Below are 108881 nucleotides of genomic sequence, written 5' to 3'. Positions count from 1 at the left end.
TGGCCGCACTTGGGAGCGAAGGCGCCGGAGCTGGGCCAAAGGCAGTGAGGGACAAGTGTGCCATGAGGAAGGAGAGGTCACTGCAGAGGCCGCTCTGTTTGCAACTGATGGAACAAATAACCTGAGCAGCAAAAAGCTGCGGGTCTGCACGAAGGACTTCTCTTCCTGAAGCAAGGCAGAAACAAAATAGGAGGCTCATGCTAGATGAAAATGGAGGCCAGGTTGGGAGCTGCTTGCTGCACTTGGGCACGCTGAATTTACTCAGATGGTCTCTGTTCGCTTGCTGGGGCCTCTTGGTTGCCCTGTGGGATGGGTGAGGCTTCTAGAAACACGATGTAGTGACAGTGGCGAGTCCTTCTTTGCTTCCCTGGATGGGGACAAATGGCAAAAGGATGCACGGAGCACCACAGGCGCTGGGGAGTTTCCTCTTTTATCCTGGGGAAGTCATGTTCGCATCCCCTGTGAATCTCAGCAGGGACAAGGTTAGCTGGTGTTCAGTCGCCGTTCCCAGAGGTAAACGAGAGGTGAGGGCAAAACTACAAAGTTTTGAAATAACTTGCCTCAGGTACGCAGCGGGACATGAAAGGAGGGATGATGTTTCAGAGAAAACAGCAGCTTCAGGAGCATTAAGGCACGAGAGGTCACGGCAGGCGGGTTAGGGAATAAAAACTGGTCTTGTAGTCAGCTGGGGGCAAAAACTACAGCAGAGGATGTCTTGCGCCTTCATACGTCCATGCTGACAGAGAGTGCCCAGGTGACTGCACCGGAAAGCAGCAGATTTCTGGCAGGGCTGATGCGGCCTCACCCACCCGAGCTCAGTGCTTTTGGGGGTCGAGCAACCCCTTAAGGTGGCAATACACAAATAGGTGCTGGCAGCAGGGCTGCTGAACAGGGGGGCCTCCCAACAGCCCCAGGAGGCTGGGACCTGCCGGAAAAATGCAGAAGTAGAAGATGCAGAGTTGGGTGCCGGGTACAGGAGAGGAGGGACCAAGCATTTCGTTTGCTCTGGCCGTCCTGCTGTAACTGCAACCATGCTTTCTCTGCCCAGCAGAGCTGCTAAGGCAGGGTCCGAGGGTCCAAATCGCAGCCCTCCCCCTGGTCTGGCCCCGGCCCCACACGTGAGGCAGTTCTGAGAGCGGTTCCATCACTTCACCAGATGAAGTCTTCCTGCTTTGTCAGCTCCTCTCATTCCCTTGCCCCAGAGCCACCGGCTTTCACAGCCCTGGCCACTGCAACCCCGCTCAGAGGGCTGAGAAAGGTGCCATGCTTTCCCCATTGCAGCCCTCAACATGGGCAGCAGGCATACGAGGTGGCCACTGGTGGCCTGGCTGATGGGCCACTTCCACTGCTGCAGTGAGCGGCTGTGCCTGAGAGTGAACCCACCGCGGTGCAGAAGCATCCCCTCTGCTCCCACGGGGAAGAGAGCCGGAGCTCCAGCTACAGCAAACCCTTTGCAAACAACTAAATTAGGCCCAACCGCCTGTGTCTGGGGATTCATCCTATACACTGAAAGCAGCGACTTAATTACCTGCTAAAGCCTTGCGAGCCGGGAGACTTAGAGCTCACAGACTGGAGCTAATGAAGCTGTCAAGTTTTCATGCTCCTGTTACCTGCCAGACTCTTTAATCCTGAGTTTAGCAGATATTAATCCTGGCTTGTGAAGAGGAAAGCTGCTCCCTTTAGAAGTCACCCAAGTCTGCTGAGGCAGGGAGTGAAAAGAGCCCACCGCTGCATTGGGGGGTGGCCCCATGGTGGTCATTCTCCTCGGTGACAAAGCCAGTCCAGGCTCAGACAGACACTTTGGGTTTTCCTTTTCCTTCTGTTTGAAACCAGCTTGAAGAAGCAACCAGGAGGGGAAAGGGGGGGGGGGGGGGGTGTGGGGGGGGGCTTTGTTAAAATTTAAACGCATGTGTTCAAACAAAGAAATCTGTAACCAGGGTAAAAATGAAAAGCAGGGCGGGAGCTCGACACAAAACATAACTCAAAAGATAACGGGCAAAATCCAGAGATGCACCAAGCACCTGCAGTTTCCACCAAGCTCAGCTGAAGACCCGTCCCCATGCTGTTCTTATTTGCCTCCTGTATGCTTTTGCCTTTATGAGGAGTGAGTCATCTTGCATCAACTGAGGATGGGCTTTACACAATTATTTATTTATGTCAAACCCTCCTCCCTGCCCCCACACATCCCTGATCTCATTCCCCTCAGAAAAGAGATGCTTTATTAAATGAGGCCTGGAAAACTCCGTCTCATTTGGCTTTTGCTGAGGCTCCTTGTTGTCCAGTGGCCGGCTGGCGAGGAGATAGCAGGCACGGAGCTGCGCAGCACCTCGCAAGCAGTGTCCTCTATGGCCTTGTTTGGCTTTTTAGATATGGGCAGCCCTCTCCCTGCAGGGTGGGATGGAGCTGGGCACCTCCTCAGCTGAACAAGCACGTTGGGGGATGTTTGCAGAGACCAGCAGGCTCCAGCCTGAGCCCCCCAGGCACAGACGTTGCTCAGGTCTTGTAGGGGGAAGGAGCAGGAGAGCCTCCAGCACAGAGCACTCAAAAACCAGGGGAGAAACCCCCCCAGTTTACCTCCAGCTGCTGCAGGGGACTCTGCCCTCCCTCCCTGCTCTCTTTGCCACAGGCTGCGTGTTTTGCTCCCTTTCCTGCTAAAAGTGACACCGCATCCAGAAACGGACATGGACCACTGGCTGTACCAAACAGCGTGTGGTAGCGGGGCCAGACGCACACACACGTGCAGCAGCAGCATCTCCTGCTGACAGCCCCCGGGATCAGCCCTGGGCCAGTGCTGCCACCCGGTTCGCCCCCCAGGGCAAGCAACTTGGGGCAGAGGCAGCACGTCCCATGTCCCAGCCGTAGACAGGAGGGCAGGACATGATACCAACACATGCCACTAATTTAAATTCCACACATGAAATCCTGTACCTACTGAACTGGAATAATTTCCAGCAGATTTTCCTGATGTGAAGCCAAATGTGGCTTTAACTAGTTATCAATTGCTTCCATAATATGGCTCGAGACCGAGGAGAAAAACACAGGAATTACTTGGCAGTGAAGGAATTCAGGCTTCCCAGAAGGTGATCGAGGGGAAAAAAGTTACACTAGCAAGAGATACGAACACGTTCCTTAGTATTTACATCCAACTGTCTCTTGGTGCAGACTTGAATAATTAATGTATTAAAACTGTCATTTCACGTGGAGAGAATCGCAAGGGTCGCAACTGTCGCCGTGCTTTAACAACCGGTTCAGCTACCCCTAACCACACCAGAAGGCTTCTCTCAAAAGCAGAGCAAGCAAGGATGGAGGAACGTATACCGTAAATCCTTGCATCACATTCCACCAGCAGCTGTTACCAGCCTGCCAACTGCCCCCCAGGTCCACCCCCAAGTAGTGTAGGGGAAGGGGTGTAAAACCACCCTCCCTCCCTTACACCATACACCATCCGAAACCCGCGTGTCCTTGGCAGCACGTGGCTCACCTGTGCCCCCGTCCTCATCTTGCTCACTTTTAGCACAAGGGGCTGCAGCTCCCCAGCTGCTGCCAGGGCAGGCAAGAAGATTTGGAGTAATACGGCAGCCCGCCGGGTCTCTCGCGCCCACAGCTACCTGCTGCAGGCAGCACTGGAGGCGACCCAATGAGTTTCTTAGCTGCAGCCGCTGCCCCGGGAGGAGGTTTCCAGGCAGTCGGCGGCACAGTGCTCTGCCCCTGCCAGGGAGCTCAGCTGGAGAATGATTTAATGCCCTCCGTGGCTGGGGGCAGAAATTCCCTCCTCCAGCACCGCATCTCCATGGCAGCCTGTTGTAGTAGCCTCCTCCCAGCTGTTTAGGGACAAACAGGAGAGTGCTGGTGACCATCGGGGACAAGGAAATCCACACGCTGCCCAGCCCTGGGTACGTGGCAGCAGGGACTCTAAAGAGGAAACTCTGAAGCGTTCTGGGAGGAAGCTAGAGTGGTGTTTGGGTAGAGCAAACTGGAGGAATGAGCAGTGTATTAAGCTGGCTTGATGCTTTGATGGAGGTTCCCAGTCCCAGGTGATGAGAAAGGGCTGTTTGCCACACCCTTCCTCCCCTCTCTTCTTTTTAAAACCACCCACAAGTTTCCCACCTCCGGACCTGGCAGCTCTAATTTACACTAACCTTGAAGGGCATCATGGCTGCTGAGGATCACCAGAGGACACCTCTCCTCCAGCCACCAGCCACCCTGGCAAAACAGTGGCTACATCACCCTGCTCTGCCAAGGCCATCCTCGGCCTGCTGGTTAAAGGCCCATCACAGAGCCGCTTTGCAAAGAGCGAAAGGGGCTCTGCGAGGGGCCAGAGGCCCAGAGGGTCTGCACTCCTACCTGCAGAACTGCAGACAGGCAAGAGAACGAGTTGCTTTTCTAGCTGTGACTATGCACCACGTGTTGCTTTTCCTTCCTCTGCTTCAGCCTGGTCTGCAGCACGGACATACAGAAGCTCTGCCCTGCAGTGAGGCCTCTCTCGCCAATACTTTAAAAAAAAAAAAACACCTAGAAGTGTGAAGAAAACTGTGCTTCAAAAGATTTATTACATATATTTGTACATATTTTACATGAATGGAATGTTAAACATACAACCTAAAAATCAATAAAAAAATATTTTCATTCATGATTATGTACTGGCAAACCACTGAAAAGAGTACCTTAAACAACTTAAGTCAACTTGCAATCATACTGCTCAATTAAAAAAAAAGAAACCACAAACATGTTTTATATTAGACATTGCAAATTACATTCCGATTTCTGCTCTGGGTAATGAAGGAAGACATCTTGTCCATTACCACTGCACGTAGGGGTGATGTTTCAGAAGCTAGCAGGGAATTCCCTCTCACTCGTTGTGGGCAGGGCTAGCTCTGTGGGAAGAGGCATATAAAAAAGGGGAATATACACTCCGCTCCCTACCAGCAGGTACCTGCCAAAGGGTAGGAAGGGCCAGAATGAGATTCGCAATCAAGTGATAAGGTCACCACTTGTTCAATGTGACGCTGCAGCTTTTAAAATGAAGTAGTTCATGAAAACATGCCCTCTACAGCTAAGCCACCTCCCTTCTTCCTTCAAAGTTATAGTGCTTTGGCAATAGCTTCCCGACTGGACGAAAACGAATACTTCGGCTTCATCTTACTATAGACAGGAAGAGTATAGAATCACGCTCCGATGTCTCTTCCTGTTAGGATCTCACACCTCGAGAGCTTGTGACCAGTCATGTTGAGAAGTGTTTACTATTAAATATAATAAATTAGCAATAGAAGGGACAGATTTGAGGGAAAACAAGAGGTACAGGATTCAGCAACAGATTATGTTCTTGCAACGTCGGGTTACTTACGCTTGAAACTCTGCCAGAATCAAGCAAATCCTACTTATCGTTGCAAAATCTTTGCCAAAGCACACCCAAGGGCAAAAGTCTCTCAAACAAACACACATAGATTAAAAGCTGCCAGAAAGATCAGCTAGCGGGCTTGCTGCCTTCAACAGCTTGCACGCTGGCAGCTTACTAGATCAAAACCAGAACCAAGTCCAACCTTTTTCAGGTGCAGGATGTTCCTATGGTGGTTTTACCTGAGGAAGTCTTCAGCAACTAATAATGCCCCACAGTGAGGTCATTTTACAGTTTATCCCATCATCAGCTCTGATGTACTTAATTGAGAAATGACTTTACAGAACATGATGCAGTGGCTTGGGAAGCCAGCTGAACGGTGTAGTAAGTGAACCAAATGCAACTTGAGACAACTTGAGAGTAAGGACTGGGTTGGGTGTTTTTCCCGCCAACAGGCTAAAACATCTTCAACCTGATTTTAGAAGCAGGTTAATTTATATGGAGAAACATCACAGGAGTTTTACATTTAGGAAATAAAAACCGGACACAGTTCTGTTGTGAATTTCTCACATGGAGTATTTTGAGCGCTGCAGGATAAAACACTTTTGGCTGGGTTGCACCAAAACCCTGATCAAGCCCTCTTCTTCCAGCTACAACCTCTTACGTTACTTTTGCCGATACCAATGGAAAGCCTGTCCAAAGATTGAGGGTATATGGCCTAAAATGTATCATGTTTTCAGCTAGGAAGAGGAAAAGAAGTTGATACTAAAATGACGTTTAAGCTTGAAAGTGTGGGAAACGAATCATAAAATACAGCACTCATCAAAAAATGAGATAATCTTCCAGTGGCAAAGGTGAGCTGGAAGATCTGTAGTAGCACTTCTGCGTTCCCAGGTATACGGTAGTCCCTCGGCAGGAAACTCTCAACTGTACAGCAAACTCAGTAGGTACAAACCAGTGATACCAAATTTGCACACAAATTGCAAATCTCTTTCCACATGGCCAAGCAGCCAAAATTCACAGAAACTCAGAGAGATTGTGGCCTACACCAAAACCAACGTATGCTTTGTTGCTGTTCACGTACAGGTAGCAGTAGCATTCGAGCGCCTCGTTCCCTGCTTTTGGTGGAACACAGAAGAAACGGAGCAAGTTTCTGAAGCCCTCACACGGAAAAGGCGACATACTAAAAGCGTCCATAAGCAGGTCTTATGTATTAGACATTATCGAACCAGAAACACTGAAGATCCACATTTCTGAATAAAAATTATCTTTCCCACATTTGCTGAGATTTTAGTCTTCTGGGAGTCAGTTTTACCAGCTCTCCAGCCTTTCAGGAAAGACTTAATTAAAAAGCCAGTGCTCCTAGCATTAAGAACTAGGATAAATGTATAAATCTTGAGAGTAAGTCATAAAACCCCCTTCACATCATAGAGGGGGGGGATGGGGGGGAGAAAAAAAAGGTCACAAGTATCCGCCCACATCTTCCTACACTACCTACACATTTTCCATTTCAAAATACTGCAGTACACTTACCCTTGAATATGAAAGTTAAATTGATTACAAATAAGACCATCTGTTCTACGCTTCATTCTTCCCAAAAATAAAATACCACAAATTTTCTGGTTTTGCTTTTACATCCCACTGAACTCATCGTCGAATGTATGCACTGAAAGAAAATTAGCTACCTCCTTCAAAAGGAAAGTGTTATTATAGATATACTGCTTTATAATAGCCAGGGCAATGGATGCCCTGTGCTGACAGTAGCATGGCTCTCTTGGTATTGTATGGAGTAGGGTTATCTACAATCCAACTCATAGCCACCTCTGCTATGAACTTCAAAACACAAGTTGCTACTCAAGATACATGCGTATGTTACAAGTTCAGAAAAATCTCACATTTCAAGACAGTGTTGAGTCTACTCTTCCCCTTCTGGCAAGCAGCGTGTTTATGGCAGACCTGAGTATGGGAATTATTTCACACCCTTACATACTTAGGGAAGATATAGGCCAGATGACAGAAAATACTCTGAAACAGCACAGAATTGGCAATCTCAAGATATTTACAGGCAAAGAAGCATATCGCACCGTAATTTAAGTTATTGCTTCTTGTGGGCAAGTGTGGTATTCCTTGATCGAGACACAGAACTTGTTTGGTGTTTATTTTCCCCTTCTGAAGCACAATGACTCAAGACCACTGTGAGGATATTTTTAAAATGAAGGTGTTGCCTATGACTAGAGCTACATCTACAGCATGGTCATCGCCAACTGACCAACACAGCTGGTGATAGAAAGCTTACGCAGGTGATTTTCTACAGGTGTCTTCAAACCCCAGCATCACTCTCTTGCTTCCAGGGTCATTCTAGGCTTGGTCTATATCACAGGTTTTGATACAAGAAAACCTCCCATAGCCATTCGGAAGAGATTTACAGATACCAAGAACGCCAAACTAGGATCTAAGGCTGCCCTTGTATCAGTTCCTCAAATAAGCCAAGGTATTGCTGCTTTACCATGCTGATGGAAGCAGCAACGGACTCTTGCCTGCAAAACCATGCATCAGTGCGATTGCTAGTGGCATGCTTTTTAAACACTGGTCCTAAATGTAGGACAGCAGTGATCACTGCTGGGTCTTTAAACCAGCTACTTGCATCTGAACACAGAAAATTAAGGTTTTTTTAAAAAACAGTAAATTAACTGGAAATATGAACTACGAAAACTGAGCTTAATTTGTAAACAGATTTATGTTTATAATATTTACCTACTTAATCCCCAAGCCAAAGGCTATCTATGACCTCAGAGCACAGGACACCAAAACACTTACCTACCCCCTTTACATTATTACAGGTGAGTTTCTGTAGCATGAAGCCAACAGTAAACATTAAATCAATGCAAATGCAAAAGCTTTACTTTCAGAGATAGCAGGAATTTAAAACATTTGAAAAGTGAGCCTGCAGGCAACACCACTATTCGAGCATTACAGGTGCTGTAATTCCTCATCCCCTCCCTCCCCCCTCCCCCCCGATAATACAAGGCAACACAAATATTCTCGGCTAAAAAGGACTCTGTACAGGGAACGACTGTACATTTGATGTAACTACAAAATTGAAAATGTGACAAAATGATTCTGCTCCCACTGAAAAAGAGAATGCAACAGGGCCCCATAGTTACAGGTTCAGCTGAAAACAGTGATGCAAGCCCAAAAATGTAGAAACTGCACCGCCAATAATGACAATTATCTAGTTTGGACTCCTTTAGATTTGCAGCATAACAAAGGCATTTTACAGAGCAACATTCAGGAGAAAATGTTATCCAGGCAAGAATTGCTCTGCAAGCAAGATAGGAGAGTTTAGTAACATGCACTGCACTTGTTCTCCAGATAGCAGCAGTTGCTCCTGTTCTTTGCCCTTTTTGATATGAATCACAGTAGCAACAGAGAGAAATATGTACTTAAAAAAAAAAAGCAGAATTATGTATGTACAAGAAAAATGTTCAAGGTGTTGTGCAATTTATTTTAACTATCGAAACCCACTAAATATGCTGTCCCTAATAAATATTCATAAACTCTTCCCTGTGCTGTGAAATTCAGAAACTACTACTGATATAAAAATTATGCTTCTAAGCCCTGACAACTGTTTCAGTTTATTGTCTTTTTTTTTCCCTGTCTTTTGTTTTTGAACTGTGATACTTTATGGGAACTAACACTTACCCACAGTTTTACTGGGTGTACCCTGCCAGAGACATCCTGTGTTTCGTGGAGCCCTGGTTATACCAATATAATACAGTAAAATAACAATAAATTAAACAAATGTAGGTGCGTTTAAAAAAAAAAGAGAAACAACCAAAAACCACACTGTCAAATGTTGGTCTCCACATGAAGAGACCAAGGATTTAAATGCAAAGTACTACAGATCCTGCCATCAAAACCCCATTCAAACAAGGAAACAAAAACTTGCGCGTAAGTGTTTTAAAAATTAAACGCAAATCCCACCTCGATGTTATCTCACCCATACCTATAAAAACCTCTTACTGTGCCCACATTTGCAGTTATTCCTTTACACCTCAGGAGGCAGCCTGGAGATGAGAGTAGTACAATAAAATAATTACCTGAAACGTTTTTAAAAAAATACCCGTTAAACAAATTACCTTAACTGGCAGCACTTAAAATTGGTAATTCTTTTTTTTTTCCTATTTAAAAAAAAGTTGCATAGCTGTAAGATTTTGCTTTGCTGCATTTTTTTTGTTGTTTTTACTCACAAGCAGTAAAAGAGAAGTTTTAGTTACTTAAATAGCAATACATTGTGCAGATTTCAACAATCCCTATAGCTTGATCAATATAAATTAGTTACCTGTCTTGGTTTTACTCTTTGGACTGCATTGTGACAAATGTTTAGTTACAAAATTTTGAAATATAGTATTCCTATACAGAGAAGTTTATGTTTTCTGTTCTTGAAAAAAGTGAAGAACGTAAAACAGGGTGTGAATTCAGTAAATTAAGGTCATACTGTTAGATTATATTTAGTTTGCCATTTACTCTTCTTCAGCCAACGAGAAGGTGAAAACGTTCCCACTCAAAACCGGGGCCATCCTCCTGCAAGGGTCTCAGATAGCACGTATCGAATGTCTCCGCTTCCACTTGAGGCAGTAGGAAACATGTCCAATAACCCGCTTCTTCACAGAACCAGAAGTTAGGCTGAAATTAGGAACTTTGGCCTTCAATACAAAATAGTGTCAGTAATGTCTGTGGGGAGTCGATTGTTACAGAATGTGCAGCATTTTCAAAATCCCTGTGTGTCCTTTGCATGAGTGTTTGGTATACCGAGCACTACTGGCAAGTAACCGGTGTCTGCAATACTTTTTCCATGTCACTGTCCATCTTTGCCTTTTTCAGCCACAAAGAACTGTAAGTCTCAAGCCAGGCACGCTGTGTTCAGCAAGGGAACCTCACATCTCCTATGTTTTCTGATCAGTGGAAGCAGCTGTTGAAAAAGCAGAAGGCAAAGTACCATCATTTCATCTCTTTCAGTATACAACACGCTCAAACAGCATGAGCACAACCACTGTGTCTTCCCCTTTCCCCTGAGCCCCCAGTTATCACCATCTCTGCTGTGAAAAAAAGCAATAGAACTTAACTTGAGGTTAGACACCCACGAGCATGGACAGAGACGAATGTGTTCATAAACACAGTTCTTCTTCCACAATTCAGTTGATGGGGGCAACATAGGAAATGCGTGTGTTTATTGATTTCGGCTAACACTGCCCTGAGGTTAAAACAATTATCCCTGTAGCAGGATACCTTCCTTCAGGTTTCCTCTGCTACTCCTGCAACAACCACAGCACTGCAATGTGACCTGCAATGCAGACTCGTGAAGCAAGATGAAACAAATGAACAAATAAATGCCAATGATGAAGTCTTCAGATTTTATCTTTTCTTAGTTCCATCAGAACAACAAAACCTCAGCTACCAGCCAGAATTTCAGATATCTCCATTTCTCTAAGAATTATGATGACTGTTGGTGTGTTTTGCAATGCTTAGAGGCAGTAGTTTAATGCAAGATAAAGATTTCGAACTAGTCAACTAAAAAAAATAAACCTATCCTTTAAACCTTTGACACTGATTGCCGATCTGCAATCATTAACACAAAACATAAGCTGGGAAAATGTGAACCTCTGTGAGATGGCATGGAGAGAAACATGTTAACATTTTTTATTTATTTATATATTTTAAACATTCTGGAATGCATTAACATGAAAGTGGTTTTGAAAATACCTAGTTTTGACTTTTTCACATGATTCAAAAAACTTTCCATCCAAACAAATGCCAGTACTCGTGGAACAATCCAAAATTACACAATTGTATTATTTTAATTTTGTTTCATTTCCATGGAAAAAATACTCTTTATAAGTTAACGCTAAAGCTTTATTGGCACTGACTTGCCATTTTCCAGTACTAAAACTGGAATACATCATTTCAGATCATGCCATATAGGGATGCAGAAACCTTTTACATATTGCAATATACGTCAATACTTACTGATTAATATTGCAGTTCTGAGACACAGTAGCAAATTCACAAATTTAAAAAAATAGCATAAAGAGTTATTTCAGATAATCAAGATATTTATTGTTGAAATATGTGCATCTAAAAATAAGTATTACCTAAAAACATGAATCTTGTCTTAATCTGATGGATGCTCAGGGCAAGATCTATTTACTTCAAACCATTCATCTATGCAGCTGTTGGATGCAAGACAAAAATGAAAACAATTGACATGAATATCTCAGTAACATTTAGCAGTAAGATATGAATATAAATTGGTTTCTCATAATTTCAGTGACTAGTAGGATTTTATATTATACAAAGAAGTATACGTATATATACACATCACTGGAAAATTTAATAACCCCAAACAACAGTAATACTTGGTTATTAAACACTGTTGAAAAACTAAATTTCCTAAGTGTTAAAATCTTCTAAGGAAGCATTTTACAAGTTACTATCCAGCTTTTATACACAGGTACTTCACTACTAACACTATCATCTTGCTTATATCATTTGTTGACCTTTTACTTCCTGTAGTTACAGACACTCGTGAAAACAAATATGACACAGGTTTAAAATGTGTTGCCCCTCTCCCACCTGTCTATCAGCATTTGACAAAACTTAAGTACACACAACCTAAGCTCCCTAGCCATGATGTGTACTCCCTCCCCATACAGGTGATTTTGTCTTATTTTTTTTCATGCAAGGGAAAACTGACTTCAAATACATTGGTGGAGATGCAGAAATATGTCCTTTTAAAACCATCTCTAGGGTTGCTGCTGTTCTTTCTTTGTTTTTTAAATGTAAAAAGCAACTAAGTGTTAGTGCTCCTTTAAGCACACCTTAGAGGAGCTACCCAATAAATGCAACCTTCTGGAATTTTATATGCATCCTGAGGAATACTTGCCCTTTATGATATATGCAGAGGCAAGGCAGCCGTGCTATAGTATCTCCTTGCTGCAGCTCTTCCAGGCATATTGCACACTCCCCAGCATCTTTACTCAGCACATCCTCTGAAGAAAGAGCACAAAGTTAAATGGTTAGAAAGCAGACTACTACAAGCAAAATGGTCTTTATTTAGAACATCAAGGACAGCTACAGAAGATACTTCTTGTCCTGCAGAAGGCCCTGTGAAGGTGAGGATCAGTCACACACCAGCTGACTGAAGATTCCTGATAGGAGAGCTCTCAGCAGCTCAAATTAAATGATGCAGTTATGATGCAGTTTCTTGCCTGAACAACACAGTTGTAGCAAAAATGAAGTCCTGTAAGAAGACACCCGTATGGAGAAGAGGGGTAGCCATAATCAACAGCCAGTATCCCTTTGGAGTTTATACTCTCTCAGCACACCCATACCCCACCAAACAGGCTGCTCCAATCTGACCTCGGAAACCTGCGCTCTGAACCATGCAGCCACAGCAGACACACGCTGTGCTGCTGACCCCAAGAGCTAAGCAATGGAGAAGTTGGCTTCTTTGTACAGATGGCACGTAATGCCTCCGGGGATTTGAGGATTCATGATAGGTGGGGTTTTCCTAGCTGTGCCTTCCTCCCCGTGCTTGGTTTTCACTATGGAGGTTAAGTTCAAGCCTGAATGTAACATTTCTCCAGACAGGACATTGCAGGTAATTAACTAGGTAAAGATCTTCTTAACTTCTAAACACTTAGCCTATCATTTGCTTTTTCTACTGTCCTACTCATCTCTCTTTTATACATCTGGCTTTCTTTTACCAGCCTTGCTGGTACTCATATTTCACACCTTCAACCTCCTCACCATGTCAGCATGTTCTACCACATCCCATCCACTTTTTCCTCAATGTAAAGTATGCAACTGTTAGCAATAGGAGTGGGAGTTTTCCATCACAGAAAGATCAGTGCTGTATAGCTCCAATGACCTGAAGATACCGAATTTTTTGTAGCATTACCAAATCCCATAACAAAGGAGAAGAAAGTAAGTTACTAGGAATGCACAAGAACTGGCTTTCACACAGAAGTTTCTGGGAAAATATATTATTTTTAATAAAAACCTTCTCTCTTGGACACTTCTCTCAGCCAGAATGTGGGATGCAGCATTCAGCCTTAGCACAAAAACAGGAGATCACGTAAGGCCCTGTGTGCCAGGAGGAGGTTAAAAGTCCCAGTTAGATGTGACCTCACACAGTGCACATAGCATTCACAAGGGACCACGTAGCAACCAATGTGGCGATCTCTGGCAGATCAGAAAGGTGAGCACTTGGCAAAGTAAAGCCCAAGTGTTCAAATTTCCACAGTTTCATGGGAAAAGCTTCCCCTTCTTAACCAAAAGGAGCCTAAAGGGACCTTTTATGGGGAGTATGGTTCCCAGGTATGACTGACCATCAGCTCTACGCTATTCTCTGCAGTGGCTTCAATACTCATCACTATGGCACCCCAAACACGCAGAAAATGACAAGCAGACAACTAAAAAGCACCTGGCAGCAAAAAGTGAAATGAAATTAGGTCTATTTTGTTTCCCTTAGAATGACAGCAAGCTGTCTTGCAGGTGCTTGGGGTTCTAAAACTGTGCTTATTTCAGTCTCTGCTATATTCATTAGTTATGCTAAAAATACTGTATAATACCATGTGTGTGGCATCTTCACAAGGATATGTGAAGAATATCTAACAGGAGGTGAACTGTTATAAAGAAAAAGATTTAAAATAATAAACAATATATATCCACCACAATGAAGAAAATAAAAAATGTATTTTACACACGGCAATATTATTGGTAGGCATAGTATTAAGAAATTGCTTCTGTTGTTCTATCAGAAGCTGTAAGCTTCCAAGAACCTTAGAGGTACCTAAGAGACAAAGCAATTTAAAACAATACAAAAGATCTTAAGAACTCTCATCTGTTGTTACAAAATCCTGACACTAAGAACTTACCCAGAAGAGGGTGCTAAGGATAAATACTTCCTTGAGGTTGTTGGGGCTTTTTGTTGTGTTGGGGTTTGTTTTTTGATTTTTTGGTGTTTTTTTTTATAAAAAGATACTGTAATATCTCACACCAGGAGGCAAAGACTCTTCAGACAGCATTGTCCTGCTATGCAGATATTAATCTTTGCCTGAGGCTCTCAGACACTACTCTCCTAGACCACCTCTTTACACAAGTACTTCGCCAAAAGTCCTATGAGCAGATCTACTCTCTTCCCCATTTAGGTTGCAGAAAGAAGTGCCATTCAGGAAGTATCATATACACAGAGCATACTTAATAAATAAAAGTAATTTTTTCCATGGAGTCACTTTTTCAGATCAGCAGCTGGCACCCAAAACAAAATGGCACTAAGATACCTCCAGTGAATTAAATCTCAGCCTCCCTCTCTCAGCACTCTCAAGAGGGAAGCATTTAGCCAAGCTTTGATGACAAAAATTAAAAAATGTCCAAAAAAAAAAAAATTTACAAAAGAAAACATCCCTGTGAACTGCTTTCCCATCATTCTCTATTGTACATGTCTGGCTTGTCATGCGTTCCCCAGGCTGAACAACGCTTGGGTCTGAATTCCCGCTGAGCTATTTAACAAGGTTCTGTACCTTTTGGCTAATGTTAGGGCAAGATGCCAGTTTAAACATTTGTATCTCCCACCAGCCCTGGCGTAAGTGTCTGAGATTCCTTTTCTTCCCTCCAGTACTCTTGTACTCTCCCCAGCTGCCATTAGCCTCCCTCTTGCCAATATTGGCCCTACTGCACAAGTCCCAGGCAAGCAGCTTGCCACCCTCCCTGGCTTTCCCACTGGGATGAGGCGCCGGGCACACACGCAGCTTTTCCTAGTCATGCCAGAGGGAGCTGGTGTGAACACTGACGATGACTGGCATGGATGGGGCCTCAGAAACACGGTGGAGTTCTGCCACCCCTGCAGAAGAGATTTCATTAACAGGTTTCAATGCTCTTCTTCCTCTGAAATAAAGTGGAGTCAGCATTCCCTACTTCTTGTGTTAACCTTACAAATCTTATCAGGCTGTCGTGCAACAGAAAAGTATAAATACTGAGGGAATTAGTACAAAATACTCAAACCCACATGCAACTTGGCACTACATGGTAACAGACTCCAACCCTGCGTAATCATGCTCATAATTGATTACACATGTAGACTGATGACAGCAAAACCAAATCCTTCACGGACCTATGACACTTTGGGTCTGACTCCCTTTTGAGCATTTTAGGTGATTCAGATCATCAATCCCAGATAAAGAAAAAGGAGTGAAAAAACCTGTTAGACCTGAATCCAGCCAGAATTTGTTCTGTACGTGTTTCATACAGCACTCTCCTGTACCAACCCTGGCTTATACCAGATGGAAGTCAGTTTAAGGGGCATTTAACATTGACTTTTAAAGGTATCTGTTATGGAAAAATGTGTAAATAATTTTGCACAGAACCACTGCAGTCTGAACAATTTTTTTGTTTTCATATTTTCCTGCAGTGGAGTGATTCTGCAGATACATATTGTTCTTCTTCTCTTAAAAAAAAAAAAAAAAAAAAAGAACAGTTTGAGATTTCACCAATGTTATGATTAAAACATTTATATGAGTGTATTATCTAAATGGAAGTGGGAAGAGGAAATAAGCAGAGGCCACATTTTTCCATTTCACCCACACGTGGGTACATACACAAACACTCACCACACCCCCACATCCATCTGCCTTGCACTAAATAGGAGGTAAACACTCCTCCACCTTCCCAGCTATTTGAACAAGTACTCACTCACACCAAAGACTGGTGTCAAAGATGAAATCTGGCAAAAGAGCATAGTATTTCCCTCCTGTGTCTCCTCAAGTACTTCCTCCTCCTCTCCTCTATCCGTGGTTAATAATACTACTGTTTTAACTTTTGGTTGTCCGTAATTTTTCCTCCTAAAATTCTGCTTTTATCTTTACTGAACAATAAATTCTACTCCACTCCCGCAGTTATAACGAAATAGGTAGTACTGAATTAATATACAATCATCCTGGCAATTTTGCACATACTTTACCAATTACAAACTTTTTCTAGAACTTTTGAAAAATTTATCCAACAACTACCGAAGCCACCAACTCAGTCATGGTTAAAATTATAGGCAATGCCTGTGATGAAATAGCCTGTCTTTAAAATGAGGACTGCAAAAGCACATGCAATACATACCTTATGGATGAAGTCATTAAAATCTGTGCTACTGCTTTCTGTTTTTCTTTTTAAAACACAGATAGATACTGCCCTAGGCTCAGGAAGCCCCAAGTCACAAATCATGGAGACGGCAATAGTATTTGGGGACATATCACCTTATAGCTGCAGTATTGTATTTCTCTCTAGGCATTCACTGGAAACAGAACACCACGGAGAAAGAACTTTAATCTAATCTAGTATGACAATTTTTCAAAATATCTCTGTGTTTTCTAAAACTTAGAAGTTTAAATGTCTGTGGAATCTGCCACCACAGCTAGCTTAACAGTGAAGGATGCCACAAAAGTGCACCCTTTCAGGAACACGACTGAAACTTAATCAGAACATACCCTCTGAACAGTATCTTATCAGCACTAAAATTGGTAAAACAAAAGCCATAAGAGGTTAAAAAATATCGATGAAACTTCATTAAATAGTACATATTACCATATATCTGTTACACATTATTTTTTGCTGCTGATTACTAAAAAGTCTCTCAGTTAAGTATTAGAGACTGTCTTTGCTTGTTTTTAAATGGCGTACATCAAGCTCTAGCCCTCTAGAAGCCAACATACTTTTTCACACGTATAGCATGAATTCATCCACATTGCAGAATCTGTTCTATGCTTGTACTGATATCACCTTCTGGGACGATCCAAAGTTCTTCCTTGCACTGTTACAAAAACAAGTAGACAAGAGGGACCTGCATGTTCCACAGGTAACTACTTAGTAGCCAGCAAGTACATGTGTATGCGATTAACGTATACTCTTTTTTTAATAAAAGTTACTGACTTGATTTAGTAAATCTTTCTAGCTTCTGCCACATCTGCTTTTCTCCCTCTCCATTCCTTTCCAGCTATTTCCTATTATGCTTTTCTCCTCCTCACATCCATTCTTCCCAAAATACCATTCTCTCTAGACCTACTTTTTCTACCACTCCTCCTACCCCCCATGATCTCATTTCATTTACTGTTGCAATGCAGGCATTGGAAAAAGAGGAAGAGGTTAACATTATTAACCACTACCTGATACAAATAATATGGACAGCTTTCTTATTTGGGGTTAGTATCCTTGGGAGAAGGAATTGGAATGGAAGGAAAAGGGCTCATTATGCAGAGTGTGCTTCTCTCATGTAGCTCAGCAACTGTCTTTGCAACCTGGTACTGGCTGCAAGGAAAAGCTTTCTCTCCTAGTCCAACCTAAGCAGTAGGAAACCAAGTAGTTTCTTTGGCATTCTACCTGTTTTTCAGTATTCTGGCTGCCACAAGAGGAACATCCCTGATTCAGTATGCTCCAGCTAGGAATCATTCTTGGATGACAAGGTCAGCCCTCCACTGCTGCTCAAAAATTGAGGCAGAAAGACACTCTGAAGGAGAGCTGATTTTTTAGTGCTCAGAGCCCTCAACAGCAAGAGAAAGATCATTCAGCTGTCACTGCAGAAGATGTTTATTTTGCCACTCAGAGCTTTCCAAGCTACGGGGTCTACCAGCAGATAGAGCAAGACCGAGCTAAAGCCATTAGCTTGGCTCACCTATGAAGACTGCACCTTCACAGCCAGAAGCTAAACTGGCACTGCCCTCAGCGAGGAACATACCTGCTGAACCAGCAGTGGGTTCCAGACCAGAAGCAGTTTTTATTGCTGTAATACAAACAACCTCCTCTAGATCAGATGCAAAGGGGAAGATTTTTAACATCTAATGTTTTTACTTGAACCACAGCTAAGTGGCTTTCAGGATTCACAATACCAGAAAGCTGAGCATGTGGAAATTCAGAATTCAGCTCTCCTGACTAACTTCAATCCAAATTCCCTTTTATATTGCTGAAAGAACTAATACTCATATGCTAATCGAACAAGCAATGTTACAATTTTTTGTGCGCTTCTAGCAGGTACAATAACCCCAAACACCACTGCACGACTTGCATGGTAATACCTGAAACTTAAGCAATCTAAAAACCACCTTCCCCGCCCCAATACCCAAACCCATAACCTCTCTAAAGCAAACTAACCAGCTACAACAAATGTGATGCTTTCTCAAATACTGACCAAGCATTTGATGTACTTGGGGGAGGGGGGGCGGGGGCAGTATTTGGCATCTCACTCTTCACCCCTAGCAATACAGCAACCCATTACAATTTCCTATTCAAAGTCCAAGCGTTATCCTTGTTTTCCCCTTCCCTCTCACCTTGCTCAATGTTGGTCCAAGACTAAGATACCTGTATACAGATGCCCATCTTGAAAGACTTCCTGAACAAATATTGCCTACAGTCTTTGGTGCTCCCTCCTCTTAAAACAGAAACGTAAAGGGAAGGGAGCACACCAAACAAAGAAAGTGAAAGTCACACAAGAGAAGTATTTGCAGAATAAGGCCTAAGTTGCAACGCTTGTATCACAACACCATGCTGAGCCAGAGTGAGGTGGCTTCAGGAGTTTCATTGTTTCTCAGCTAACCCAACATTTGAAGAACTGGATTTAGATTTTTGTGGGTGTCCTGGTTTTTGGCTGGGATAGAGTTAATTTTCTCAAGAAGCAGGGAGGGGACACAGCCAGGACATCTGACCCCAAACTAGCCAAAGGGGTATTTGATACCATGTGACATCATGTTCATTACATAAGGGGAGAGCTGGCTGGGGAGGAGGGACGGACTAGGCATTGGGTTCCAGGCAGTGAGCAAATTGCATTGTGTATCACCTGCCTTGTATATTCTATTAGTATTGTTGTTGTTATTTTCCTCTTCCCTTGCTCTCCTAATAAACTGTCCTTATCCCAACCCACGAGTTTTACCTTTTACTTCCAATTCTACTCTCCATCCCACCAGAGGAAGGAGTGAGTGAGCGGCCGCATGGCGCTCAGCTGCTGGCTGGGGCTACACCACAACAGTCCTTTTTGGCACCCAGTGTGGCCCACAAAGGGTTGAGATAATGACAGATCTGACCAGACAGTGTTAAAACAAAGTTGTTATATGCTTTTTTTATATTAGTTAAATAGTTGCTGGCCACAATGGTGTTTTGTTTGTTCACGTGGCTGTGGTATGTAAATCCTTACTTGCTGTATGTATTCCCTGCGGCACTGTTTATCACCTTTGGGAGAGGGATCAGGATTCTCATTTTGCCGTACTGTGCAACATCAGCTTATGATACAATAACATCACTGGTCATGAGGTTAAGCTGGTATTTGTATGGGGCCTCGCTGTCAGGTCCTTACCTCAGACCACATCTCTTGGAATTTATTAATAATCGCACCCAATCTATGAGGAAGACAGGGGGATATTTTCTCCTGCTCTTTCACCTCCTCTTTTTCCTTCAGGCTAGTTACAGCAACTTTTGAAAATTTTGAATACCCTTGGGATGTCCAAGTCAGCATGCTCCTATTGCTGTCCCCTGAACGTGTTTCAAGTCTTGTTTAGGGTTACAAAAAATTGTTCCAAGAATACCACCCAGAGATGTGCCCTAAGGCTGGATGGTAATGGGTGACGTGGTATGTGGGAGAATATCTAGAGAACTTCTCACCTCCAATGGTTTGGACCCTGATGAAGTGATAAAATATGTGAAAGGAAAATGCTGTGGCTATTCCAAAGAGGCACAACTTACCGCACTGTGCTGGGCCCTGGCCAGTATCTACCAAACATTGCTCGACTGTAGGCAGCACCACTGGGAGAAGAGAGGGAAAATAGACATGTCTAACGGGCACTGTGGCTACTCAAACCCTCGTGACGGGCACTGTGGCTGAACCAAAAAAACAACCCATGCTGGTATCACTCACCCCTATACAGAAGAAGAAATACACAGAAAAATCAGTTCACTTAGTAAGGGATGACGATGAACCAGGACCATCGTGAGAACAGGAGGAAGAGCCAGACCCAGAGATAATCACCGAATCCCTGTCCCCAAGTGAGCTGCGAGATACATGAAAAGATTTTGGCCAGCATCGAGGCGACCACATCATTACCTGGCTGCTCCGATGCTGGGATAAGGTGGCCAGTAGCCTGGAATTAGAGGGTAGGGAAGCCGAGCAGCTGGGATCCCTGTCTAGGGCCAGGGATAAAGGCCCTACCTGGAATCTCTGGCAGAAAGCATCAGTGGAGACTCAACACCTGGGGTTTTGGAATCACAGAAACAGAGAACCAGAGGCCCTCTACACTCCAACGGAAAAAGATATAGTGGCAGCATATGAAGAGGTTCGAGCTGCTTCAGAGGTGATTGGTACTGAAGCACAGCTCCTCCTGGCACCCCCATTGCTGGTACTGGGCTGGATGTTCAAAGGGAGGGTTCCCTCTACACATCATGCAACTGATGCTACATGGAGTAAGTGGGTCACACTGATCACGCAGCAGGCTCAAATAGGAAACCCCAGTCACTCAGGAATTCTGGAAGTGATCACAGACTGGCCAGAAGGCAAGGATTTCGGAATGTTGCCAGAGGAGGTGGTGACACACACTGAAGCCCCACTGTATAATAAACTACCAGAAAATGAGAAGCAGTATGCCCTGTTCACTGATGGGTCCTGTCGCATCATGGGAAAACATCAGAGGTGGAAAGCAGCTGTATTGAGTCCTACATGACAAGTTGCAGAAGCTGCTGAAGGAGAAGGTGAATCAAGCCAGTTTGCAGAGGTGAAAGCCATCCAGGTGGCTTTAGGTACTGCTGAAAGAGAAAAATGGCCGATGCTCTACCTCTATACCGACTCAGGGATGGTGGCCAATGCCCTGTGGGGGTGGTTACAGCAATGGAAGCAGAGCAACTGGCAGCACAGAGGCAAACCCATCTGGGCTGCCCCATTGTGGCAAGATATTGCTGCCTGGCTAGAGGAGCTGGTTGCAAAAGTACATCACGTAGATGCCCACGTACCCAAGAGTCAGGACACTGAGGAACATCAAAACAACCAGCAGGTGGATCAGGCTGCTAAGATTGAAATGGCTCAGGTGGATTTGGATTGGCAACATAAGGGTGAACTATTTATAGCTCAGTGGGCCCATGACACCTCAGGCCATCAAGGAAGAGATGCAACATATAGATGGGCTTGTGCTTGAGGGGTAGACTTGACCATAGACGCTATTGCACAGGTTATCCACAAACATGAAATGTGCTGCAATCAAGCAAGCCAAGCAGTTAAAGCCTCTGCTATGGAGGACGATGGCTGAAATAATACAAATATGGGGAAGCCTGGCAGATTGACTACATTACGTTCCCACAAACCCGTCAAGACAAGCAACACGTGCTTACAACAGTGGAAGCCACCACTGAATGGCTGGAAACAATCCCATGCCCCATGCCACCACCCAGAACACTGTCCTGGGCCTTGAAAAGAAAGTCCTGTGGTGACACGGCACCCCAGAGAGAACTGAGTCAGACAACAGGACTCATTTTCGGAACAACCTCATAGACACCTGGGCCGAAGAGCATGGCATTGAGTGGGTGTATCACATTCCCTATCACACACCAGCCTCCAGGAAAACCGAACAATACAATGGACTGCTAAAGACTACACTGAGAGCAATGGGTGGTGGGACCCTCAAACACCGGGACACACATTTAGCAAAGGCCGCCTGGTTAGTTAACGCTAGAGGGGCTACCAGTCAAGCTGTTCCTGCTCAATCAAAACCTCCACGTACTGCAGAAGGGGATAAAGTCCCTGTAGTGCACATAAAGAATATGGTATGGGTTACTCCTGCCTTGGGCAAAGGCACACCCATCTGCAGGACTGCTTTTGCTCAAGGACCTGGGTGCACTTGGTGGATAATGCGGGAGGATGGGAAAGTCCGACGTGCACCTCAAAGGGATTTGATTTTGGGTGAGAATAGCCAATAAATTAAATTGTATGATGTTAATTGCTAAATAAACCTGCCATTGTATGTCGTCACCACTACAATTGTTATATGCCGTGTCAATGGTATTATAGTAAGAATCACCCAAATTAATGAAGGATGAACTTTGATGAAACTGAGTGAAGTACAACGATGATGGAACTAGAACTGGCTTCAGCAAACGGTGCCCAGCAATTTCCTCAAAATTAACATCTTCAGCCTGCAGACTGTGGGCATGGGCCACGCCAGAGAGTCCAGCTGCAAGCTCTGGATGCGTCATACAACAATCCAACAGCAGACACCATCTCTCCTGAAAGACTGTTATGACAGATGGAGCCCAAAGTCGTGGATTAAATGAACAACATAACAGACATTTTAAAAGGATGGCCCATCATAGACTAATGGAATAATATATATCAAAGACAGGAAAGGTGGTGGTGATTAATTTGAAAGTGCAGAATCTGGGCATGCCATAGATGGTATAGAATAAGGGGTGAATGACGGCCTGGTTTTCAGCTGGGATAGAGTCAATTTTCACAAGAAGCTGGGAGGTGACACAGCCAGGATAGTTGACCCAAACCAGCCAAAGGCATATTTGATAGCATGTCATGCTCCATAATTAAGGATGGGGAGCTGGCTGGGAAGGAGGAATTGCTGCTCAGGGATGGGCTGGGCATTGAGTTCCAGGCAGTAAGCAAATTGCATTGTGTATCATCTACTTTGTATATTGTTATAAGTACTGTTGTTGTTATTTTCCTCTTCCTTTGCTGTTCTAATAAACTAACCTTATCCCAACCCATGAGTTTTATCTTTTTCTTTTGATTGTCCTCCCCATCCCATGGGGGTGGGAGGAGTGAGCAAGCGGCCGTGTGGTGCTTACCTGCCAGCTGGGGCTAAACCACGACAGTGGGACATTCTCAGCTTTCAGAAGCAAATTCTGAGAAATAGCTGAGAAATGCTTCCTGTTCAGACAGATAACAATCAGGTGTATGATAGAGAAAAAACACTCACTTTTTGTTGATAAAGGTAAAAACTGAAATAGTAGTGACAAAAATACATTTTGGGGAGCAGGATGAGTACAAAGGCTGTATAGCCATAGCTACCTTAATACAATTCTAATTAGGTATAACTGAATAATATAGAGAGGAAAGGTATTTGTGCACTGTGGAAAGCAGTTCTTTTGTAAAGAGGTTTGCTTTAGTGGTCACAATGGAAATCAATCTACAACTTCAAGATAGATAGTGACAATACAAGCTATAGTTCTGCAAAAAAAATTTCAAGTCCCAAGTTTAAATAATACGGTTTTCATACAATGTCCAATTAAGATATCTTGCTCATAGACAAAGTCAAGTTTGCATCCCAGGACCCCCACTGAAGAGCTAGGCTTTGAAAAAAGGCCAAGTAGTCTGAGAAATAAAGAAGTTCCTCACTTCCAAGCAACAACATCCACAGCCAGTCCTATGCTATCGTGATCAGTGTACCAACTTTCTCAGTCTGTATTTACACTTCTGGTGGAAACATTGGGGTGAAATAGGTACTCATACGAGATAAAATTGGACATGAAACATCTTGTGCTCCTGTCTTGAGATTTATTGCCAGAGTGACTATGCGTCTCCACAATGACTCAAGATTTGTGCTTGATACAAGAGACAATTATCTGATTGACTCTGAAACTTCTGCTTAAGCTACAGTCTTTCCAACTTCTGTTTAATCAGTCTGCTTGCAGTTCGAGATGCCCTTGAACATTTAATCATGTCAAGATAGCTAAACAACTTTCTCCTGTTGTACCGGCTTAGTAAAGTTCCGTTCACCACATTTCTAAGTACCATGTCCTTAAACTGTCAAATTTAAGTCTAGATATGGGCCACAGAGCTGCACCTGTTCACAAACAAACCACAAATAAACAGTCTTGTCCTCCAGAACATGATGCAAAGAGACTTTGTGCCAGCCTTACCCATCCTGTACTAAAGTCCCCATTACAACTGAACCAATGTATATTTGTGTTTTCAATGACCCAAGGGGTAACTTGTTCTTGAATTGTCTTCCTTGGGATGCTGTGTTTGTCCAAAAGCTCTGCACCCCCTCCCCCCCTTCAAAAACACTATTCCTGAGAGATGAAAATAATTCTAAATATTGTCTCAACAGGAGGTAACTGGGTGAAAAACCCTTGAATGCAGCAGTACGGAACTACTTCCCCACTGTGCAACTCCGTCGTGAATAGCGTACCCCAGCACATACCGTCTGAAATGAAAGCTGCTTATTGCAGCGCACCGAACAAGGAAGGTGCCTTTAGGCTGTTTTCTTGGCTTTTAATCAATATTACATGATCTCTCAGGTTAATGGGTATTAATCTTGAATGCCAGGAGTTAAATCAAAAGTAGCATGTAAAGGGGTAAACCCACACGAAACGAAACAGCAGCAAAATAAGATTCCTTATGAAACAGTGTAAGGAACTATAACCTGGGGAATATCTCCTCCTCGGCTTCATCAGGTAAGAATGATTTACACTTCTCAAGGTTGAGTTTACCATCCAGAAGGATCTTACACCACAAATATGCTACAAAAGGAGGAGTGGTTGAGTCAATGGCCAGGGGCAATCAGCGTGTATTGCTGACAGAAAGAGTCTGCTGCAGTTAGAGAGGACTGTTTCTCACAGGGAGCTGGAGATAGCTGGGATGAAAGAAACTTACAGAAGTGAGCAAGAAATAAGAATATCAGTGTGGGATCCATGCATGCAGATCTTTTATCATTTTTATTCTTTGCTAAACAATGCTTCTTATCTTTCAGAAATAAATCAAAGCAAAGTATTTACGGGCTACTTATATGTACCTGCCAATCTGTACCAGCACTAAGAAACTGCTATGATAGATGCAAAAATCAATTTAGGCCTGTTGAGAACCTGGGATCACAATCCAGAGATTCAGTCCAAAGGTGGCTGAACCACATGGTATCCCCCAGAGCAAAGGGCAGAAAGTTAAGTCTTGTCACCAAGGAGTGGGCACACTCAGGGAAAATGAGAGAGGCCTGAGGTGCAGCTAGCCTTGTGTGGCAGATGACTTCTTTACCAAAGGTAATAAAACAAAACAATAAAACAAAGAAACACACCTCCCCCCAAAAAACCCCACCACAACCAACCAGGCATAAATTCCCAAGAATACTTATCTACAGAAGCTTCTTTTGGTAGTAAATCACTCAGGAATCTAATTTAATGATTTAATGAGGAAAAGATACCACTGTGGTTAGGAGGAAGGTAAAGAATTCCTTTTGTATACCGTGCAGAGACAGTTTTCTTCAAATAGCTTTTCAGTCAGAAGGAAGACTTAGCTATGATGCTTAAGTCTGTCAAAATGAGCAACTTTGCCAAATCAAGACTAGATACTATTGCCAACACTGTTTACAAAGACTGGGAAAGTAAGCAGAGTGTGGTTGTGGCAGAGTAGGTACAACAGAAGATAGCTGTCTCTGATCAAGCTGAAGGTAAGATCTTAATGTGAAAAGGTCTTGCAACTGCAAAACGTTGATATGACTGTACAAAAGGATTCCCACGGAGGTTAGGAAATCCCTCTTACTTTGGCAGCTTTTTAAAGTGAGAAAGCTGATTTTATCCCCAACACGAAAGGAAACCAAAATGATTGCAGAAGACAGTTTTTCCAAATGGCAGGGCTTCAACCATCCAGCATCATTGAAACTACAGTTGGAAGCCAGAGAAACTGCTTTCTAAAGATTTTCAAATAAGAAGTTTCATTCTAGTAATGGTCTGCAAGAAATTGAGAATGTGATGGGGACTTGCTGGCCTCATGAAATCTATGAGAACTCTCATCTAACAACGTAGGTGAAACGGGCATGTGAGAAACCTTCATGGAAGGAAAGGGTATGGGAATGGCATCCCTAAAGAACGGAGGCAGAGAAGGAATGAACAGAGGAAGCTCAGATGCAGTTAGCTAGCCTATTACTCTAGGAACATGGATTACTTTAATGGTGACTTGTTTTTAAGTTGGTTGTAGGATTTGATTTAGCGTTCTGCTCACTTTGTCCTTTTTCAAGTTCCTATTCCAGGCTTCCTATAGGTGCCCTGAGCACAATGGCTTTTGCCAAGTCTTTTTTCCAGTCTTTTAACACTGGCCAAATAACTGACTCATTTCTTTGCAAGCTTGCAGAGGAGTTCAGTTTGATCTGATGCAAAATGAATGCATAGGGAGCACTAAGGAAGATGGCATGAAAGATGAAACTATGAGCCTAAGCTCAAAACAGGAGGAGGGGAGAAAAACAGGTGTGTCTGACTAAGACGCTATTCTTAGGGAAGATAAGATCCATTACTGAGCAACACACAATGAAAACACTGGTGCCAAAACCCAGTTGTGCATAAAGTCTGGCTTGTTAACCCCAGTGCCAGGTGCTAGGCCTACAGGGTGCTTTTCCCAGCAGCCTCGGAATCAGTCTTCTCCAAGTTAAAATTGAATGTCTGATGTCAACGTGCATACACAGGACAGGGATATAAATCACTGCATAATTTTTACTTGTCTGTCTTTTCTGTTCACGGCAGACAGACTGCTTTCTACGTGCTATTCCTATTTTAAATGCAATTATCCTTGTGATACAGATGGAATGCAAAACATGTCTGAATGCAAAAAGTTCTAATAACGTCAAATCTTCAGTTGGAGTTTTCAAAGTTATCTCAGTATTTCTGCTGTACACTAACTCATAATCCAGTATTGTAATTTATTTCAGCAAGCATAGAGATATGATATTTTTGATGCTAACAGGTACCTACAGGTTTTTACTATCCCAGTATGATACTGAGTATATGTGTCTTTAATTTCAAGAGAAAAAGAAAGCAAACAACAAAACAAAACAACAAACCTTCCTTTATATTTTAAAGCAAACAGCATGAATTTCTAGATCCTAGCAATTAAGTCAAATAAAAGACACCCACATAATTTCAATAGTATTCAGCAATTGTGATCATTCACAAATAATACAAAAACATTAACATGGGAGATGTGTTTTAAAAAACCGTAAGTCCCCAAAGACAATCATCGAGTATTTGTTTTATGCCCATAATCTGGTAGTATATTTCTACAACCATATTAAAGTTTTATTTTTCTCCTAATTTTTTAAATTTACAGGCTATCAATACTATTGGACACCATTATGACAACAAGGTGTTTCAACTAATAAAGCCATAGACTTCCTTGGAACTGGGAGAAAAAAAAAATAAAAATACAAGTGTCAACCAAACAACCCCTCAAATAAAAAACCCCATTATTTATGGGCTAAAATTATCATTGAATGCTACCACTACATTATTGCTTAGCTACATGAAGGCTATCCAATACCTAAAGTTATACATGAAGACTAATTAAGCTTGCACAAGAAAGGAGGAACACGGTCAAAATAAAGAAAATTTGATATGGCTTTAAATTATAGATAGCTATTAGTGCAGGGTTAAAATGGAAGTTATCCAAAGTTTTTATGAGGAAATTTTAACAGTGTTTCAAAAGCGTTAATATAGTTCAGCACCAAATCTAGCAATAATGAGGCTTTTCATGTTTCAGCTGTGTGTTACAACTTGGGTTATTTCTGCAGGGTAAGACAGTTACGCAAACTTCAGGGAGCAAGGAGGTTGCTCCAGGGAGGATACAATAGGCCGGTCTAGTATTTTGTACCTGTATAATCAATGTAAACACTGTCAATAGGCAATTTACAACCTGTTCTAGAATCACTAGATTTTGTTACTATAAGCTGGTAATTTTTTCTCTTGTGCAAGCAGTGATAATAACCCTCAATTTAGAAGTGAGAGTACTCTATCACATTAACAGTGTTTTCACCCAGCTTGTTTCAGAAAGTTAGGCTTGTTCTACCACTGAAACCCCCTGCAAAAGCTGGGCTGACTTCTGTCATTGAAGGGTTGAGCCTGCAACTCAGAAGCACAAGACTACTTAAGCAATCAAAAGGTAGCAGGTTTTAAAGCAAGATTTTAATCTGAAGGAAAAAAAATTAATTACAAATGACATCTCAGGCAATTTGTTAAATTGATCTGCCCTTGGGGTAGTTTCTGAGCAAGAGGGAGCCCCTCTTATTCTTTTATATTTCTTTAGGAAAAAAATCCTGATCTGCAAGTAATCTGTTCTAGTTCCTTCAAAACAGTGAGGAATTTAGGGAAGGAAATACCATGAAATTCCTACACAGATCACTCAGTCTCAGTGAGATGTAGTTTGGCGTTTACTTTTAAAAACCTAAAGATTTCAAGTAGTTTTATTTCAAAATCCAGCCAATAAAACATATTTGCTAAGATTAGGAAAAGCTGTGAATTGTTTTGTTTCCACAGAGCAACTATAAAAAATAAGTCAGTTTTTGCTGCTAACTTGAGTAAAATCTCAAGGCTTTAGAGGTATCTGCTTTAAAGACTGCAGAATTACCATACAAAACTAGGAACATTATTTCCCCTGAAGCTAAATTCCCAGCAGTCACAAGACTGCAGCAGTTGCAGACACGATTTATGACATCCTCCGAATGACCTCTCAAAGCTAAAGACTGATTAAGTGTAAGACATGGAAGGTAACTCCTGTCTGCCCGCATCATATGATGCAGAGTCACAGCACAGTGAGGGTTTGCTACTGCGTGAACAAAACTGTCCCTTAGCTTTCTACTGCATGCAGCACTGCGCTGCCATTATATAAGAGAAACACAATGACATACAGCACAATGTATCAGGTCCTCTTCTAACCCGACCTGAATCACTCCTCACGTCACCTGCAGATGTTCTTTGTGGCACTGGTTCACAGGTGTATCTGTAACTTTCTAGGACACAAATTGTCATTTGACTTTAGCAGCACTGTCAGTACCCAAGCAAGACAATGGCAGTATCTGAGGTTAGGAGTAGCTTCTAAAGAAAAGAAACAACTTGAGCTATTCAGCACATGAATGTTTTCTCTATTTCTTTCAGAAAAAAAAAAAAAAAAACCCAGGCTTGTTCTATACATGTCAAAAGCTTTACTGTATTTATCCAGTGCTGCATAAAAATATTTCCGTGGCATACGTATGCCTTTATATAAAGGCAATTCCAATGTACTGAGAAAAAAAATTGTTGTCCCACTCTCAAAAACTAAAGTATGAGGTGACATTGCAGCTATTTTAGCCAGGAGTGATTTGTGATGGCTCCGTCACAGGAAGTTCGGTCTAGCAGATTTAGGCCTGACTCAAGGGAAAGTACGCAGAGAGTCACCCACCAAATATCTTTTTCGCCAAAGGTTCATTAGAAGAGTCAGTCCCATTCACAACAAATCAGAGAGAAGTTTAAAATATGAATGGATGTGATCTCTGCCGTGTGTCCCCCTCAGCAGGATCCAAGCATGTTGTCTTTACTTCATTACAGAAAGAAAATTTAGCATAACTGAGCACCCCCAACCTGCACCATGAAAGTCAGCTGCCATAGCTTCTTTACAAATCTCTGCCTCTCTTCTTATATGTAGCATAAAATAACAAGCGATGTTGATCCCTCAACCGCCACCACTAAACCTCCGAGATGATATTTTACCAAGATAAATGGAGCAGTCTGCAGCTCTGGGAACTGCTGTTCCAGACATTCGAAGCCCTTCCCTGTCAGTTATGCTATGTTCCCATTTCAGGTGCTTTCTTTACAGCCTCACCATTAGACATACACAGCTTACTTTTCTGACTTGGCAGCAAAAGGTTGACAGTTTGTGGGTGTGGAGGAAAGATAAGAGGCTGCAGCCTCTAAAACTGCTGCAACTCCACGCTATCACAGACTGACCCAATTCAGCCACTGACTGAGGCTGAAATGGGGTCACCAGAGCGGTCCTGCACCCCTTTAGGAGGTAGGTACACATTGAACTTGAGTGTGGTTTTATTTAGTGACATTTGTCAGCATTACTCTTTAAAATGAACAACCTCTCCCCACAACAAACCCAAACTGTAACAGGCTGTTTTTGTAGTGATGCTCTTCTGTGAGGTAACAAGAACTGTTGAAGGAGAGATTTGGGATGGCTGGAAGGAAATACAGCTTTACTGAACGAAAAGGTGGAAGAGCTAGAGTTTGCCACTGTTCCTCTTGGCACTCTGGTTTGGATGAGCAGCTATCTATGGCCTACACTGCTGAACACCAGTGAAAGTTTCTTCCTTGTTCAGATGTTACTAACAATTCCCAAAGGGAAGAAGTAGAAACTACAAATTGTGTTCTTCAAACAAAATTTCCCTCCTTAAAATTGTAACAATGATTTGTGAGACCAGCTGTGAAAAGTCTGAGCTGTTGTTAGACCAATTCACAGAGTAACAGCTGTGTCAGAGAATAAAATTTTATTTACTATAGTAATGTTTTTCTCCCATCACCATGTTAAGCAAAATCTCAAAGTTCAACAGATGTTCAACAGTTCTAATTATTTTCAAGAAATAATGAATAAAACTGTTTTAAAGCATCAGGGAAACTGAATGAACCTCCTACGTACTCTGGAGGATGTTCATGAGTACACAAGATCAAAACAACAGAAATGTCACTGTTTTAACTGCAAGCACAGGATAAGTGTCTGTTTACATGTCCTGTTAAACTACCCTATGAAATATGCTCTTCTCCCTCCCCAGCACCCCTGAGGACAGAGCACAGAACCATCCGGAGCAGAGCAAGAAGCTAGAAACTTTGAGCCAAGAATCTTGTTAAACTCCAAAAATGGAAAAATTGAGAAATACTATGGAGAAGTTTATACCTAAATGGAAAGAAAGAACTGATTTGCATTAGTATTACTTTGTAGTGCTTTGCTGAAAGTCTAGTCCTATTAAAGGATGAGGACAAGGAGGAAGGCTTAAGCTTTTCCAGGCAGACTGGCAAGATGCCCTTTTGCAAGGTCTTTTAGGGTATGATCTCAGGAGCCCTGGCAGAGAAGTGAACTTGAAGTTAGCGATTCTTTTCATTCCAGACTGAAGTTTTGAGTGCATCAGTCAAAACAGCTGACAGCATCAGCCCTGCCGAGTAAAACACTCTCCCTTTTTTTGTGCACAGAAGTGACCAAGGAAATCAAGTCACTGCAGGGGGTGGAACTACCAGAATCATGTATCTTGGTAGTCCAAGTGTTAGGTTAAGTGGCACTATTTTTCTTCCCTTCTACGGAGCAATATAAACTGAGTAAGTTCTGGCACAAGTAGCTTGTCCCAAAGATGTTCAAACAGCCACCAATCAGCAAAGCTTATAACTTGTGTTAGAAAAAATTAGGTCAGTCCCATTCACAAAGAACGTTTCAAAAATACTTTTGTTTAGTCCTTTAGGTGACTCATGCCAATCTTCAAGTCTCTACTTTTGATCAGAACACATATGTTATGGCTGTCATTTAGATGTTGCCAACCCCTCTAGTAGGATTATTGCTCATACAAGGTTCCAGCTCAGGATCCTGACACTCACTCACATGCAGGCCTCAGCATGTGGCAGTAGCAGCATTTCTCTTTCCTCACAAGGCAAAACTTAACCCAATATCTCAAACTGATTTAGAATTAACACATTTATACCCTCGTGACAAAACCCTGCTATATGTCCTTGCTAATCTGGATCAGCTGCACTGCTGTGGCCCAAGTCACTCTGAATTCGGTTAGATGGCACAGGAATATTTGGCATTGGATTCAAACAGTCCAGAAGACAAAGTACGCTGCTAGACAGCAAGAGCACATCAAATGTCATGCATTTTTTTGCAGTAATTTTCAATATTCTGTCTATAATAGTCTTTCCATATACTAATCTCTCCATTCAAAACAGAGCTGAATAAACTATAAATACAAATCCCTACTATCCGTGATGGTTGATCCCCTGCTCTTTTTTTTGCTGTGATAGGGCTCAAAAATTCACTTATTGTAATTTAAAAAGAATAATTGCAAAGTAGTTACCTTGAGTAAAGAAAAACCTTCAGTAGCTCATGCACTGGATGTCTCAACATTCTCCCTCTCTGAAATTACACTAGCAAAAGCTTTTCCCCTTAAAATGAACCTCAGTAAATATGTTGGCCAATAACCAGACCCATTGCCATCTGAATTAAACGCAGAGCGGTCTGAGTGAAAGCAGCACTAATGTCAAAGCAGCACCACCCCTGTGCAAGCGGCTTTAAGGAGACCCGCTTAGAAAGTTTCCAGCAGAACAGCGTTCCAACACAAAGTGCTGACTTGATGAAACCCAAAATATTCCACAGGAATGTGCTAATTCAGTCAAAACTTTTGAAAGAGGACAGGCCGGCTTGCCGAGCCAGCCAACCAGTCTAGTGAGCTGACTGGTTCTCCCCAGCTCTCCAGGGTCACTGGCTTCCCCATCTGGCCAGGTGCCAGGCTGCTAGTCCCAGCTCTCAGAGGGGCCCTTTAATAATAATAATAAAGTCTTACAAAGTGTTCTGAGAAGCAAACAAACTAATTTTAAAATGAAAAACAGAATTCCTTCAGAACTAACTGCAAGGTTTCTTTTAAAGAGGAATCTGTTGGATTTGTTGCAAAGCATTGAAAACTAACGACACAAGTCTCTCCTATGTCTTCTCAATTTTTATATTGAAAAAAAGTGAAAACTTTTTTTTATAGTGAAAAAAAAGCATGAGTACTGTAACAACACAAAGTTAACAATAGTTATATTCAAAACCTAAACTTCACTAGACAGATCTAATCATCAGCAGGGAGTTAAAGGCAAGTTGCTTCACCATCACTGTTACTCAAGTAAATGCCCTTGCCTGATCAAAACACAGGGCTACCTTGTAAGCAACATCTGGCGTGGCATAGACCCTAAGTAGGCTCCCTGCATAACTCAACGTGGCAAACCTGAATGAGATGGTGCAAGGGGCCTCATATAACACTCTGGAGAAGGTCGAAGGAATAAGTATGGCTTTATAATATTTTAGCAGTCATTAAAAAAAAAAAAATAAAAAAAATCTGTCAACTAGCAAGTAACCCGCTTTCTTCATAAAACTGGCTTTTAGCAACCTGTGGCTAACCAGTGCATAGGAATTATTCTGGCTTCTCAGCAACTCAGTAACAGTATGAAGAGAGGTTTTAATTACTAAAAAAAGCAATGCTATTTAAGACAGTAACACCAAACACCACAATGTTTTTTGCACAATTCCATTCATTTAACCAGCTTTTGTATCAAAATGCCTAGATATTGGTTCATGTGTGAGCACCACAAGTAGTTTAAGAGATACTTGGAACAAAGTTTCAAAGAAAAAAAGAAAGAGCTCTTTTTACATGCCAAATTGAGTCAGCAATGAGATCTCTGTTGCAGGCAAGTCACATGATTTTGAAAGAATAAGGCTAATAAAATGTACAGATTTATTTATATGAAAATCAGCACAACTTGCAGCATAGAACTGGGACAAATTTGTGACCACTTTCTTTCAGAAAACACGTGTAAATCAGACAGCTGCCAGAGTATGCAATTTACTGACACTTCCTACTGCCAAATGCAATGCACAAAGGTAGCTCAGAAAGCAATTAGAGATTGGCTGGGAGGACTCATTAATTTTTTTAAACTTCAAGTCACAACTAAACAGCCTCATAACATTTTTCTGGGGAAGACTGTATGCCTTTGACTCACATTTAAAAAGAAAGAAGGTTTGTCTTCTCAGAATGACAAAATACATGCAATTTGTTCCCTGTTGTTTCTTAGAATCAACAACTAATACATTTACAGTATCACAAGGAAATACATCTAGAACAGAACTAGGCATAAGCACAGCTCAATCCAACTGCTCAATTTTTAAACATCTCACCACTAAGTGAGGCTAAAGTCTAAGGCTCCCTTCAACTCCTTGCAACACAAAATTCAGAGAAAAAAGGTGGCGAGGAACAAAAAAATAAAATTTTCTGCTAGTGGTAATAGGACTGGGAAACCACCAGTGACCAACACAAGCAAATGATGCCTACTTGGCTCTATTTGAGTATGTATGACATAAGGCCACGATAATAATGAGAAAGTACAGCATAAAGAGATGCCTTCCATTTTGGAAGAAGATATCAAAAGTTCATAGCAGCATCTTCTCTCAAGCAAAACTTGAGATGCCCTTCTTACGGTTTATGACAAAAAGGTACATCCATCACTGATCTCCCCATCACAGCAAACAGCAAAATATACAAGAAAAAAAAGCATGCATATAGACATTCACATGCAATTCTGGGCCTGTAATCATGGCAGCATTAAATTACTGATCTGATAGTTAATTCTTTCATTAGCCTCATGAAAAGGATCACAATCATACCACAAAGTAACAACTGAGTGCTGCACAACTCTGAAGCCATGTCCTCGATTTCTTTGTGCTGCAATAATTTAAATAACCAGCTATAAGCTATAATTTAAGATTTAGTCCATGACTCCAGGAGCTAACCAATTGGAGTTACAAGGATCAATACACTCTTTAAGTGTTTATGAGAATGAGACCATACTTCCAAGTAAGTATCTCTCTCAAACCAATCTATGTAATTTAGTAATTTTCTCCTTTTAAGCTTATATAGCCATTTCCTAGAATGAGTTTCTGAGGCTCTCTATACAGCAGACACACTCCTAAATTGAGAAATGACATGTTGCTGGTAATAACTCATATTGCATTGTCCAAAATTACTTTTATCCTTGAAGCCAGAGAATGGCTTCAGGTGCCACTGACGGGTTTTACTTCTGCTCATTTATATGGAAATTTGTCAACATAACAGACTGTGCAAAGCTAACAAGAAGGCCCAAAGGAGCTCCAACCAGCAGTGTGCCAGTTGAGAGAAACAAAGCGGGGGGGGGGGGGGGGGGGTGGGGGGGTGGGAAGAGGCTGAACATGGCACCGTTGTGATACAAATGAACATCACAAACAATACTGAGAGGCTACATTATTTAATTTCTGTTTCTCTGAAATAAGTTAAGTCAGCTGAGTGCACTCATATGTATGTGTAGGAAGCAGCAGGGGCAAAGGATTTCAGTCAGTCAACTCATAACTTGTGCACATCCCATCAGCTGGATTACCGCCAGAGCTTGCTCTCTGCCAGCTTACCTCCTCCTGCTCCACCCTAACTGATCCCCTGTGCATTATCCCTCCTTGACTAGGTCGACTAGCCTGCTTCTCCCTAATGTTCAACATCCCTCAGTACACAGATTTCTAACAACTTATCTTGGAAAATGCTCAGTCCTAAATTAAAAAAGGGAAAACAAAGAGAAACAAAGCCTCTCTGTTATATGAAGTCAACCTTCTCAAAAGTATGTGTGGTAATACCAGGAGAAAAAAAAATATACTTACTTTTCCTGAGTGCTGTGCTTTGAAATGGATTTCAAACTGTAAGTTTATGATTTCAAATTATTTTTGCAATTAAGGCCGAGTATTACCGCTATCCAGACACAGAATAAGGTGGGCCCAACCATCCTTCAAGACTTGTTCCAATAAAAAAGTCCAGCGTAGGATACCATAACAACAAGGGTGCCAGGAGGTCAAAGAGCCCATAACACTGCAGGTTATTTATACAATAAATAACTTATGTTGGAAGGGACTTGTGGAGGTCTTCTGGTCCAGACCCTGACTCAGTGCTGGACCAACTTGAACTAAGTTGCTCAGGACCTTGTCCAGTCAATTTCTGATCATCTCCAAGGACGGAGGTTGCACACTCTCTTCAGGTGCCTGCTACCGTGTTTGACCACCCTCATTATGAATTGAATTAATTGAACTGGATTTTTCCCTGATGCAACTTGTGACCGCTGACTCTCAACTTGTCACTATGCACCTCCAGAAAGAGTCCGACACCCCCTTCTCTACAATTTCTTTGTAATTGTGTTCTGTTCTCACATATTCCACATCTGATGACTGGTAAGCAATAAGCTCATTCAGGAGGCACTGTAAGATTTCCTGATGGTAGGGCAGCTCTGCCAAAATAAGCACCAAGATTTCAGTAAGATTTTCTAATTCCTAGTTTTCTGAAACCTTTCTGTGTGCTTGCCATAGAACTGAGTGTCAGCCTAAACCACAGTGACAGAAAGGTTTGATCCCAACAGTGGCAAAAGTCCTGTTTGCCTTGCATCAAAGGTTGCCTAGGAGAGCCTAGCAGTAGGGAAAAAACAGAACTACCACAGGTGATTCCTTTGACGTTGGCAAGTCTCACTAAAATCACAAAGCCGTACATATCTACCTGTCTTTATGAAGTATCGCATAAACAATCAGCTGAAGAAGAAGAAAGTTCTTTAGCTCCTTCAAGAAAGGCTAATTTTCTTGAATAACATGCAAATGCGCAGCGCATCAAGTAACAGTCCTTAATAATGTCCCCAGAAGACTTGATTGACCTACCTCACCGTTTGATGTCGTTAGATGAGAGGACATTTAAGCTACACATCTCAAGTGGACACTATATGCTCACTGACCAATATCTGAACTTGTAGTCAAAAACTGGAACAAACACACTCAAATAAGAATAATTTTATATTTGCAGAACAAGTCAACAGTGTAAATTATATTGGCATGCAGTATAAAAAAGACCCAAGTTCTTAGGAATTGTTTTGAAAAAATAAACTATCAGCAAAAAACATACATCATTTCTGAGTCCACTGAACTAGTTACCAGAGTATCTTATTAAATAAAGATTTGTTATCATGCTAATGTTTAAAATGAATAAATAATTATCAGCTTACTTCTTTCTTACCATTGTAGGTTATCCTTGGTTTTGTCAAACACATCACAAGATGTAAATCCATTTCATCAGAAGATACAAATTTTGAACATACAGGGCACTTGAATCCTATGGAAAATAAAAACATGTAAGTGTGAGTACACTCAACCACTTTGCAAATATGTATATTCAAGCAAAAAACCTATTCTGCACACATTAAAAGAAAAAAACCAAACATATATATCTGGCTGCTTTTCAGTTTTGACGTGACATTTCTTACTTTAATATAATTCCCTTGATTTCAAAAGATCTCAAAATGGACCGTTGTTTCTGCAAACTGATCTGTTGCCAATTGCAACATATCAGCACCTCTGGAACGCAGTTTCCCAATAACTCTAAGAACAGTTTAAGACAGGAGCAAGAGGATAATATGACTCTACTAAACCAGAAATTAGAAATGTATAGAAAACATAGTCATGGAAATCTGAACTTAGGCAGGAGCCCTGAAATAACATCTGCACGTTTACTAGGAATAGCATTGAAACTTTAACAAAGGATCTTGGTTTTACATCTCATCCTGCAAGCTGCAGCATCTTTTACCAGTCTGGGGCACAGGGAAAACATTAACTCAGGGGTGTCGCCTCAGCCTGAATCACTAATATTTCCTGTAGCGCTGAATTTGTTTGACTTCTCTCATCCTAGCCAAGCATGACCTTGTTTAGCTAGTGAGGTCACAGCCTGAGGCAATATGGGGTAAAGAATAATTAAGACAGTCTGGATTGTGATGCAACTGCATAATAGTCCATGACAAAACTGCTTAATACTTTAATTTATGTCATTAGCAAAGACAGCAGTCTCCCAGTTAGAGGACAAGATTGGTTGGACAAGTTTTATGGTCCACAGAAAAGTCTGAGAGAAGTCTGGCTGATTTTGATCTGCTGAAAAATTAACACACAAGTGAGAGACACAAAGCCACCAACAGGGATCTTGCTGTGTAACAGCTGTTAAGGAGTATACCTACAGGACAACACACAGCAAAAATATCTAAATCCATGCTCAGTGCGAAGGAGCAACTTCTTCTCTGATGCTGTTGAAAAGTAATGATGCAGGCATGTATAAATGGCCACTGCACTTTCCATCAGCATCCACATCTGGGCCTGCTCCCACATGTTTTAGCTTGTTGCCCCTTGCTTTTGTACTTCTAACTACATAATGAACCGAATCAGCCAATGATTACAAGTGACTTGATGCTGCACTTTCAAGTTAGTGATGCCTGAGAATTTTTATCTTTACTTTTAATTATTATCCAGATGTAGATCAAGCAACTAACCTGAAGCGTTAGCACTTGATAGAAGCAATGTGCTTCATTTACCAAGACAATGATTTTTATTTCTTTAGTACAGCTAATAGGAAGCAAGTCAAAGCAGACAACTGGTAACACCCATGAGGAACTCTGAGCAGCAGCTGAACGTGTACTGGAAACCACTTCCTGAGATAAAGTACAGTTCTGATTCTTCCCATTTTAGTCAGAAGCGGTTCATATCTATTTCTTCTTGTGTCAATCTTACACCTCAGTTTAAATACCGCTCTTCTCTCCTTATTTTTAATCCTCCTCCTACAACCCACATCTTTACAAACAACGGGTACAACCGCAGGTTAATAAGCATAGAACAGTCAAACACATCTTTTGGAAAAAAAAACAGGTTGAAAGGATTAATTTACTTGTAGAAAGCTTTGTCAGTGACCCTCTGCCACCATGTAGCCTCCTTCCCCCGGGCTGCATCTCAATATGACTAAAACCAAAATTAGTATCTCGGTCCTCCAAACACGCAAAACCACCCGTAACTTAAAACGCGTAACAGTTTTCTTAAAAAAACCGACCCAGGGTAGATTTTCTCTCAACTTTTATCAGCCTGTTGCAGCTGATTACTCTTAAGTCTAGTCAAACTCTACTAAGACCCATGCATTATTCTCATTTATGTGCTTCTGTAAGGCATAATTGACAACATATTTTGATGTAAAAAAGCACGTAACTTCCTTATACACTGCAGACTGAGCCCTGCTGTGCCAGAAAGGAGTGTTTGCATTACAGCAAGTTAACAATTATGTTCATGGCCAGTTAACCACCGGGACAGCCGTTAACAGGTCACCTCTGCTTTCTGGACAGAACCCTTCTAGCTTATTCCCTAGGGTCAACCAGCACATCTAATTGGGAGTGACAGAGGGCAGGGAAAACCATCAATAGGTCTTTAGAACCATTGCTAAAGTTAACAGTGTTAAGAAGGTACATATCCCAGGAATGCTTGCGAGGGAATACTTAAATCCAAATAAAACAGTAGGGATAATTTGGGTAAATAAATAAATAAATAATGCTTTTACTAAAAAACATGCTTAAACAGTTGAGAAAAAAATCTTTCTGGTTATCCACCTGGAGTATTCAGCTGAATGTGGTCTACCATATGTATGCCCCTAAACCTAGTAAACAGCCTACATTTTAGCAATATACTAAGTCCACATTTTAACAATATAGTATCTTGTGGCTTGTCCAGTGTCAAGGGGAATCTGGAGGTAATAGTTAAGCAACTACAAATCACTTCTTGACACAGCAAGTCAGTGATATCTAACTGCTATAGCTGTACTCAGCACTCAGTACAGTAAAGAACACTACACTTAACTAAGCCTTATGGACCAAATTAGCAGCCACTGGTAAAGATGTATTTGCGGAAAAGATGTTTCTCCAGTAACCAGCATCAGCTGCATGCCAGAGTCTAGCATTACAGCCGACAAAGTACCTCAAGCTCGCAAAACCCACTGAAACATTTTTCAAACACAAATGAAATGCCACTTCACAACATTCTGGTGCAATAACCAGCTCCTAGATTTCACCATCTTCCCCAAGAGATGCACAGTGTATGTTTTGTGTGAAGGAAATTACCATTTCCAACTCTTTTAGTAACCCCAAAGAACAAATTGTTTTGGCTGTAGACACAGTATTTACTTTATTTTTAACTGTATTTGAAAAATATAAATAAGTGAACAATCAACACTGTCCACAAGCCAGTTAAAGGTTCTTAAAGAAAAAAGCTGGTATTTTCCCACCTTTCCTCAAATCAGAAGGCAATAGTTTCATGACCCAGTTTACAATTAAGTACTCCTTAAGAACAAAGACTCTATTGTACCACTGCCCAGCAGGCTAACAACATTTATAGCCTATGTTTGTTTTTACCACCAGTCTCAAGGAACAACTCTGATAACTTTCTTAAAGTTTCACATGACTTTAACAATCAGCAACAGGTCAAAAATAACTTGATTGTTACATGACTTGGTACACTGAGTTTGCAGATAAACAATGCATTCACAGACTTTTGGACAACAAAGTGGAAATAGTCATCAGATAAGGTGGCATCAGGTGAAGTGTCCTCTAAAAACTATGAAACTCAATTAACTACTTTCTCGCTCTCTTTACAAGGAGAGCACAAGAGATAACAAACAGGGTGGTGAGACACTGGAACAGGTTGCCCAGAGAGGTGGTAGATGCCCCATCCCTGGAAGCGTTCAAGGTCAGGTTGGATGGGGCTCTGAGCAACCTGATCTAGTTGAAGATATCCCTGCTCATTGCAGGGGCGGTTGGACTAGATGACTTTTAAGGGTCCCTTCCAACCCAAACTGTTCTATGATTCTATAATGTACAGTTTTAGGTAAAAATCCAGCTCTTACAAAGGTGTTGGTTTCACAGCATCCCTTATCCTCATCCAAGACAAGGAACTATCACCTTTGTATTAGGGTTGTCACTGCTTGTCAGCATATCACTGCAAAGCTGTCCTTCCCTCTCCCACAGCAGAGAGGACATTGCCTGTGATATGACTTAAGTCACGGGAAGAACCACTTCTCAGCCCACTCTCTTTCTGTACAGCAGAAAAGAACTGAGCACCAAAACTGAGCAAGCACGTGTTTCTAGCTGACTTGCCCAAGCACATATTTAAGAGGCAGGGAGACAAATTCTTACAACCTCCCATCATCTAGTTTCACAATCCTAAGTACGACACCGAAAGTGACACATTACTTAAAAAAAACCCCATAATCCTGGCAAAAAAGTGCAATTACAATAAAAGAGGCAGAACAGAAAGTTGCAGTAAAACTACTAGAAAATCCCAAGGTGGTACAGAAAGTTTGAGATAACTAAACCTGCGTAAGTAGCAGGACTTAAAAATTCAGAGGTGAATTCTCTCTCTCATTCTCTCTTGAATGTATCACTTTCTTCAGACTACCTTCTTTTGCAAATGAACCTCTAGTTAGCCAAGAAATCCCATCTTCTCTCACATCCATCTACAGAACTCAACTTTCATCTCTGGCAAGCTTGGAAACTATCCACAGGGACAGGTTGATAAGTGGCCACTCACTCTATTCGTAGCAATTTCAACCTCTTATTGATATCTTACTGTGTTTGCCTTGCTTTGCAAATATCAGACTGTTTACCTTGCAGTTCACTCCATAATGAAGCAAACAAAAACCACCCAACAAATAACAAACTCCTAGACCTCTATAATTTTTGAAAAATCACGTTGGCACTCATCCTGGAATATCTACTTTGTAGTGGGGAAAAAAAAGAGCTAAGAGCTTCCAGACGATACAGTGCAGAGTGTCACAGAATTAAAACACTTTAAAGCAGCACTAGAATTGCACAGAAGAATGGATCATCCTTTTGGACAATATTAAACAGCAGTAGCAAGAAATAACCACGAATTAAACCTGCACCAACACAAAAGACTGCCTTAGCCTCATCAGAGTAACCTTTTGGCAGAAAAAGTCTGAACATCGCCAAAAACAAACTAAAAGTATAATGAGACTAGCTGTCCTTTTAAAAATAACTATCTAACATAATAGTATTTTAAGTTTTTGTATGCTTGTGTTTTCAAACAAGATGGATAAATCCATCTTGGTTTACAAGTAAAGAAGTCATAAGCAAAACCAAAGCTTTGCATACACAGATTTTGTAAAATATATTTGACAATAAGAAGCCTGACAAATGTTACTTACGTACTTGCACTTGTTTTTTGGTACTTAGAAAAATCAGTATAGACAATCTGGAAGCACAGCATCCAGTAAATACGATGGTATGCAGGGTGGTATGCAAGATTACTGTCTCACCAATAAAACCTGCATATTAATGCTAAACCAAAACAACACAACAAAACAAATCCCTCCCCAATAAACAGAAAAGACCTCACATAATCAGAGAAACATGCTAGAAAGGACCTCAAGAGGTCGCTGAGTCTATCCCATATTGGGAAACTGGGTTAAATGTACTTAGAGAATTTAATCTGCCCTTAAAAATCAACTAATGAAAGATTTTACTGCCATCCAAGACAACCTACAATGCTGATCAGCTATTCCTAGAGAGTTAGAAAAATCTTCCCTTTTCTCTAATCTGGCAGCCCTCACTTACAAAAAACGTTGATTACTTCTTATGTGTTCAGTAGACATGGAAAACAGTTGGTAACTGTCCTCAGTATAAAAAACATGTTCACACTGGAAAACGTGTGCCCTTTGTCTTTTTTTCCTACTTTAATCTTTCCTCACAGGCCCTGATGCCTAAACCTTTTATTCCTATTGCTGTCCTCTGGACTTGCTCCAACCTGAACACATGACATTGCCAAGAACGGGGCAAAGCTTTCAGGCTAAGACTTCACAAGTCCTAAGCAGAAATTAATAGTTACCTATCATATTGATCTGTTACGCTAGGTGTTGAATATCTATATCTAGATCTATACATAAAGATATCTCCTTTATGTGTGTGTATATAGGTGTGTACATGTACGTTTTAAACAAGCCAACAGATTATTGGCTCCTTCCTCTCATGACCTGTTACAATCCCTAAATCTTCAGCAGAACTGTTACTAGCCAGGTCTCATTTTGTAGTGGTATATTTTATTTCTCCTCACATTTACTAATTCTTATGTCTTTTTTACTCAGTTATGAACACTTTTCTAACGTGTTAAAAACAATTATGAACTCTAATTTTGCCCTCCATAGTGCTCTCAGATCTTGCGAGTTTGGCATCATATTTCCTTTTTTCAAGTGCTCACCATCCAAAAACAGATGATTGAAAACGGACCCAAAGTAGAACACTGCGATACTTGATTTGAATTGCTCTCATAGAGCAGCTACAGGATTTTTTTCCAACTATTTCAGCATCCACCTACATTTTCACCTAGACCATATTCTTTAAGTTTGCTAATGAGAACATAAAGCAGAATAGCATGAACATTTTAAAGTCAAAGTAAAATGCCTCTACTTCTTCCACTTCTTCCTTTTATATTCAACTTGTGTAGAGGACTAAGAACAGCAGAAAGATAGATGGAAATAATTCCGACTCTCAGTGAACTAACAACAGTCCTGGTCAAGTCAAACTTCTGTTACTCCCTTCTTGTGTAAACTCATTTGTAAAACGAATGAACGAATGAACGAGAGACAGACTACATGGTCTAACAGAGTTCTGTAGCCACAGAATTCTCTCTTCTCTTCTCCTCAGACAGCTGAAATAGAAAGACAGAATGAGTAACTCCTTAAGCTTAAAACCATGAAGCTTTGTACACAAAAGCATATCGCTTTAACACAGCTAATGTCTTATCTGGCAACTTTACCCTTACCATCAAAGGGAATATGAAGATTATTTCACACTAAATTCAAGAACAGAAAACTGACATTTTAAAAATGTCTTTATGTTAGAAGGTAAAAGAAAAAAAAGAGCATTACTAATTCTCTAGGAACCCTCTACAGGGGAATTTCTAGGTGCTGTAGCTCCCAATACAAGTGGATAGTCAGAGAAATTTTGCCTTTTTATGTACAGAAGTTTTTTATTAAGGGACAAAGTGTCTCACTGGAAAGATACATCTAGTTCCCTAGTTTCCATCCTTCCTTATGCTGTCAGTGGCCTAAGCTGGGAGAACACAGCACCATCTGGAAAGACTTCTGGAGATGAAAAGAAATGAAGAAATACTCCCCTCAATTTGGAAGAGAATAGGAAATCAAATAGAAATAAGGAACACAATACGAAAGTTCTGAACTCTGTCTTTTCTAGAAAACTGAACCAGGATAAGCACAAATAGTTTCTTCTTCTCAGCACTTACTGATTTTGTGCCCCACTTTTGTGCCATAAAACTGAAGTAAACACACTTGTGAATTCCTTGAGGGAAACAAGGGATTTTCTGTTGTATTTTCTGATTTAAAGCTCCCACCGCACTCAGTGGGAAAGGGGGATATATAAAATGGGGAATAAAAACAAACCTGAAACTTATTTTAGTTAAGGAGCTCATGGAATAATTAGAGAAGATATGTTTGGATAATACTTAATCTCCTAAGCAAAAACTTCTGAACAACAGAATCTTACTACAGAACTTCTTTAGCTCCCTTCATCTTGGTACTTGGGAAAGTGAGATCTTCAGTAGCAATCACTGAAAAATAATGCACTACAGAATGGAGAAATTGAACAAGACACATTTTCTTATTCATAAATAAACCCTTTATCAACTGTACAACTTCAGGTGTCTAATACCAATGTAAAAGTAACATGTGATGATGATTATAATTGACAGCTGCACAATTTTAGAAACCAAAGAACAATAAATACAACCATTAAAAGAGAGAAAAAAAGGCCCATGCTAAAATATCTTGCAAAGTAGAAGATGAAATTACAGGCGGGAAAGACCTGTAGAAAGATTGATTTCACCTCTTAATACAAAAATAAGTACAGCTGATATTAGTGGAACAGCTTTTTAAGACTGACATTTTAGACCAATGCAAGCACCCAACAAAGGGAGAAGGGAAGACCTTCTTAGCTCCACTTGTGTTTGTGGGTGGGTGTTAGCCCCTCATCCCATCATCCATAGGGATCTGTAGTCAAGGTAGATGAGCGACTGCTCAAGTCTCCATCATCCAAACTCCTAGAGTCTTTGCACTTTCAAATCGACAAGCACACGAACAAGAACAGTTTTTAAAGTGACTTGTAAGCTATTAATTCACTCTTTAACTTACTATATTAACTGCATTTCAGACATGTCACCCCCTGGCACAGATCCGTACCACAAGTTTCTCAATGGAACAGAAGCAGCTGAAGACAGGCAAATCTGAATATAAACTTATGTTCCGAGTTGCATTTGGTAGATTTAAAGGTAAGAGCAAGCCTCAGTTTTCATGTAAAAAAGGCTCCACCCACACCCTAAATCCACTTGATTGTAGATTTTAGCTTTCTACGTTTGAGAAGTATATTTTCAACTAGCGACCATAACCTCTACTTATCGACAAGACTTTCCCAAGAAGCATACCATCAACTTCCATAGCATCTTCCCCAAGGGAGGGGGGGCAGGGAGGAGAACCCAAGGGAACACACTTTCTCTACCTCTTTCATATAGGTGTGATGACTCCCAAAATCTGAATCAAGGGCAACAAAGGAAAGAAACTTTTCCTGTCTCTCATGTCCATTCATTGTCAGATCTCTGGCAAGCAGATAAGAGCAAGGTCCCCTTCTAGCCACACTGGCAGAGTAACACCAGCAGCATGGGAACAAACTAGTCCATCACCATTTCAGAGGCTTCTGTACACAAGTGGGGCTCTTGCCACTTTGGAGATATCTTGTGGAGGACAACAAAGTTGTCTGAATACAGAGTTAAACTAGGTCAGACACATTTTAGAGCCCAATCAACTACCTTATTCAGAAAGCAAGTAGCCAGAAAGCATGTTCAACGGTTTGGGGCACAAATGTATTTTATTTACACACGGCAGGCAAGATTAACCTGTCAAACAAGCTTAGTTCTTGTATTACCAGATGATGACAAATAACTCGCTGCAAGTCAGCTTAGAGGTCTGAAAACTTTATGCAAATGAAATGCCTTAAAACTCTTACTTTAGAGATATTACATATTCCCATCGCTTTTTTCTTCTTGACTCACCTATCGCAGTTCAAGGAGGAAGAATTCTCTCTAATTCCTAGTCTCTCATGAACCTATAAATTTTTTTTTTTCTTCCTTAATTTTCCTATTCCCTCAATTTTCTCATTGCTTGGAGAAATATTTTCCCCAGACACATGAAAAAGGTCTTCCCACTCATCATTTCACAATGAAAGTTGGGGAAGACAGACAGGGTAACGGTGTTCTACTGCCAGAAGTAGGCTCTTCTGGAGTAACTGAGTAATTTGACAAGACAACTACAAGTTGTTTAAGTACAGGAAACCAGTTTGTCTACACTGTTCTCCCTTTCTTTACACTGTCAATATAGTCACTATTTTCAAAAATATACTAGGGTTAAAGAAAAAGTATCCAGTAGAAATCACACCATTTAAAAGGAAGTATAGGAAGACTTGCTCCAAGATCAGAAGAAAGAATGAAGTCCTATTTTTTTGCAAATGCACAGATGTAAATATCTTCAAAGCTTGTACTGTACAATGCAACAAATCTGATTAAAATCACATGAAGCATGATAATAAGAGAGGAGAGGGTGCTATACCATGCTGAGAGTATATTTAATGACAGTTAAAAGGGAAGAGGTATGATGTGAAAACAGCTGAATAATGGTTGACAAGGATGACTAAACTGAACACGTGAAACAGAGCATCTTGTCGGAGGCAGAGAAGTCTTCTGAGCAAACTGGCCAAAATGCATACAAGGTCTTACAAAAAAAAGAAATGGGAGAGACAAAATAAACACTGCACTTGAAACGCAGCAGACAGGAACAAAGGAGCAAGCCCCGGGAGAAGGCAGCATCTTAGAAGACAGCACAGATAATAATGATGCTGCCTGAAAGCATGCAGAAGACAAAGTCTCTCAGATAATCTGAAAACTATTACTCTACTACACAAACAAGGCGATAATGGAGACCTGAGAAAGCACAGCATTTACAGACAATTGGTCTGTTGTCTACAAAGTTTTCACCAAAGTGAGGGTAAAAAAAAGAAGTCTTCACCAAGGCAAAACTTTGTAAAGTCTGATTTAGTTGAAATACTTACCAATAACCTACTTGTTCCTGCAGAAATAGAGGTAGCAGTGACAAAGAAAAAAGGGGAAAACCAATCAATGACAAAAAAGTCAGAGTACAAAATATTAAAGATTACAACTGGGAAGAACATGTGTAAATAAAAAGTTAAATTATTATGTGGGATGTTCTCAGGAGTTTAAATATTAATTCTAAACATAATAATGTTTCATTTTTCAACAGCAACATTAAATTACATATCAAAAGTAGTTATAATTACATTTATCATTCAGTATAACAGAAAAATTATACCAATTAAAAGTACAGTTTCCAGAAAGTCAAGGACAAATGTTTCAAAGCATAGTTGTCATCTTGTGCTTTTCATCTCATTTTTCAGTCACATAGACAAGAATTTTTATTATCTGAGCACAACAGCAGACTTTCCTGCATTATTATACTCTGTATTTTCCCACTTTAGCTCTCAAAGTGACAGTCCTCCACAGAGGGCACCAATTTCTTAATTCTGCAGGGAAACATCTAACCTATGGATTAATTTACTTTCATTCACTTCAAACTGGTGAGAGTAGAGTAAGTATGGTTGTGTGTTTGCTTATTTGGGTTTGGGGTTTTTCCCCCCAGGTAAAGGTATGACTTAAGAATAAGGACTAAGCTTAGTAGAAAAGTCCAGAAAAATATCGTTCATCCTCAACACAAAGGGATTTTGTTTAAGGAATAACTTTTTAAAAGTACTGACATCTCTGCTTATCATAAAGCAGCCTTTTGTTTTTAAATGGAAAATTCAACTAAGAGAATTTCACTCTGTATTATTTGACCCCTCTATTCTTCCAACTTGGCAAATATTTACCTTAGTGTACGGACAATTGCAGAAACTAGGATACAGATTCATAAGAAGCCAGAGTTTTAACAGAATAATTAAAGAAAATCTTACAGAATGGGGAGAAGATCAAGGGTTACAAAACGCTTAATTTCAGAAAGGTGTACACTGGAATTAGATCATTAAATCCTTCAGTATTAACAGAATTTAAGTGTTTAACATTAATTCTATACAAATTTTGATAAAATGTGAGAGCAGTTTCTTAAGTTTGAATGATACACAGTTATGTATTATAATGACTAGTTTTGCAAAAGTTCCTTTTTCTAAACCAGAACCTTTTAATAACATTTGGGGATGTACCATAGTGAAGAAAGCATGCAAAATGCCTAAAAAGAGGAATAGTAAAGAAGATGCATAATTGATTCAGAAAGAGACACTGAACCCATAAAGAAATAACCGCCCCCACCAAGTTTTCTTAACTACTGTCAGTAAAAGCTGAAGAAAAATCAAGCTATTGACTTACATGCTTTAAACATACCAATCATGACAGGTTCATCTAGATTTGCAGTCTTTTACTTCTATTAAGACAGAGTACATAGCACCCATACCATATTCTGCAAAATCTTAGAGAACATCCATAAATCACAAACCAACCAAACTTTCAAATGACGCGCCGCATCATTCCTACCACAGCAACTAAGTCTGCAATATAATTCTTGATTTGTCATGGCTAAGACGCCGCTGTTTGAACAAACCGTTAAGACATATTTTGCGTGTCACTCACACTTTAAGTGACCTTTGTAGAGAACGCTACTGAGTGTTGTCTATTTTTCTCTGTTTACAACTGCTGCATTGGTCTATCAGTCAAATTATTGAGAAATTTGATTAGTTACCTATTTCAAACATCTTAGAAGAGAAACATCTTGTTTATACTAACCAGATCATGCTAATAAGACACGCATATGCATGCATACACACACAGAGCATAGACTGTAAATTAGTTTTAACAGGGATGTGCAGTCGGAGCAAATTAGTTAAAATGACAGATATTTTGACTTTCCAGCAGTTTGAAAAGTGACATGGTAACTCAAATGCTTTTACTTATCCAATTGTGGCTTTTATTTAAAGAAGTATATGCTTTCATTGCTTTACTCATCTGTAATGCTACTGAAGGTAAAAGTAACTGCAACTATTGAAGATGTATGTTTTGTTCTTCACTGTTCAAACAAAACCATCATTTGTCAATTGATACATGTAAGCATTATACATAAAAAAGGAGACACTGTCTTGAGTTTGAATACTGAGATAGCATGAAACTGCAACATGCTAATAAATTAGATTTTAATAACAAAGGGGTGTTGGGTTTTGTTTGGGGGTTTGTAGGGTTTTTTTGGTTCGGTTTTTGTTTGTTTTTTTAAACAACTGACTAAAGAGCAGAGTATTCCTGTTTCAGAAATGCCCTTCTAAGATCAGGATCACAGTCTGCCAAGTGCTGCAAATATGCTCATTTGCATATATGTGTTAGTCCCACCTCTGAAGAGCTTACACTCTAAAATAGACGAGGAAAAGCAATGGTTACAACGGGAGCAATGTCTCCATTATACACTTTAGAAAGGCAGTAAAAAACTTGCCCTAGCATACACAGAAAGACAAACAATTCTCATAATTCTCTACGTGTCACCTTATATAAAAATGCTGTTTGCCCACAATGACATTGAGACAAGGGTCACAGAAAAAGTAAATCATGACATAAATTTGCTCTGCCTTTCCATGTAGTGCTGCCTTCTTAACCAGAGCCTTACCTAATGAGTGAGCACGACTCTACCACAGATCCCTAAAAATAGTGACTGAGCAGTTAAAATGCAAAGAATCAGATGCTTTAAAAAAAAAAAAAAAAAAGAAAAAAGAAAAAAAATCTGGTTTTGAAAGGAAAAAAAAAAGCTCTTTAGAACAGCTCTTGAGGGCAGCATAAGGAATGCCAGAGTTTCAGCCTGCACTCCTCAGCTCATTTACATGTTCATCCCTTCACCTTCCTTCTGTCTCTTGGCAGCCCTACCTCCTTTGCTCTTGCTGCCCCTTCCTGCATGTGGGTGTCAGCTGGCGGGGGCCAGCCCAAGCAAGCAGGACTCTGAGCTTTCCCAGTAGTACACTGGAGAAGCCTACTGCACCTTGCTGTATTAGCCAGCCTGTCAGCAGCATATTAAACAATTCAGAGACTGATAGGATCAAAACAGCAACTAGAGGGCAAAGACCAGTAAGGTGAATTTAAGTAAACCCTTCCATGATATAAACAAAACAAACAAAAAAACCCACACCAAAAAACTGTGGACTTCTAGAACAAGAGACAAGCTAATGAAGGATGCACCCCAAATGTGTACTATATACATAGTTCAACAGCAAACAACTTAAAGGAAAAAAAAACCCTTCCATGATGCATGTTAAATAACCAACACCTAGCCCTTCTCAAACAACTAGGATTTAATTCTCTTCCGATTCCCACTTTTTTAAAGTGTAAGGCACTCATTGAAAAATAATTTATGAATCTTCCATCACTTTAGACATCTGAAGTCCTGAGGTAAGAATACTCAGGACTACTACTACTACTAACCCAACATCAAAATTATTAGAAGCACAGATTTATATCTATTTTAGCCTTTCATTCTAGGTTAAAAAAAAAAGAAAAAAAGTAAATCACACCTTCCCAAAATATTCCATGAAAGAAACAGTAGTTCTGGAAGGCACTTTCAGTTAAACAAACCATTCTCCAAGCAGGAAAGCTTTTATACTGTGAAGTATTTGGCTACTGAATTGTCACATTGCTACTTTTCACAGACCAGGTTTGAAGAACTGCAAAGAATTATCATTTATAGGTGTTTTTCTCTTTCAAATTAGATCTCCTCCTTTATCTAAGAGGAGCATTAGTCCCTCAAAAAGACTTCTGTTTCAGTAGACAGAAGATGTACTTTCAATGTCTTATAAAATAAAAATCTCCATGATGCTCTTGAAGGATAACTCTCTCATAGTTAAACCTTGTTACCAGTTTTCTAGAAGGCTTTCTTATTCTGGATTTTAGGAGACATCAAAGCAGCTGTTTCCTACATGGACACCAGCTTAAATCCACTCCTTTCATTGTAGGAGAAGTCCTCAGAAGGCGAGTTCATTGGACACAGCTGAGTACAGTAACAGCAACTGTGATAAATTTCACAGTATGGCCATCAAATTAGTGAGATTAAGCCAGGTATAAGTCATCAGCTCTGGTGAAAAGACAGACTTGTGTCAGTTCTTCCACAGTAAACTCTATCCATATTAAGGACTACTGAGAAGTAAGCCACAGGCATGTAAAGAACAGCCTCAGCCTCCAGGCTTTCTTGTTTCATCAAGTAACTTTTTTTAAAAAATTTGCCTTTAACTACCATTTTCAGGAACATCTAATAAAAGCTCCCAAAGGAAACCTGATATCCCGGCAGTCATCGCAAACCTCTCCCTAGAGGAGGTCTTGCCATACCTGTCCTTTACAGCAGCTGTAACAAATCAGAAATCAGTAAACTGGGAGATCTGCCAATAAGAGAAACCCACTTTTATTGTTTTTCCCTTGAGAAGAAGCAATACTCAATACAATTCCTGCTTTGTGCAGCAAGAATGCCACTTTAAATGTTTAAACTTATGTCTTTGCTTTCCAGAACTGTGTAGACATTGTCCCATTCATTCTATTAATCCTATAATCTACAACAGCAGTTTCTGTTTTGGAAGACATCTCCCCAGGGCAGTAGGCAGGCTCCAGAAGACTAACAGCTGTTTAATCTTTCAGGGAGATCCTTCAGCTCTAGGTTGAAAAATAAGTGAATGCCGAACTTGTACGTCTCTGTGCCTCACAGCCCAGAAAGCCAACGATATTCTGGGCTGCATCAAAAGAAGCATGACCAGCAGGTTGAGGAAGGTGATTCTGCCCCTCTGCTCTGCTCTCATGAGACCCCACCTGGAGTACTGCATCCAGCTCGGAGGTCTTCAGCACAAAAGAGACATGGACCTGTTGGAGCAAGTCCAGAGGAGGGCCACAAACATGATCAGAGGGCTGGAGCACCTCTCCTATGAGGACAGGCTGAGAGAGTTGGGGCTGTTCAGCCTGAAGAAGAGAAGGCTCCAGGGAAACCTTGCTGCGGCCTTCTAATACTTAAAAGGTGCTTATAAGAAAGATAGGGACAGACTTTTTAGTAGGGCCTGTTGCGACAGGGCAAGGAATAATGGTTTTAAACTAAAGGAGTTTAAAGATTAGATATAAGGAAGACATTTGTTTGATGAGGGTGGTGAGACATTGGAACAGGGGTTTTCCCTGCCCTCTGTCACTCCCAATTAGGTGTGCTGATTGACCCTAGGGAATAAGCTAGAAGGGTTCTGTCCAGAAAGCAGAGGTAACCTGTTAATGGCTGTCCCTATCTTTTGCCTTGCACTAGCTAATCTGTTAAAATAGGTTTTAAATTTATTTAAATGTAAACGTACGTGGTGGGTTCCACCCCAACCCTGTCCCCACCACCCAAGCAAATATGAATAGTGTTTCATTCACTATCCAATTTCCATATGTTTCTGTAACTACTCAGGGAACAAATGGTTCTTATACCAAACCTAAGACATCAGAATACCAGGGAAATAACTTTTAGAATGTGACTTCGATAAAAAATTTCAACTTAAAAATAAAATCAAGTTATAATTCATCTCTCCAATGAAGCAAGTTTAAGGGGAGGGGGGGGAAAAAAAATCGAAAGTGGAATGCAACCCTAGAAATTACCCAACAGCTTGCCACAGTTCCCAGATATATGGCAGGGGTCCAGTATAAACAAAGCAAACTACCCATACATTAGGGACAACTGATTTGGAAACACAGACTTTCCTCAATGTCCTGAAAAAGCTAATACTAATTTTGTTTAATGATGGTATTTCCATTTTTCATTTAGGAGTTGAAATGCATGTATTCCAACAACTGAAACAGCAAAACCAGTTTCTTTTCTTTTCCTCATGAAATTCACTATATTTCTTCCTGTAGGGAAGGAGTGTAAGAAATGCATGTGGCTTCCTTTTTTCTTTGTTTAGTAGTAAACTGAATAAAGCTGCCGATGTTCTTAAAGAAGCTAGTGTAATGGTATGGTAGTATATTGAAAGGTCTTCTGCATAAAAAGGAAAGAATATTTACTTAGGATTCCCACCCTTAAGGAAAAAACCTGCAAGACATTTGTAAAAAAAAAAAAAACCAGTAAGTAGGGAAAAAAACACATATTATCTTAACTAAACTGCACTTAACAATAGGGGAAAAAATATTCAAACCACACAGCTCTCTGCAGCAGGGTCATGAAAAGAAAGGAAAAAGGTCACTGAAGTATTTACAAACCCTGTTTTCACACATGAATCAGAGTATTACTGTGTTTTCCATCTTGGCTTTGAAAGCCATTAAGCAAAATTAAATATTTACATGTTTTGTTCTTTCCCTCCACACACAAAAGATGGTTCTTATCTTGTTATCTCAGCATTACTGGATGCAAAACTATCCCTTTTCAAAAGTAAGTATTTCAGAATACCACCTTCTAGATTTTAACCTCTTCACAAGAAGAACTAATGTTATTTCAAAAGGTTAATCTTTCAGTGAGTCTCCTACTGCTCAAGGCATCTTTCTAATACTAATTCAAAACATATCAGAAGTTTCTCCAGGTTTTTAAACATTTAAGATCAAATATTTTAATCATCTCATTTTTAAACAGTGGTGTCACATAGCATCAAAGAAAAATGAACGGACAGGGTGATAACAGAAAGGATCTGTACAACCTGCTTTTTCTTTTTCTACTTCCACTTACTAGAAGGAACCAAACAGGGAAGTCCAGTTGAAACTACAAGACTGACAAAACTTTTAGCAGAAAATGAGAACTAGCTCCAGAAAGATCTTAAACCATGTGAAAAACAAACAACAGAGATGAAGCTAAGAACAAAGATGCTAGCTTACAAATGTTTGGGAAAGTTGTGACAAGAAATATATTTTCTAGGATAAAAGTGAACAAATAGGTGAAGATTGAACTTCTGAAACTCAAATAAGATAAAAACAAACAAACAAAAAAAAACCCAAAGAAACCCAACATATAGGAACTGCAGGTATATGAGTCAGACTTAGAAAGAGTACAAAAAGCCTTCCAGGGGAAGACTCTCATCTACTCTCAAGGCTGTCAAAGCTGCTTTCTGTACCACAGGGAACTGGGGCAAACTAGCACGTATCACAAACTCTTGGTCTTTTAAATACAGTTCAGTAGTCCAGCCAGAAAGCTTTGGGCCAGCATGAAATGTACTATTCTTGAAAGATACCTTCTTCCTAAAGAATCCGGCACAACTCATCGGGCAGCAGGAGCACCTGGAGGAGAGCGGCCGCCTGGAAGAGGCTTCGCTTGAGCTGTCCAGGGCGCGGGTGCTGAACAGGTCTCTGGCCTGGGAGGGGTTCGCCTGGGTTTTGGGGTTTTCGTCTCTTCTACAGAGTGTGTGTTAAATCCTGAACAATTCAGCCTTGATTATCAGTCTTTGGTTAGTCCTGTTATTAAATGCAGTTAGCCAAATATCACAACAATGACACAAATAGATATATTAATACATGAGGTCCATCTTCTGCAGCCAGGCCAGAATCAAGACCTTTTAACAGTTTTTACTCTTGGCCTTTAGGCAAGATTCATGGCTTAAAGATGTAAAGATACTAATTTCAGTTTGTGTAAAGGATGATGAAGTATACGTGAATGTAAAACCACTGATATTCCCCCGTATTTATACCGCACTAGTGCCAATTTGTATACACAGTCACAACTGTACTTTTGTCTGTGTTATGGAAAGGTTTTTCACAGGCCAATCTGATGCTCTAAGTTTTTTAAAAAAATTGCAGCTGGCTTTCTTGTTTATACAGGAAGAAGCAGCTTCAAGTTTACTAGCTAACACAAATAATAAATACCAGATGAATCTCTACCTAAGTCTATTTTTATTGAATACTGTTATCAATCTATCCTCCTGAATCTGGCTAGGCAGACAGTCACTGACAGAAACAGCAACCTAAGTTTTCGAGACAGCTACTTTACTGTTAAATCTTGTCTGCCTCATTACCACCCTGGTCTTTTTTTATCAGACACATCTAGCAAATTAGAGTTTTCTACAAGCCTAATTCCAAGTAAGCAGATAGAAAAATTGAGAGATACTAAACCATAACAGTAAAATAAATGCTCTTTCAGTTACATTTCAAGGCTATATACATTGTTGAAATTGTATCTAATAGCTAGAAAGAGTCAAGTACAATTAAAAAAGAAAAAAGAATCCTTCACATTTGTAATGAAGAAAGAACTACCCATTAATAAAAAGGCATCAATTGCAAATATCTGCATTCAAAATTGGGAATCAGTTGTGAAACTAAGAGTAATTTGCTTATTAGGAAGCTTTCCAATGGTAAGATTAGTTGTCAAAATAAAATACCCAAGGAATGAGATGGTTTTAGATAAACATCATCTGCTCGGAATGGGCTAAACCCAGCTGATCCCGCATTTGAGTGCCAGGAAGGAACTGTTAACCTCAAGGTCCCTTCAAGCGCTATCTATGGTCAGCAACAAAGAGACTTTCACCCACACATCACTTGTTAGAATTAAATCTGTTCTCGTAACCCCTTTTGTGTAAAGTTTTCAGGAAAAAGACATTGTATGCCTACTAACCTAAAAATAATAACGAAAATTCATTTCCAATATCAAAAGCAAGGCACATTGTTTTCAAACATGCTGTGTGAGAAAGGAAAATGCAAGGTTTAAGTATTGCACATAAGAATAACTGACTGTAATAGCTGACAAAGCTTTTTTCCTCTTTGACAAGAATGGACAAGTACTACCCCTCTACAGACAAATACTTGTGATGTTCCTAACCCTCAGTTACAGGGTTCAGCTATCATACCATTCACTGACTTTCATGGTTAGGAAAGCACCATTAAAATTAGCTTGCAGTTTAGGAGTTTCTCCAAAGAACTATAAATCTAACAATTTAAAGATGTGAATACTGAGATTACAGAAAGAGCTTCTTTCCTCCAGCAGAGGAAGGAATTCTTGTTAGTTATATACGACAATTCCTGACAAATGGGATGATGCTCTTCAAGGCAGATTTGTGAGTATACCAAAAGCTCTGCACATGCAAGACTCACTGACTCGAGTAAAGCTGTCCTCATAGTGTTTTAGCTGTACCAGCAGCTTAAAAACATTGTACCTAGTACATTTATCATCACTGCCTGAAGGAGCACAGGGCTCAATATGTGAGAGAGAAACTAGAGGGTAAATGCAAGAAAAACAAGGTACTGACTTGAGACTTTTCTTCCTTTCCTATTTCTATATGAAATTTCACATTGAAATTTAATTACAAGTGTGTAATTTTGTAAATTTACAAATCTGTAAGGCATAAACAGAAAACTGATAGGATTAGAATTTAATATGTTGATATTTAAGTTCCAGGCTTTAATGCCTTGTGTTATATGTACAGCACATTTACACAAACAGACCTTTGAGGAAGCATATTTCATCAGTTTTAACTTGTGTGTGCTTCAAAACACTGCTAATGAAAAGTTACACTGCAATTTTCAAGTTTGGGGAAAATTCAGGTTAGAAAAACTGGAGACAAGAAAATAGCTAAAAATAGATACCCTAAAATAAAGAATTTCATCAAAATGGCCTCTCTTCTCTTTGATACAGAGTCAATTATCTATTTCAGTGTGTTTCTCTTCAGCATTACTCTCCATTAACAGTACAGATATAGCTACTGCTAGTTAAAACTAGGATAACTAAATTAAAATCCAAATTAAATATAATACCCAAAATTATGTCTTTCTAGGGAAAAAAAAAAAAAAAAAGAAAAAAGTCCTAAACTAAGACACTGATTTTGTTTTTGTTTTTGTGGTTTTTTTAAACAGGAATATTTTTAAGATCCAGCTAAATCAGTATTTCTGCAGATTTATTTTTGTTTCAAATAGCACTTTGGTTACTAATACAGGTGTTGTGAGTAAGATGAGTCATTTGCACTGTTTCCAGCAATAGGGCAGAGAAAAGGACAACAAAGGGAGAGGCTCTCAATAAGCTAGACACACATGCAGCTTTGTGTGTTACAGAATCACAGTTTAAGAGATTGGAAAACAACTGTTTCAGCACACATATCCATGCATCCTGATTCCAAGTACGAGTAATGATGTAACAAGCACCACTGTTCCAGAGAGACTCTTCCTCCTCCTCTCCCTTGCTTACAAATTTGGCATCCTTTTCAGACGATTTCCTTTGAGGTTAACATTTCCTGTGGTGCTTATGTTTTTCACTAATTTTAATTTTGCATCTTTATGGATAGGGTCAGGCCAGCCACATGTTCAATACAAACATTTGTTTTTAAACATATTTCAAAGAATGCTTGCATGCTACATCTAAAAGTTTTACAATTAACAGCTGTGTCCAGTGGCAGCCTATTCTTAAGCAGCCCAGAAATAGTCCAAGTCCATGATGGGAAAGTGAGAAAAGTAAGAGTCCCTAGAGGCACATCTTATAATTAGTATTTTGCAGCACTTTCTAAAATGTTTTGCTTTTTACAAATATCACAGCTAAATAAAAGTAGAGACTTCTGACTACTTGCAAGCATTTAAGAGCCCTCCTCATGCTGACAAATTATACATCACTTTTGCATACTTAACCTGCAAACTAAGGTATTTGTTGAAAATCCCCAAATTGATATAATCTCATCTAGACCAGAATAGTTTCAGGTCTCCTATTCTCAGCTCACTATATCAGAGCTGTAGCGAGAGTAATTTCCATTATTAAAAGGCAATATAGCTACAATAGCCCAGCACCCTGTTTCTCAGCGTGGTTAGCAATGCAGACGCGCCATCAAACCAATAACATAGCTTTTCATACTCAAAAAGCCAACAACATTCAATACCACACTACACCCTACACCTGCCATTTTCATTAGTTAACTAATGAACTATTGGTGGAATGGCAGAGATGGAAGGAACAACCCGTAGATAGCAAAATACAAGAACCACCTCTCCAGCACACTTCAACAGGGATCCACTTCATTTTTAGATGCGTTTGGCTACTTCTAGCTTTGCTGCTAAGCACATGGTTTTTAGCAATAAAATACCAAGATAAAATATAAAATCTGTATGCCCATATTTTCATCAGTAAAATGGAGGTCAATATCATTAACCCACTATTAAAAATAAGGCAACAGCCATACATAAGCAAATATTTTGCAGAGAAAGACTGCTGCATCTGTTACAACAAATACAAGGCAAGCCATACTTAGCATTGATAAACACTGTTCAGAAAATAATTTTTTACAAGAGTTGAAAATAATTTGTAGGAAAGAACTTAAAGAAATTATTTTCTGCTGACTTTTCTAGCTCTACTCAAAGCAAGGACTGCAGGAGAGCTACTGGAAATTTTTTGCTCTGTCAATAAAAAAAAAAAAAGTCAAATGCTTAACAAGTTTTTAAAAAAATTATTTAGCCAGTGGTCAAAATTAAATTGACCAAAAATTACAGCTAGCCAATCCCTAAAAGAGAATCAATATTGGCCAGAACTTAAAAACTAGAATGCTTTTGACAACGACTCCACAACCTTAGGTTCCATGACAGCATAGGCTTGCTTTTTCTGTGTGGATAGGATCAACCTCAACACCGCTGTCAGTGCAAGCAGTCTTCATAAAGCTTAGTTCTAGCTCATTTTTCACAAATCAACATACTTCCCCAACATATTAAACTGTTTAATGTCAAGAAATTACATCATCCAAGCTTACAACTCTTTTGAACATTTCTTCTGCATAAAACTTTAAAGCAAAATGTACATTCATTAAACACGTTATAAGGCTGATTGCACAGATGTAGAGAAAAGTCACATATACCCACCCAGCCCACTAGAAGAAACTCTTGCCCTCCAGCTCCAAATGTGCTCATCTTTTTCTTTTAACTTCATCAGCTGAATGCAACTGTGTGTTCTACAACTGGTGAGGCTCAGTGGATACACAAAGGAGAATAACCTGGGCTGAACACGTCATCTCCCAGCACTTGCGCAACTCAAAACACATTATTTGCATTAGCCTTCTTATTTCTTTGTTTGAAGCAGAACTAGTCCCACATTTGTAAGGAACATTTCCTCCACTCCCTTGCTATATGCTGTCACTGGATCTTGGTCTTATCAAGTGTGTGAAAACCAAAGTTTATTTTAGCATATGGTTTATTTTGCTAGCAATGGAATCTGTATTTCCTCCAAACTGGAAGCTATTTCAGTATTGTATTTTACTTCAAAAACATTTTAAACATTTTGGTTTTTCACATCCATGGTTACAAAGAAGCCCTGTATCATCTGTCTTTGAAAATGTTATCACTTACAAAACACACAAATGCACAGATATGAGATATTCAGATATAAATTAATTCAAAGTTGAGCTGTAGCAAACATACAATTTAAGCTAACTGAACAGTAATATAATTCAGCCCCCAAGAAGCGAGGCAATGCCTGTACCCTTGTCATCTAGTATCCAAATGTTACGACAGCTGAATTAGATATTCAAAGGACATTTCTTTGACAGCATACAGCCCTTTTACATATGTGAATTTCATGCGGTTTTCATTCACAGTCAGCAACAGCCTTATGGCTCTATTGTACAGGTGGAGCAGGTATTTTATTTCTTTACACAGCTTTTTAAAATTTTAAAGTTTTAAAATTATGTATTATTTTGGAATTGTAATTTGTTAATAGATTGATTAATCTGGGCTTTAACAAAAGTGGGTGGGGGTTTTTTGTTGTTTTGAACTCATACAAACAATCATATATTTAGTACTACTCCCAATATAGAAATGAAACAAGTATCTATCCACACTGAGCTGACTACCTCTAACAACTGTACCCATATGGATAAGGGAAAAAAAAAAAAAAAACCAAATCAAAACACTCAAACCAACCCTAATTGACCATTAAGGTTACAAAAATCACAACATTAAAAAATTAAAAGCTCTAGAACAAAGGTGCATAGGTAACCCTGTATTTGGGCACTTCACACCTGAACTTTCAGGACACTACATCAAAATAACCTCTGAAGATACTTAGCCAGTTCAAGAGACTATAGGAGCCCTGAGCCACTTGCTGTACAAGCATAATATACCTTCCAATATTCAGAATGCAGGGGCATGATTTTAAACTCATTCTTCCCAAAGCATGGCAAAACACCCAAGAAAATGGACAGCAAATCTTCAAGTCTGGCATCTTAGGTTATTTCAGTCATTCTTGTTTTAGGCTACTCTAGTCAACAACGAGGAGAAAGAGAACTGCCTCATGGTGAAAGCAGATAAATGACCATAGAGTACTGCATTTTACTATTGTCATTGTTCTTTGTATTCCGGAGATCGTCCACCGTTATCTCTCTGAAATTTGCTTAACTGCTGATGCTCTGCTCTATCTGGTAGGGCCACAGAATTTTCTCAAGACAGGCAAGATTTTTCCCCATACTGGAACATCAATCCATATTCATGCTCAAGAATCAAGGAGGAGTGATGTCCTTCAGTCCAGAAGAAGTAGAACTCCTGATAGCTGCAGGAAGGCAGGAATCAAAAGCAACATGATTTTCAGGGAACTATCCAGGATTCTTGGCAAGGAGACAGTTTATTTTTTAAGTTTTCAGAAAGACTATCACCAGATTGGTCCAAATTTCATTAAAAAAGAAAACTTTTTAAGATTCTCAAAATACTGCCTGTGTGTTCAGGCAATCTACAGAAAGCACTTCTAAGCAGAGCTTTCTTTTACTGCACATGGAACATTTTACCAGTTTTAAGTTTCTTTCATGAAGGCCACATCTGTTAGTGTACCCTATGACTGTTTTTATTTTAGCAGCACAGAAGAATTGCATTTAGGTTATGCTCAGTGCAGTTCAGCAAGAACCCATCCTTCAATCTTGTGTCAAATTCAATACTCAAAGACAGATGCATCTGTATTTTAGTAAGACATGGGTCCCTCCTCTTTTTGCATTGAGTCCTAGTAATTTCAAAAATGTGGTACGCGTCTTAACTATATTTCAACTCAAGCAAACGTATATACACCTATACTTTATGAAAAAAAATTAAAGAAAATCATAAGTAAAGCCTCATTTTTCCCCACAGAATAGCCTTTATGCATGTTCAGGCAATACGCTAGTACTGACATAAAGTAATTTACTAGCATTGATAATAGTCCAGATGCTCAACTAACTTCTCACATCTAAAAACTCCACCTTCCATTTTTAAAACCATTGTGAAATGACAATATAAATCAATCTGACATAGGGACTAATTATGGTGGCACAACTAGGAAGTGTTTTGGAACACCACTAGTTTTAAAAGCCATTTACAGTTAAAATGTTGCTAAATAATTGCTTTATATAAATGACACTTCATATGGAAAGCCAAATAAATCTTAACAGCTCTTTTTTTTCTTGCCATTATTCTTAGGTAAATTTATTATAAGTTACTAGAAGACACGCAAAGTGCATGCCAGATGAGAACTCTGTATTTATAGCACACTAAGTCAGTCAGCAAACAGAATCTACTAAAAATATCCACAATGGTATGCAGCACACCCAACCTTTGGGGACTATTCACAGGCTGTGGTGGTCTGATTTTTAGACAGAGCAGACAAGGAAGAAGAAAAGACCCAGGTAGGTCAGTTCCTAAAGATGACTAAGAGTGGCAGAGTGGAATCCCATACAACACTTCGTATTCTCTCCGGCAGGCAGTCAGGCATCCTGAGCCCTATGAGATTTTACTGCTTGCTTCCCGATCTCTCCGGGTCAATACTACACAATTTCCATGCAGAGAACAGAAGAATGTGCTGAGTAAAAGTGAGAACCAGCCCCATTCTTACTATGGCTGACACTCCCATTTTTGCAAGCGTCAGGAATTGGAAGCCTATCAAACAACGGATGCCAGAGAGCTCTGGATGCGCACTGAGACATCCTCATGAAAGTCACGATGATCATTTACAATGGAAAGGTGGCCTTGGGAACATAGGCACCTGTTTAGGAAATACCTAACCAGAGAGTAGACAGCAAAAACACTTTCCTGAATGCCTGTGAAGCGCTGTTCTGTTTTACTCAGGTAACTGTGGGGTTTTTTTTAAACAAATTGTTTTCTTTTGATTTAGAAGATGCATGTCTTTTAAAATATTCCAGAATAAAAACTCAAGAGTTACTCAAAGGTTTCTCACTGTTTCTTTTCATGGATTAAACGGCTGCAAGAACATGTTCCATTACCACAGTAAATGAACACAATCTGTAGAAATGACCATACGTCTCTCCTGTTACTAATGAAATCATTTATGAGCAGTAGACACATTGCAGAAAAATCTTGAAAATAATATAAATTTGGTTCATGCATCTGCAAATAGCAGGGAAAACTTACCCAAAAACCTTCATAAAATTATTCAAAACTTAAAAGTTTCATGCAAGGATATGACAGCAAATCAAGAACATTTACACAATTAAGTCTTCCATGAGCAGCTGGCAAGAACAGGAGAGGAGAACTTACCCAAACAGATGGGTAGGCAATGTGTTTTAAAAATAGTTTTGAATTTCTAGCAGTGACAAAAGGCTTTCTTTATAAGACAAAGAAATGACTTGGGAGGTTGTTGGAGACTAGTCTGCAATTATGTGAGAGAACGTGAGGAGAGGCACACTGTCAGGATATCAGGGTTGGATAGGTATTCAGAAGACGTTAAAGAGGAAGGCCTTTGTTTGAACTGGCACTGCAAAGGCTTAATCAGGTATTATCGCTGTCTTGATAGCCAAAGGAAATATTTATATATGCCATTACAATTAGGCTGCTTCCTTTTCTTCAGACCGTTAACTATTTACATTTCTCCGCTAAATGCAGTACAGCCATTTTTATTATTTGGCTTCTCCTAACCCCTTTTGTTTACCAGGCAGGAGGAGGAGAAGAGAAAGAAGTCCTTCAAAGATCCTCTATCACTTCCCTCAGTCTTTACTCCAGTGCCCCAAGCCTCTCACTGTCACAGAGACCTGACACCCTCTTCAACTGAAGGAAACTAAACACAGCTCCCAAGGGCTTCACTAGTACTACCAGAAGATCCAAACAGTGCTCATTTAGTTTTTAGCTTATTTGTCCAAATATGTAGCATTTGAGAATAAAACCAGCCTCCTGACTGAGCTGGAGCATGGGTTGGTGGTGGACTTTTTGCTTCTTTTTCCTGTCCCACATTCATTCCTTAAGAGAGTTTATGTTTCTGCCGCCAACCAGTAACTGTATGCTGCCCACTACATGTATGCAGGAACAGAAAAGCACACTAAATACAGGAACAGCAAGACCCTGAAAAGGGATTGGATTCCTCAAACTCTTCTGTCAGAGCACCTCTTCCGAAATTCCCTATCAACAGACCTTATCCTTGGACTGCTTTCCTAGCACACTGGATTTTTCAATCTGTTATTTTTGTTAATAGGATGCTAACGCATTTCCAAAACCTCCCCATATCTTCAGCGACTGCTGAAGTGACTCTTCTCTCTCACTTTGGAGTCAACACATAGGTATAACTGAAGAGAAAGTGAGGCACACATCTATCTCCCCCGCAATCTGTGGTTGTTGTGAAGTTATCTGTATGTGTACAGACATGTTCATATTTCTCTCAGCTCCCAAACTGGACTCCATTTTAACTTTCTTCTATCATCAGCAGACTTCAGCCAGCCTCTCATTGTTACTGCTCTCATTTTTCCAAAGTGGACAAACATGGATACAATTGTGTTTCACTGGTGCAGCCAAGTGAATAGAAACAAATCAAAACACCAAAGCAGAGACAGCCTCTTAGCTTTCACTGTTCTGCACCTTGGAAGACCTATGAACAGCAGCAGCAAAACTATCTGAAAAAGCACATAGGATTTTTTGTGTTCACAACAGCAAATAGCAGTGTTATCATACCTCTGAAAAAGGCATAATTTGTACGGAAATGTCATAGCTTTAAGTAGACTAAATCCTCACACTCTTTCCTCATTCTGAATGGTTAGGAATTAATTTAGAGAAATATATATTGTGTCAACAATTCACTGGCCTTCCTCAATCATAAAAAAACCCTTTCCAACTGCCAGGAAAAGAAGGTATGTCAAGCAGTACCAAGGCATACAGGCTGCAACTGTAATAGCAAGTTTCACTGCTTCTAACATGATTCACACACACACACACATGGAATATCCCAATAGTCTCATTGCAAAGCACACTTTCCAACACTTCTCCCAAGTCAGGGGACAAAGACCTCAGAGCTACAACTTTGGCTACCAAGACAGGAGCAGCACTGAAGTCTGAAGTGTTTAAGTTTCACGGTTTCTCAAAGCAATAGTACTTGTGCGATACTGGGGGCAAAAGGCAAGGAAGCAACCAAAAGATAGTCATACACCCCCAAAAAAGGTGTGAAAAAGATGAAGAGAGCCTCAAGAACGTATTCAAGTGTACCATATAACTAAATAGACCAGATGGAAAACAAAACAAGATGTGGCTTTCTAGGCAGTTTGAGAGATGTCTAAAAAATGTCTTTTCTGAGACTTCACATCATTCTTCTACTGATATTTGCTTCCCACACTCCAACAAGTAATTCAGGTTAGAACCTGAGGCTTTTGTGAACTTTCTTCTATAGAATGAAGAATCCCTTTGCTACTTCTACCAGCTATTATTACAAACAAATGCTACTGTAACATACCTATAAGGTTCTACCTGTATCGTGTTATGTATATTCAGTAGCTGGTTATAAATCCCACACTGTAAAGCACTTCATAAAAAAAAGCTTGATCATTATTTGGCTTGAGAAGAACATAACAAACCTCCTCCTTCTAATAAAGTTGAACAGATGCAACTTAATCTTCAAATTATTACTCCAAGTCTTGACATAGGCCTGAAAGCTGTCAATAGTTCTGTCTGACAACACTATATATTTAAAAACCTGTCTATAAATACATCATATAAAATTGTATATGACCGTATATAAAACAATCTGAGATTTTGTATTCTTGTACATTCTCTGCTCAATCAACTTTAACGAAGAACTGATGTGGAAATTTAAAAGACTTGGTATCTAACATTTCTGCTATCTTCAGTTGAATTTTTATATATTCTTCCCTAAGAGATTTTTAAAGACAAAATATATTTAAAGGCTTTATTCTTGTCTTATAACAACAATCGTGAGAAGAGATTTACATTTGAACACCAGAAGGATACTTACACCAGGTGTTTTCACCAAGAATCTTTTGTGTTGTGACCACCCAGAAACAGGATCACAAACATAAAGTGGGTTCTAAGGAACTGTCAACATTTTAAGTGACAGAAGTAACACATCAGCAGTTCCCAAAGCAAAGAAAATTGCAAAAGACTGTCCATTTTTAGCTGAACTAATTGCTGTAAGCATCATTGACAGGAACAAGCTATACTGTAACTACAGCAGTAGCTTTCCTGCAGCGCTGACAGTCAACACAAAGCCACTTGCTGCCTAAAAACACAGTGGAAAAACTAACTGTGGATCTCAAGGCCAACTCTTCTACAGGCTGTTCTTAACAGAAGGTAAGAATATTTACTTTGGGGCTGGGAGAGAGGGGAAGTCCCATTCACTGAGGAACACAGCGGGAAACTACCAGTCAAAATTCCCGATAATAGTGTTATCACTGTAAAGGAAGCTGGAACTTGGCGCTGTGTTGCAAGAAAGTGCTTGAGCGTCACGCGCAGGTTTGGCCTCTGCATCTGGGAGTGCCACAAGATCTTACGGAATTTGGGTCTCGCTCTACTTAGTGCTCTAAGCCTACTCCAGGAGTGCTTGCAGCACAAAGATAAACACGTATGTTGGGGTTTTTTTGTGAGACCAAGGCCCCAGTTATTCAGTGAATTGAACTCTCCCTGAGATGAGACATAAGGTTACGTAGCAATATTTACTCGGTTATACTTTGATCATAAAGGAGCCTGAGGTCAGACAGGAACATCAGACCCTCACAGTCAGGAAAGGCTGCTGTTACTATGGTTCCTATTAAAGGAATATAGAAGCTAACTGATCACACTTTCCAGTACGTTAACATACGATAACATAATGCTTTTTATATTCTCATTCAAATGGCATATTAACAAGCATAATAGGGATTCCAGTATGTTACATTAGAGAGTTAATATTTATACACTACTTCAGCATGCAAAGCTGCTCAGTAAAAGTGACAATAGAGTGTCATTCACCAATGGCAAATTAATTGCAGTAATTTAACAAATGCACCACCCACGTGTCATTGGTTAATGAAGCCAAGCAGTATGCCTAAAAACATAGTTGGAGATTCAGCTCAACTTATGGAAGTTATTCTTGTTCTTCTTTTTTATTTTAATTGGCATAGAATTGTTATGCTAATCCTCAAAATTAAATTCAGTACTTTTCAAGACAAAAAGAAACAATTTGGCTAATTTTCAAGTTACAAAACAAGTGAGAGGACTTCAAGCATGCTTATGATACACAAGATAAATGCCAGATACCACACCTAGACAAGCTTGAGCTAGTTACCATCAGGACAAAAACAATGCTTCAAGTTATTTTTCACCATGCTGATGCTACTAACGCATGATTTCCAGTGGGGCTACTCGTTCCAAGCATCTAGTTATTACAATAAATCAAGAAAACACAAAGTGGGCAACTAAATAAGGATGCCGACATTCAATGTGATGTAGTGTAATGTATCACTGATATCACAGAATATTTAAATTGCAAAAAAGAATGTTTCAAGTGAGGCCTTCTTCACAGGTGTTGCAGTATGATTAAACAGTTATTCATCCCAATAAGAAATACTAAGATTTTTAGAAGAGAAAAAGCAAATAGATTCATGACTATCTTGTGACTACATAAGGACAGTGTATTTTGAAACTTGCTACTCAAAGCCCTAGCGTATGGAATTCCTTATTTATTAGTCAGTAGATTAAGAGAGCATACCCCTCTTGGCACTTTTCCTGCACCGGGAAAAGCAACAAGCTTTGCATCATTTCAGCCTATATCCTCTTTAATATGCCAATTTCAGAGTTCTGTAAAAGACAAAATATGGTGTCGTACAGCAATTAATAGACTATTACGTGCCATAGAAAAGTACGATGAAACTCAGAGTTATTCTGAAGAGACCTTCCTGCATCTGAATAAACAGTTTCCTAGGTTATTGATCCTCATCACTGCATTTACATTTAATCCAGTCTCTCCTGGCAGCAAGGCAGGTTGCAAGACAATGTTTAAGCAAGGAGAAAAAAAAAAAAAAGTTTAACCTTTGAGCAACAGCAGGCTATATATTTTAATTACTCCCTTGTCCTTAGCACAAACTGCACAATACTCTGTGGCAAGGCATCCTTTCATCACTAAAAGAAACACATGCACCTTCTTCCCCCACAAGCTACCTTGATGGTATAATGAGCATCCTTGCAAAAAAGCATTCCTATTGAGCAGCTTGGTACCATAAGAATAGTTATGTTTTCTTTCTTAAGGGCAAACGTTCCTTTACTATAACAGCGTTTGACAGTTTTCTGTTAATATTCCACCACTGCACTGGGAGGAGGCAGTTTTAGATCTAGGAAGTAACAGCTATGCTGTCTTTATGTCAACACACCAACAGCATATAGATGGTAGGCGGTGTGACAGAAGCCTTGCGCACCGTACGAGGGTTGGACTGAAGACAGCCCTGCTTTGGCTACAAACAGGTGGCATTAAAGAAATTAAGAAAACCCAGCCTGCTACAAATAGTATTCACAAAAGGATTAACTAGAATACAGAAGTGTGGGAATTTTACATCAGCTTCCTCTTTCCCAAAAGAGATCTTTTGGGGAAGTTGGCTAGTATTTAGACAGGTTATAATACATCTATATATTAGAACTATCAAGAGAATGGATCCATTTAAAAAAGTCACCTTCTACCTTAATGTCTGACTTATACAAACAATGACCTTTAGAATAAGCAGTACTGAAAGCAGTCAGCAACTTTGAAAGCAGCTGGCAACTTACAGGCAGTTTTTTTAACTTTAAGGTAAAGAACACAGGCAGTAAAATCCGAGTCCTATACCAGCCCTATTCATCTCAATATCGCAGGAGAGACAAAAAACTATGACAACTTGCTCTACGTTTAATATGCCTCTTAAAGGGACTCAGCTTCTTGGTTAATTCAGAGTATAGCTGAGTGTTTCTCCTGCCTCAAGAGCACATGTGGCCACCTCCAAACTATACGGTACCGGTGCTGCAAGCCTATACTTCATCGGCACGGACAGCTATCCGACTCTTCTCATCTCTTAGGGGGAAAATAAACAAAGAAACTTAGTTTAACTTCTGTTTTTTCTTAATCGACTTTCAGAACCGAGAACGCAAGAACTTAGAAAGAGGAACAAGGATCAGCCACATATTAATCGGTACCTAAAGAGGGGTTTGGTCCGATTTTAGAATAAACGGCGGAGACACATGATCCAATTAAATTCTAATTATGTAAGTAGTAGGCAAGAGTATTTACACAGGCACTGATTATAGCTATTAGAGTCTAAAGTCGCCGGCCGGAGAGGCTCTGCTTCCCCTTCGCCGTCCCGACCGCACCGCCGCGGGGTTCGTTTCATTTTTAACCTCCCCCTTTCACAGCTCTGGTTACAAACAATAGGAGACGCTGGCCTGAAAACCCCGGCTCCAAACCGTGCCCCGCTCCGACGGGCGCAAGCCTGGAAGAGCCGCCGCTCTCCCCAAAGTGATGATTCATTACCCGTCCCTCCTCCGGGCCAGGAACCGGGGAAGGAACCCCCTCACCCCACCCGCCTGCCCGGACCCCCGAGCCTCCAGCCCCGCAGCAGCGGGAGAGGCAGCTAAACCCTCCCGCCGCGCCCGCTCCGCGGGCTGACCCTTACCTCCGAACAGGTGCGGCGAGAGGTGAGCGGGCAGCGAGCCGATCACTAGCCGGGGCCCGCCAGAGGAGCCGCCGCCGCCGCCCCCCGCGGGCCGCTCCCGGCCGCCCTCCTCCGGGGTGCTGTTGACCGAGTCCTGCGAGCCGTAGGGGCCGCTGCTGTGGGGGATGTTGAAGGCGGACTGCGCGGCCCGGGCCCCGGAGGCGGTGGCCCCCCCTAAGGACCTGCTCCGGGGTGCCGACCCCGCGGCACCCCCCGCCGCCGCTCCTCCTGCCGCCGCCGCCGCCGCCGCGCCGCCGGGCGCAGCATGAGGCGCCGCCGCCAGGTGCGCGTACCGCCCGCCAGCGCCTGCCGAGCGCCCGCCGGTCCCGTTAGCGCCGCCGCTGCTGCTGCTGCTGGAGGAAGGTAAATCCCCGCCCGAATACGCCCGGGTGCGGCCATTGGCGGCGGTGGGGCTGCTCTGCTTCGCGCCCATGGTCCCGCCGCCGCCTGGCGCTGCCCGGTGCCCTTCGCCGCCGCCTTCCCCGCGGCGCCCGGGGGCGGTGGGAGTCCAGCCCCGGCGGGGGCGATCCGAGGCGCGGGTCGCGCCGGGGAAGGGGGAGAGGGCGCGCCGAGGGAAGGGATCGGGTCACTCGGTGGGTCGGTGTCGAGAGGGGAGAGCCGCCCGCCGGGATCCGGCTCAACTGGCGGCCCCGGCGCGGCCGCTGCTCGCGGGTCTGGGGCGCCACCATGAGCTGCTCGGGACGGTGCTGGCTCCCGCCGTGCGGCCACTCGGCCCCGCCGCCGCTGCTGCTGCTGCTGTGCCCGCCGCCGTCATCCTCCGCCGCCGCCGCTGAGCTCCGTGGGGGGCAACGGCGGCAGCAGCGCCGCCGAGGCCGTTCGCTCGCCCGCGGCGCGCCGTGCCTCTGCCGAAGGAGGCGGGAGGGGGCGGTCACCCCGGCGCAGCCGCTCCTCTACCGTGTCGCCATACTGGGGGCGGCACCAACGGGCGGGATGGGGAGCGGTTACGGCGGCAAGGGCCGCCGCCTCTCCTTTCCCCCCCTCCTCCGCCCGGCAGGGGACCGGCCCCCGGCGGCGCGGCGCGACGAGCCGGGCCTGCCGCCTCGCCCCGCCCCGCCTCCTGCCCTTCTCCTCACGCAAGGTGCGGGGCAGCGCCAGGTGGCGGGCGCTGGGCGAGGCCGCTCCGGGGCTGCCAACCTCGCTCCCTGCGGGAGGGAGAGTCCCCGAGACGGGGCCGCTCGGAGCGCGGGGCTGAGGCGAGAACCTGCCGGGGAGGGAGGATCTGAAGGGGAAGCCCGCGGGGCGCCGGAGCGGCCGCCCCGGCGAGGAAGCAGTTAAAAGCCAAACTGCCGCCGGCAGAAGGCGAACTGTGGTGTTGGCGGGCCGGCCAGGCGCGCACGGCGGCCGTTGAGGGCGGAGGGTCCGGCCCGGCGCTCCCCGAGCCTGGGTTTGGCGAGGTGGTTGGCACAGGGGCCGCTTACCCCTGACGGGGGCTTTCCCGGGTAGGAGACTTCCAACCCGGGCGGTTTGCTGTGGGTCTCGGTTCTCGTGGTATATGCAGGGAAGAAGCAGGACAAGGAGGATGAAAAACTCTTAGACCTTTGGTTCACAGGCGATACAGGAAAATCCTGTAGACTTTAGTCTCTTACTCAGAGAAAACTCCCGTTCTTATTGATGAGAACTTTACACAAGGATTGACTAACAGCCAAAAAATTTGGCCCTGTGGATTATACCCATGTGGGTAACAGGCTTGGTTTCCTCATGACAAAACAGAGACAAAATTATGTCTTTAAAGATACATGATATTGAATGTCATATACATTTAATTTATATGACCATGATTCCTACAATCAGTCATCCAAGGTAAACTGCTTGTTTTTATTAATTACTGTTTGCTCTAAAAGAAGGTACGTCACCGTGAAGCAGTGCTATACATCGTCTTGGGATTCTCCGTCATACTGTCTAGGTAAGGATTCCAACTACATTCATGCCTGTGTCGTAACCGCGTAGTACCCAAACTATTTTACAATTAATACAATAAACCAGATCAAAACCTTAATTAATACACAATTATGTAACTTTTGTACTATACCTATTACATGTATGGGTAATTATGACATGGACGTTGTTACATGTATTCCCATCCTCAGATGGGAATAGGTGCAAAGGCCTCCCTTTCCCCTTTTTTTCGCCATCTACATTACAACCGCATGTAGTCACTTTCTGGCATCAATGCAGCTCACAGTTCAATTTGTAAGAAGAGGCACCATAGCTTGGGATGGCAGAGAAGGTCACCAGCCCTAACTTTGTCCCAATACTGCTTTCCTGGATAGCTGAGCCACTCTAAATGATCTGAACCCCGTTTAGAGGATGCTGCTGTAAACTGTCGCCGGTTCCAGTAAGAGGCAGTGATTCCACAGCTGTCTGATGAACAGCTTGGTCTTTTGTGTGCTGGGTGCTGGGCAGACAGCTGGGGTCGAAAATCTGCCGTCCCAAGCTATGCCATCCCCACTTGTGAATGATAAGCTGCAGTCTCTGCTAGCAGTGGTAGATACCCCAAGGTAGATCAAGCATGAGCACTCTCTAGTTCATTTTCCTACACAAAAAAAAATCAGCGTGGATGTGCCGTCTGCTCTACCATTTTGAAACCCTTGGCCAGCTTCAGCCAAATTAAAGACACTAACAGTATAGAAAATAAGCAGTTATGCAGAAGTTAGAGATCATATTAATGTTCCCACAGAAGGGAAAGCTACCGTAGGAATTCCTATCTTGCTAGATTCCAAGAATCCGCACGGGCAAGGGATGTTGCAAACATGACTCATAATTTCTGCTGCTTGCAGAATGCCTGTGGCATGTTCAGCCCTATCGGAGCAGGTTTAGAGGACAGCATGCTCAGAGTTTTATGGAGTTTTTAAGATTTCTACTACTGAGTACTAGCAGAGCTGGTCAGCTGCTAGAATAAATAGCATTTTGAAAGTAGTACGTTGCTACACAGTACTACAGTACTTTCTGTAATTTCTTTACAGTGGATCTAAGAGTTGAGCAGGTATTAAATACAGGTTATGTTTGGCTGTGAATAACCTTTTATTCAATTTAGGATTAATTTATAAAGTCTATGGGGAAAAAAAAACCAAAACCAAGACATCCAAACAGTTACTCAGTCTTACAATCAGAAAATTACCTTTAACAGCATAGAATATTTCACAGAAAAGAAGTCACAACAACAGGACAGCCTGTGTTCTCAGAGAGCGTGGCTGTTCCCAGTGTGATGTGATTTTCTTTTTTCTTTGGGAGGGGGGGCTTCAGTTTTTGTTTTGCATCTAGGGCATATATTTGCAGCTCTCTTATTATCAAGTGTGAGTCTAAACAGGACATATACCTCAAAGAACACCTACATCTTCAGAAAAGCAATGTGACATGTTTCTGAGCCAACTTTCTCCTCTCCATCCTTCCCGGTTCCTCGTATAAATGGTTGAATAGGAATTTCTCTACATATGGAAATTTGCTTTATGTAGCCAACAGTACAATTAGGTTTTCAAGCTAACATTTCTTCTAACAAATGACTGTCTACTAACCATTAAGTCTTGTAGAGGCAAGTACCTGGCACTGTAACCTCCACCCATTTGTTCATTATTATACTCCAGAATTAGTTTGCATAAAAATGTCCATTTCCTACCCAGCATAGAAAATAACAAGTGACAAGAGGAAGCAGTGCAGAGAGAAAGGAGAACTTGCTGCTGACCATGTTTCCACAGATCTCAAGGACTCAGCGGAAAGCAGGTAGTGATCTAAAAATTGCCTTCTATAGGCCTGTATGGGTGAATATTGTTATTCCTGTAGAAACATATCTAAGGAATCTTGTTTGTAATTAAGCACAAAATAGGAACTAACCTTGTTCCTTGTCCAGGATAGTGGAAAAAAACCAAACTGGTTTAGACAGGCAAATATACTCGTTGTTCTTTGTTATAAGCTGCATACCTCCACTTCAGTTCTGGTTACGCTACTTTGTCTATCAGCAAGTGAAAATAATGAACTTGTTTCTTGACCAGTTTCCTTGAAAATACCAGGTGGCAGGTGTGCTCTAAGCATATAAAATTAGCTGTGAATTCATAATATTGCACATTTTGGAAAATGTGTGCTGATAAATGGAACAGGGGTCTGAATTTTGCTCAACAGTGAGCTATGCAGACAGATAGATCATCTTCCCTCTCCCCTCCTGCTCCCTTCTTTGGTGTCTTTTACAGAGATGCTGAAACAAGGTTTCAAGCAAGGTTTCATTTCTGACAAAAGCATCTGACCCTGACCTAATAAAGCCAGCCAGAGGTTTACATTCTGTTCAGAACTGATCAGGCACTCATTTCTAAAGGAGAAAGGTTTAATAAACAATGGCATGCACTCATAACATACAGGTTAATTTTATAATAGCTAGCGTGGGCTCCTAATAGGGCTTGAGCAACTAGATTTTCTGATCAGATACCAAACCAGAGGTGCATGTTGTGGTTGGAAGAGATCAATATGGTTTTTACATTACTGTGTATTTCAGCTGTTTAAAATAAATAGCACTGCACACCACCTCTCCACAGATACTGAAAATGAAGGCTTCCGAAGTGTTCAGATGCTCATAGAGAAATCAAAACAGAACTGTTTTATCCCGCTAAAATAAGATGTGTAAAATACACATGCCTTACAATTGCAGTTAGAGTAAGCCATCCAGCAGACCACACTGTTATAAGATATGTTTTCATCTGTAAGCTAAGGGAAATAGGTCCCATATTATCCCTGACGGTATGGCTATGGATTATACATAAAGCTATCGTAGGCATCTTTGTAGATATATTTTGGTATCAGGCTATCTCTGCTGGTAACTGGAATTTCAAGAGATGTAGAAGACCCTATTATCCGGTATCTTTGATTTTTATTTGCATTGAATAATTCTTTGTACATATTGGCCTTAATCCTACAAAGATTTATGCATATGTGTACACTGATGCATTAAAAACAGTCCTGCAACATGTTGTGATCAGTCTTCATGAAATAAAAAAACTAAGCAGCTTGTAAAGCTCAAGGCTTGGGTCCTAAAATTATTCTGGAAATGTGTAGTGATGCTTACAAGGATAAGGGAGTTTATCCTTGCTTTACAAAAATTCTTTTAAAACCACCTATCTTTTGGTTGAAGTTTATGCTTTTCTGAAGTTTCTATCATACTGTAAACAATATGCTGTATTTTGTACACTGGAGTTACCCATAGAGAAAACTGATGTTCACAGAAGAGATAACATAGTCTTAAAAATAAACTGACATTTTGACTGGACTTATTGATTGACCATTTTGTACAGGAAGAAATACTTGGAAATAACTTACTTGAAGAAATGGCAATTTGTGCTGTGCAGTGCATTACCACATGCTATGAAGTAGTACTATCAGAAATATACTTTGGTGTAACAATTTTAATAGCAAAGAGTGTTCACCATAATAATTTCTAAGCTGCTCTACATTCACAGGTGTATTATTGTAGCCCCTGAGTACCTTTGTCGGTGTAACCAGATGCAATACCAAATGCCATTCATATGAACTTGCAATTTTAGGGCATAATCAGGCCAGTGTTATTACTGATTCTCCAATAAACTGCACTAGTTTTGCTTGGTAGTGTGGGGTTTTTTTGTTATCAGCTTTACATGAATTATCCCATTGTGTAGCTTCCTGACCTTTCACGCAGCTATAGCCCCCCCCCCAACGCTACCAGGACAAGAAGCTACTGTGCAGACCATTTTTATTATATGCCTAAGGAATAACAGAAGACAAATAGCGTCTTAGACTGTGCCCACATCTACACTAAAGGCATTTGCACCAATTCATAAATGAAGCAACATCAATATGTGTTTATCTGAGCAATGCATGATACACAGATCTGGCGGTATGGGAGTCCGGGGTGGATAAGTTGACATATAAAGGTCCCATCCAGCTAATTTTTCTGTTGCTGTGATTTCTAAGAAGAAGGGGTGGAGGACAAACTAACAGATGGGAAGTATGTTTACTGTCTCTTGTTTTCAGATCTGGTGTATCAGCACCCAGCAATGCCAGCTCAGTGTGGATTCAGGAGTTTGGGGGAGCACTGTTGGTCACCTCAGCTCCCTTTACTTCTGCAGAGGGCAATAATGACAGTCTTTTAAGGCGTATGTCTGAATTACACTGTTTTGCCTTGCAGAAAGCGAGACCACGAAACCCTTCTGCACCTAGAGAGGCAGCTGCCTTTACAGAGAGCCTTATCTGCACAATTCATGGTAGTAAATAAAGCAAGCACTTCAAGTCTTGATACGGTGAGTATTACACAGGTAAATCAGTCTTCAGAAGCTGATTGCAGACAAGCTTTTTTACAGGATATGTCTTTCATTAGCAGTACTAATTGCTTGAATGCTAGACATCTATAGGAAGAGGTGAGTAAATGGAAAACAGTACCACAGAAACAATAACAGTGAAGTATGTAGGAATAACAGCAGGTAGTAGAGCCATGTGACGTTAGATTTGCCAAGTACAATTTGTATTCTCTCAGGTTCTGCATTATCTGCCAAATATTACCTTAACTTCTCAGAATCCAAAAGAAAAAAATACCTTTGTCTTTATTTTTGCACAGTATTTGCTAATATTTTCAACTGATAGTTTTAAGCACTACTCTCTTAATATTCTATAGCCTTCTACTTACAGTCTCCTACTGATAAGCATAATAATGAGAAAGAAAACCCCACTAAATAGTTACTTGTAGGGCTTTTAAGCACAGCTGCTTGGGCGGTCACCCATGTGTTGCTGTGACTTCTTGCAACAGAAGTCAAAGGGACTGTAACAAACTTAAAGTATAATAAAAGCAAGGTGTCCTAGTGCCTGTATCCGGGTAATACTTTATGAATTACTGCATAGTGAAAAATACAAAAGCACGTAACTGGATTTTTCTGAAGGCCTAGATTGCAGGCACAACTACACTGAGTTGGGAGGAATGTCAGAGAGCTCCACTTCATGTTCTCTGCCAGAAGCGTTTTCTGCCTCGGCTTCTGTGCATCACGCCTGGTGTAAACCAAGCACGAGGGCGGTGTAAAAGGCTCCATCTGTTGTGTTGGCTCAGATCCATTTAACAGAAGCCAGAACCCATGAAAGTAAAAGATGAGAAATTAGAATTGTGAACCCGCTTCCTCCTCTGCCCTTCCCCCGCTTGACGTCTCCAGGAGCAAGAGGAGCAGCGTCTTGTTCTAGATTGCTGCTTGCAAAATGAGGGGAGCTGGGCTGCTTCATGCATTGTCCTCCCAGAACAGCACAGGGACCACTCACAATTTAGACCGGGAGGTTTAAATTTCTTAAAGAAATAAATGTTTTCTGAAGACTAATAGAAATCCGTCATTTTGCCACTTCAGAAAGCCAACATACACTTCCTGGTAGGTTGCTCTCCCCTGAGTTGGTTTCAGTTCAGTATTCAGAAAATGCCAGGCAAATAATAAATTAAGTTCAAGTTAGAACAGTCCTTGTAACAGCCTGCTGTAGCAAAACATTTCTAGATGATGCAATGTCTTTCTAGACAATAGGAGTGCAAAGACTCAGTCTTGTCAGTAGGTTCTTGTTGCAATGAGTGCTGTTGGTTACAGGGTTAACCATCCCTGTGGAGCACCTGTACGCCTCTGCCTTAGCAAGGTAACAACTTATCAAGATAATTCAGAACCATTTCTTTATTATTTTCTAAACAAAGCTTTTCCTCCAGAGTCATGGTAGCTCCTCTTTAACTCAGACGTGATATGATCGCAAAATGGATAGGGTCCTTTTACAGCCATATTAATCCCAATCAAGGACAGAATGCAGTTCCACACTTTGCATGTGGAGTTCAAACAGTAAAGAAAAGACTCATTTTGTAGGAAGCACATCATGAGGCTGGAGAGACTTGTATTCATTATCGATAGCAATTCTTCCTCTCTTGTTAAAGGAAAAATACAGAGCAATCTGGTATCACAAGTCCACACTGACATCTAGTGCTGAAAAAATTGCACTAGCCGGTGAGGAAACAAAGGAGGAAAAAGGTGTTGGACTGGAATGAAAAATCTAAAAACATAGCAAAGCATCCCTCCTGCTTTATGAAAGCAACTGGCAGCTTGCGAATCTCTCCAGTGGGCAGGAGGTACTGTGGCTCCATGAAATTGGGTGCTGCGGGGGCATCCCTTGAAGAACTGCACAGGGTACTGTGTCTGAGAGCCAGACACCCAGCATAGCTACCCCCCCCCCGCTGCTCCTGAAAACTGCTCTTCAGGACACAAGGAAGCTTGAGTTGTGACTTTAAGTTTGTTTTGTAGCCACTGTTACTGTAGGACTTGGTCTGGAGCAGCATAACTAGTAGAGCACTGCTGCTGCCAATGGCCTGGTAATCTTGATTTTACAAAGAATTCACAAGGATGAAATGTTCTCACCTTCCAATCTGAGAAGAGAATTCCCTGGCACATTGGAAAGATTCCCTCACAAAGCTTTTCCTGGGGAAAGGGGTCATTTGCTTAGCAGGGGCTTTTAGTTGTTAATGTTCTCTTACCTCCCATTTCAATACCAAACATTCTCATCATTTTTACACACACACAAAAATTTGCAATTTGTACTATTTTACTGTGCCTTTAAGGGCAGGCAAAGACTGTAAAACAAAACATTTGTGATTTTTCATTGTAATTTCTACCTTCCATAGGGAAGAGAAAAGTAATAATAATGTACAGAATAATGAGTGTTTTTCAGTGTCTTAGCTGCCAGCACACTTCCTTCCCTGTCACCAGGGAAATGGTGAGATTAAAACCATGTCCTCTGTGTGCTTCAGAAGTGATATGCATGTCAGTGTTGTATAAATCATCAAAGAAGATGAGCAAAAGGACAGATCCAAAGCCACCGAGATCAATGGAGGTTGTTTTTTTGGTTTGGTTTGGTTTGGTTTTTTCCCCATTGAATCCCATGAGCTTTGGATCAGGTCCTGGCAGATGTCAGAGCTCTGCCAGCCCCACTGAGAAACTGTAGCCCAAATGCTGGCATGCTGTTTGGCAAGTTGCAACCCTAAAGTTAAGCAGTTTGGCAGATGTATCCTCCATGGAGGGAATCCTGGTGGTGGTAAGCAGGGTTTCACAGTGGGACACAGCATGGTGGGGCTTCTTGTTTCTCTGCATGCAGGCAAAGGAGGTCCTAACCTACCAGCCGTTGCTACGTGCAAGGACATCCTCTTCCTTCAGAAACCCTACGCTGTGCATCGGGGCACACTGGCAAGTTGAATCTCCTACCATTTGGTACTACCTTGGAAGAACTCTTACCTCCTCCTCTTTCACAGCACAGCAAGGAAAAAAATGGCAGGATTTAGCCCTTACTGCTCTGTGAAAGCCTCAGAAGGAAATGTGTCTTTTGTCCTGTCCATAATACCCTTCCTCCCATTATAGTCAGAAAGCCCAAGTACTCAAATGTAATTTCTTCTTTTAATTTTTGCAATTCTTTATTTTTCTGAACAATAATCATATAGAAGTAAGCTTGTTGTCACATCTAGGCTGTATTTCCCCCCCTCCCATCTCTTGTAATCAACAACAGTATGCAGATTTTAAAAACATTTCAGAGTCTTGTGTCTGAGCTGGACAGATTGGGACATACAGGGAGGATTGGCAGGCCCAATTAGACAATGAGTAGCATAAGTAGCTGTCAAAAATTAAGGCTAGAACAGGAGAAAGCATGTGGCATCTCTCACTAGATAAGCTAGAATGATTGGCATACTCAGTCAGAAACACTCGTTTTCTGATTTAATGGGGGCTTAAGACAAATTGTCTCACAGCTGAGACCATGCAAATCAATCATTAAAATGTAGGGTTAGAGTCTGATGTCAGTTTAAATTCCATTAATATCAGTGCAATTACACCAAATTTATCCACCCAAATTTACAGGGTGCAACATTTGGCCCATAATTATTATTAGGAGCAAAAGCATGCAAAACTGTATCACATGTCTAGAATTTTCTTGAAATAAAAAGTAATAGAATAGTAAAAACCCAAAAGGTAGAATAAACTAGAGTAGAACAGAAAAACAAGGAAAAGGATAAGAAAAAGAAGGGGAAAAGGAAAGAGGAAAAGGAGAGGAAAGCGCAAAGGAAAGAGGAAGGGAAAAGGGAAAGAAAATGAAAGACTCAAAGAAATGCCAAGAAAAGAATGCAGGAATTTAGGCAAATTCCCCAATGAAATTTAAAAGCATGAAAAAAAAATTCCACATATATAGTAATAACACTGAATTAAATCACTTCAACATTGGTGTCATCATATCATGTTCTTGTCCATCCTTTCCTTTTCAGCTTTTAAGAGGACTCAAAGGACATGCAATCTGGTGATAGCAAATTATTCAGGAAGGAACCACTAACATTTTAATGGTGGCTAGTTTGCAACGCATATTTGGTGCAGCGATTGAACATCCAGTATGAATGTATTTAGCTGACATTAGTTCCTAAGCCTTTAGGAACATAGCAGAGTGTATTAAAAGCAATGTTTTTTTCAATACAGTGCTAGGAAATAACAGATGTAATCCCAACTAAGAGCATTGACTTGCTTTGTGCAAAACACAATCTATTGTAATGAAATTTCAAATATATTTTAGGGACTGATGAGTTAGGTTGAATGGTAATAATGTAGCATTCTGCGCTTAATATTAAATTCCCCACCGGATCCTTTGCCTTGTGTTTAGGAGTGTGGTTCAGCGAAGGGAACGCTCCTGTTCATACAAAGAGCATGAGTCAGGGCTATGTGTCAGTGAGGGTTGTGGGATCACGACCCAAGTCAGAGAGATTCTGTGGGGCCTTTTAGTGGCTCAGGGACTCAGGACTTGGACAAATCCCCAAGTTGTGGTAAAGGAATAACTTCTGTAAAGGACTCAGTGCTATTGTAGACTGGTTTTACAAACAATTGCTACCCATGAGACAGGAATGACAGAGTTTTGGCAGCGTACAGACCCACGCGGCAGCAGATTAAGCTGGGGTGGCTGACACAGCCACCAACATTGCCTGATCATGCTGCCTTCATCTGAGAGGCTGGCATCCTTGCCTGGAGCTGACAGAGGGGTACAGACAGCTTGATGTGTTAGAGTAAAGCAAAAAAAAAAAAAAAAAGTCAGTCGGGAAGAGTGGCAGTTCAGGAGCTGCTGTGTGGCCCCTCAACGCCCTTCCCTGCAAGGCCAGGAGAAGGGATGGAGCAGCCCTGCTTTAATCCATTGCCACATCCGAGTTAATATCCTGATATTTCAGAATTTGGCTATGGACAACTTGTAATTCAAGCTGGCTGTCCTCAACGATGAAGAAAAATGTAAATGCACGACGACAGTTATGGAGTGCAGTGTTTTAGACAATGACAGTGGAGGAAAATAGTGCTTTAGAAAATTCACAAATACATAAAACCCCTTGAACTGAAGAAACTGAAGAACCTTTTTTTTTTTTTTTTTTTTTTTTGCAGCTCCCTCCTTGTATTTTGAGTAATTCTCCTTGCCTTTATCCAAAAATGGTTCTTTCCAGAGTCCCTTCAGGCTTCATACTTCATTTAAAATTGTATTTGATGATCTGATAGTTTGCTCTCTCTGACAAAATTACAATGCAGTTTTCATCAGTTGTAGCTCACTTGATCTGATGTGCCTCTACTAATAATGCTCAAACCAGATCTTTGATTCAGGTCCCTATTTGCAGTGGAGACTGAAGGAGAAATCTTAATGCACTTCCATTTTTATGAAGGGCATTTTGCAAGGGGAAGAGAAAAAGTAAAACTGAGTAAGTATGCTAACAGCTATTAAAAACGTGTTGTTAAATCCAAAATTATTTCATGAAGGATTCTTTCCCAGTGGAAGAAACTGGAAAGAGGGTGCAATGCTTGGAGAGCAGCAGCGTAGGTCAGAAGGAAACTTCTTGTCCTTGTTTTTCAGCTATCTGGCTTGATTTGGGCAACTTATAAGTCACTTTGTCTCTTGTTGATTCGGTTCCTCCCTTTCTACTCTCTACCTCTTTTTTTTTCTACTCTCTACCTCATTTTGTCAGGATAAAACACATTACAAATTGCAAGAAGCTCAAACAGTAAGTAAAAGAATGTTAATAAGCACAGAAGCTCAATACATTTTATACTAGATCCCTATGATAAGAAGAGCTTTGGAAATACAGAACTTTCACAGAAGTCATGGTATCCAAGTTATGCAAATGCCAGTCACAAAAAAAAATTGCCACTAATGCTAGCCTTCTTAGCAGAGCTGTGAAACACAGAACATGCAATAAATATTTCTGGAAAAATACCCTGTAAGTTCACATACAGCAGGATAGATCTTAAAAAATGACTCACAGGAATACTTTATCATGTAGACATTGTAATGGCTAGAGAAGCCACTTTTGAATTCACCTGGGGATTTATAGATATGACCAGTACTGGAGGAAAATAGGTAAATATTTTGTCAATCAGCAGCTGACATAAAACAAATGTCTTTACTGTTAATGCTGCTGTCACAATTAATCACAAAATCCCAGGAATCAGGTGGTACAGCACCTACATTTTTTTGTCAGCATCACTGTGTGGTGCATATTGGGGCTTTCTCACGTAGGAAATTAATTCTTATTAAAATGTTTTGCGGGCATCAAAACTGAAGTAATGAGGCAAGAATGAGCTGGGAATCCAGGGGCAAATGGAGGAGTGGTGGTGGGTTATATAAAACAGCTCCTTAATAATCAGTTGGGGGAAACTTATGAGAAAGCAGTATGCCAGATGGAAACAGCTTTGCTTGTTGCCTGAATGGAGCCTTTCACCCCATTTTAGAGAGGCAGGGTGAAGCATTGTCAAGGCTGGTAAGTCCCACAGACAGACAGTAAAGAATTTAGACTGTCTCTCTCCATCACTGTTTGCTAACTAAGCTGACTGCCAACTCAGACCATGGGTAGAAGTTTAATTATCAGCCCTGTTGTTTTCATTATGAACTGCTGCTCCTTGGGGTTTTATCATTTCAGCTCTTAAGGCCTTTCTGTGCATTGTTTGGTCACGGAGGTAGCAGAACTAGATTGATTTAGAAACAGATTTAGCCAGACTGGTGCTAAAATTGTGGTTAAACTAGCCTGGTATATCTATTCACCTCTTTCTGTAACACACATGCTAAAATTCCTGCCATTATATCTACCAGAGTCCAACATAACTGGAACCACATCAATAGTCTTTGCAGAAAAAGTTCACTAAGATGCCTTTCTAAGAGGCGTATGATTCATCTGGAATCTCTTAATGAGGCTACTGCCTGGCACATGTCCAATGAGCAGGTCAATTGGTCAACATTTGCAAGAAATCCTGAATTATATTCCAAATTTTGGTTTTCACAGAGCTCATAAGATCCTTTCCTTATCCACCTCTTCCAGACCTGGGATATGCCAATTTCCCAGTTCTACTGGTTAATAAAGGTCTGAAAACATAGTTGTTACTGGGAGGCTTACATGTGTTTTACATACCAGAAAATGGATATGTCTGAAAAGTGAGAACCTGAAAGGACAGAAAGCAGATTTCTGTAGACAGTATTGCCTTATGCTGATTTTCAAAGAAATGTGGAGATTTATTTTTTTTTTCCCCCACAAATCAAAGAGGGTCTAGAAAGGGTGATTAGTTCCTCTTCTTCTCCACAGCAGGCAGTGCTTTTGAAGTCCTTCCAGAGTACTTGTCATCAAAGGATTTATTACCTACCTGTTCAGGTCTTTAGAGGGCTACAATATATTATTTTGGAAGGTGTAATTATATGGTTGCGAATCCAGCATGTTGTATGGCTATTTGTGTAGGTAGACATCATACAACGCTTCCAGAAAACATTTCCACAGTGGCAAAAAAGAAGTTGGAATTGATGAAACAGGTTTTCCTAGGCCAAATTGTTCAGGTTTAGCCCCTTAGAAACTGCTGTAGGGTTAGCTCAAGCGTGCAGCTGTACTGCAGGGCTGCAGGCAAGTCATCACCCATCTCCATCCTAGTCACCTTTCCTGTGAGAGAGGAGGGTGGGCGAACAGAGGTGGAGAAACTGTACAAGCACTTTGGTTCTCATTTGTGTTTGGTTTCAGAGCTGCTGTGGGTATATCCCACAACCCTCAGCATTATACTAACCCAAGCTCCTCTGTCATTCGTTTCCAATAAACCACAGGCCATAACTAGAACTAGAGCTATCAAAATGGTTTTCCCGCAAAATGCACCCCCCAGGTTGCCAGTGTGACTGTCAACAGCGCAAGGATTTAGGGCTATAACCCAGCCTAGTGCAGTGCAAAGGAAACGCTCAGATGAGCTGGTCCATATTTGTGGACACACCAGAGATTTGGGCATAGCATCCAGCTAGGACCCCAAGTGAATCCTCAGGGACAGCTGGTCTTTGAGCCACATGTATACAGACAAATGGGAATCATCTCGAGTTGCCTACCCTCATCTGTCTTCTTGTCACAGCTTGCTGATACGTTACTGTGCGGATATGTGCACCACGCCCCAGGCAATGCCCCCGTCTCAGGAGACATCTATAAACCATTTGCAGATCCTAAGCGAATCTCTTTTAGCATATATAGATAAGTGTTATCCAGCCTGTCCAGAGTGAATTTTAACTGATGCATAAGCCCTGTGTAATCATTGTTTTGTGCGGTATTTACGCATGCTTTATAAAGATACCGCCCTCTGCATAGCTGGGGTGTTGCTCCATTTGCATGATAATGAATCAGTATTCAGGGGGCCTTTTCTGCTCTGCTTCTTACCCGGCCCTGTGCCCTCTGATATCTGAGCAAGGCCCCCAACGCACAGCCGCTAATGAAGGTAGGGGAAGATGAGGACAAAGAGCCCCGCCATACCTATTGAGGGAGAAATCTGCATCTGAAAGTGCCTGCTGGAAATGGGCAAGGTGCCAAACAGCAGGGAGAAGGGTGACGCTCTAGAATATAAAAGAAGGCATACTATTATCTTTTTCTGTCTTTAAGTCACTGGGGTTTTTGAAAAAAAAAGAAAAAAAAGAAAAAGAAATAAAACAAGGGGAACTGTTTGATTTGGCAGCAGCACAGTTTATATTCATATCCCAGCAAATGTAACACTCCTTCTCTCCCACAGACCTGCCTGCTGCTGCGGCTCTTCTCCTCCCTCCTAATGCTACAACCAGTCTCCTGTTCTACCTCTCCCTCTTTAATCCACACCAGAGCTTCTATCAACAGCTGATGAATAGGCTGGATCTGCAATTGCCCTAGGATGCATCAGTCAAGGCAGTGCTATCTGAGTATGTAGGTGACGTAAGTGCTTGTTTTCAGGGATCACTGCTTTTTTGAGAGTGTAGGTTACGCAGTTGAACACATGATGCCTGCACCTCAGGTCACAGCAACCACCATTGCTCAGCAGCCACTGCTATTCCAGTTGCATGGATTTTGGTTTATTGTCTCTGAGCAGACATGCTGCTATGCTCCTTTTGCAGTTCTTCTACTTCCAGCCATTCTTACTCCTCTCTCATGGGGAAGTCGCCTATGTTTTTCCCAGTATAGTCTCTCTGCACGCCCCACTGCCTCCAAGGAAAGAACTTCCTCCAAGGGTTCTTGGCAGCCTTTAAGTCCCAATGTTTAATGGTATCTCCCGCTGAACATTAGTCAAAACTTGCAGCTCGCCTCAAAAGAGAAAGCGAGAAGCATCTCAGCAGCAGGCTACAACAGCAGAAAGTTCTTCACTACTCACACTCGCGGAGGACAAACTGCAGCAGGAGCCTGGATGACATGTAGAATGGCATGCCCAGCCAGCATCAGTAAGTACTATAATGCTGGAGAGGAAGCCTGCAGTCTTCCCTCCCCTACTCCTTTTTTTTGGTAGCTAGGCTGGTTAATAGATGTCGTGGTTTTACAGCCCTTCTTCTGTCTGGGAAAAAAAAAAGGGGGGGGATTATGCATAGGCCCAGGGTGAAAGAGTTCAGCTAGGAAAGGCAATCTTCCTCCAGCAATCCATAAGTTGTGCTTAGCTCTAAACCAGATTTTCAGCATGGTGGAAGGAAAGCTTCGGGCCCCTCAGTGCAAGTTTGATAACATTGTGTGAATCACATGCCAGTGGACCTGGGCCATCTAAATTTCTAAATTGCTATCTAAATTTCTAAATTTCTGTCTAAATCTCAGCTTCCCCAGTGCCAGAAGCATCCCAGTTGGGGCTCATCCAGGATTAATCTGCAAAGACTAAGAAAGAGAAGGAGCAATGATTGACATGGTAATACAGCATCTCCCATGCAAAAACGCCCTCGCCCCCTCCAGCATTTTCATAACCAAACACACACCTTGTTTTGCACTATAAAGAGCATGGGAGTGAGATGTGATAATGAGACATAACGAGATGCATGTATAAGACAAGTTGTGGATAGGCAGTGAACATAAAAAGAGATGTGTACATGTGCTCCTAGGGAAGAAGTGGCAGATAGGCACTTTCTTATAATCTAGCAACAATAATCATGACAATAATTAAGTTCTGTTTTCCTTTTCCATCCTCCATGCATCTTTGTGTATCTAGAAAAAAGAAGGAAATAACCAGGCTTTCTGTTCAGATTCTTGTAACTAGACTCCAGTGAGCACTGTCATAAACTCCACTTAAATCATCGGGCAAGGTTACTTCAGCTATCTTCCTGCCCCTTGTATTCTGTGGGGTTTTTTTTCTTTTATTACCTAGGAGAAAGCTGCGTGGAAAGCCTACAAGAATGCATTTTACAGACAATATTGGAAAATATCAGTTCAGAATTCACTTTCCACAATCCATGACACACGCAGTGCTAAAAGCTGCTTTCACCTTATCAAGAGGCAGAAGCAATGCCAGATCTGCCTCTGTTTCTTATGCTTGCAAAATTAATATCAATAAGCTTCAGATCAGAAAGGACTTGGAAAGATTGTCTGTCAAATATTTTCAAACGATAAATAATAGAGGGGAAATAAAACTGTCGGGACAGTGCACCAGCAGAAAAAGAGGCAATATTTGTTCACTAAACTCTCTTCTAATTTATGACATATTGCAACTGATCAGCTTTAGAGGCAAAAAGAAGCTGTAATCTAACCATGTCCTCCTCTTTTTGGACTGTTCCCAGTACTAATTGCAGGAGAGGAGTGTTCCGGACTGGATTCCTCTGGCTTATCCACTCATTGCTTAGAGGAACTCTAAGCCCGCACAAAATGTTACAGGTTTTCTGACTTTTTTGCAGTAATGCTTTTGTCCTTTTGCCTTTCTGTGAGGCCATGAATCCACAGCAACAACCCTTTAGCTGAAAGCCTGCTGTAAGCTGAACCAACAGTAGCAGATGCAGAAACAGATTTCCCTTGGGAAAGAACAGCGAGTCGGTCTGACAGCTGTAGTGGCAAGTACTAGCAATGTTCATTGCCCTTGTAAATCTTGGGGATAAACATCCCTAAAATGTCAATGACTGATGGTGGAGATTGAGTGTGTTGTAGTACACACTATACATTCCTGTGCTCTCGTTGCATAAAAATGGCAATGAATGATCATTTATATCGGGCAGGGTGTAATTGCCTACGCTGTGGCACGGAGCTCGTGGGCAGGTGGTGCTGGGGTGCGTGAAGATGCTTCTACATGAACATGTTGTGATGATCAGTTTTCATTGATTCTTTTACTCCCTTATATTTGTTACTGTCCAGGTGGGTGTTTCCTCTTACTGAAGCAGAAATTGTTTATGCATAGCGCAGTGGCAAAAGCTGTGCAAACATTAAAATGCGGGTATGATTCATTCCTCCTGATGGAAGCAAACCCCTGACATAAGAGAAGCAAATTATTCCGTCTGTCTCCACCGTGGCACAGAGGTCTCTGTAACAGGCTTGGGGGATTTCTAGTCTGGTTTCGCTCGCTATTCAAAACAAATATTTACTTTGCTCCCCATGCTGCAGCCTTGCAGGAGTTGTGCTGGCTGCACACCCTCTTCTGGACTGGGCAACCTGCCTGTCTTACGACACTGAAGCCACACTCTAGGCAAATTTTTCCTCTCAGTCATCCTTCCAGATACAATCTTTTTGCCCTTTTCGCCCTAGGAGGCAAGGAAATTACTGGTGGGACATTATCTACGAGGGGAATTTAACTGGCGAAACCAGCAGCCCACTTATCGTTGTTACTTTTTACTCATGCCTGGATCATCTTGCAGTGGTTTCTATGACAACAGAAAAATTATTTCTTAACATAAATCAAGTTTGTCAGACTTATGCTTGTGCATAGCACTTTGCTGAAGGCTAGATAAGCAGTTCTGAGACTGAAAGCAGCAAACTGATCTGCTCTAAGAAAATAGAGCTACCAAGGACCTGAAATAGAAAAGATCCCTTGTTTTCCTGGGGAAATTTGCTTTGAGTATTATGGTTGTTCTTTTATATTTTGAGAAAGAAAAGTACCAGAATAGTGAATATCATGAATTAATACACTTATCTCTTAAATGCAGAGACTTTGGGACAAATCAACTATGTTTCTAAGAAAAGAAGTGTGAATATTCAGCACATAAACAACATAGGAAGAGGAAGAAAAGGGAAGATTCATAGACTCTCCTCTTTAGAAAATGTGAACGGATTTCTGAAAATCGCATTCTGTGCCTGTTTGATACATGGGTAACAATAATAGTTCTTGGTAACCTGGTCCCCAGAGTGCAAAATGTTATGTTTACCTTTTGCTTGTACAGTTTTTCCTCATCTTGTCCTCTGGCATCTTTTTATTAGACCCTAGAAATATAGTTATCATTGGCAGATTGGAAGGACTATTTTGCAGACAGTTCATCCCTATTGCCTGTGTTTCTGCTGCATGATGATGAGCTTTTTGAAAAAGGTATAAATTCCTTTACAGCCTGAGTGTAGGTAGCATCCCATATCTGTTTAATCTAGAATGATCATAATTTTTTGGTATGAGAAAACCCTTTCAGAATTTTAATGCAATTTGTAGCATTGATATAGTTATTAGTTTTAGGCAATGGGTTACTCTTGTTAATCTAAAATACATAGTTAATGGGCTGTTTTGGTTAAGCTGTCTCTGGCCAAGGAGGTCTCCTGATCATCCTGTGGAGGAGAACAAACTACATGCCTGGGTATGGAGGATGGGCTACAGTAGGGATATAGGTGAGCATATTGCCTTCTGTCCACAGCACAACTCCTGTTTGTCTCAAAGAGAGCTTCATACAATGAGCAAAGGCAAAACCTCATCTTCCACTGCAGCAGATAATGCACTGTTTATTATTCTTTCACTCTGTTAGTGCTTGATTCAGCAGAACTCAATAGGAGTGATTTCTCTTCCCTTCCTTCCCATCTTCCTTTCTCTCTTTCTGCTCTACTTCCTTCTTGGCGTCTTTCCTTTCCTTATCCTCCTTCCAGCAATTCCAAACACAGCCTCAACTGCATCTTGGCTTCATTTCCCTTCCTCTCCATCTGCTAAAATGTGTTCATATATTATGTATCAAATGTTGACATTTATAATGCTGTCAATAAGGTTTTGAGTCAAAGTCTGAATGGAAACAAGCAGTTTGGGCAGCATTTACCTCTCTCATCAGTATTGTTTCAGACTACTTTCAGACTCAAGAAAGGAAACACTGCACACTTGGGTCCTACTAGGAAGATTTCCTAATCAGCTATGATGGATAGGAGCATGTTTTGTTCTTTAATGGAAATTTGAATGCCAAAGAGTACGGTGGTTCCATGTGGTTAACTCATGAAGCAAGTAGACCCAGCGTTTCAAGAATCTCTATATCAAAGTAAACACACACAACTGCAATAAAGTGAATGTGTAGGTCTTTTGAAACATCCACATACACACATATGCATAATTGAGAGATTGGGAGTGGGGATGTGTGCTTAAAGCTGCAATTCCACAGCAGTTTGGTATGATCTAAGGTGGGGTTGCCCTTCACCTTTCCTTAGATGCACTCTCCATTCTTCTCTTCACTGGTCTGATCATGCAGTGAGCCAGTTAAGGGAGAGAAACTAGCAACTCATTTCATGCGGGGGGGGGGGGGAGGGCAGGAAACAAGAAGCATTTTCTTCCAGTTTAGCTCTCCAATCCAAGAGCAGGATTAGGTATGTTTTTGCCAGTGTGAGGGAGAGCTGGAAAATTGAGCCAGCAGTGCCGTGGGGCAGAGGGGCAGGTAGTCGAAAGGTAACAGCAACCTAGGTCAGCTTAGACTCCGACAGAACTGCAGCTTCAGTGGGGATTTTGAAAATCTCTGTATGCTGTATCCATAAAAGCACCAGAAGAACTTGCTTCAGAAGTATTGTGGCATTAGTGATGTTTAAATTTACAGCCCTTTTTTCTATTTCTTGTCTTCAATGTATTGATTGCTACTCTCTCCAAACTGTTTGCTATGCATCATACTTTCATTTTAGTAGAGGTCTCAGACATATTTTGTCAGCTCTAGATATCTGGATAAGATAAATTTCTCCTGCTGTACAGATTTATTTGATTTATGTTTATGAGATACCCATATCTGGCTATTTGGATCTGAACTGCATATACACTAGAATAATTTGATTGCCAGCTCCATAGGTCTTCCAATTACAGGGCACTATATTCAGATGGAGGCAAAACATGAAATAGGATCAGGCATAAGACCAGTCAATCCTTATTTTTCCCAAAAGGAGATTTTTTTTCTATTCCATCCAATACACGGTTCAGCACTTGGAAGGAAAGGAACAAAAATTAGTAGAAATCCTTAGGCTTGATTTCCTCTTGGTAAAAACAATTGAAACGAGCTGAAATTCAGCTCCTGGATTAATGTAGTGAAGTAAGTAAGAGCTAGACAAGGTGGAATACCAAATAAATGGCTTAGTCTAGAAGGAAACAGAGGTGAAAAGAGGATGGAGATGAGAAGAGAAAAAACAATGGTTTCCTGAAGGCTTCAGGTAGTCAAAGCCCTGCACAAATGCCCAGCTAGGTGAACTATGTCCTCTTTACTCTTTGATCTTGGTCTGCAAATGATTCATGACATTCAGTGATCCGCTGCGCCAGCTTACCAGTCAGTTATTAGAGAGTCATAGAAATCAGTCACAGCTCCTCTCTTTGCTTCCCACCCTTGGTTTTCCTTCATGCAGTTAACCTCCCAGCAGTGTATTTACAAGTGGGAAAGAAGCACCAGTGAAATGGAGAAGAGCTCTCTCTCTCTCTTTGGCCCCTCTGCCACCCCTGCCTTTGTGTTTAAATGTTTTCTCTTGTGTTTGGTTCTTGCTCCTCCTGATCTTTTGCAATATATCTCATATTCTCTAATCATTTTACAAACACAGACTGAATCAAAGGACACCCTCCGGGGAGAAACAACTTAAGATCAAACGTTCTGCTTTGTTTGCTGTTAGAGGTCACCTACCCTGCACATTAAATTCACAAGTTGTTTTTGAGTTGCTGTTGATTCACTTTAAGTGGTTCAACCATACGTACTGTCCTAAAAAAATCCCTGGTCTTGAAACATGCTGAGGACCACCCAAGAGCTGCTGAACGTTTCCCACTCCCATGAGAACTGAAGGTTCAAAGTGTGTGTGTCCCTGTGCTGTGCCTTAACTCCTCTGGTCAGAGCAGCACTGAAAAGCTTCACCTCGATGCATCTGCTTCCCACCTTTCCTGTTTGCTAACCACCAGCTGGTAGGTACCAACCAGAGCAATACATTTCTTCAGGTATGTCTCAGAGAAGAGCTCAGCAGTGCTTCTTGATATGTAGAACTTTTCCATGTATTTTCTATCCACTCAGCGATAGCTACAGGAAAAAGTAAATCTGTTACTGCAGTTGTGAGTGATGTGGGAGCCATTAAGAATTGCCTATTCATTCACTGCTCCATACCATGACGCTCTGGGCCTGGAGAGTGAGCTTTGGTTGTTGCCCTCCCCTTCCCAGGGGTCAAGAGTTAGCCAAAAAGCAGGCAAGATCACGCAGGAAGCAATAAGCAGTACTGCCTGAAATTGCCTCCAAATGACCTCTTTCTGAAAAGCTGCTGTACCTGAGGTGGACATGGTATGGCCACACCAAAAAAATTGCCTTCTTTCAGGTGGGATAATTACCTTTTTCACAAATCCTACATGATGGCAGGAAATAATGCCTGATCCAGAAACGATAAATGGTCTTTAGCAGAAGATATCAGTTTTCAGGAATCTGTCTTAAATCACCGTTCTTGTACTCTTGAAATCATTAGCTAACAAGTTCTTCCTAGGCAAATATTTTATATCTGATGAAAGCAAAGCTCCCTCTAACCTCTGTGCTTGAAGCCTTCAGAACCAAGTCCTGGCTGCATCTTTCCTTCCATCCTAACTGTCTTTCCAGACTTGTGTGCAGGATTCAGGGAGCCGTGAGAATAAAGTCATGAAGGCCAACTGGTGCAGTCCTGTTAAAAGTGCTGTTGTAGTTTCAGTGGGATGAGTACTTGACCTGGTTTAGACCCAGCTGGCAGCTGAGCACCACGCGCCGCTCGCTCACCCCTGCCCCGGCAGGATGGGGAGGAGAACGGAAAAAAAACAACGGCAAAGCCTCGAGGGTTGGGATAAGGGCAGGTTACTGGGACAGCAAGGGAGAGGGAAACAATCAACAACAGTGCTGATAACAGATAGTAACAATGGGTGATAACAGAGAACGATTTACCAATCCGACAACCAACCGTTCAACCTGACAACCGACCGACCAACCCGTCCTGGAGCCACGCCGAGCCCACCCCTGCCCGACTAGCCCCCTTTTATGGTGAGCATGATGTCACATGGTATGGAATAGCCCCCGGCCAGCTTGGCTCACCTGTCCTGGCTCCTTGTGAAATTAACTCTATCCTTGCCAGAACCAGGACAGTACTCTACACTTAACTGGTTGGGATGGTGTTTATATGTAGTTAGAAAACCGTTTTCTTTTTCCTTAGCCCACAGAGCCCCAGTGAGAAGGACAGAGCTAGTTATTACCCTTCAAAATGGAAAAAGTTAAATCTGATGTAATTTTTCATCATCAGGTTACCATTCACTGCAAGGGAAGAAGGCTATAATCTAGCATATTTATCAGCCTGAAAGTCCAAAGGTTGAAAGTCCAAAGCCACTGACTCTTGAGAGGGGTGGACATCCATAAGTGTCGCTGAAGTCAGAGAGAACTGCGAGTGGAGATGTGGTGGGTTGACCCTGGCTGGAGGCCAGGTGCCTACCAGAGCCGCTCTATCACTCCCCAGCTGCACAGGGGAGAGAAAATATAACAAAAGGCTTGTGGGTCGAGATAAGGACAGGGAGAGATCACTCGCCAATTACCGTCACGGGCAAAACAGACTCAACTTAGAAAAATTAATCTAATTTATTACAAAACAAATCAGAGTAGAGTTATAAGAAATAAAACCAAGTCTTAAAATACCTCCCCCCGCCCCTCCCTTCTTCCCAGGCTTAACTTTACTCCCAGTTTCCTCAACCTCCTCTCTGCCAGCAGTGCCGGAGGATGGGGAATGGGGGTTGTGGTCAGTTCATCACACAACGTCTCTGCTGCTCCTTCCTCCTCAGGGGGAGGACTCCTCACACTATTCCCCTGCTCCAGTGTTGGGTCCCTCTCACAGGAGACAGTCCTCCACCAACTTCACCAATGTGAGTCCTTCCCATGGGCTGCAGTTCTTCACAAACTGCTCCAGCGTGGGTCTCTCCCATGGGGTGCAGACCTTCAGGAGCAGACTGCTGCAGCGTGGGTCTGCCATGGGGTCACAAGTCCTGCCAGCAAACCTGCTCCAGCGTAGGCCTCTCTCTCCATGGGGCCACAGGTCCTGCCAGGAGCCTGCTCCAGCATGGGCTTCCCATGAGGTCACAGCCTGCTTCAGGTGTCTCCACCCGCCTTGGCATGGGGTCCTCCACAGGCTACAGGTGGAATCTCTGCTGCTCATCATTCTCCATGGGCTGCAGGGACACAGCCTGCCTCACCATGGTCTTCACCACAGGCTGCAGGGGAATCTCTGCTCCAGTGCCTGGAGCACCTCCTGCCCCTCCTTCTGCACTGACCTTGGTGTTGGCAGAGTTGTTCCTCTCACATATTCTCACTCCTCTCTCTGGCTGCAATTGCTCCTGATGTTTGGGTTGGGTTTGTTTTTTTTTTCCCCCTTCTTAAATACATTATCCCAGAGGCACTACCACCATCACTGATGGGCTTGGCCTTGGCCAGGGGTGGGTCCATATTGGATCCAACTGTCATTAGCTCTATTAGGCATAGGGGAAGCTTCTAGCAGCTTCTCACAGAAGCCATCTCTGTAGCCCCCCCCAACCAAAACCTTACCATGCAAACCCAATACAGGAGAACAAGCTCAGGAGATTTCCTGGAATGCTGGATATAGCTCTCCAGGAACAACCTCCTGTAGCTATCCAGTCAAAGGAAATGAAATGTAGGAATTTTTGCAGGAGATCACTCAGTAGATGAGCACAGGCCTTTGTGGGAGACTGTGTTTTGTACCAATCATGAGAGTTTTCAGTTTAAATGTCTCATTCTGGTATATGTGACATCCATGACTTTTCATCAGCTACAGTCTGACCTTGCGGTGCCATCACAGGATGATACGTGTCTGTCTTATAATGGAGGTGAATTCAGAAATGTAGCCAACCTACATGTGACTCACAGGAAGGAGTGTATTATTTAGTTTGCCTTTATTATTTGTAGTCACTGGGATCCATTAAAGCTGTGAAGCTGCACTAATGTTTGCAAAACTGGAGCTGTATTCTTTTAACTCATACTGCACCTGGAAACACAACACAACATTGCATAATAGACACCTGAGGGTGTTGTCAGGGGGGGAAAAGGTAACGTTGTGAAGTGATTTCAAAAGGAATCAGAAGAAGTGTTCAGTCATACAGCTAATATTTGGCAAGGGAAAAGTGACATATCTATAGACAACACAAAAGATGTTTTCAGAGGATAGTGAAAGGAGGAGGACATAAGGCGGCTGTGCCAGATGGCAGAACCAACAAATGAGAAAATAAACCGTACTGCTCACAGTAATTTTACACGGCAATGCTTAGTCTGGTGGGCTATATTCTCAGCTGGTGTAGGGTGGAATAACTCCATTAAAGTCAATGAAGCGAGCACGTCCAGCTGAGGACATGGAAAAAGATGTTTCTTTATTAAACCTTTTTGTATAAGCCGCACTTTGGTGCTTTCCACGCTTTTTGTTTTCCCCTTGTAACACACTAAGGGCCAAATTTGGCTTACAAGGTTATCAAGCAGCTTATAATGCCCAACCCTATCAGCATCATTGCTGCCACTTTCAGAACCAACACATGGAGAAGCGCTGCAATGCGCAGCAAACAACACTCTGTGGACCGAAGCAAGATGCCCATGTTTAGCAATAGTAACAAATGGTACACACACAGGAACAGAGTACAGCGTCAAAAACAACCATCTGAGCTTCCCTGGTCTCACCAGCATACAGCCCAGGACTGGCAGGACCAGAGGTGCTTGGGCAGTCAGCACTCCTAGAGACACGTTACGCTTCATCTCCTTTGCGTACCAGCTGCTTCTGCTCCTCCGTTGTTTCCAGAGTAGGCAGGGACAAGCAATTGCAAATCTGCGCACATACTGGCCAATCTGTTGTCCCATTCTATCCCTAGATCTGCCCTGACTATGTTTAAAGCAGTGGTGAAGTCAGACACAGGGCACTCTGTGCATTCAAAGCCTGTGAGCAATTTTAAAGGAAGAGCAAAGCCTTTGACAAGAGGGAACTAAAAATTGTATTCTATAGCATGTAGAATACAAGCTTGTGATGAAGCAACCAAGTCATATCCAACAGATGACTTGCAGAACACCACCAGTGCTGAGCACAAAGGCATTTGTAGAGAACCAGAGGGCTCCTGTGAGGTTTTGCAGGTTTCACTTTGACGTGGTTTAGGCCCAGCCAGCAGCTGAGCACCACGCGGCCGCTCACTCACTCCTTCCCCAGCGGGACGGGGAGGAGAACGGAAAAAAAACAACGGCAAAGCCTCGAGGGTTGGGATAAGGGCAGGTTACTGGGACAGCAAGGGAGAGGGAAACAATCAACAACAGTGCTGATAACAGATAGTAACAATGGGTGATAACAGAGAACGATTTACCGAACCAACAACCCACCGACCAGACACTCAGCCCGTCCTGGAACCGCGCCGAAACTGCGCCACCCCTCCCCTGCTCGACTGGCCCCCTTTTATGGTGAGCATGATGTCACATGGTATGGAATAGCCCCCGGCCAGCTTGGATCACCTGTCCTGGCTCCTTGTGAAATTAACTCTATCCTTGCCAGAACCAGGACACATATTTTCCTTTGGCAGCATGAATGCAAGAGAAGGATACACGACCTAATTTGGTTTTCTCTCCAACTCATTTTTGTGAACTTCTTCAAGTCAGAATCCTCCATAGGCAAAGTTTTGTCGCAATGACTAGCCACATCAGACCCCCAGGTAAATGGATAGAGAGTCTTGTAGTGGCTTGGAAAGTTCATAGAATCATAAAATGGTTTGGGTTGGAAGGGACCTTAAAGATCATCTAGTTCCAGCCCCCTGCCATAGGCAGGAACACCTTCCACTAGAACAGGTTGCTCAAAGCTCCATCCAACCTGGCCTTGAACACTTCCAGGGATGGGGCATCCACAACCTCTCTGGGCAACCTGTTTGAGTGTCTCACCACCTTCATAGTAAAGAATCTTTTCCTAATAGCTAATCTAAATCTACCCTCCTTCAGCTTAGAGGCCATTACCCCTTGTCCTGTCACTACATTCCCTTGCAAACAGTCCCTCTCCAGCTTTCCTGTAGGCCTCCTTTCAGGTACTGGAAGGCTGCTATAAGGTCTCCCCAGAGCCTTCTCTCCTCCAGGCTTAACAACCTCAACTGTCTCAGCCTGTCCTCATAGGAGAGATGCTCCAGCCCTCTTCGTGGCCCTCCTCTGGACTCACTCCAACAGCTCAATGTCTTTCTTGTACAGGGAACCCCAGAGCTGAATGCAGTACTCCAGGTGGGGTTTCACAAAAGTGGAGAAGAGGGGGAGGATCACCTCCCTCAGCCTGCTGGACACTCTTCTTTTGCTGCGACCAGGATAAGCTTGGCTTTCTGGCCTGCCAGTGCACATTGCTAGGTCAAGTTCATTGTTCTCAAAGTGAGTCAGATGATTGCAAATGACATTTCTTGAGTTTTTCCTCTCTATTTATTATCCATCATCAAATGCCCTTTAGCCTTGTGGACAACATCAAATAAACATGACCCTGTTGTATTATGGGTTAAGAGGAAGAGCCTAGAAGAAAAGTAGAGCTTGACGTAAGTACAGCACCAACCAGCTCATGTATTCATCAACTAATCTCAGGCAAGCCTCATGAGATGTTTATCAAGTTAAATGCTCAGTAATTTTTCTCTTTTTTCCCCATTTTTTCCCTGTTGTCTTTGGATGTATTACCTATTCAGAATAGTCATTAATTCTTGTCTCAGTAAATAGGACTACTTTGGAACCACATGCTGGCTCTTCTGGGTGACTTTTACTGAACAGTTCCATTCCAGAGCACCACAGTTCAGTAGCAAAGCATTATAAATTGAAGCTTCCTGAGTCCATTATGCAACTCCTCTCTAGATACAAGGTGTTCTAATTTCTGAACAATGTGGACAGTTGCTGAATTTTTTGGCATGGTGAGAATCTCTCCCAGGTCCTCCTCACTATGGTTATAACCATAAGAGCACAAATATTAAGGACCTGTTAATTTTCCAATGTTTTCCTGCACCCCATCAGAACTCACCAGAGCATCTGTTTTCCAGTTAAATGTCACTTGCTGCTGTCTGTAGGGCACTAATGAGTTATTTTTCTGGCTTGGCAGTGAAGAGAGACACAGGGATAACCTATAAAGCCAGTTTAGGTATTTTTTCAGTGCTCTTTAGTGCAACATTGATGTATATCCTGTATGTCCTCTCCAGGTTGGCTATACCAGTTCGTGTTCATGCTGGAATGGCTAAAGCAGTACAACTTTCATGTACAAGCCATTATTTAACCACTGAGAGAAGACAGGAGAGCCTCTGCTGGCAAATTGTAGCCTGAGCCTCCAGCCAATCTGCCTGTGGCTGTTGCACCAGCAGTGACCTCAAGAGCAGGATAGAAGGCAAGTGGGTTTCAAGAGACCTGTCTTCCACACTGGAAGTCCATTTTCAGAGCCTGTAGAAAAGAATAGGGTTGAGCAGGCTGCTCAGCTCTCCTTGCTCACTCCAGAGATACCTGGGGACTTCATCAATACTTGAAAGTTTGAACACAAACTCAAGTTCTCATGGTTCAGGTGGGCAAGGAGGCCTTTTTTGTGATGTACTCTCTTTTGTCTACATGTGGATTCATTCATGTGGTACAGGCCGGAATTCTAAATCTTAGAAGAATAATAGGATAAATCCTGGGACTAAGGAAGAAATGGTTGGCATCCTCCACTTAACCTTATCTAATGTAGTTAGTTAGGCTCTGTTTATAGTCAGTGGTCAATGACAGGTATCTTCCAAAAGCCATTCAGCCCACGAAGCTTACACTCCATTTTTAGGATGTGATAATTGCCCCCAGTGGTGGCCAGTCTCCACTCACTATAGAGACAGACTCTGTTCCAATGTTAGCTTAGATGCTTGATATCTAGAAGACTAAATTTGGGTAATATGAATGCCCTCTTACATTACAAGATTTTGTTAGTATAGTACTCTAGGCATGATCACCACAGACTACACTGGCTTGGCCACTGTAACCCCTCATTTGGCATTGCAACCTCCATTTCTTGGGCACTGCTTTTCACCGCTGACACTGTAAGAAGCTAAAGGTTGGCCATTCTGGATCACAGCAGTCAAAACCTGTCTTTCCTTTCTTCCCTTCAAATACCAAGACTGTCAAACTTTACTTCTGAGATAACATTTAAACTGTAAAATAGCTTCCATTTCTTATTTGTATGTACATTTCTTTGCCTCTGCTCAAGCTGCCTGAATGTCAGGTTTTGGCAACCAAGATGAAAAAGAACCGTGTAGGACTGGGATTGGAAGAGGCTGGTGCCTCACAGAAGAAGTCAGGAGTGTCCTGGGGACAAGTCAAGCTCCTTGAAGGTAATGAAGAGATTTGATGAACCAGGGTCACTGATTCTGCTGGAACATGGTAAGGCAAGGCTAGGTGTTACCAGCACTTGGAGCCCGATTTGCAACATATATTTAGTTGCAAGACACCCAAGCTTCATTTGCCATTGAGAGGGACCCTGCATAGTGGGGAGGACTCTGAACAGATGATTTTCATCCATCTTAAAGACTATATCAGCCTATATTATTTGTGGGTTTGATTTTTATGGGCTCATTTTCAGAGACAGCTCTCACCTCCAGCCCCAGTGACTCTAACTACACTTCGGGGGATTTACTTCCTGTGAATTCTTAACATAAATTGCCCTATTGATTACCCAAGGGGGAAATATTACTGCTGTATGTCAGCGCTGCGGGATTGGACTCTTGAGGGTTAAGATTCTCCTGGCTATGATCAGCTTCCCTGTTTGGTCAGCCTCCAACAAATTGAAGACAAGCAGAGCATCAGCGTACAATACACAATTACATTTCTGACACATCGCATCTTGCTGTGCCATCTCTTCTTAAATCAGAACCTGTTTTCACTCATAATTTAATAGACCATGATATAAAGCCTTGAATAGAAAGCATTTCTTTTAAGTTTGGCTAAAAATAGCTTTCCTTCCACAGGGAGCTCATGGCTTTTTATGTTATCTTATGGTCAGTTGGCTTCCCCTTCGCACATACATGTGTTTTATGAAGTGGATTCATACAAATGAGATCTCTAAATTATTCATTTACTTTTTGTTTTATTTTAATTGTTTCCTATTGTAAGAGTTCTCAGAAAAGGTGTTGGCTGTTATGCAAATGCACATTTTGCAGACGGAGCACCTATTCTTGTACATACTCAAACATAGTCAAGTATATACTGTTATACTTTTCATTTGAAAAGCAGTAGCTTTAACGGCTGCTGAGGAAGAGTTTAGTTTGCATACTTCTGTCACCTCTGGGTTTTGTTATTCTCTGTGCCTGTAAATTTGCAAAATAAGTTGTGTAAATTTGCAAAACAGTTTGTATAAATTTTTGTTGATCGGATGTAACATAAGGCCCTGTTCTAAGTAAAAACTGGGCCTTGTTCCTACTGAGTCAAGTACCTGGAGCGAGGTTGTGGGAAAAGCTCTATTTTATATTTTTCTAGCTCTCTAAGGCAAGACAGAGTAGCTTCAAGACTATGCCATGTTATCTTCTGCTTTCCAAGGTTTTCTGGTAACTCTGGGAAATGGACTTCTGCTGGGAATGCTCTGTACAGCTCCTGGTCAGCTGGCTGGCCACTTCAGGCTCCACTTATGTCTTAAATCTCTTTACCCCCACTGCTGGTGAGATTGCCAGGTATGATAACAGTGTTTTCAGACACTTATTGCAGGACAACTTTGTGTTAATGAAAAAAGGAAAGGAAAACTGGATTCTGCATTTTGGTGCTATGGAGTTGTCGTTAATTACCCTTGTGCAAGTTTTAAGAAGTTGAGCGAAATTGTCTTTTTTGATCCACCATTAACAAAAATCTTCTGCACAATTCAGTCCTAATTATTCAGACTAGTGGCATAATATGTATAGGTGCAGTTTACTATTTCTTTTCATTTTCTTTTGCGCATTTCTAGCAACAGCAACACCAGGCATAAGTAATCCGTAAATCACATTGCATGGTAGCTTGGTAACTTTTCTTTATACTGTATAGGTTGGGTCAGAATGAGGTAGTCAAAAATATTTATTATTTGTGGTAACTTTGGTTCATTTTCCAAAGATTGTGGGAAATAAAGTTGTCCTTTATAAAATACATGTTAACAGGAAGAGCACACTAAGCTGCAGATAGTTTACAATTATTCCAATCTGGAACATGAGTTAGGATGGTCTTACCTCTTGGCAACTTCACCCATAGTTAGAAATGTGCTTGAGTGCCTTTTTGTATACAGTACAATCACGTTTCTTGTCCCAGCATGGAGTGTCCATTTTTATGCTTACACATTACAGTAGAAAACCTGGGCATTCTGGTAGGCAAGTGTTCATGATAAAGTACAGGTGGTATTTTAAAGAGAGCTGTATTTCTGGGCCAGGGGTTCTCTGCCATATCTGTCAAAATCCAAATCGCTAAATGATGGTGAGAAGGGAATTCACATTCCCAAAGTTCAATCAAATCAGAAAGCCCTGCTCATACTGCCTCATTAGCCTGGCATTGGTTTGCGGGACCATGTGCCACCATGGCCCATGTTTGTTCAGCAGAGCAGTGACTGATTACCGGCAATGATGCGACTGATTACTCTGAAGGCTTGAAGAGACTTGCAAGGGGATCAATACTGGAGAACAGAAAATGCTCTTGGCACAAATGACCTCATTAGAATAGATTTATTTATGGAAAGAAGACAAATTTGAAGGTGTCATTTATATTCCAAGGAAAACCTCTTTGTGATAGGTTGCTTCAAGAGAACAACACATTTAACATATTTATTCTGTTAAGAATATTCAGGACCAATGCATTAAATGTGGTGGTGAAAATGAATAAGGAGATTTGGAAAGAAAAAAAAAAAGACAAGTAAGAGCCAAGGTTAGACTGCATGTATGTTAAAAGCTGTGTCTGTTGTCTCAAAAAGCTGTAACAATGGTTAAAGGGATTCTGAGTTTGTTTGCAGGAGATTAAAATTTCAACGGAGTTCCAGAAGTCTGAAATATGAGAGTGACATTAGGACAATTTGATTACACCTCAGCAGGTCAACGTCACTTTTCACAAAGCATTTGTTACAATGCCCAGAAATCTGCTGAACAACCAGATTCAAGTATTTCCTCCCACTACTAGCCCACTAAGACTGGAAAAAAAGAGAAGAAAATCAAAATACAGTGTCCTGTGCAGTTTAGCAGGGTAGCCAAAAAGACATCTGGCAAGTGGCAGAATTTCAGCCATGGATTCCTTTGTCACTTAGTCAAAGCGAAAATAATGGGAGGAGATGTCCTGTTGCACTGCCGCACGGTAGCTTGTTTTTGTACTTTGCACTTGAAACAAGAGACCTGATCTTGATCTTCAGGGTAAACCTGATCTCCAAAGAGACCAACACGGAGGGGATAAACACTGAGCACTTAAAAAACCTAAACCCTGCAAGACAATTAAGATCATGTCTAATTTCATAACATTGTGATAGAGCTAGTCTGTCAGCACCACAATTAACAATATGTAAGTGCAAAAACAATAGTCTCTTTTAACTCTGCTAAGCAATCCCTCACCATAGACATAGTCAGAAATATTTCGGGAGGTGAGAGCGTTACAGCTGACTCAACAGCTTGAAGCTCCCTTAGCGCCAGCGGGGACTTCAGAAGGTGCTGAAGTACTGGGTCCATTGAACTGCTGTCAAGATTAAGAGCATGGGTCTCCTTTTAAAGACGACCCTATTGAAACTTAACAGAAGAGCTGCATTTCATAGAAACGTCCCACCTAACATTAAGAAAACGGTATAGAGTATCATGACTGAGAACCATGAATGTCAGCGTTATGACTTTAACTCTGCCCCTTGGTCCACCACAGTGCCAGTCTGGCAGGGCACGTTTTAGGATAAGCAGCTGGCTGAAAGGAAATCCTAGAAAGCCTATAGCTTCTGTTAACAAGTATCTAAAGATATTTCTCTCTATATCTCTCAAGTCCTTCCCAAGCCAGCAGTTGTGTGTCGTTCCCCGCCCTCCCCCCCTGCTTAACGCACTAGTCTTTCTCTTCCGATACCTCTTTCCTGTGGAGTCCGAAGGAGGGGAAATTCTGCTGCTGCTCTGTGAATCCCCTGGGTATTCTGAGAAATACTTTTATCAAATTTACTATCAGGTAAGCATTACGTTTTTCAGGTAATTCCTGGAAGCTATGGAAGGTGACAGTTTAGAGAACAGCCATGCCTCTACTGCCATGAGACTTTTCTTTTTTCCCTGCTCCAACAGGCAGCTGGCATGTGGCACAAGTGTTCTCCTTTCACTGTTGTTAAACTGTGACCAACAATGCTACAACTGTAAATTCATCAGCTTAATCAATATTAACAGTAATTGCAAGAATAATTTCTGGAGGTTAAATAAATGTTTTCACTTCAGATGAAGGCGAGCCCTTCAACTATAAAGTTGATGTCAGTTGATTGTTCATAATTTTGTCATATTTTAATTTTCTGTTATAACTGGGTTATATTTTTTTGAAAAGAAAAATACAAACTAGAAAGTTCCCTTGTTCTTAGCAGTGAGTATTTTACTGTATGGCTTTTGACATTTGAATGTATGTATAGCCTACCTGACCAGTAAGAGCCTTAACTATGCCCAGTTCCTCTTCAACCATTAATAATGTTACGGTTAACCAATACCTGAGCACTGTATCATAAAGCACATGCTGATTTTGACTCTTCATAGATTGCAGATATCTATAATTTGGAAAAAATGGTTTTATGTAGGTGACTATCTCCATTAATTAAGCTATTCAAATCCAATTAGCTTTTTCCAGAGGGTACTTTATCTCATTACAGTCCTCTCAACTTAAACAATAAAACAAATAAGCAAAAACTACAAACCCAATCTCGCTGTTCCCAGTGTCACGATGAGTTCATGTCCTGCTTGCCAGAAAGCGAGCAGTGATGCTAATGCTTCCAGTCAGGCATGCTCTTTGCCTTCATCTAAGCTGGGGTGGGGAGCAACTTTGATGTTCGTTAGAGACACTCATCACTGTCACAAGAGAATGGCAACTCTTCACACTTCTCTGCCTACGGCACAACAGCAATGACCCACCATGGTCCTCATATTCCAGCAGCAATAAGCTTTTGAACGTAACTTGCCTTTGCAGGCAATCACAAGCCTGGCTACTGCGTTTGAAGGAGTGGCCAAAGTTGTGCTCTTGACTCAAACAGCACTGCACATACACTGATAGTGTAGCACATGTGCAAGGATTTCCAGGGCTCAGGCCCAACATAGTTGTTTCTCACACAGGATTTCACCCAGCCATGTGGAAGTCAGATGTTACTACACACCAACTTGTTTTGCCATCTGGACACTGCTGGAAGCATTTTGCTTCTCATAAAACAGACTGAGATCATCTTTCCTCATTAGCTAGGTCATCGAATGGGTAGCCAAGTTATCATGCCATGTTATAACATGCACATTTCAATGCTTAGTCACTTCTCACCAATAGCCTTCACATTACAACAGTAAGGACAGAACTCTAATTTTTAGGTTTCTTTGCGGAAACATGCCCCAAACTCATGTTCAACGCTACTTAGCAGTGTGAACAAGCACCAGGTCATTTACTCAACACTGATACTGATTGGCAACTCTGAGAGACATGCCCAGACATTCCTGCTCATTTCTTGCCACCTTGCAGGACTCTGGCAGATTATTGTAATCCATAGAGGACTCGTAAAACCAGAAAGAGGGAGAAATAAAGGCCAGATATGCTGGGGAACCCATGAGACCAGAGAACAAGCTGTTCTGCCAGTGACTCAGAAGCAACCTCCTCCCTTAGGAGGCATTATAAGTTGGGTTTTTTTGTTAGAGGGCAGGATTTGGATTAATGAGAGACTTGATGGATATAAATAATAATATTGCTATTTGGGAACTTGCATAGTCAAGAAAACTGATCCAAACAATCTGTGAGTGTTCATAAAAATTGTTAGCCCCTGAACTGAAGCAATGTAGGACTTGGCGAGTTAGATCTCTAGCCCTTTTGTCTGTAGCAGGTGCAGGTGGTGGCATGCAGGTGGGACTCAGTAGTTGCCAGGGATGGAGAAACTGAGAATTGTGTTCAAAACTCAACATCACCAACAAGCCTGAGAGAGAGAAAACAAATATGCCAAATTGATTTTAAACAAGAGGATTTCAAAGCACTTGTTAGTGATATCAAAAAAGACAATTTGACACACAACTCCTCTCCTCTGGTCTCTGAGGCAAAGCCTTTGTGTCTGCAGTGTTGTATTTTACCGTATCAGACTCTCCAGTAGTGCAAAATCACATGCCATGACCCTTCCTTTTGTCCTGCCCTTCTTCCACAACTGGTGGATTTTCAACCTATATGGATAAAGAGTGATTCAGAGATCAGATCGGGGTAATCCTGGTTTCTTTCAGTGCACAGACTCAGAAGGAACAGCATTGTAGACCTTGCTTTATCAAATGACCTAGGGGGAAGCTGGGAGTGCTGTAGAGGACATAGCTGGAGGCAGATGAAGGGAAATAGGACACAAATCTGCAGGAATTCAATATCCGTTTGTTCTGCTGCTCATAGAGCAATGCGCTTACCTGAGACAACGCTGGCAGCGAGCTTCAGCACCAGGTTCTGCTTTGTAATGATGGTGAGACCTAACAGCAGAATTTCCCTGTGGCGTTTGAATGGTTATACAGGTTTTGTTTCAGAAACTAGGGGAAGTATGACAAGTATTATTATGATTAATGGGTGTTGTTATACTGCCCGCTTCCTAGATGTGTTGTAGCTAATTTTAGCCCATGCAACCAACTCTTTGTGCAGTCACATGAAAACACATCAGTCTATGAGGAACGTGCACAGCTACAAGCTGGGCACGTGAATTTTAGATGTCTGCAAAAGTGGCTGATTCTCTTTAGGCACCCTCTCCTCTCTTCTGTCCTGTAGGTTGGCCTCAACAGGTGTGGTCATAGATTGGTCTCTAGAGGCCTGTGTCCAAAGTTCTGCCCTTCCAGTTACTAATTTTGCCTGGCTCTGTAGGATAATTTCAAGGTAACCTGAAAGCACTATATCTTGGCCACTAGCTGTTCTTTGTCCCAAGCTAACTAGCTGTGAAAGTACTGCTCAGAAACCCAGAGTCACCCGTTCTCACTGAATGCATGTCCCAATGCTATTGGGATATTAATAATCAGGTTGTAACACCGAGGAAACTGTTGCAAGACAGAGTCTCAGTGTTAATGACATGTCCATGCAGACATACCCAGAATCCAGTACGGACAGCATTTGCAGAAGCTGAATTGGGCAACTCTACAGAGCCCAAGATTACCATCCAGGGAGGAGAGCAGAAATAACAAGCGTCAGACATGCAGTCATTTTGGCTGAGCCCCCGAATCCTTCATTCATTCCAAAGACAACTTTGTAGATGACTAAATGACAGGTTTGCTTTTGAAATGCAGCAATTACTGCTGATTTGAAGGAATGGTACCAAGACTGATAAGCTTGCCAACCGCTATTTAGCTGGCCTCTCAGGGAGATTGTAACACTGGCCTGAGGGAAAACCCGCTTTTTCGATGCTAATGATTAGGCTTAGCTCCTGGGTGATGCTACAAAGGTTGCCTCCTAAGCATGCAACGGTGCTACAGTCACCAACAAACAGGAGTTTCTGGGCAAGCTCTTCAGTGACCCTTGTAGCTGGATCTCACCAGCTGTGGATGAATCAGTGGCCACTGTCACTGTTTGTCACAGTTTGAGAAGGACAAGGCAAGATGACTGAAAACAGGGGGTTTGTTCTGTCTAACACCACAAACCTGCTGCTTTGCTGACATTCCTGCTCCTACACCACGTGTTGCTGTGTGTGTCGGCATGGTTCTCACAGATGCTCAGACTAAAATTGACAGCTACAGCCACCCGATCTGAATGTCCGCATAACCTGGGCCACAGAGTTTAACCCACAACCTTACCTCTGCTAAGCTGATTCCTGTGGGGTGGGAGCATACCAGGACAGTCCTGAATGAATGGTGACTTTCTTCTCCAGCTGGTGCACATTGATGTGAGAAAACAATCAGACACAAGATTTTTCATCCAGTCATCAATTAAGATAAGATACCATACAGGTGATAAACAGTCTGCATGTGTGGTCATTTGTCTAACTTCATATTTTGCATCTTACAGTAGTCTGGCCAGTCAAGGTGGGAGTCATCTCACCTGACATCAGGTGTCTCCATCTGAGCTGGCTTTTATTGTCAGTGAAGAGAAGTAGGTACTTGTAAGGCATGAGTCATCTGCCCTCTTTTAGATGTCTGCATTGGGGTGAGATGACTCAACGCTCTTTCCGATGACTACAAAGGCAGTTCAAACTGCCAGCTCAGATAAAGACATTTATATTGTAATGTTGTCTAAAGTTAGATGAGGTGAGCACTATTCTTAATATCTTGAGGTGTGTCAGTGGCCCAGTCTCACTCTTGATCTGTCATTTCTAAATAAAACAATGCATTTGCCCTGAGAATGATATGTCTAATTCCCACCTACTTAAGTGGGCACTCTCAAACTGGAAATAGCCCAGTTTCAAATAAAGTGTTTAAAATATCTTATGGAAATGCCTCCTGTCCCTGGCTTCTAGCCAGCTTCTATCTTTTGCTGCTGTTTTACAGTCATGTCTTCCTATTATTTTTTAAATTTTACTTCTCCAGCCGCCTTCGACTCCTGATGAGCTGCTGGAAGACCAAACAAAGCATGCGAGGAATGGACACTACAAAGAGAGAAGCTAAGACATAGTGCTAATTCTGCCAGCTGTATGAAATAAAGTGATTACCCAAAGGACTTATTTTTCACTCAAGTCTCTTTTATTTTCAAAAAAACTAGCAGTTACTTATGACAGCAATACAGTCTTATCCAACAGAGTGATCTTAGTGGGAAGTGTCCCTTTAAATTAGATTTTTCTAATCAAATAACTAGTTTCATCAAGCAGCCAAAATCAATGCTTTGTATTAGACATGGACCCAAACCCATTAAGGCCTTATTATTTAAGCATGCACCTCCCTTTAGCTTTTATTTCCCCTCAAGGGTTTTCATAGTAAAGCAGGCTTTTTTTAATTAGCCCTTCTGCCCTGGAGTCTTCTATTTGATTTTCCAGTATCCAGGGAAGTATTTTTTTTTAACTACTCAACCCTTGAATAGAAAATTTTGCCTCTTAGTTCTTCATAACCAGTGATAATAAAGCTTCATGGAAGACATTCTGATAATGCAGAGACAGAAACGCATAAAGGCAAAGCGACATTTCATAGGGGCATTAGCTCTGATATTGGAATCTCATTCATCTAAACTCTTTCCTAAAGGACAAGTCAGCAATTCACAGGGGCACAATTCACACATATACGTGTACATGAAGTGGCATGAAAGGCCCTTTGGTTCAGCAGAGCTGCCTGAGCCCAGTGCCCTTGAGTGTGTGGAGCTTTATGAGTGGTGCTTTTATTTTTCCTTGACTTCATTCGGTTTCATATGGAGAACCGACCACTTGCTTAGCTCTTTCTGTGCGTGTCGTGGGGGACCCAGAAATGATCATACGAGGAGTGCAGTTACTGTACGAGGAGCAATCTGCATGTTCGCTGCCTTCCTGTGTATGCTGAGCAACCTGTGACGGCTCATCAGCCAGCTGCATGCAGTACCACAACCACCCAGGTGTACGCCTCCGTATCACGGATGCTGTGCCTTTGCTACATAATCACGGTGTAGCTCATCAATAGTACAACCAACATACACATAATCAATGCATAGTTAATTAATATGTATATATTCAATGGGCATAAGTATATGCATTGTGAATTCTCTTATCCACTGGAAATATTATATGCACCTATTCAGGACCTGTAATTTTATTAATGAGATAAGGCCATTGGAACATATTGTCCAAGGGACTCCTCAAAGCTAAGTCCACATGCTGGACCCAATTGCTATCAGCGACTGGTGAATCTGCATGGTGAGCACCACCCTGTAAGAGCAGTAGTGAACTCAGAGCTGCGCAGCGGGCCTCATCCCAGCATGCCGTCATCAAGGTAGGTAAGCTCATCCTGTGCTGCAGCAGCCAGGGCTCCCAGCAGCTGAAAGGGTGTAAAATTGCTATCGCCTTCCCTATTATCTCTGTCCTTTACACAATAAACTGGTGAGCCAGCCTCGAGAGCCGGCGCAGACATTACACCTCCATGGTGCAAATCAGCATGGCGCTGAGCTGGGTCAAACAGACACACCCTCAGTAATTTTCCGTTCTGGCAGGTAACTAACTGTCTCCTTTCTTTTATCAAAGGCTTACACTTAGCTTATTTCTGCACTCGGCTGGCAACTGCCCAAGTCTCTGTACCTTGCTGAAAAACTGGGATGTGGAAAATGAGACCAAAAAAGCTAAAGCTTTCAGCAAGAGAGAAGCTCAGGAGCCAGCGTAAGTGAGTGGGAACAAGGCATTTGGTGAAGTTCTACCTCTGTTGTTTTCAAATGAGACATCATCACGTGAAGAATACTCAACAAAAATTGCCAGCAAGTTGTCTTCTGGAGCAGTTTCAAGAAATAACTTCAAAAGAAAACTGTTCTCCTTCTTTTAGTGGAAGAATAACTCTGCAAACTAAAAGTAGCCATTTAAATGTCTATGCAAATTACTTCATTCATTGATCATTTTGCTCCTGCTAATGAGTTCATCCATATCCTCCCCAAATCCCCAAAGCCTGAGAACCTCAAGGTTGCGCACTGTTTTGTGGAAAACCACAATAACAGCAGGTGAAAAATTAAATGTGTTGAAATAGTGTAGAAGAACTGAAATTCCCTGAAATGACTGTCAGACAGAAAATTTTGCCTTGCTTTCTTGGTCCAACAGGATCATTTTCAAAGTTAATTGCTTTTTAGCATAAGCTTGTCAGAAGCGAGCCCCAGCCCAGTATGGAGGGCTCTAAATTGTATATTAATTTTCATACTCACTCTGTACGTTTTCATATTTAAATTGGATTGCCACAGAATCCCTGATCCATCCCACCGCTCCAGACAAAAAGAGACTTAGGGCAGAGCTTAGTACCGTCCTGCTCGCCACATGGGATTGGAGATATGGTTTTCTTCTGTGTCATCAGCATGTGAGATAATTTCCTGTACAATTGCGTGTGCTTCTCTGCCTTGCGTTTCTGCAGGACCCACGCATATGGGGGTGAGCAGGCTGGCCCTGCAAGCAGATGGCTGTCTTTGCAATGCCCCCCCCCCCATATACTTATTTCTCTTCCACCTCTCTGATGGGACTCCAGGAGCTGTGGCTGGGATCATAGACCAGTTGTGTTGTGCTTCAGCCTGCTAGAGGGATGTCTGTGAGTGCAGCTCAGGAGAAGGCCTGTCCATCTCATTCTTGGGTATGAATAGCCCCTCTGGCTTAGGTACACTGAGCCTACAGGTCCACCCTTGAAATCCTCTCACAAGAAGTAGTGATCTGTAGCAAACCACTCTGCTTTTTGGCCTTCTACTGTGCTTTTCTCGAGGGAAGGAGTGATTTGCCTAAGCACCTGAGCCTTCAGCTGGCAGCAGGCAGCAGGCAGAGAAGCATACAAGGAATATGGACTGGTCTTTGTGG

General features: G+C 41.6%; 1 protein-coding gene and 1 long non-coding RNA gene across 4 annotated transcripts; one reads left to right on the top strand and one right to left on the bottom strand.

The window, feature by feature from the left end:
- Positions 1 to 4531: 4531 nt before the first annotated feature.
- On the bottom strand, positions 4532 to 69664 carry LOC104641725 (E3 ubiquitin-protein ligase ZNRF2). 2 transcript variants are annotated; one of them, XM_075745695.1, is made up of 5 exons: positions 68645 to 69582; positions 36955 to 37050; positions 12279 to 12384; positions 11488 to 11565; positions 4532 to 10307 (listed from the first exon to the last, which is right to left on the bottom strand). In XM_075745695.1, the coding sequence occupies exons 1-4, from the start codon at positions 69114 to 69116 to the stop codon at positions 11508 to 11510; spliced, it is 732 nt and encodes a 243-aa protein (XP_075601810.1). In that variant the 5' UTR covers positions 69117 to 69582; the 3' UTR covers positions 4532 to 10307; positions 11488 to 11507. The 2 variants fall into 2 exon arrangements, 1 of the variants encoding a protein (XP_075601810.1); XR_012834060.1 differs by lacking the exon at positions 4532 to 10307 and having other exon boundaries at positions 11549 to 11565; positions 36944 to 37050; positions 68645 to 69664.
- LOC142600528 (uncharacterized) lies at positions 68917 to 106093 on the top strand. Of its 2 annotated transcripts, none has more exons than XR_012834061.1 (4): positions 68917 to 69046; positions 74847 to 74958; positions 83734 to 83896; positions 105976 to 106093. It is a non-coding gene; the product is annotated as an uncharacterized LOC142600528 (long non-coding RNA). The 2 variants fall into 2 exon arrangements; XR_012834062.1 differs by having other exon boundaries at positions 83734 to 83909.
- The last annotated feature ends 2788 nt before the right edge of the window (positions 106094 to 108881 follow it).

This window comes from Balearica regulorum, chromosome 2 (assembly GCF_011004875.1).
Source record: "Balearica regulorum gibbericeps isolate bBalReg1 chromosome 2, bBalReg1.pri, whole genome shotgun sequence".
Lineage (NCBI taxonomy): Eukaryota > Metazoa > Chordata > Aves > Gruiformes > Gruidae > Balearica > Balearica regulorum.
This window is presented reverse-complemented; position numbering and strand designations above follow the sequence as displayed.

Bases quoted from the DNA above. Each gene is read 5' to 3' on its own strand.
- LOC104641725 (XM_075745695.1), bottom strand. From the start codon at position 69,116: ATGGGCGCGAAGCAGAGCAGCCCCACCGCCGCCAATGGCCGCACCCGG. The intron at 37,051-68,644 runs GTAAGGGTCAGC...TATTTTCCATAG, and splicing joins CTCGCCGCACCTGTTCGGAG to GATTCAAGTGCCCTGTATGT. The intron at 12,385-36,954 runs GTAAGAAAGAAG...CTCTTTCTTCAG, and splicing joins ACCAAGGATAACCTACAATG to AGGATGTGCTGAGTAAAGAT.